The 144,179-nt window shown below is 47.7% G+C and overlaps 1 protein-coding gene and 1 long non-coding RNA gene across 8 annotated transcripts; one reads left to right on the top strand and one right to left on the bottom strand.

The window, feature by feature from the left end:
* Positions 74,319-142,351, bottom strand: LOC102167986. Of its 4 annotated transcripts, none has more exons than XR_002343081.1 (6): positions 141,915-142,020; positions 141,346-141,498; positions 124,430-124,528; positions 116,199-116,450; positions 76,203-76,259; positions 74,319-74,715 (listed from the first exon to the last, which is right to left on the bottom strand). It is a non-coding gene; the product is annotated as an uncharacterized LOC102167986 (long non-coding RNA). The 4 variants fall into 4 exon arrangements; XR_002343080.1 differs by having other exon boundaries at positions 141,855-142,016; XR_001303368.2 differs by lacking the exon at positions 141,915-142,020 and adding an exon at positions 142,033-142,351 and having other exon boundaries at positions 74,321-74,715.
* On the top strand, positions 118,844-138,316 carry LOC100151870 (gasdermin-C). Of its 4 annotated transcripts, none has more exons than XM_013988039.2 (14): positions 118,869-119,105; positions 119,330-119,428; positions 123,867-124,120; positions 124,817-125,000; positions 127,122-127,281; positions 130,550-130,655; positions 132,887-132,931; positions 133,549-133,578; positions 133,784-133,813; positions 134,105-134,131; positions 134,930-135,075; positions 135,385-135,514; positions 135,963-136,036; positions 136,724-137,677. In XM_013988039.2, the coding sequence occupies exons 3-14, from the start codon at positions 123,904-123,906 to the stop codon at positions 136,961-136,963; spliced, it is 1,389 nt and encodes a 462-aa protein (XP_013843493.1). In that variant the 5' UTR covers positions 118,869-119,105; positions 119,330-119,428; positions 123,867-123,903; the 3' UTR covers positions 136,964-137,677. The 4 variants fall into 4 exon arrangements, with proteins under 4 accessions (XP_020944582.1, XP_013843493.1, XP_020944581.1 ...); XM_021088922.1 differs by having other exon boundaries at positions 118,879-119,105; positions 123,900-124,120; positions 136,724-137,732; XM_021088923.1 differs by lacking the exon at positions 134,105-134,131 and having other exon boundaries at positions 118,844-119,105; positions 123,900-124,120; positions 136,724-137,680.

Genomic DNA, 144,179 nt, shown 5'->3' with positions numbered 1-144,179 from the left:
GAAAAAATGAACAGCGATGCATAAATGAATGATGAAATGAATGACTAAATAAACTGGCTATTTCTCTTAGTAACTGACCTCTTTTACACGCACACTGATCATCACAAGTAAAAATGTTTGCCATTTTGTTACTGGTCGGATGGCTTGTTAGACCTCAGAAGTAAACAAATATGGGACAGCTTCTTTTGGTTTTCTCTTTCAAGTTCCCTAAAGCCCTTCTTTCCTCTGCCATAATTTCCCCATTTTCTTCACCTGCTTGGGTGGATGACAGAATCTCAGTGAAATAAAAAGCTCAGTGAGGTGGAAATACATCTCATAAACACTCCCATTATGGAGTTTATTGAAGGGGCTTGTACCCTTGTCACTTAGATGGCCATCTTTTATTCCTCCCAAGGAAACTGGACACCTTTAATCCAAAAAGAATGCAATGAGAATCAAAGAGCAAGAGATAGGATCAGGTTGCAGCCCTTTTATTTTCCAAAGAGGGTTCAGGGGGGAAGGGATAGGAAGAAATTTATAACCAGCTATTCTAGAGCCTTATGTGCACAAAAGTTAAATCATTCTAACTTCTGCCTGACTTACTCGACCTCAACTTGATGAACAAAGCAAGATTCTGTGTGAAAGGGGAAATCTAGGCAAAATGGATAATAAAAGAACTGAAGCATAAATGATGAATTTAGTATACACCTTTACACGGAATATGTAGGTATATCGCACTCAGGGGTGTTGTCTTAATAGTCGGGAGCAACACAAAGAAGGAAAAGCACATGGAACCTGGAATCGGACAGAGCTGGGTTCAAATCCTGATTAGGCCATTTAGTGTCCCCGTGACCCTACGGCAGGTTATTTAGCCTCTTTGAGGGTTGGCTTCCTCATCTGTGAAATGAAGATAATAGTACCTATTCAAAAAATTTCTTAGGATTATGGAAAATACTAAATATAAAATTATCTAGGACAGTGCCAGTCTCAAAATAAGTCCTATTCATCTATTCAGAGTAAGGGGTTTGGAGTTCCCACTGTGGCTCAGCAGTAAAAAACCTGACTAGTATCCATGAGGATGTAGGTTCGATCCCTGGCCTCGCTCAGTGGGCATTGCCGTGAGCTGTGGTGCAGGTCACAGATGCAGCTCAGATCCTGCATTGCTGTGGCTGTGGTGTAGTTAGGCAGCTACAGCTCTGATCTGACCCCTAGCCTGGGAACGTCCATGTGCTAAGGGTGCGGCCCTAAAAAGCAAAAAAAATAAAAACCAAAAAACAAAGAAAGGGGTTTTATTTCAGCCTGGATCCAAAACCTCACCATCCATATCCGGGGAGTATTGGTAATTTTAGGTAAGTAAGTCTTTACCCCGGCAAGATGCATTTATTCTCTTTTTTAGATGAGCATATATGAATTGTATGAGGCACTTTATATTCATTTACTGGTTTAATCTTCACAACAACACATGAGGAATCTGGGATCTAGAGTGGCTCATTCCCTTGCTAAGGCCACACAGAGAAGAAGAGAAGGGCCAGGGGTTGACTGCAGGTCTGTTTGACTCCCTTCCTTTCCTGGATTCTCCACTATGGTATCAAATTGCCCAAGAAATGGCAAAAAGACCAAAAAAAATTAATTAAAAAAAAATAATAAATTGAAGTATAGTTGACTTACAGTGTTGTGTTAGTTTCAGGTGCACAGCAAAGTGATTCACTTTTGTGTGTGTGTGTGTAGATATAGATATTCTTTTTCAGGTTCTTTCCCATTACACATTATTAAAAAGTACTGAGTACACTTCCCAGTGCTATACAGTAGGGCCTTGGTTGTTTATTTTATATATAGTAGTGTGTATCTGTTTGTAATCGCAAAACTCCTAATTTGTCCTTCTCCTTCTTTCCCCTTTGGTAACCATAAATTTGTTCTCTATGTCTGTAAGTCCCTTTCTATTTTGGAAATAAGTTCATTTGTATCTCTTTTCTTTTTTTGGCTCAGCTTTTCTTGACAGGGCTCACTTCTACGTCTGAGACCTTGGCTGGGATGGCTAAAGTAGCCAGACTATCTCTTCAATTGGCCTTTTTTTAAAATTAAAGTGTAGATGATTTACAATGTTGTGTTTTATATATATATATATATATATTCATTTCACATTCTTTTCCCTTATAGGTTATCACAAAATATTGGGTATAGTTCTCTGTGTATACCAGTAGGTCCCTGGACCAAGTAATTCTCCTTCTAGAAACATAAAACAGAAATGAGAAGATTTCTATAATACAGACAATTCATTACACCATTATTAAAAATTCAAAGCAATCGAAGCCCTTCAAATGTCCAGCCAGAGAGGAGAGTCAAATTAACTCTGGCAGATCTATTGGAAGTAATATTATCTAGTGAGTCAAATGACAGTTTCAAAGAATTTTAATGATATCAAAAAAATTAAAAATGCTTCCAAAATACTCTAAATGTTAAGAGGCAACATATCCTAAGAGTTAGGCACTTTAGCCTTTGTATTAGTTTTCCAAGGCTGCCAAACAAATACCACAGACTAGGTGCTTAAGCAACAGAAATGTATGTTCTCACAACTCTAGAGGCCATTTCTTCACGTTGTCAGTCTGAGGTCAAGGTGCTGGCAGAGTTGTCTTTTGTCTTATAAGTGGCCTTCCTCTTACTGCCCTCACAGTCTTCCCTCTCTGTCCAAATTTCCTTTTCCTATAAGGACTCCAGTCATACTGGATTAGGATCCACCCCAGTGACTCCCTTTAACCGTAATTACCTCTTTAGAAGCCTAGCTCCAAATAGAGTCACATTCTGAAGACTTCAGCAGGTGAATTTGGGAGCGGGGCGGTGGGGGAGGGGGAGGGGGAGGGCTGAACGCAATTCCGCCCATAACAGCCCTGGCATCAAACAGATCTGCATGTATATTCTGACTCACCTACCAAACCTAAATCTCCAACAAACTATATTCTCTGAGTGTCAGTTCCCTGATCTCTAAAATAATAAGAACAGTGTCTGTCCTACAGAGTTTTTGTAAGGACTAAAAGAAATGTACATGTTAAAAGATAACACAGTGTCTAACCTATGATGAAAACATAAGTAGCAGCAAGTAGAATTACTGACTGCAAAAAGGATGATGCAAAACTGTATGTAAAATTGATCTCCCCTACGATGAAATACATCGGAAAATAAAAAAACTATGATCAATCTTTACAGTTTTCCATTAGAAAACTGTAACAAGCAATTTTTCTCAATAGTTTTCTCGAACATGCACAAATTCATGTTCTAATTAAAAGTACAGAGAATAAACTAGTGGTTACCCTTTGGGAGAGGGGTGGGGACAGAGGAAGATGAGAAGGGATTAAGAGATACAAACTACTAAGTGTAAAATAAATAAAATACAAGGGTGTAACCACAGGGAATATAACCAATATTTTATAGTAACTTGAAGGATAAACTATCAAAATATTGAATCACTTGCAGTGATTCAATATTCAATATAACTATGCAGTGCACCCAAAACTAATATAACATTGCAAATCAACTATACTTCAATAAAAAATGTTAATCAAGAAACCTTTATCAAATTAGAAGATTATCAGCTTAATTTCATTGAACACACTAGAAGTTACAGGTGAATAGGTCAATCAATTTGAAGTCATAAAAATTTCAAATTCCGGCACCACAAAAATCACTGTGAATCAAAACAAAACAAACAAAAAAACCATAGATTTTCTGGGAAAATATTTGAAATACATATGTATTATTAATGTATTGGTGTTGAACAAATTGCCCCTAAATCTCAGTGGCTCAAAACAAGCATTTATTATCTCACAGTTTCTGCAGGTCAGAAATTTGGGAGCTACTTAGCTGGATGGGTCTAGTTCAAGGTCTTTCATGAGGTTGCAGTCAACGTGCCAGCTGGGCTGCTGTCATCCAAAGGCTTGACTGCGGCGGTAGCATCCTCTCCCAGGATAGGAGGCAGTTGGTCCTGGTTGTAGCTGGGTTGCCTGCATTTTCCCCATATTGTCTCTCATCCTCCATGGTCTCATGCCCATGACCTCTACTTCAGGACTCCCTGGACTACTTTCCATTGCTACTGGGCTCCGATACGGAAAGAGGTAGAAAGCATGCCAGCAATTAGAAAAGAGCACTCAAAATCGAAGTCTTTTTCTTTCCACAATCTAATATCAGAAGTGAGAGCCTATTCTTTTTATTTTCTTTTTAGGGCCGCATCTGTGGCCTATGGACGTTCCCAGACCCACGGTCGAATCAGAGCTGCAGCTATCGGCCTTATGCCACAGCCACAGCAACACCAAATCCAAGCGGAGTCTGTGACCTGTGCCACAGCTTGCAGCAATGCCGCATCCTGAACCCACTGAGTGAGGCCAGTGATCAAACCCACGCCCTCATTGATATTAGTCGGGTCCTTAACCCACTAAGCCACAGCAGGAACTCGGAGATCCTATCACTTTTGCTGTGCTGTGTTCTTTGCAAGTGAGTCAATAAGTCCAGCTTAGACTCAGGAGGAGTGGATTACACAAGGTCATGGAGAACAGGAAGTGAAAATCATCGAGCACCCCCTTAACGGCTGCCCACCACCATGTAGGCTTAAAAATCAATAAAAACTAGATACAAAGTCCAACAGAAAACTAGAGTTGAAGTCACTTGAGAGAAGAATACATTGGAAAGGTTAATACTCATGAACAAGACTCAATCTCACTCATGCAGGAAAAAATGTACATTAAAACAATGAGGTACAAGTTTTCAATCATTATATCAGAAAATATCTTAGAAATCTGATAATACCCAGCATTGATGAGTATGTGGCAAACAGGTATTCACTGTTAAAGACACTATTCTTGTAGGGCAACTTAGCAATAACTCTCCAAAAATAATAATAATAATAATGCTTAATACTATTTCACTCAATACTTCTACTTTATGAAATTCTTTGTGCAGATATATTTGTAAAGATGCATGTATCCTGATTTTCACTGATGTAATGTGATTAATTGAAAATTACTGAAACTAATAGACTAAATTACAGAGGGCCGGGCAGCTGTTAAAAAAGATTGAGGTAGATTTCTATATGCTGATGGGAGAGAGCTCTTCATTATTTTATTTAATGAAGCACAGAAGACAGAGGAACATTTATAATATGATGGCTTTTGAAAAGAAGGAAAACAGACGCACACTGATATATACATAAAAGTTCCTGAAAAACCGCTAAGGAAAATTTAACAGTAGTTATTTTGGGGATAAAGGATACTACGTTTTGCCCTGGTTAAATTTTTTAACCAAAGGGACTTGGTTATAATTTAAAAGATTTATTAAGCATGAAAACAACAAAAGCCTCAACTAAAAGTTCACGTCCTAAAACACCACCAGGCTGACAGCGAGGGTGATTCGCCAGAAGAGTTTCAGGTGAGGCTTAGGCATAAGGAAAGAAAGGAAAGGCACTCCGATTTACTCATCAGCCGCCAAGCTCTGGACACCCTGGCTTCAGTCCTCCCTCGCCACCTCTGCTGTGTTCTACCCACGCAGAATGACCCACTGCCTTCTGACCACAGTGCAGAATGCCCTGCGCTGCCATGAGTTAGGTCCTGGACCCGCCCTGCCCCTTCCTCACCTCCTCTACCTGCTCCCGTCCAAGAGGATGATGTCAATGTCCACCCTGAGATTACAACTTAGAGCTGATCCTCCTTTAGGAAAAAAAGAAAGAAAGAAAAGAAATTAAGGAAGAAAGAAAATGCTCATGCTGAGTTCTACACCAGCCTGGGTGGGCCCCTGCTTCGCCACCCTGCTTCCGACTCACCCTCGAGGGCCTTGGCCCTCTGTGGACCAGACATGGACAGGGTACCAAAACTCCCTGCGCCCTGGGAAAAAGGCGTTCTCACTGTCCCTCAATGGACAGTCACCGAGGTTCCACCTGCCTGTCTCTCAGGGCTGAGATGCTGCTTTGGGGTCTAGGAGGCTGAAATTACCTCCAGCTCTCGCCGACGAGCATCCGCAGCTTGCTGTTGCTCAGCGCTTGATGGCGATGCACACAGTGTGCCTTCAAAAGATGCTGGTTGGAAATCACCGGCACTGAGCTGGTTTGGGTACCACCACCTCTACACCGATTCCACCCAAACCGACACGGACAGCCAGCCTAGGAGGAGAAATGACAGGGGCAGGACCATCACTTCCAAGGAGTTACTTGGGAAGAAGTCGTTAGTTCCTCCGTCTGCAACTTTCAACAGCCCCCTCCCCAGTTTTCCGACACGGAAGATTGTAGGGTAGTCGCACATTCAGACTTAAGATACCCCCTCCACCGCCACCCCGGGTTCCTTCACTACCCTGGGCTGCCTCCTTTAATGCCCCCAAGGTCAGAACTCAGGGGATGCTTCTGATGCAGGGCCTAGGGGTTTACGACGCTAAGATCCACCGTGCCTGTGTTGAACTGACATGCCCGCTGGACATGCCAGGGGAGGGGAGAAGGGCATTCTGCCTTCCAGACAGCAGCAAAGGGGGCTCTGCCGACCAAAGCACGGAGGGCAAAGGACGCTCACAGAGATGGGGGGGGCCGCGGCCTCAGGGGACGGAGGAGAGCCTGGATCGAAGCAGGCACGGCCACCGAAGCACCAGCAGAAGGGCAGCAAGAGCGACAGCAGAGCAGCAAAGCCAAGAAGGGGGCCAGACCCGAAAGGGAGCGGGCCTCCCACCCCGCCCGCCCACCCTCTCCACTGCCAGGGACAAAGGGCCAGTTTGAATGCGGGCCTCGCTATTTTAAGCACCAAAGATTTTTCCCTTGGCAGGCGCTTTGCACACAACACAAACTCTCTTTCCTCTGACGTGAAATCTTTCTTTAAGAAGGAAAATCAGAAAGCCTCCGTCATCACAGCCCGCAGGGCCAAACAATGGCGAGAGCGTGGCTGCCAGGGCTCAGAGAAGGGGGCCTGTGTGCCCGGGCGGCTGCCCTCCTTATCTTTTATCTCCTGCCTGCGCCAGGGCTCCTGTCTGTCCTGGGCATTTTGACGACTTCTCTCCTTCGGCGGCTTTGACAGAATTTGCCGGCTGCCGGCCGATGCAAAACAACCCTCTTCTTGTGCCTCGGCGGCTCTGTCCTCTCTCCAGGCCACAGGGGAGAAAAACGTGTCTTTGTGGCTTCCCTTCAATAGCTTTCTGAATCCAAGCCCCTCGTGGGCTCTGGCACGAGGAGCCTGCGAGACTGTGAATAGATGGTGTTGTTTGCTCCTCTTTGCAGAGCCGGCCTCTGGGCATCCAGAAAGGCGTGCGCCACCCAGGCCTGGTAGTTTGGGGACAGATTCATGGGCGAGCTGGCAGATGCCCCAGCCCGTGGAGAATGGTTATTGCTTGTATGTGTACAGCTCATTCAACTCCGTCAACAAAATGCTTTCAGCACCGCTGGCTCATTGGATTGACATTTCCTGCGGACCTACTCTGTGCCTAGCACGGCCCTCACCATCTACTCTCTCCCTGATCTCGTGATTAGGCTCCACTCTGGGTACCATTCTAGTTTCTCCATTTGATACCTGAGGAAACAGAGGCTCAAGGGGCAAAGTAACTACACAATCACAAAGACCCAGACAGAGATACCCATAGCTTCACAGATGCTCGCCGCTCCCCCCATCATCTTAGCATCTGCTAAGCCACAAAGAGGGAATATAACCCCACCAGCCTAGATGCTAAATACCATACCCTTCTGTCCAGGTGTAGGATAAAACGGGCGAAGAATGGATTCCTCTTGGCCTCACCTCAAATGCATTCTTCCCACACTCAACAAAGCCCCCGTCAAATAAAGAATGGAGCCTGGGAGTTCCCGTCATGGCACAGTGGTTAACGAATCCGACTAGGAACCATGAGGTTGCGGGTTCGGTCCCTGCCCTTGCTCAGTGGGTTAACGATCCGGCGTTGCCGTGAGCTGTGGTATAGGTTGCAGACGCGGCTCGGATCCCGCGTTGCTGTGGCTCTGGCGTAGGCCGGTGGCTACAGCTCCGATTGGACCCCTAGCCTGGGATCCTCCATATGCCACGGGAGTGGCCCAAGAAATAGCAAAAAAAAAAAAAAAAAAAAAAAAAAAAAGAATGGAGCCTGGCACCAGGCTGATGGGTCAAGGTGGCCTTCTTCATTATAACATGCTGAACCTAAGCATCTCTGATGTGTTCAGTGTGGCCTTGGCTGGACAATGTACAGTGGCCCAGAATGCTCCTTAGGCTCAAGGAGGAAAGCTCGAATGACTCGACTCTGGAACTATGAGCAAAGTGACCTTCAGCAAACCACTTCTCTGGGCCTCTTTTTTCCTCTGGTCAGGTGACAGCGTTGATCATACCTCACAGGGTGCTGGAAGGGTTAAGTGAAAGGGATACAATGACCCAATGGGAACAAAGCAGTAACACCAGCTATACTGCAGCAGCCACTGCTGGGCCAACACTGGTACAAGGGACAGTAGCAGGGGTAGTAACAATAAACTTCCTGCAGCCCTGGTGGCCGGAACACCAGCCTCACTCCACTTGGATCCATCACACAAGCAAAACCACGGTGCTTTATTCCAGAAGCTCTCATAGCTTTCTCATCCGCCAAATGATAGAGGTGGCCTCGTTGATAGCTACCAGTTAGTCTAGAGTATGCAATCTGACTACCAGCGTGACAGATTGAGCCCATAGATATGTTTTATTTGGCACCAATATTTTTAAAGTGAGCCCAAATGTAAAAATTGGAAGTTCTGGAGCTCTCACTGTGCCACAGTGGGTTAAGGATCCAGCATTGCCATGGCTGTGGCATAGGTCACAGAGTGGTTTGGATTCTATCCCTGGCCTGGGACCTTCCATGTGCCACGGGTACAGCCAAAAAATGGGAAAAAAAAGAATTGGAAGTTCCGACTACACTGAGCCTCTGTGTATACAAGGGAGCGATCAGATAGAGCTGATAACGCCTTTCTCCTTATATAGGGCAAGTGGCTCCTGTCCACCACAGCCCCCACCCCCTCCCCATTGCCTCATCAACACTCAATGTCATTTCCATTTGTTATTGCGTTGTTTTCATAGTAAATATCCTGTCCCATGTGCATTAGGGTAACACTAGCTGCTGTAATTAACACCCTCAAATGTCCGCAGCCTAATGCAATAAATATTTATTTCATGGTCTTACAGCAGTTGCTGATGATGATGGCTTTCCTTTAGATGGTCATTTAAGGACCCACGCTCCTTCCATCTTCGATTCTGCCATTCCCTCAGGCTTTCAGATTTGGCGTTCAGCCAGAAAATGGGGAATGAGAGAGTTAAAAAAAAAAAAATCCAATCTGCTTCTTAAAAGCCCAGGCCCAGAGGGGCATATATCCCTTATTTACATACCTCATGGGGCAGAACTAGTCACATGGTCCCACTAGATGCTAGGTGGGCAGAGAAATACAAACTCCAGCTGCAAAACCATCTCTGACAGTAACTCGAGTATGGAAGAGGGAGCATTTACTTTTTGTCGCCATCAGTCTCTGCCATCCCACAGCTCTAGGGAAAGTCAGGGGACATAAAATATAGACTAAGAACTATATGATTTTTCTTACACTCACTTACTGTATTCATTTCTATCCTACCCCTTGTCGGCACGTTAGTTTTCAATGTCTGAACTGCGCATCCAGAAACAGAGCAGATGCGGCTTCCAGAGTCTGGTCTTGAGCCTGAGCGTCTGCATTGATAACAAGTTCCCAGGTGATGTCATGATGCTGATCCGTGGACCAGAATTTCGCTAGCAAGACTCCAGCGTACCAGCCTTCCTAGACCATCTGCCCCTCCTCCCAAACTCCAACCCTCCTACAGCTCTCTCTACCTCTGCCACACTTCAATGAATTATGTTTATTAACCTGAAATGATTTTGATTAGTCTGTATTCACCAGGAGACTCTGAAACCCTCAAGAGCAATGACTCTATTATTCATGCTCAGTACATGTTTGTTGGAGGTCCTGCTGTGGCACTGTGGGTGAAGGATCCTACTGCAGCGGCTTGGGTTGCTATGGAGGCATGGGTTCAATCGCTGCCCTGACATAGTGGGTTAAGGAACCGGGGTTGCCACAGCTGTGACGCAGTTCGCAGCCACAGCTCAGATTTGATCCCTGGCCTGGGAACTTCCATATGCCACAGGTGCTACCAAAAAATTTTTAAATGTTTGCTGACTATTCACAATAGCCAAGACATGGAAACAACCCAAATGTCCATCAACAGATGATTGGATTCGGAAGATGTGGTATATATACACAATGGAATACTACTCATCCATAAAAAAGAATGACATAATGCCATTTGCAGCAACATGGATGGAGCTAGAGAATCTCATACTGAGTGAAATGAGCCAGAAAGACAAAGACAAATACCATATGATATCACTTATAACTGGAATCTAATATCCAGCACAAATGAACATCTCCTCAGAAAAGAAAATCATGGACTTGGAGAAGAGACTTGTGGCTGCCTGATGGGAGGGGGAGGGATCGGGAGCTTGGGCTTATCAGACACAACTTCGAATAGATTTACAAGGAGATCCTGCTGAATAGCATTGAGAACTTTGTCTAGATACTCATGTTGCAACAGAACAAAGGGTGGGGGAAAATGTAATTGTAATGTATACATGTAAGGACAACCTGACCCCCTTGCTGTACAGTGGGAAAATAAAAAAATAAAAAAAAAGGAAGCTACGAAAAAAAAAAAAAAGTTTGCTGAAAGAATGCATGAACTTTTCCTGAGAACCCTGATATATTATAGGCATACATGCTACATATTCCAGATACATGGTGAACAAGATGAACAAACCCTTAAGTATTTCTCATGTATCCACCGTGGGAAAACATGAGTCACAACGTGGCAGACACAGTCTGGCCTCGAGGGGCTTTGTACCGAGTCGGGGTGATGAGGCCCGGGATGGGAGTTAGGCCAAAGGAAACCTGGGGGAGAACAGTCAAGGGCCAGCTTGCATTGCTGCTCCCTCGGAGAATCTGGAGAAGGGAGAGCGAGCGGGAATTCACTGCTCTTTCATTTGCGGCATCAGCCGAGTGTTTGCACTGGGGCCAACCAGAATGTTCTTGTGTTACGGGCTGATTTTGTCCCCCCAAATGCATATGCTGAAGTCCTAACCCCTACTGCTTCAGATTGCAGCTGTATTTGGAGATGGGGAGGGTGGTCTTTAAGGGGGTAATTAAGTTTAAAAGAGGTAATTGGGGTTCTTCCCCATCCATGCTGCCTCGTGTCCCTATAAGAATTTAGGACCCAGACATATAAGGGAAAGCCATGTAAGAAGAGAGGGAAGAGAGAACCCCCCACAAGCCACGGAGAGAGGCCTCAGGAGAAACCAAGCCTGCCAACACCTTGATCTTGGACTTCTACCTGCAGAACTGTGAAGAAAAACTTCTACTCCCTTAGCCACCCCGTCTGCAGCTTGCTATGGCAGCATTAGCAAAATAATATACCTTGTCTACTAATTTTTCCGCCACTCAGGGTCCTTGCCTTTCAAAGCAGGAGAAGGAGGTGCGAGGTAGTTCCTTGTGAAACACCTCCGATGTGATCGTGTTAGGCAACGACCCTCATCCTACATAACCCTCATCACAAGCATGTAGGATAAATAGCTACAGGTTCCCCTTTTAGAGAGAGAGGAAAGTGAAGCGTCAGAGCGATGAAGAACTCTGCCTCCATCACAGCGAGAAGTCGAGGAAGCCGGTTTACAACCACCCCCATCGACCACACAGACCCTCAACGCGCTAGGCTATACCAGGTTGCCTCTCCGAATGTCAAAATCACGGGCCTGTTGCAAAAATCAAAAGGTAGGCAGTTTAACGGCGCCATGGAAAGTACTCTGAAACGCTGTGGATCTGAGTAGCACTGCAGTTACTAAAACAGATCCGATGCCATTCCCAAACAAAGGGGACGTCGGAAAATATCGGGGCTCCAGCCTCCATGCTCACATTGCTAACCCTTCAACACTAAAGCGCCTACAACAGTAGCGAATTCAGGTTCCTCCTCTTTCCACTCCCGTTGGCTGTGTGAGTTGTTGGTTTTATCAAAATTGAGTCAGAGTGTGTTCAATACAATGTTGGATTCATTGGGGAGAAAAAAAGCAAAAGCAAAAAAAAAAAAAAAAAACCTTGGTTCCTCAATGCCGGGAGCTTACAAAGACCTATAAACCATGTAGGAATTCCAAGGACTGACTCAGAAGCTGTTCGGCAAATGCATTTCTTGAACAAAGGGCCAATGTTTCTTTCAGGGAAGAGCGCAGGACTGGTTTCCGGCATTTTTCTTTAAGTCATTAGGACCATGCCAACAAACAAACATATACTTCTCCTGGGAGAAAGAATCTCATTCAGTGCAGCTTACAAGAGTCTGATTATCGGGGAGGGGGTGCTTCATGGCACGTGCCTCGCCAGCCGGCCCCCGAATGTACAGATCTGCTTAAAGGGCTTTATTGACGGTGGCCACAGGCAGATTGGAGCTTGCGGGGCGGGAGGGGGGAGGGCCGACATCCCTTGGTTGCAGATGGAGCAGCAGCATCCTTAGGAACACACAGTTCCACCAGAAAGAGCTGAAAAGTCTGCCTCGTTCCACAGGAAATGTATTTTCTAAACATGTGAAAACATAGACATAATAAACTCAAGTCTCACAGGCCTGCACTCTCCTTCACAAGGACAGTTCAAGGACCTGTTATGACACAAAAATGGAATGACAATCAGTAAAATGATGATTGAATTCTCAGCCAGATGCAAATTTCAGCTTTTAAAATCTCGTTCTTTTTTGCTTTTTTTTTTTTTTTTTTTTCTTTTTCTGCTGCCCAAGCATAGGCAGTTCCCAAGCCAGGGATCAGCTCTGAGCCACAGTTGCAATCTACACCACAGCACTGTGGCGACACCAGATCCTTAACCCACTATGCCGGGCAGGGGATCAAACCTGCACCCAGAGCTGCAGAGATGCTGCCAATCCCACTGCGCCACAGAGGGAACTCCAAAATTTCAGCTTTTAATGAACTAGAAATATTGTGAGGTGGCTTTGAAAACACTCAAGCACTGAATTAAGACAGGCTCATAGATGAAGCCCAGCTTTGCTGCCTGCTATAGGTTATACCTTAATGCTAAGCTTTAGCATCTTTACCTCCAAAGGATGATAATACTACCTCCTAGGATCCATGGCAAGATGAAATTAGATTTCACAGCATGTAGAGACAGTGCCTCGCCTAAGGATAAACCCTTAAAATACATGACCAATGCTTCCTTTCCTCCAAGGAACTGGTTTCATGGCTTGTTTAAGATACAAATGTTTAAGACACACCTAAGATTAAAGCAATACCACTAGTAATATTAGTTAGTTAGAGGTAGGTTGTTTCACTTCGGCCGTGAGTAAGGGATGGGGTTTCTACTCATTCACACCTTCGCCTCTGTATTCATTCACTGAGTCAAGCAACATTTATTGAGCGCCAACTCTGTGCTGGACCAGCTGGCTAGAACAGGCAGGGCCACAGGGACAAATAAGACAGCCTCTGGGAGTTCAGACGCTGAAGGGGATGACAAATGTGCAGAAATACGACTGGCAGGAGAAGGTAGTTATAGTGGAGGAATAAGCACTTGGGAAAGAGAAAGCTAATGCTGCCTGTTGGCTGGCCACACACACACACACACCCTCTATACTACTGTGGGCTGGAAGCTTTACGAATATTGGGGCTTTGTTTTCTGTTTTGTGTGCCAGTATTCAGCATATTGTCTAATACTCAAGGAGGCACTCTAAAAAGGGGAGGGGGAGCCTGTGGAATAAGTGAATTGATAACTACCCTCATCCGCTTTGTCCTTTTTTTTTTTTTAGGGCCATACCTGTGGCATATGGAGGTTGCCAGGCTAGGGGTCCAATTGGAGCTGTAGCCACCGGCCTATGCCACAGCCACAGCAACGCGGGATCCGAGCCACGTCTGCAAACTATACCACAGCTCACGGCAACACCAGATCCTTAACCCACTGAGCGAGGCCAGGGATTGAACCCACGTCCTCATGGATGCTAGTCGGGTTTGTTAACCGCTGAGCCACGATGGGAACTCCACCTCCAACCATTTTGACCAGAGGACCATAGATGTAGAGAATAGGATGCAAGAGTGGGAACCTCCAGAGGCAGAGGACCATGGGGCACCTCCATCAGGGAGGAGCGGCACTCAAGACGCAGGCAGGGGCAGGAAGCACAGATCTGCAATCACCTAGAGATGGGAACTCAACCGAGGCAGGTGTGCGGAAAAGAAAGGAAATCCTGAGCGCCAGTACAGGCGTGAAAAGAGAACCGACTCTAGCAAGTGTTTGAGAAGATGTCTCGGAGCAGAAAGCTCCATCACTGGTGAGTCAGGGTCTAAAGGAGGAGAGAGAGACTGAGCCAGCACTGGTCAGGAAATGTCCGCAGGACAGGCAGCCCGGGGGAGCGAGGGTTCCCTGGGCCCCCAGCCCTGCGGAAAAATGTTATCTTCACCTGACCACACGCTCCCACGGACCCTTCTCCCACCCGAGCCCTTCCCGGCCATTGGTGTTGATGCTGTGGTTTTCCTTCCTGACCCTTCCTCTTGAAACTGGAAGAAAAGGGGAAGAAAGCCAGGATGTCACAGAGGGACTGGGGTTGGCAGAGGGTGGGGGCCTTAACCTTGACGGGGTCGGGGGTGGGGGTGTCTCTGAGGAGGCAGCTTGAGGCCATAGGAAGACCATACATCTTGTTCAGCATCTTGCTTCCTAGCGACATGAGCAATTCTGTATCTTTCTGTGCCTCTGCTTCTGCATCTATCAAATGGAGACACACACACACACACTTCTCACTGTTTTCTAGGAAATGCAATAAAATTATGAGTATGAATACCTTTCACATCGTGTCTGACACATAATAGGTACCCAATAGATGGGGCTTCCTTTCCTTTGGTCAAGTCACATAACTGCTTCAGGTCTCCATTCTTTTAGAAGCTATTTTAAACTACGTGCTACCTGTCTCTCATGGTTATGGAGGATCCAGATCAAAGCTGGTGGTGTTAATACAGGTATCTCTCACCCCTGATATGCTATTTCCCTGCCTGGATCTCCTATTGGAGGAGCTGGAGGTAAGCAAAAGAGCTGGGATGCTGGGATGCTGGTACCCTTACAAACCTGAGAGAGAGACTTCTAAATAAACGCATGAATGGATGCATGATGGAAGGATGAGAGGATGAATGGATGGATGGAGGGGTCTGAGTTACTTCTTATAGAGACAGAATCTTCCAGATCCAAGCTGTTTCAACTTCTGAAGGATCTCTTGAGAAACAGGGGTCAGAGAAATCATCTCTGGGGTCCAAGGACTCTGAAAAGGCTTTCTCCTCGCTTTGTGTACCCGAAACTAGCCATTCTTCATCAAGTCTTGTTTAGAAATGGTTGTGCAGTCGGAGAAAATTGGGTTCAACCTGCCATGTAGAATTTTGTTAATGGAGTTGTATAAACATAGCTCTTTATTAATCTAAATGACTGGCCTGCGGGGTGAGTTTATTTTATTTGCACACATGATCTCCAGTCCCTGGGAACCCTGAAGGACAAGTGTGTTCCAGGGAGAACGAGCCTTTTGTGAACCAGTTAGAAATGCACCCTCGGGAGGTGCTACATAAACAAAATGAGATGAATTGTTCCCCCGTCAAAAAGGAACAATTCAGAACGTGCCCCTGAATGGAACCAACTGGTCCTCTTGGCAAACACTGCACTTTAATGTCCGTTTCATGGGTTAGGAGAAAAAAAGAAGAAAATAACAGTCCTTTTTAATAATTTTTTTTTTCAGAATGAAGAGAGAGAGAATAAACTATCAGCTACCAAGACACAAGTACCCTTCCTCACTAAAGGAGAACACTGGGTATCTGAAATGGACTTCCTTTTACAAGAAAAACTTGAGGATCCCGCATTGCCGTGCGCTGTGGTGTAGGTCGCAGACGTGGCTCGGATCCTGCATTGCTGTGGCTGCAGCTCCCATTCAATCCCAGCCCGGGAACTTGCATATGCCGCAGGTGCAGCCCTAAAAAGACAAAAAAAGAGAGAGAGAGAGAGAGACTTAGATGATACAATTAAAATATTCTTTACCAGGGTTGGAAAAACAAGCTAAATGAAACGCCAACACTACTCTGAAGCGGCCAGTGGCTGTGGTAGAAATAAAACAGCAGTCATAACATTTCTCTCTCTCTCCATGCGCCAGGTACTGTATGTTCTTACAGGTGCCGTGTTAAGCAATATAATCTAAAGAACAAACCTACAGGGTACATGCTATTATTATCCCCACTTCACGGATGAGAAAACAGGCAGAAAGAGATTAAGTGACTTACCCAAAAATCTCATCGATAAATATGTAGTGGAACCAAATATTCAAACTAAGGAGCTCTGGGCCAAAGAATAATTCTTGAAACACTATATTATAAAGAATACTAAACTAGGAGTTCCCATTGTGGCTCAGAGGTAACAAACCCAACTAGTATCCATGAGGACATAGGTTTGACCCTGGCCTCACTAAATGGGTTAAGGATCCAGCGTTGCCGTGAGCTGTGGTGTAGGTCACAGATGCGGCTCGGACCCCGAGTTGCTGTGGCTGTGGCAGACGTCAGCAGCTGTAGCTCCAATTAGACCGCTAGCCTGGGAACCTCCATATGCCATGGGTGCAGCCCTAAAAAACAGCCAAAAAAAAAAAAAAAGAATACTAGGGTATAAATTATGATATAGCCTTTTTGTCCAGATTCAGTCATTAAGTTACAGATAGACCCCAATATTCCAACCTCTAAAACAAAAGGTGTTGGGGTTCTCTGATTATAGGCAACTGAAACCCACTTTAGCTAATTTAGGTCAAAGAAAGAGGAGGAAGGGGAGGAGGAGGAAGAAAATGAGGAAGCATTCATTGGCAGGATATGTAGGCAGCTCATAGGATGGACAAAAAGCTAGAGGCTGGAAAGTCAAGCTTGGAAACACAACTTGCTGCAGGACAGGAATCAGAATGGGGCTGAGGGCCTGGCTGAAAAGACAACTAAACTGTCTCGCTCAAGGGCCACCAAGAGGACAAAGGAGCCCTCAAAATCTGCTCCATTCTTGTGTCCTTCTTTAAGATTTAAGTCCCAAAGAAAGTACACTGATCGGCTCTGCTTGAGTCAAGTAACCACCCCTTGCCAGGGGAGGGCAGGACACCTGACTGACAATCACACCACCGGGGTGGGTCTCAACGAGAACCTGGGTTCTGACAAAAGGGTATGGACTTTTTTTCCTATTTTGGCTGCCCCAGGGCATATGGAGTTCCTAAGCCAGGGATCAGACCCCAGCCGCAGCTGTAGCAACACCAGATCCTTAACCCAATGTGCTGGGAGGGGATCAAACCCACGTCCCAGCACTCCAGAGATGCCACTCATCCCACTGCCCCACAGGGTAACTCCAGAAGAGCGGTATGGATTTTTCTTAATCCGCTGCTACACGGACGGTCCCTTTCAGATGACTGTATAGATTAATAAAATGTATGCAAAGTTTGAGCCGGGCCCAGTTTACACTCAGGGTGCCGTAAATGTTGGAGATTGTTTTAAGAAGGTGGTGGTGGCCGCTATTGTCCCTGATGCGTTTTCCACGATTGTTGTCATACTCGACAGAAACTGTAAGATTCTGGAGTTTCCTTGTGGTGCAGCAGGTTAAGGATCCAGCATTGTCTCTGCAGCAGCCTGGGTGGTTGCCATGGTGCGGCGTCAATTCCTGGCCTGGGAATTTCCACATGCCACAGACACAGCCAAAAAAAAAAAAAAAAAAGAAAAGAAGGAGGAGGAGAAGGAGAGAAGAAAAGAAATTGTAGGACCAGAACTAGTAGCCAGGACTAGGTTAGGGAATTTATATCCCCAAGTTACTGACAGTCTATCAAAACCACTTCTAGTCTAGTTAGTTTCCTGCATCTCTCAGAGATACTGACCACACTGAAGCGGGCCCCGTGATGTGACCCACACTAGGGAAAGTATAGGGAAGGAACCAGAAGGCAAACCATTTGGACGGCTTTTGCAATATTTCAGGTGAGAGATTATACTTGTCTAAAGCAGGTCAAAGAAAATAGGAGTGGAGAAGACAAAGCGCTTTCAATAGACACGTTAAAGATTGATTTGAGAGGACGCAAAGTCCTGGCAAAAGAAAGAGAAATGGTAAAGCGAGCCTCCAGGTTTCAGGTATAGGGACTGGGTGGATGGGAAAAAAATTTACTGTGGGACTGTAGGAGCCATTGGCAGTTTACAAGAGACGGTAACAGACACAGTTTCTGACATGTCGAAATTGAAGTCCATGGGCACGTTTCTAGAAGATACCTCTGGAAGTCCATCAAACCTAAGGGTCTGAAGCCCAGCCTGAGTCCGAGAATGATTTTTGGCAATAATCCCCAGCAGCACTCATGTAGGGCATAGGTCTGCTTAATCAAGGAGGATGTGTAAGTTGAGAAGGAACGAACGAGGACCGGTGCAAAAGGAAGCGGGAAAGAAGCCTGCGAGGAGATGAAAAGGAGAACCAGGAAGGGGGAAAAACAAAGAGGGAAGGCGACCCTGATGCCCCAGTCCAGCAGCAAGATCCAAAACTCAGAACAGAAGAATACAAGGAGAGGCGCTCCCGATGCAGTGCCGTGGGTTAAGAATCCGACTGCAGCAGCTCAGGTCACTGCCGAGGTGCAGGTTTGATCCCAAGCCCCAGTGCAGGGGGTTAAATGATCCAGCGTTGCCACACGGCTGTGGCGTATGTGGCAGCTGAGGCTCAGATTCAGTCCCTGGCCCAGGAACTTCCACATGCCGCGGATGCGGCCATAAAAATAAAAATAAAGAATACAAGGTGGGGAAAAAGGTAGAAGGCTGCTTTTGCAAGGGTCTTTGTGAGAGGGCAGAGAACTCCATAGTCCACTACATGATCAGATACCTAACGGGGCTCAGAAGAGTAAGACCGACCGTAGCAAGATGAGGCTGGAGGGTGGGCAAGGCCAGACCGTACAGAATCCTGTGAGCCGTGATAAAGAGTTTGGACTTCAGGAGTTCCCATTGTGGCACAGCAGAAACAAATCCGACTAGGCTCCAATGGGGTTGTGGGATTGATCCCTGGCCTCCCTCAGTGGATTAAGGATCTGGCATTGCCATAGGCTGTTGTGTAGGTCGCAGATGTGGCTCGGATCTGGCATTGCTGTGGCTGTGGTGTAGGCTGGTAGCTATAGCTCCAATCAGACCCCTGATCTGGGAACCTCCATATGCCGCAGATGCAGCCCTAAAAAGACAAAAGGAGAAGAAAAAAAAAAAGAGTTTGGACTTTATACTTAAGACAAAGGAAAGCCATTGGGAGTTTCAAGCAAGAGGATGATATGATCCAAATGAGTTTTGAACAAGCTGCAGGATGAAGATTCCTAGAAGGTCAAGACTGGATGCAGCCAAACCGCTTAGGAAACTCTTGCACAAATGTCAGAGTGAGAACAATGGGCAGTGGTCCCAAGCATACGCTCTTGAGTGGATGAGCTCTGCCTGGATTTGATTCCGAGCTCCGCCACTTAAGAGGTATGGGCAAAACGCTGAACGTTTTGTTGCCTTAGTTTCTAAATCGAAAGATAAATTCACGAAAACTTCCTACTTCCAGAGCGGTTATTAAGATCAAAGGCAATCATACACATCAAGCACTGAAAACAGTGTCTAGTAACTTAGTACACCAAACATCACTGGCTCTTGTAGCAGGGCAGCTGGAAATCAGTGATCAGGAGTTCCCGTCCTGGTTCAGCAGGTTAAGAACCTGACTAGTATCCACAAGGATGCGGGTTGGATCCCTGGCCTCACTCCGTGGGTTAAGGACCCAAGATGCTGCAAGATGTGGAGCAGTGTAGGTCGCAGATGTGGCTCGGATCTGGCGTTGCTGCGACTGTGGCGTAGGCCGGCAGCTGCAGCTCCCATTCGACCCCTAGCCCGGGAACTTCAATATGCTGCAGGTACAGCCCTAAGGGAAAAAGGGGGGGGGGCGCAAAAAAAGAAATGATATGATCAGAAAAAAAAAAAAAAAAAAAAAACAAAAAATGTGTTTAGGAGAATGCTCCTGTGGCAAAAGCCACAGAACTTTAGCAAAAGCCAAAGGCATGGAAACTGTCTCCCTTGTAGTAACTTAGAAAATGATGTTGAAATGAGAGCTTGTAAAAGTAAGGTATTTTGTGAATCTTTTTTTAGAAATTGTTACAAATTCAGATTGTTGTATACTGAATGTTACATGGAAGTCTAGATAAGGAAAACAGGCAAAAGGAAAGGTTTGCAGCGCTCAGAATCGCTGTCAGAAGCAAACTGTAACCTCATCTGCAAATTGGCCCATTATGTGTGAAGCATTACCAACTGTTCTGCCTGGCTTTTTGGAGAGATTTCCCACAACAACTGCTAAAAGATGCCAGTGATGAAAGAGAAAAGCTCGCAAAGCCAACAGCAAATCCTCATTCTTCTCTTGACACTGAGGTCCAAGCATCGGGGGTACTTTATTAGGAAGGATTAAAAACTTTATGTGAGGGCAGAAAGCACATAGCACAGTCTCTAGCTCATAGAGGCCACTGAATAAATACTGTTCTTTTTTCATTACCTTTGATGACAATAGCTACTTCTTTGTTGTACAAACCACTAAGGTCAAACTAAAATGCTGAGAGCTTCATTAGCTCTATGTGTTCAGAACATGTCACTTTGCTTAAGATAAGAGCACACCATTTGCTGTATTCATTTTCATGGCAACATACCTAATGAATGATAAAAATTATATGGCTGTGTATTTGTTTCCAAACTTTTTAAAAAAAGACTATAGAGTCGTCTACATTAGAAGCTAAATAGCAGCACTGGGGTTAGTAGATGCAAACTATTGCTTTTGGAGTGGATAAGCAATGAGGTTCGCCTGCACAGCACAGGGAATTACATCCAGTCGCTTGTGATGGAACATGATGGAGGACAGTATGAGAAAAACAATGTATATATATATATATGTATGTATAACTGGATCACTTCCCTGTACAGCAGAAATTGAGTGTAAATCAAACCATAATTTTTTAAAAAAGAAAAAAAGGATTAACATCACAGTTAAAAAAAAAAAAATATGCTAAACATCCCTGCCCAAATCTTTCTCACCCCCAAGACCCTTTCTTATACAGACAGTTAATGATTGTGGTCAAAAGAAAGAAAGAAAGAAGAAAGGAGACATGGAGGGAGGAAATGAAGCCCTCCCACGCCAGCCCCACCCCCAGCGCTGTGCTGAGTGCTCTCCACGGGTCAGATGTGAAACTCCCCTACCTGCAGTAGGAACTGTGGTCCCATTTGACTGAAGAAGAATCTATGGCGGAAGGACATTAGGAATCAGGGCAGCAGAGCAAATCAAGGGTCCCAATTAAGACTCCAAAGCTCATTCCCTTTTCCCTGTGCGGGTATATCCCTGTGTGACTCTTAGAGCATTTCTTCATTGAACATTTCTTCTTGAAGAGAAAGGAAGCAAAGAGTTGCTTTCATTTTTTTAAAGGTCTTGCAACTATTTCATTAAATTTATTTCTACATACTTCAGAGTTCCCGTTGTGGCACAGGGGAAAATGAATCCAACTAGTAAAGATGAGGTTGCGGGTTTGATACCTGGCCTTGCTCAGTGGGTTAAGGATCCAGTGTTGCCGTGAGCTGTGGTGTAGGTCATAGATGCGGCACAGATCCCACATTGCTGTGGCTGTGGTGTAAGCTAGCAGCAACAGCTCTCATTCACCCATAGACTGGGAACCTCCATATGCCACGGGTGGGCCCCAAAAAAAAATAGAAGAAGACACAAAAAAATAAAAATCTAAATTCAATCAAAGAAAAATATAGGTGTGACTTTCCTAGCAATAGCAGAATCCAAAACTCCTTGCTTAAGAGGTCTTTGCCACAGTGAAATTGAGAAACTATATAGAAAGTATCCATGTTATGGAAACAACCTAAATGTCCATTGACAGAGGAGTAGATCAAGAAGATGTGGTACATATACACAATGGAATATTACTCAGCCATTAAAAGGAACGAAATACTGGCATTTTTAGCAACATGGATGGACCTAGATATTATCATGCTGAGTGAAGTCAGCCATACAATGAGACACCAACATCAAATGCTTTCACTGACATGTAGAATCTGAAAAAAGGACACAATGAACTTCTTTGCAGAACAGATACTGACTCACAGACTTTGAAAAACTTATGGTCTCCAAAGGAGACAGTTAGGGGGGTGGGTGGATGCACTTGGGTTGTGGGATGGAAATCCTATAAAATTGGATTGTGATTATCATTGCACAACTACAAATGTAATAAATTCATTGAGTAATAAAAAGAAAAAAAGAAAAGAAAAAAGAAAGTATCCATGCTATTCTGGTCATCTACCATATGTTTATGAAGGCAACCCCAAGTACACATGCAACTAACTGCAGTTTTGGGGGTTTTTTTAACTAATCTTGTGGAGTCATAGGAGTAGAGGGAAAATTGACCTTCAGGAGTGAAAAGAAATACAGTAGTCATAAGTATGGTGAGGAATAGTGACAAGTTGAGGACATTTATACTAGGAAAGTAGGGGGAAAGTAGAAATGGACTCACAATACACAAAAAACACAATGAGGAGTTCCCTTCATGGCTCAGTGCTTAAGGATACTGACTAGGACCCATGAAGATGCTGGTTTGATCCCTGGCCTCACTCAGAGGGTTAAGGATCCAGCGCTGCTGTGATTTGTGGTGTAGGTCACAGACATGGCTGGGATCCCACGTTGCTGTGGCTTCGGGGTAGGCTGCCAGCTGCAGCTCCAACTCGACCCCTAGCCTGGGAACCTCCATATGCCACAGGTACAGCCCTAAAAAACAAAAACAAAAACACAATGATTTGGAGCTTAGATAAGGAGCTGTTTTGAAAAACTTCTTTCTTAGTTGATAAAAATATATCTATGACTGTTAATTATTCACGTACTACTCTTACTTCATTTGGAACTCCTCGAGATTAGCATGTTGTTTATCCTTACATCTTAGTACTTTGCACAGTAACTGGCATGTGGAGGATAGTTAATGTATGTTTTATGCTGATATGATAGATAAAAAAGAGAGATTTGGGGCCGACAAGCACTTGAAACAATGCTCAACATCACTGATTATTAGAGAAATGCAAATCAAAACTACCATGAGATACCACCTCACACCAGTCAGAATGGCCATCATTCATAAGTCCACAAAGAACAAATGCTGGAGGGGGTGTGGAGAAAAGGGAACCCTCCTGCACTGTTGCTGGGAATGTAAGCTGGTACAACCACTATGGAGAACAGTATGGAGGTATCTTAGAAAACTATACATAAAACTACCATGTGACACAGCAATCCCACTCTTGGGCATATATCCAGACAAAACTTTCCTTAAAAAAGACACATGCACCCACATGTTCATTGCAGCACTATTCACAATAGCCAAGACATGGAATCAACCCAAATGTCCACTGATAGATGACTGGATTAGGAAGATGTGGTACAGATACACAATGGAATACTACTCGGTCATAAAAAAGAACGAAATAATGCCATTTGCAGCAACATGGATGGAACTAGAGAATCTCATCCTGAGTGAAGGAAGTCGGAAAGAGAAGACAAATACCATATGATATCACTTATAACTAGAATCTAATATATGGCACAAAGGAACCTTTCCACAGACAAGAAAATCATGGACTTGGAGAATAGACTTGTGGTTGCCAAGGGGGAGGGGGAGGGAGGGGGAGGGACTGGGAGCTTGGGGTAAATAGATGCAGAATGGAGCCTTCGGGATGGATTAGCAATGCGATCCTGCTGTGTAGCACTGGGAACTCTGTCTAGTCACTTATGATAGAACACGTAATGTGAGAAAAAAGAATGGGTACATGTATGTGTAACTGGGTCACCATGCTGTACAGTAGAAAAATATACATATATAAATAAATGAAAAAAATTTTTAAATAAAGAGATTTTAGAATAAATGAATGGAGTGAGTACATTTATAGACGCATTTTCAGTAATATTTCACTGAACAATAATAGCTTTACAGTTAAGATTGTCATCAAAATCCTATCGCACTTTCTGCCTTGTTAAAAAGAATTAGGTCTAGATTTTTTGGCCAATGGCCATGCAGACAGCCACAGTGAATGGATTTCATTGAGTCAGGAATTTGGGAAGGGAGCTCCTCAAATACAAAGGAAGGCAGTAGATCAATCCATTATTTGAATAGACTGGTGACATTCAAATGCCAAGAGGACCAAGCATCAATCTCCTAACGGACATGGGTTGACGATGTCTTTACTGTCCACCAGCCTCCTTGCTAATGGTCTGACTTCCATCTGCTTTCTCAGAGCAGAGTTCATAACTTAAGACCAAGCCAATCAGCCCATTCCAGGCTCTAGCCGGAAAGTTGATTCACGGAAATTCTGCAACCTTAGCCCATTCAGAATGAATCTCAAGACTTAGGCTGAGAAATCTCAGGGAAAAGTAGTTTTCACATCTGAGGGATGAGACAAGAAGTTATCTCACTCCAAAAACTGTTGGTATGCAGCTTGGGAACAAGAAAGAAGCAGACTCAGGTGAAACCACATAGAAAGACAGAGGGAAAAACTCTCACTGGTGGTGACACTGCCTGAGACTGAAGCTTTGTCTCTGAACTTTTCAGCTAGTTGTTTGTGTGTTTCCCTACTGTTTATAGTTCGATGCAGCCTAACTGATAGCAGCATCGCTTATCAAGCAAAATCACATCTGGAGCAATGGGTGGGAGAGGGTTCAAAAGGATTTCCTTAACTCTTCAGCTGGTGGTCACACTTGCCCTTCTGAACCAGTAGATGGATGATACACAATAGCGTTCAACCACTGAAAGACTCACGAAGGTCAAATGGAAGCGACAACGTAGGTATGAGCAGATGGTAAGGACCCTCCATGCTCACTGGTTTGTTCTTGTGCATCTTTGGTGAGTCCGGCTGGATCAGACTTTGGGGTTTACTGGAGAAGCTAAGTGACCTCTCATCAAGATGCAGACCTAAATGACCCCTCCTCCTCAGCTCCTTCCTTAAGATGATCCTAGCGCTCAAACGGGCCGTGCGATGAGGTACCCCCCTTTCTAACTGCAGCTGCGCCAAAAGCAGTGATGACAGAAGGGACTGAAAATGTGGAATTTAGGAATTGGGGAAATGAGCAAAGCTCTTAAATGGCTATCTTTTTTTTCTTTTTTAAATCCCAGAGCCTATCAGGGGTTGGGGGGAGGAGAACACAGAGCAACAGCTGTCGGCTGGAAATCTAATACAGGGTAACGTCATCAGGTTGGATTTGCAAAGCCCATTTGGTTTACAACACGGCATAGAACTTTCTGAGCCCACATCACCCAGGTTCGGAAACTGTTGTCTTCTGGATGGGGACCGAGGTTTCCAGCCGCAACCACTTCATTCAGTAGGCTCTGACATGGATCTGATTATTCAGGGAGTTTCTCTGGTGGGCCAGGGCAGGCAGCCCCTCCTCCAAAGTGAATGCTAAGCCCCTCGGCTAGCCCATACCATGTAATCAAGCGAGAAAAGTACAGGGTGATGCAATGAATTCCAACAGGATGGGGTAGGAACAAGAAAGAAAAACACTCCCCAAACCCCCAAATCTTTCCTAAGTCAGTACAGCAACTGGAGGATTTAAAATGAAATTCCTATCCGTGGGACAAGGGCCAAGCCAGGAGACAGCATAATTACAGGAGATAAGACTTGGAATAGGATAAATTAGAAACATAGCCCCAAAGTTACAGATTTGACAGGATATAAAGATAACACACACAGTGAAATTTCTGTGATCAGGAGCCTACATCAAGATTAAAGAATGCATGTTTTTAAAGAGCTATATTCACATAAATTTAAATATATACAAAAAAGAATATATTCAGTAGTTTGATTTCAGTCAACGAGCAGCAGAGTGAGCTTCCTAGGTACCAGGCACTGAGCTAGGCCCTGGGAAGAGAACAGGATTTCTCAACCTCAGCACTACTGACATTTGGGACCAGATAATTCTTTCTTGGGGGGTGATGGGCTGCAAACTTCTTATGCATTGCAGGATTTTTAGCAGCATCCCTGGCCCCTACCCACTAAATATTAGTAGCAACCCCCAGTCCAGTGGGACAACAAAATCACCTCAAGAAATGGCTAGAAATTGGGGGAGAGGGTACAAAATGTCCCTTTCTGAGAACCACTGGAATAGAGCAACAGGTAAGACAGAATTATCACGGGTCACTGCTTGTGCTCTGGGGCAAAACACTCTGTACTTGGATCCTGAACCTGCCACTTACTGGTGTGTAACCTTGGGAACGTTCTTCAATGTATTTCTAACTTCAGGATCCTCTTCCATAAAGTGGAAAAAAACAAGACAATCCTCATCCATAAAACGGAAATGACTCTGTGGAAATATTATGAAGATTAATGAGAAGACAGATGTAAAATATTTGACACAGTACCTGCCCCAGATTAGGAATGCAAATCTTTCTCCAAGGAGCTCACAGTAGAATACAAAACAACTACAGCAAGTATACAATTAATTCTCATAGATTTCCTTTGAGTAGTATTCAATATTTCTCCCATATGGCCAAAATCCCATTCCACCTCTGATTCACTGTCATGAATATATTTGACGGAGCCCGTGTCCACCGTTATAAATCAGGCTAGACTCTGCACCAACCCTCTAGTTCCCATCATCCTTCTCCAATGCATCCTCTGCCTTCCGGCCAGTTTACTTGCTAAAGATCAATCAACTCTGAAAACTGTTATTTCCCTCACTTCCATGTGGCTTTGCCTGGTATTCAAAGTCATCCACAGTGTGGATTTGCCACCACTTTCCAGCCCACCTGTCTTCCAAGTTTAATCCCAAACTCCTTCAAAAAGTTTTCCCAGATCCTTTCAGGTAGAACTTCTTTCCTCCTCTGACTCACTTTCCCTAGTGCTCTCATGCATCAATAAATTAACACATAACCAGCTCTTCATTTAAGAGTTCTTTGGGAGTTCCCGTCGTGGCGCAGTGGTTAACGAATCCAACTAGGAACCATGAGGTTTCGGGTTCGATCCCTGCCCTTGCTCAGTGGGTTAAGGATCTGGCGTTGCCATGAGCTGTGGTATAGGCTGCAGACGTGGCTTGGATCCCGAGTTGCTGTGGCTGTGGCGTAGGCCGGTGGCTACAGCTCCAATTGGACCCCTAGCCTGGCGACCTCCATATGCCACAGATGTGGCCCTAAAAAAAAAAAAAAAAAAAAAAAAAAGAGTTCTTCGTGCTTGCCTGTCCCTTCATTCAGGTGAGAGCTATGGGAAAACTGAGACCAATCTTTCCATGATTTTTGTATCCTCAACACCCAATCTGCCCTTGTAGAGATGCTATACACTGCAGGTAAAAGAATGTAAACAGAACTTGTACAACACAAGAAAACACAGAATCCTGACAAAAACCAATCAGAATAGACACCGTCTGGTCTGCCAGTGGTTCTTAGCCTGTCAACGTCACCACCAATTCATCAGAATTTCTAGAAAAGGACCCCAAGTGTCAGTGTTGTTTAATTCTTCAGGTGATTTCAGTTGCAGGAAACTATGGTTATACAACTATTCCTAATATCTGAGAATGGGTTCCCCACTTCGGATGGCCACTTGTTGGATCAAGTCCAGTGCCTTGAGGAGGATCCTTGTGTCTCCGCAGAAGAGAGGGTGGTGATTGATGGGCGATGTCTGATAAGAACAAATAATCGGAGCTTCGATAATCATGCTGCTAATTGACATCTCTATGACTGATACACTAATGAGAAGGAACTGGATGGACCTGATGGCTGTAATTATATATGTATATGCATGCATATGCACATATATAACACTATCATTTATATGTACCAACATATACGGATATATAGATATATATTAGTGTATACATCAATAGCTACCATTTTTCAGCTATGGGTCAAACACTGGGTGAAACACTAAAAACATTGCTGAGTACCACTGATGTGGACTCTGGCCTCAGAGTGTGGACAATTAAGGGCAGGTGGGTATTTATAAAATAATCACACAAATTGATCATTAAAAAGTGGAAAAGAGGGAGTTCCTGTTGTGGCTCAGTGGTCAACAAATCCAACTAGTATCCATGAGGATGCGGGTTCAATCCCTGGCCTCGCTCAGTGGGTCAAGGATTCAGTGTTGCCATGAGCTCTGGTGTATGTCATAGATGCAGCTTGGATCTGGTGGTGGTGTGGCCAGCAGCTACAAGTTCCGATTCAGCCCCTAGCCTGGGAACTTCGTATGCCTTGGATGCAGCCTTAAAAAGCAAAAATTAAAAAAAGTAGAAAATAAATTAAAGATTGCCCTAAAAATCTCCAGAGTGAGGCTACTGAACCAGTTTGGAGGACCAGAGAAGCCATCCTAAGAAAGCGGCACTTGAGCTGAGATCTGAGTGATAAGAAAGATTTAGCAAAGGGAAGGGTAGAAGGAAGAGTTTTTCAAACTAGAGGCCAACACAGTAGGGGCCCCTTGCACATACAGCTCTGTGTTCTTAGCAAGTTACTTCAACTCATCTGCAGAAGGGAAACTAACAAAACATAGTACATGCGGTTGTTTCGCTGCAACCAGCTACTCTGGATTACACGTGTAGCATTACATGAAACGGGTGAGGCTGGGGAGTTGGTCCACAGTAAAAAGTATGAACACTTCGTTATTTCTCTGCCTTTTTTTTTTTTTTTTTTTTTTTTTTTTTTTGCTTTTTTAAGGGCTGTACGTGCAGCATATGGAAGTTCCCAGGCTAGGGGTCGAATCCGAGCTACAGATGCCAGCCTATGCTACAGCCACAGCAATGCGGGATCTGAGCCACATCTGCAACCTACACCACAGCTCATGGCAATGCTGGACCCTTAGCCCACTGAGTGAAGCCAGGGATGGAACCCACATCCTCATGGAACCTTGAATTTGCTACCGCTGGGCCACAACAGGAACTCTAAAAAATATGAACACTTTGGAGCCAGAGGTACCCGGGATCAGGTTTTGGCTCTGCCATTTACTAGCTGTGGGATTTGGTCAAATAATTTCACTTCCCTGGGCCTCACTATTGACACCTGTAAACTTGAGGTCATCGTTAGTTAAACTGAGAAAACTACAGCAGTTAGGAGCTGTGCTCTGGAGGTGGACTGCCCACCTTAAAATTCTGGATCCACTACTTTCTAATGTGGCTGGAGCAAATTAGCTTCCCTATGCCTCAGTTTCCTCACCTATAAAATGGGGATAATAACTGGGTCATTCGAGAAGATTCAATAAGGCGGTGTAAGTGGAGAGTTTAACACAGAGCCTCTCACCAAGAATTTACTCGGCAAGCCTGGCTCTGCTGGTAATTTCTGACTAGGTAGAATTCACACTGCATTACGATTCATTCAGAGCTTTATCTACTCACAGATGCCCAAATGAAAGCTACAGAAGGCCTTGGGCTTTCGAGAATTTCAAGCTGAAAGACCCACAGCAGAGCTGCCTCGCCGTATATTTCCAACCGTGATCAAACAGACCTGGCCTGGATGATGGGTGTGGGTTCACCTGGCAGCTTGCTGCACCACCAGAGATTTTGAGTTTCACTCTCCACAAAGCCAGGGGCCCACACAGAACCTACACACTTAATAAGATGCAGCGAGCCTGCCTTCCCAGTGGCCAGCATGAAATCAGGGGAGGCCTGGAATCACATGTCATCGTTTATTAAAAAACACAGAAGGAGGACAAGAGTTGCAAGAGGTGTAGTTTGAGCTCTTCCAGGTCTTTAAGGCCAAAGCACAGCTCAGAGAAGCAAGAGCATCAAGAAACTCACTATTTCCATCCAGCAAGAATCGTACACGTCGGCACTCAATAAACATACTTACTGAGTGTCTGAATAAACAAATGAATGAAAGAGAGAAGAGGATAAGGAACAAGAACAGAACGTTTCTGTGTTGGCCCTTGACATAGATGCTCTTTTGGATCCTCAAAATGATATGTTAGATAGTGACTACTGGCCTCATTTTGCAAATGAGAAAACTTCAGTTCACCAAGGAAGGGGCAGAAGGGTCCAACGTCAAGGCTTTGCTTTGAAACCCAAGATCAGCGTTTTCTCACCACAGGCCCCGTGGATATTAGCAGAGGTTAGTCAATAAAGGGCTACAGAGTGGAATGTCGGTGTTGAAAAATGCCTGCTGCAATAACCTGAGACAGGTTTCTCTCCTGCAGGACTTCTCAGAGTCTTTAATATCACAGTGCGTATGACCACTTTGCAAGGAGCTGTCTTACCTCTCTATGACCTCAGAGCCCATTCGTCACAGAGTATCTTGCAGGCTAGTATTCAGTGGAGCACACGCTGGGGGATTCCACTTGATGTTATCCTACCTTTCTGATGGATGAGCGAATAGAATGAAAGGGCAAAGGAAGGAAGGAATTCAGTACTCTAGCAGCAACCGCTGCGTATCAGCTCTGGGCTACGAGGCATAACATAGGTATTCGTTTGCTAGGGCTGCCCTAACAAAATACCACAGGCTAGGAGGCTTAAACAACAGAAATCTATTTTCTCACAGTCCTAGAGACTGGAAGGTCACGGTGAAGGTGTTGGCAGGGCTGGTTTCTCCCGGGATGTCTCTCCCTGGCCGGCAGATGGCCATCTTCTTGCTATGTCCTCACATGGCCTTTTATCTCTGTGTGTGCATTCCTGGGGTTTCCACCTCTTCTTATAAGCACATCATCATATTGGATTAAATCCCCACCCTTATGCCCTCATTTAACCTAATCACCTCTTTAAAGGCCTTCTCTCCGAATACAGCCGCACTGGGGGTTCGTGCTTCCATACACAAATGTGGGGGTTGGAGGGTATGGTTCAGTCCATAACAGCCTATTGCTTCAGTTGGATGGGCTTGGCAGGGTCATGCTCGGCCCTTGTATGCAAATGAAGGTTGGGTGGCAAGAGCCAGAAGCATCTGGTAGAAAAGGCACGCACGGAGAGGGTAGGCAGCTCTGACCATACAGACAGCTGGTAATAGGACAGGGCAGCCAGATACGTGGGGGAAGGGAGATGGGGCTACAGTCTATAGGATTTGCGGCAATTCCAGGGAAGCGTTTCCTCAGAGGAACAGCAGGCAGGAAATAGCAGGGGTCGTGATGTTCTCTGCCCTAGGTCCACTTTCTAAAAAGAGCAATTTTAAAAATTAAAAGACACTAAATCAAGAGGTGAGGGGAGTCAGAACTGAGAGACCTAAGACAAGGTGTACAGTCAGAATGGCCATCATCAAAAAGCCTATAAACAATAAACACTGGAGAGGGTGTGGAGAAAAGGGTACCCCCATGTCCCGTTGGTGGGAGTGTAAACTGCTGCAGCCACCATGGACAACAGTACAGAGGTTTAATACAAAACTCAAAATTGAACTCCCATATGATACAGTAATCTCATTTGTGGGCATATATCTGGAGAAAAAAATTATAATTTAAAAAGGCTACATGCATCCCAGTGTTCATTGCAGCACTATTTACAATAGCCAAGACATGGAAGCAACCAAAATGTCCATGAACAGAGGAGTGGCTAAAGAAGATATAACTGAAACATTAGCCATAAAAAAGAATGCCATTTGCAGCAACATGGACAGACCTAGAGATTATCATCGTATGCGAAGTCAGTCAGGCAAAGAAAGACAAATATCACATGATATCACTTATATGGAGAAGCTTTCAAAATGATACAAATGAACTTATTTATAAAATAGACTCACAGACTTGGAAAACAAGCTTATGGTTACCAAAGGGGAAAAATGGGAGGGATAAACCAAGAGTTTGGGATTAACACACACGCCTCTACATATAAAACAGATAACCAACAAGGACCTACTGCACAGCACAGGGAAACCTATTCAATATTCCATAATAACCTATATGGGAAAAGAATCTGAAACAGAATGGATATCTGTACATGTGTATCTGAATCACCTTGCTCACCTGAAACTAACACAACATTGTAAGTCAACTACAATCTAATATAAAAAATTTTTTGAAAGACAAGATGTAGAAGGACAGCACTTTTTCAGGACACCCCTCCCCATGCCCCCGCCCTATTCCCAGCTCCTCTCCTGAGACCTTGAACCTCTCAGGGCTACGCTCCTGAGAAGAGGGATGTCAGGAACCACAGAGTGGGGATGTCAGAAGCACAGTTCTAGGAAGGAGCTGGGAAAAGACAGATTTGGGGGATGTTGTAACTTTTCAGGGGCAATGCTTTGAGCTACGTGTTAATACTTGAAAAAAAAAAATCCACTGGAAAGAAAAAAATCCAAGCAGTCAAATATTAAGGGATCGCCTGGAGGAGGGGGTGTTAACAGGGTTAATTAACCCAGTGACTCAGTAACTTCATAAAGGACACAGATTACCTCCACCCTTCCATGCTGCCATGCTCAGCATCTTCTCCTCGGGCTCACACCCCTTATGGCCCCCACCATGATGGCTGCAGTTCCAGTCGTCTTAGGGAGGGCAAATCGGTGTTGCAAGGAGCAGCAGCAGAGCCCCCGGAAGGTCCTTTCTGAAAAGGAGGAAAACCTTTCCAGAGGGCCCCGAGCCACCATCCACTCATGTCTCATTAGCCAAAACGACGACATGCCTACACCAGTCTCGGGATGGGTCCTGTGATAACTGGCGTAGACCAATCAGGAGTCATTCTCTAAGCCTGGGGCTGGTGCTGAGGCCAGCCTCCCTCGATGGCCATAGAGGGTGTAGAGCTGAGCAAAAGCAGAGTTCTGTTAGCAACAAAGAGAGCGTCATGGCCATTGGGTAGTGGCAGCCAACAGTGTCGCTAAAGACTGAGTAAGCTGGAATTTAGGCCGTGGCTCAGTGGAAACAAATCTGACTAGCATCCATGAGGATGTGAGTTTGATCCCTGGCCTTGCTCAGTGGGTTAAGGATCCGGCATTGCCATGAGCTGTGGCGTAGTTTGCAGATTTGGCTCAGATCTGGCGTTGCTGTGGCTGTGGCGTAGGCACAGCCCAATTCAACCCCTAGCCTGGGAACCTCCATATGCCACAGATGTGGCCCTAAAAAGAAAAAAAAAGACTAAGTAAACTAAAGCCCAGTGATAGGAAGAAGGAAAAAAAGCAGGAAGCACAATCTCAGGAATTGGGAGCAAAAAAGAATCTCCATTATTATGGCGAAATTAAGGGGACATACATGCCAAAAGGGCTGCCTGAAGAATAGGTACCAGCCATCGTATGTAGGCAAAGCCTGCCCTGACTTGAATGAGAGAGAGGACTGGCTAGGATGGTTGCATGGAAAGGAAAATCAGTCAGTCCCAACCTGTGTTGTTATCTACAAGCACAGGATAAACCCTACTTTCCACTCAAACCCCAAAGCAAGAAGCAGCGTGACTGACTTCACTCTAGAGCATTCTTGAGGTGAGCACAAAGAATGCTCCATACAAGGTCAGAAGACTTCTGTTCAGTGCCCACCATGGCCTCTTCCGGAGCTAAGGCACTTGGCAAGGTTCCTCTGAGCCTTGATTTCTTCATCTGAAAAATGCCAGTATAAAAAACGCCTCTCTTGGAGTTCCCACTATAGCTCAGCAGTAACAACCCCAACGAGTATCCATGAGGACATGGCTTCGATCCCTGGCCTCGCTCAGTAGGTTAAGGATCCAGCATTGCTATGAGCTGTGGTGCAGGTTGCAGATGCAGCTTGGATCCTGTGATGCTGTGGCTGTGGCTGGCAGCTGTAGCTCTAATTCGACCTCTAGCCTGGGAACTTCCATATGCCGCAGGTGCAGCCCTAAAAAGGAAAAAAAAAGTCTCTGGCAACCCTGGACTGAGCAAAGTATCTGACTCACTATACAAAATGTTAAGAACCCCCCCACCCTCATCAAACCAGCCCCTAATTCAATTAAAGAAACCATATCAAATTATTTCTAATCAAACTGGAGATCTTTGACTTTGGTGGCCTCAGACTCCAAGAACAGACAGCTCCCTTCTCGCTGTCACTGAAGCTTTCTTCCTGTTTCTTTTTTCCTTCTTTCCCAGAAACAGAACTCATCCTTGCCATGCCCCATGCTCAAGCAGTAATAACTACCCAGCATGTCAGCTCTTGGGTTTAAAACTTAAGGCTTTTCATTTCTGCTCCAAGGAAAACACCATCCAGAAATACGATCGCAATCTTCCAAAGGGAACATGTAGTCATTTGTTTACATCTCTCCCACGCCTGTGATCCTACCTCCCGATTTGCACGCACCGCAAATCCAGTTTTTAAAATAAAGATGGGCTTTGATCATAGGGCTCCTTTTGAATTTAGTGCCCAAAGTGTTTCCATCTCTGCTCTGCTATTCATTTGCTGTGCAACCTTCCCCACGTCACTTCCCCTCTCTGGGACTCACTGTCTTCATCCAAGACGTGTGGGAGTAGACGAGCTGATTGCTTGCATTCATCCCAGTGGCCACCACTTAATAAGAGCCTCCTCGTCTGATGCTTTTTATCTCTGACTCTCACTACAGACCCAGAGGCCTCAGCCTTGACAAGATTCTGTGCGGCTGTGAACCCCAGGGTGACAGGGTTCTCCATCGCATACATTATTACATGATCTTGAGAGATCTGCTCTTTTCTATATTCAACATTTTTTTAATTTTGCTCAACAAGTCCCTGATTCCTGATCCCTTCTTGATCTGGGCTGAGACCCTTGAGACCCCATTACAGGCTTGGGGATGGAAGTGTCAAGTCCAGCAGCTTCCTGCAAAGGAAAGGATGGGGGAGGGGGGTCCCAAAGGCATGGACAGTGGGGGCTAAACTTGAAACTAGGGGAATCCTGAAGCCTCTCTAGGCATCCCATTTATGTGACGGCCCCGCAGTCCTCCAGCTAAAAGCATCCTCGCCCCACCTCCTCATTAGAAGCCACCCAAGCCCCTCTGAGAACTGTGGGCGAGAAGGGCAGACCCCTCCCCAGGCCCACTTCCTTTCATCAGCTTCACAAAGACTCCCTCCGACACAGGTCATTACAGGGGATTAGGCCTCAGAGTTCAGGGGACCCCAAGGCTGGGTCACCTCCCGCAAAGCCCTCCTTTTTGGCCTTTCCCAAGCTTGGTGGGCCAGCACCCTCTCCCCTCCGGGCCTGATCTTCGCCAACAAAGAATGTGATGGGGGGTGGGGGAGATGATGCCCATTCTCACCTCAGACAAAAGATGAGATTAAATGGTTCAGAGGACGTCCCTCTATTGCCGAGGGGCCCTCTGTGAAATTAATACACTTCCCTAGGCCCTGCTGGGAAAGCGACTACCCTCTAAATCCATATGCATGAGAATGGCAGCCCAGGAACCTGGCTTGAAACCGGCTTAATGTCAGGAAGAGAAAGGGCTACAGGCGAGAACTGATCCAAGGCCTTTGTCTTTCTCAAGTCATCTGGGACTTCCCTTGGGGCCCAGGTACTCAGTAAAGACGCTGATTTCACAGTCCTTCACAACCTTTGCAATGAGCACAATCATTTGGGAGTCTGGATTCTAGCTTTACGAGTCGCCTCAAGAACAAAAACTCCGCTGCTTGCCAGCTGTGTGGCCTTCAGAAAGTTACTGGACCTCTCTGGTCACAGGTGCTTCAACAGTTTCTCTCTTACCCAGTTGTCAGAAGGAATAGATATAAGGTATGGAAAGTAAGTAATTGGTAACTAAAGTGCTGTTTCCTTCCTTTGTCCCGAACTTTCTTCCTCCTTCTTTCCTTCCTTCTCTTCCTCTTTCTTTCCATTGAACTCAAATTGCAGGACCTGCTCTGGGCAAGTGATTTTGCAAAAGGCTAAATTTACCAAGGCAAGTATTACACCACCTCGGCCTTCTTGTCCAATGAGGAGACAATTTTGATTGTGTGATAAGAGCAACAGGAATTACGCACCAAATTACACCTTCCCCCTAAGTGTATTAGATGATGCATCTGTAATTCACCAAGTTATTGTTCAGATAATCCCTACATGCTACCAGGGCCACAGTGAGACCAGGAGGTCACATCTAGTGATTCCTTGTCCAAGTTCTTTCAATGTGACATGAGGACAGTTAATTAAACAGTCATGAGCCATGATTTTCAAATGCGCCATTTAATTCACACTCAAACAGGCATGGCACTCATTTTGTTTTCTGTCTCAAAAGAAAAAGAGAGATTATGATGATTTTAAAATTAAGATCACTTTCGGCATAAACGAGCCCATACAAAATTTCGCATTCCAAAACACGGAAGAAATAGAAAAAGCTTATAGAAACATAGAACCAGAGGGAAAAAAGGCCACTGGGGAAGGAAGCATCCCACTCACCCCGCTCTTTTGGAAACCAGACCACACAGAACCTTGAATGGGGCAGCTCAAATTCTGGCTGAGACACATGTTTTAAAAAAAAAATCACATGCACAGCTGGCCTTTGTAGTGGTGTTCTGTCTAGAACGGCGGTGTGGAGAGGGTGTTAGGCATGACGTCAAGAAAGGGCCTCCGTAACCGCCAGCTGGAAGACCCGGGGTTAATGCTTCATCTCACTAAGATGCACATGTCTCACGTGTAAGATGCTGAGAGGATCCCGTATGTCAGCAGGTGAGAGTGTGGTCCAATATGGTACCCACTAGACACATGCCCCTCCCAAACTTAAATTACTTAAGATGAAATAAAATGTAGGGAGTTCCTATTATGGCTCAGCAGTAATGAACCCGACTCGTATCCATGAGGATGCAGGTTTGATCCCTGGCCTCGCTCAGTGGTTAAGGATCCGGCATTGTAGTGAGCTGTGGTGCAGGTCACAGACGCGGCTCAGATGCCACGTGGCTGTGGCAAAGGCTGGCAGATGCAACTCTGATTCGACCCCTAGCCTGGGAACTTCCACATGCCACAGGTGTGGCCCTAAAAAAAGGGGGGAAAAAGTAAAATTCAGTTCTTCAGTCACACGAGGCACATTTCAGATGCTCGTTATTAACATGTGCCTTGTTCCTACTGCATTAAACAGTGCATTGAACGGTGCTGAAATAGAACATGTCATCATTGCTGGAAGTCCCAGTGGCTAGCACTGACCTAGAAGGATATTCTAAACCACTCTGGAATAGCCGCTATCCCTGGGAAGAGGAAGGCTGCTGAAAGACAGCCTAAACGCTCACTTTGCAAACTGTCATGGTGTTTATTTGCCATGAGCGTGCATCTTATTTATAACTTTAAAAATAAAGATCCCGCAAGGAAGTGATTACCATTAAAGACAGAATAATAGTTACTACCCCCAGGGATTATCTGGAAGGGATTCAGGGTAGACTTTCAAGACACTGGCAACAGAATATTTGGGCACAGATGCTCAGCAGAAGAAATTGATTTTCCCATTCCTAATAACTATAGACAGACGGATAGTGTGTATATACATATATATATATATCTCCATCTTATATTTTTATAATAGTGAAATTTGTTTTATGCAACTTATAATTTTTTATTTTAAATTTTAATTGCTTGTATTTTTTTACTTAATTTTATTGGAGTATAGATGACTTACAATGTTGTATTAGTGTCAGGTGTACAACAAAGCGAATCGGTCATTCATATAAACATATCCATTCTTTTTTCCCATATAGGTTATTGCAAACCATCGAGTAGATTTTCCTGTGCTAAACAGTAGCGCCTTGTTAATCATCTGTTTTAGATAGTAGTGTGTTTGTTATTCCACCCTCTTAATTCTTCCCTCTGCAATGCATACTTAAATAAGACTTATTTATTTATTTGACCGCACCCACAGCATACGGAAGTTCCCAGACCAGTGACTGAATCCAAGCTACAGCTGTGACCCATGCTGCAGCTACGGCAATGCGGGATCCTTTAACCCGCTGCACTGGTCCGGGGATAGAACCTTTGCCTCTGCAGCATAGCCCAAGCTGCCCATGTCAGATTCTTAAGGCACCGCACCACAATGGGAACTCCTAAATAAGACTTTTTGGAGTTCCCGTTGTGGCTCAGTGGTTAACAAATCCGACTAGGAACCATGCGGTTGCGGGTTCGATCCCTGGCCTCGCTCAGTGGGTTAAGATCTGGTGTTGCCGTGAGCTGTGGTGTAGCTTGCAGACATGGCTCGGATCTGGTGTTGCTGTGCTCTGGCACAGGTGGGTGGCTACAGCTGATTGGGCCCCTGGCCTGGGAACCTCCATATGCTGCGGGTGTGGCCCTAGAAAAAGGCAAAAAGACAAAAAATAAATAAATAAGACTTTTTTAAATGTGTAAATCAGTTGTGGTACTGCCCTCAGCATTAATAAATGATCTCAGGCTTGGAAAACGAGCAACAAGGTTTAACCTTCACCTTCAACTCCTCTGTTTTAAGCTGCCTTTAACAATGGCAGCCCAGCCCACATCTGCCCAGCACATCCTCCCTGCCTGACTCCCTCCAGAGAAGCTCATGAGGAAGCAGCCAAACGGAGCAGGTAACGATGACATTACTTTCCGAAGGGGGCAACTGGACAACACACACTCCCAAATTTTTAAACACGCAGATGCTTTGATACATTTATTTTAATTAGATTTTTACCTTGAAAACTATAACTGTACAAAGACATCACCTGAAGGATGTTAACACAGCGATTTTCATAATACCCAGGAAAAACAACTGGAGACAATTTAAATGCCCAGACCAACAAATGAGTTAAATTCTGATATATCCAGACAGCTAAATACCGAACTGTGAAAAGCCATGCCCTAGAGGCATATTTGAAGCCATGCCCTAGAGGAATATTTGATGTTGAAGTCCATTCAGACTCTATTATTAAGAGGAGAGCAGCAGATTATAGAAAAAGCACATCCAGTGTGATTCCTTTTTGGTCCAGAAAAATCTGTATTAAAAACTGCCTTTGCTGATTTGTGGAGCTCATCCCCACAATAGGAGGTGGAGCTTAATTCCTCCTTGAGAGCCAGCTGGGCTTAGTGACTCATTTCCAAAGAACAGAGTATGGGAACAGAGAGATGGTTAACTTAAAGTGGGGAAAATTGATAAAAAAATAAGTCATGCTGGAAGTTCCTGTTGTAGCTCAGCAGTAACAAGCCCAACTAGTATCCATGAGGATGCAGGTTCCATTCCTGGGCTCACTCAGCGGGTTAAGGATCCGGCATTGCATGAGCTGAGATGTACGTCACAGACTCGGCTCGAATCTGGCGTTGCTGTGGCATAGGCCAGCAGCTGCAGCTCCAATTCGACCCCTAGCCTAGGAACTTCCATATGCTGCACCTGCAGCCCTAAAAAGCAAAAGGAAGGAAGGGAGGAAGACTGTTGAAATACAAATAAAGTCTTGAGTGAGTTAACAGAACTGTATTTTTTCTTTTTTGTCTTTTTAGGGCCTCACCCATGGCACATGGAGGTGCCCAGGCTGGGGGTCCAATTGGAGCTGTAGCTGCCAACCTACACCACAGCCACAGCAATGCCAGATCCAAGCTGCGTCTGTGACCTACACCACGGCTCATGTCAACGCCAGATCCTTAACCCATTGAGCGAGGCCAGGGATCAAACCCGCATCCTCATCGATACTAGTCAGGTTTGTTAACCACTGAGCCACGATGGGAACTCCTATTTTCATTTCTTAGTGGGACAAATGCACCATGATTATGCATTAGAGGAAGTGAAGTAAGTGAAGTAAAGGGTCTAAAGAAAGACTCCATATTATTTTTGCAATTTTCTGTAAATCTGAAATTATTCCAAAATAAAAAGGGTTTTAAAACTACCTTTGCAGTTGTTTCTGGAGAGTGCACTTCTTTGTGCTTTTAAAATTTCATTCTCTGATTTTTCTAGCGTGAATATGCCTTGTTTTTTTTAATCAGACAAGTAATTCATTATAGTCAGAAGTTACCTGGGAACCTCGCCTCTTTCCCATTTGAAAGTGACATGTGAGTGCCAGCGCAGTCTACAGCATAATTGTAAAAGACAGTCAATTCAGTCCTTTTAGGAGTTGGACTGGCTGGCTGTAGCTGACATAAAATGAGCCAATCAGAGCCTTACCTAGTACTTTACAAGTAGAGACCCATGGGACAAAGCCTCTACCGTGATGAAAAAATTGGACCTTTACAGCAGGTGTAGGAGGTGATGAGGATGCAGGAAAGAGCAGTAACACTGGGGGAGAGTGAGTCCTGGGACTGCTCCGCTTATCTGTGGCCGACTTTAATACATACTGCCCTCCCCCCCAACTAATTTTTCCTCCTAAAATTTCTGGAGTTGGGTTTCTACTTCCTGTAACCCAAAGTGTTTGGCCAGGGAAAAGAAAACTCCTCTACCTGATTCAAGCCCCTGGAAAGCCCTCAAAGGCACCTTTGCCCGGCCTCAAACTGGACCAGTCTCAAAGCGGATCAGGTTAGGTCATCGATAAAAAATGAGTTAAACTGAACTGAACTGAAATGAATTGGATTGGAATGAACTCAAGTGCAAAGTTATGAATTCAAGACAGGAGGGGATTTGGGGGGGGGTTTGTTAGTTTAGTTTTTTAGGGTCGCCTCCGTGGCATATGGAGGTTCCCAGGCTAGGGGTCGAATCGGAGCTGCAGCCACTGGCCTACACCACAGCCACAGCAATGCCAGATCCGAGCCGCTTCAGTGACCTACACCATAGCTCTCACGGCAACTCTGGATCCGTAACCCACTGATCGAGGCCAGGGATCGAACCTGCATCCTCATGGGTGCTAGTCAGATTCATTTCCACTGAGCCACAATGGGAACTCCTGAGACAGGGGTTATTAAATTGTTTGAACCCCCGCCCCCAAACAATAAGGACTAGACAGACTTCTCTTTGCATTACGGCAAAGGCAGGAGACATAAAATGTCCCATTCACCACATTATCCTCAATGACTTCTGTAAGACTTGGTACCTAGCTGCAAGCCAGTGAAAGAAGACACTTTCTCTTCTCTAACCATGGCTTGCTAGAAATATATTGTAGCCAGTTGCGCCGGGCATAAAAAGCATCACTTCTTCCCATGGCTTCTTTCAGGATGACTGAGGCTAACACCCTATGATGTTACTCCATGAGTTGAATATGCCAAGCGAGTATAGAATGTTACCTGTGACCTTCTCCCTCTCTGAGGGAAACGTTAGGTTCCAGGACTCAGTTAATGAAAACGGAATGACAGTTTAAAAGTTCAACTTGTTAAATAGCTGCTAGAGATGCCCCCCTTAGGCAACGTCGGAAATACGCCAGACTCACTGGACTGAGAAATCCAATGAGGAAAAGGGAAAACGAGGAAGCACAGGTGAATAGACACCCCAGAGGCTCAATCCAGTACAGGTGAGGCCACATCACTCTTAGATCACAAGGGGAAAGTCTAGGAAAGGTCCTTTCTGAAAAGTGGAGAAGCCACGGTTGCACATCCTACCCTCTGCGTGACATTCCTTCAGTTCCGCGTGGTTTTCTGTCATCACAGCAGCAGTGATGATCACCCACTATGTGCTAAGCCCTGCTGTACTCATGCACACCTTTCCACAATACTATGGGTCCGTCGCTATTATTAGCTCCATCTTACAGATGAAGAAACTGAGGAGGTGAAAGATTAAATAACCTGCCTGTGGTCAAACAGATCATCAGGGGTAGACCTGGGATTTCAACATAGGAACTACAAGATACTGACTCGCAATCATGACACAAATTCACGGCGCGTATTCGCCAATCAATGTCCCTACAAAACTGTAAGCTCCTCGAGGACAGGGATTGTGTTTGATTGTGTTTCCGACACCTGAGGTCTCAGGCAGGGCTTGTGCTCTGTGTATGGCTGAGAGATGAGAGGGGCTTGGTTTGTGTAGTTTTCTTAGTTTTTCGCTTCTAAGAAATGTTCATCGTATTCAATGAGCACAGAACTCAGAGTTATAAAATACCAGCTGTTCATCTCTGGACCTTCAGGTCCTAGCACTGGGTCTACAGGTAATTTAATATGTTCGCAAAGGAAAGAGACGGAAAGAAGAGGTTTCTTCAGTCGCCTCTATGGCCACGCTCATACTGGTCCCTCAGTTAAGACACAAAACCTGGGGTGAAAGACACAGATGGAGATGGGTCTGCCTAGCTGAGCCACAAGGTGACTAATGAACTAACACCCAAAACCAATCTCTCAGATTTCTTTCTACAGAAATTCCCTAAGACTTCTTCCTAAAAAATGAGTGTGCTACCAGGAATCACATTTGCCTATCTTGCCCTCAAGCTACAAGAAAACTAGACTTGTGTATGATTATTTTCATTAAAGATATATTGCTCACCTAATTGAGGAGAAAAGTGTAGGATTTAAAATATCAGTACAGGAGTTTCTGTCATGGCTCAGAGGTTAACGAACCCAACTACATCCATGAGGACACGGGTTTGATCCCTGGCCTCGCTCAGTGGGTTAAGGATCCAGTGTTGCTGTGAGCTGTGGTGCAGGTTGCAGATGCAGCTCGGATCCAATATTGCTGTGGCTCTGGCGCAGGCTGGCAGCTACAGCTCCAATTGGACCCCTGGCCTGGGAGCCTCCATAAGCCATGGTGCGGCCCTAAAAAGACCAAAAAAAAAAAAATCAGAATAAATGATATACAAAAAAGTCCATTAAAAATAAAATCTTGAGGTACTGGAGATCATCTAAAGAACAAAAGCTGACACTGCTTACAGTAGCCAGGACATGGAAGCAACCTAAATCGCCGTCAATGGAAGACTGGATAAAGAAGATGTGGAGATGTAGTACAGATGGAATATACTCAGCCATAAAAAAAGAATGAGCCATAGGCAGCAACATGGATTGACCTAATGATTATCATACTAAGTGAAGTCAAATATCACATATCACTTATATGTGGAATTTAATTTTTTAAATGACACAAAAGAATTATAAAGCAGAAACAAACTCACAGATTTGAAATCAACCTTACGATTACCAAAGGAGAAACCACTGGGGGAAGGGATAAATTCGGAGGATGGGATTAACACATACAGAGTCATAAAATACTGTTTTTATTATATATAATTATATATAATCATATATATTACTACTATATATGAAATAGAAAACTAACAAGAACCTACCATACAGCACAGGGAGGTCTACTCAGTAAAATCCTATAGGGGAAAAAAAGAATGAATATGTGTACCACTGATTCACTTTGCTGTACACCTGAAACTAATATTGTAAGTCAACTATACCCATTAAAATTTTTAAAAAAGAAAGAAAAAAAGGTTGCCCATTCTGTAAGCCTCTCTGTTCAAACCTCAAAATAAATTCGATGTGCTCCTATCCCTTTCTCTAGATCTTCTTTGGCATCTACGTATCTCTTGTGGTTCTTAACAACCTTCCACGGCTAAGCTGTGGCAGGTCAACTCCGCTGACCTCTTCTAAGATTGGAAGTTCTGCAGGGGACGGCGTCTTGTCTGTCTCTGCACTTCCCGGCATGTAGCACTGGACCTTGTCAGGTTGGGTGCCTATGAACTTGAGCGCTATGAAGCTCTTCTTGGATAGCTTCCTGGAACACAGCATAGGCCTGGGAGGCGGGAGGCACTTGATGCACGTCCACCGGGTCAGCTGACTGAACTGCTGAAATGCTGCTGCTGTACTCAGACCCCTCCCACGACATCCTTTCAAACTCCTCAAGGAAGCTAAGTGCAGTCTGCTATGCACTCCATGACCTTGGCTGTGCATCTAAAGTCAGCCGGTGTTATCCCAAAAGGTAGGCATCACTTTATCCTTTTGTATTTTTTATTTTTTTATTTTATTTATTATTTACTTATTATTTTTGGCCAAACCCAAGGCATGCTGACGTTCCTGGTCCAGGGATCAAACCTGTGCCACAGCAGTGACATGAGCCTCAGCAGCAACAACGCTGGGTCAGTAACCCACTGAGCCACCAGGGAACTCCACTTTCTCCTTTTTTATGATGAAGAAACTGAAGCGTAAGAGGTTGAATATTTTTTCCAAAGTCATACTAAGCGACAGAGCCAGGTTCGGAATGATGGTCTGTATGGATGCAAAACCTGCCTCATTTGGCCTCCCTGCCTTCTTGTTCCCAGACACTCAAACACGCATATGCATACATACACACAAATGGCCCTATGAGTTCATTTGCCTGCAAGATGTATGGGCTCAAAAGACATACCCGCCTAGAGGCAAACCTAGTCACAACGTCCTGTGTTCCCTCACTCCTTAAACCCATTTGATGAATATTTATTGAACACCACCACGTGCCTGGAACAGGCAGGGAATCAGCAGTGAACGAGACGGGCAGGGAGACAGAGCAGCGTCCGCAGACGCTTCCTGGGGAGGGCCCGAAAGTATTTTAGGCTTTGAAGGCTGAAGTGTCTGTCACAACTCCAAATCTGTACTTACGGAGCCAAAGCAGCACTAGAAATACGTAAACAGGAGTTCCCATCATGGCGCAGCGGAAACAGAATCTGACTAGGAACCATGAGGTTGCGGGTTTGATCCCTGGCCTTGCTTGGTGGGTTAAGGATCCAGCATTGCTGTGAGCTGTGGTGTAGGTCGCAGATGCGGCTGGGATCCCGCATTGCTGTGGCTGCGGTGTTGGCTGGTGGCTACAGCTCTGACTGGACCCCTAGCCTGGCAACCTCTATATGCCACGAGTGTGGCCCTAAAAAGACAAAAAGACAACAAAAAAATCAGAGTAAATGATATACCAAAAATGTCCTAAAAAAAGTAAAAAATGAAATATGTAAACAAATGGGCATGGCTGGGTTCCAATAAAACTTTATGCACAAAAACAAGCAGGATCGATTTGCCCAACAGCAGTTTGCCCGCCCCTGGGATGGTCAGTTCCTGAGATCCACAATAAGCATGGAAATAAATGGAGATGAACAAAAAGTCTGGAGACCAAGGCAGGTTCTATGAATAAATAAGGCAGTACAATTAATAATCCAGAGAGAAAATGAGAGGCGACTTTAGACTGGGAAGCACAGGAGAAGAAGAAATTTGAGGTGAGACCAGGACTGATGAACCACTCATGCCAGGATCCTGAGACAGAATCTTCCAAGCAGCAGGAAGAGCCAGAACAGAGAGCCTAAGACAAAAGGTGTTTGGGAAACAGAAAGAAGGCCGGCAGGTCTGGAACAAGAGCTGTAGAAGATACTGTCAAGGGGGTGAGCAGAACCAGAGCCTTCGGGCTTTAAGGGCAGCAAGGGCGTGGGATCTCTAATCTGCGACGAAAGTGTTGGGAGGATTTTTAGCAGCCATACGACACGCTTTACTTTCCAAGCTGGAAAATATTCACTCCAGTCACTGCTTGGTAAGCCAGTGCCGGAGCTGCAAAAGCAAAGAGGAAAAGCACGGAGGTGGCTGGCAGGTGGAGGTCGCAGGGCGAAGAGTAAGAAGTGGTTGGATTCCAGAGAGATTTTAGAGATGGTAGAGCCGCCGGAAATTGCTAGAGAACTAACTGCATCAAGGGCAAGGACAATGGAGGATTCCAGCCGCGATCATCTGCTTCGATATACTGACACAGGACAACTGCTGGGCAACGACCACACGCTCTGTAGGTCAACAGGCAGTGGCGCAGGTGCAGAGACCAATGGGTTCGGGTGCTCCGAAGGGTGACCCTAACTGACTTCACGATGGCTCAACTCAGAGCCATCTGCTAAGAGGCCATGGCAGAGCCACCAGGTAATGCTTATTGTATCATACAGCGTTTTGAAACATGAAACCAGACAAGTAGGAACTATTCGAAGACTGTTCCAATGTCTCATTTACCAAAACACTAAACTGTGAAGAAGAAGAAGAACGTTCACAGCCAATGAACTCGGCTGGGGCCAATCTGACCTAGTAACATAAACCCAAGCATGTAAGGGCGTTCTCCCCCAGAAGTCCCTCTTTGGGTTTGGCAGGACCACATATTTAGAAGATCTTAGAGGTGATTATAAGGAATGTGGATATAACCCATTTCCTGGGGAAGGAGGTACAGAGACAAGGGACCAGGGAGACAGCCTGAGGCTGTCTGAGGAAACCAGTGGCTGCTCTAACGCTCCAAACGGCTGGAGACCAGGCTGATTCCACCGTAAGGAGCTCGAAAGCCTTTCACCCGGACAGGGGCAGACGCTCTCTTCTCTCATTATCAGAAATGCTGTCGGGCACACAGTGAGAGTTATGTAATAGGAAGCAATACTTTCCGGGCATTTCTCCATCCTCCTGTTATATAATAATCATGCCAAGATGAAGTGCCCAACGTCTAAGCCGCAGAGATGCAACCCTGTCAAGTAAATTTATAGTTTCTACTTCCTTTTCTCTTTTTTAGCAAGAACTCCCTGCCCTTTCCTGTCCCCCTCCCTCACACGCTGCCAACAGGCCAGGCTCCAAGCTTTTTTTTTTTTTTTTTTTTTTTTTTTCTCTCATTAGGTGGACCTATTCCATTCATGAAAAAAAAGGGGGGGGTTACTTTCATTCATTCATTCATTTACTCATTCAGCCAATCAGCCAACAATTAATCATTTAATAGCCTACCATGTAAGAGATTCTGGAACAAGAAGGAAAGAGAATAAGCTTCAAGTCATGGATTTGCGCCTACCGTCTCAGGGGTCTGGGATCTCTTAAGTGGGCTAAGAAAGGTAACCTAGCAGGGTTTAGAGAGGATCCGAGATAAGAGCAGCAAAGCACCTCTTCATTGTTCACGTTGTCATGTATTTGGCACCAGGGTTACAGAAATGAAACCAAGTCTCAGCTCTTAGAACATTCGAATCTGGCGAGGGAAGAGACGAAGGAAAAAGAGGACAGTGATTATGGGAATTTCACTTACCATCCTCCTGTAATACAATAATCATGCCAGGATAATTTCATCCTCTTTTCAGCAATGTAAAGTAATAGGGTGCTACGGGGATGATGAGAAGCTGTACCTAACTCAGCCTGGTCTATTCCATGTCATGTGTGCAACTGTAAGATCCCAACAATAACCATTCTTACAGCTACATTAAAGAGGGGTCAGGACCCTGTAGGAATTTAAAACAGGATGTACCAACAGCCAATCCTAGGAATTCAAAATTAATCAATTCCAGTCCCCACATCAATAGACTAAAGAGGGAAAAGAAGTATGGCCAACTCATCAGCACAGAAAAAGTATTTAACAAAAGTCAACACCCATGGGTGATAAAAACTCTCGACAAACAAAGATTGGAAGGAAATTCCTCAAGCAGATAAAGAACATCTGTGAAAAACTTACCCTAACATCATACGTGATAATGAATGGATGAATGTTTGTCTCTATCTGGAAACATGGCAAAAATATCTACTCTCACCACTTTTAATCAAAACTTTACTAGAGGAGTTCCTGTCATGGCGGAGTGGTTAATGAATCAACTAGGAACCATGAGGTTGTGGGTTCCATCCCTGGCCTTGCTCAGTGGGTTAAGGACCCGGCATTGCCGTGAGCTGTGGTGTGGGTTGCAGAAGCGGCTCGGATCCTGCGTTGCTGTGGCTCTGGTGTAGGCCCGTGGCTACGGCTCTGATTTGACCCCTAGCCTGGGAACCTCCACATGCCGCAGAAGTGGCCCTAGAAAAGGCAAAAAAAAAAAAAAAAAAAAAAACTTTACTAGGGGTCACAGGTAAAGAAAGAAACAAAAGGCAAAACTATTAGGAAGGGAGAAGTAAAACTATCTTTATTTACTGATGGCCTGATTATTCACAAAATAAAAATCTTAAAAGGATCTAAAAAAACCAAAATGTATTGGAATTAATAAGGGAGTTTAGAAAGGTCACGGGGTAGGAGGTCACATTAAGAAAATAATTACTGGAGCTCCCTTGTGGCACAGTGGGTTAAGGATCCTGCATTGTCACTGCGGAGGCTCGGGTTGCCGCTATGGTTGGTACGGGTTCAAACTCCAGCCTTTGGAACTTCCATATGCCATGGGCGTGGCAAAAAAAAAAAAAAAAAAGCTCTAAAAAAAAATGGTAATAATTTACTTCTATATACCAGCAGTAGGTAAAGTTTTTAAAAATACCATTTACAAGAGTATCATAAACATGAAACATGTAGGAATAAAGTTAAACTACTCACAAGACCTGTACATTGACGATTATAATTTTAAAAGATCTAAATAAAGGGAAATATGTGCTGATTTTCATGGATTGAAAGCTTCAATATTGTTAAAAATGGCCATTCTTCCAAAATTGATCAATAGATTCACACAATTCCAATCTTAAGCCTAGCAGGCATTTTTTGTGTGTGCAGAAACTGACAACCTGATTCTTTATAAAAAACTTCAAAGCACCTGGAATAGTCAAAACCATCTTGAAAAATAACACAGAGACCAGCAATATCAAAGCTCAAGAATTATTATAAATTTACAGTAATTGAGACAGTTGCTGGCATTAGAATAGACCTAGAACTCATCAGAGGAGGAGGAGAAGGGAATAAATAAATAGATCCTTGAGCTGGGTAATTAGTGTTTGACCAAGAAGCCATGATAATTCAATGGTAAAAGAATCGTCTTTTTCAACAAATGGTGCTAGAATAACCGGATATTCATCTGGGGAAAAATCACCCTCAACACTCACCATATACTACTCACAAAAAATTAATTTGAAATAGATTATAGACTTAAAGCAACTCTAAAATTATAAAACTTTTAGAAGAACACATAAGAGAAAAACTCTGCAGCATTGGGTTAGGCAAAGATTTCTTAGGGAAAAAAAACAAGGCATAAGGGGAAATTTTGATAAATTAGACTCCATCAAAATTTTAAATTCCTGCTTTTTAAAGACACCATTGGAAAAAAATGAAAAGACAAGCCTAGAAAAAAATACTCACAACATATATATGATGGATTTGTGTTCAGAAATATATAAAGAAATGTGCAATTTAATAATAAACAAATCAGCCACATTGGTGGGGGTGAGAGCAAAACACTTGAACAGATAGGCTTCACAAAAGCAAATATACAAATGACTAATAAGCACATTTTTTAAAATGCTCAAAAGTATCCATTATCATGGAAATGCAAATTAAGTGACAATGGACACTATTACACTATTACATGACAATGCCTAAAATAAGGAGACTGACAATGCTAAGTGCTGGTAAGGAACTGAGATTCTCACACCTTGCTGGTGAGAGAGTGTGCAAAATGACACAATCATTTTGAAGAACTAGCTGGCACGTTCCTAAAAAGTTAAACATACACTGACCATACAACCCAACAGTTCCATGCTTAGATATTTAGCCAACAGAAATGAAACCATGTTCACTCAAAAACTTGCACAGAATATGAGCTTTCTTTACACGAGGAAAAAGCCAGAAAGAACCCAAATGCCCATCCATAGGTAAATCAATCAACACAAAGCAGTAACAAAGAATGAACTACTGATACCTTCAACAGAATGGAATCGACTCCAAGACATTATCCTAAGCGAGAGAAGACAAACCATGAAAGAATACTTTATGATTTTATTAATATGAATCACTAGCAAAGACAGAGGTAACCGACGTGAGAAAAAGCACACGGGCAGTTGCCTGGCACTGGGACTGAGGAGGAAGGGGCTCCGGGAAATCTTTTGCAGCGATGGAGATGTAATGTCTTGACTACCACGATGGATGGAACATGTACGTTTTTCAGAACTCCCCAAACGGAACATTTGAATAGACACATTTCCTGGCATTGACATTATACCTCAATAATGCATATTTAAAATAAAAAATAAAAGGGGAAGGATGCTCGATTTGCTGGGGCATTTAGCACAGGTTGTACAACGCTCAATATAATAGATTCAGAGACAACTGAAACCTCAGCACAGAAGCTCTCAAACTGGTTGAAAGTTCAGCTGCAAAAGTAGCCTTCTGGACAGTTTCCGTGAACTTGAACTGAGATATTAGACCAAGTCCTGTGACATCTGCATAAGCTAGAGTAGTGCCGTAAGACGGATATCATGCTCATAGGAGAAACAGAAGAAAGTTCCATGAGGACTGTTTTCAAAAGTGTGGGCAGAGTTAGGAGAACCAGAAAAGGATGGTGGATTTTCCAAATTATTCTTTTCCAAAAGGCCTTTTAAATACGAATTAAATACCTTAACTATCTTGGGAGGAAGCGTCTTGCCTCTCCTGCTTGTATGAATTGAGGGCACCAAGGGTAATTTTTGCCCTGTTCAGTGACCAAGGTCATCACTCCAACAGCCAAGGGCGTTAGTGACCACGAGTGCCATGAAATGCCCTAAGATGGGCACTTACGAGTTTTCGCTGCTTTTTCCTGGTTGATCAGCAGGGTCTCTGGATTTTACGAAGCTTGCTTGAGCTGAACCTTGCAGCCCCCTCCTCTTCATGCTTTTAATTTTCTATATCTAATCAGCTATGTCTTGGGAAACTAGATTGCCATGTTAGAACAGTTTCTTAAGTAAGAAAAAATAGGTTTTGTGCCTCAGCCAGAAAGAAAGCACTTTGCTTTACTCCACGGCCTTTTCTGATTTTTGGCTTTGAGACTGGAGTCCCCTCCCTCCCCCCCCGCCATTTCCTGGTTCTCAAAGGTTTGTCACACAGTCAACACAGCCAAGTAAGTGACCTCTGAATGAGGAAGGTCTCACCAACGTCCTACTAAACTACCGGGTGCGATCCCCTAGTGCCTGCTCAGCCTACCGTTCACACCTGCTCCCACACCTCAGGGGCACCTTCCAGAAAGTTTCTCTTCCCTTTCTGCCTTCTTAGCAAAACTGAATAATTACAGGAAGCAAATATGTTGGGGAAGGAGCTCTCTTGCCATCCTACAAGAAGGGAGCCATTCTTTTTTTTTCCTTTCTTTCTTGGTTGACCGCCCCACGGCACATGGCGTTCCTGGGCCAGGGATCAGATCCGAGCCACCGCTGTGACCTACACCACAACTGCAGCACCGGATCCTTAACTCACCGTGCCAGACCAGGGATTGAGCCTGTATCCTGCAAAAGGCCCCTGCAGAGATGCCACTGATCCCGTTGCACCACAGCGGGAACTCTGTCAGTGTCATCCCAGCCTCTGCGATCTGCCTGAGATCACTCTTGTTGACCAAGCCCCAAAAGGCCTCCACTGCCCGCCTTTCCCCTCAGGCCAGGGTTTGATGTGATGAAGAATACAAAGGTATCCTCCCTCGACATAATTGGACCTTGAGTAAAAAAATTAAAATGGGAGTGTTTGGTACTAGCAATGAAAGGAGAAAAAAAAAAATCACAATTTTTTCAGCATCTTTCCAGACTCCGCTCAAGTTTCACTCTGAATCTTTCCCGACCATCCCCTTCTCCCACGTGCAATTAACTTTTCCTCCCCTTTGCTCTTGCTGTTATCTGTAAACCCGACAAAACGACTGTTGAGACTTTACTGAACTCATGTATTTACCAGTCTGACGCCCCTACTAGTCTCTGAGCCTCTTGAAGGTAAGGACTGGATCTTGGTCATCACGATGTTTCCAGAACCAACAAGGTGCCAACATAGAGAAGGTGTTTAATTCATGCTTCATTTTTTTGTCTTTGTTTTTTAGGGCCACACCTGCAGCATATGGAAGTCCCCAGGCTGGGGGTCAAATCAGAGCTGCAGCTGCCGGCCTGCACCACAGCCACAGCAACACCAGACCCAGGCTACATCCGAAACCTAAACCATAGCTTGCAGCAATGCCAGTTCCTTAACCCACTGAGCAAGGCTGGGATTGAACCTGCAACCTCATAGATACTAGTTGGGTTCTTAACCCACTGAGCCACAACAAGAACTCCTAATGCACGTTTAAAAGCTGAACTAGAACATGCTTTCACAAAAGCTGCTCTCTCATCTGATGATTTTTTTCCTTGGTCCAAGCCAGTCTGGATGGATTAGTCTCAAACCCGCCCGACCTTAGAGTTCTGGGTAGTTTTGAACATGTGGCACTGAGAGTCAAGGACTCAGGATGCAAACCCAAGTCTGAGCCTGTAGCATATTGCAAACTCAAATAACTTGGGTTCAAAGATACAGTCACTGTGCAAGGGTTTTGCTTAAAGCTTACTTATTTTGTCTTTTATAAAAGACCTGATGTGTTTCTTAAAATTGCTGACATACCTTTTGCAAAACAAGGTTTGCGTGCCCTGAGGCAGCCACCGAGGGGCCTAGAACTACCATCTCTCTCTCTCTCTGTGCTCCTCAAAGGTAGAACTGCGGTAGAACAAGGCCGGTGGGGACTGGATAGGAGTTGCTCAGACAATCTGTTCTGTGGCTAATAAAAAGATGTTTGCTTTGGACTAGTAATGCTACTTCTGGGGTTTATCTGAAGGATATAACCAGATATACGTGCGTGGATGTTCAAACAGAATTACACACGTATACTAGCGAAAAACCAGAGGCAGCTTAAAGGGCCAATGATAATCAAACAATATGGGCACAGAGAACTCTATTCAATGTCCTGACAAACCATAATGGAAAAGAATATAAAGCATATGTATACATATGTGTGGTGTGTGTGTGGTGTGTGTAACAATCATTTTGGCATATAGCAAAAATCAACACAACATTATAAATCAACTATGCTTCCATTAAAAAATTAAAATCAAAAAAATGTCTAAAGTGTGTGACTCATCCATACACGTTTTTAAATGATTACTTTTTCCATTACACTGGTTAGTTTACAGTGTTCTGTCAATTTTCTAGTATCCAGCAAAGTGATCCATTCCCACACACACGTATACATTCTTTTTCTCACATTATCATGCTCCATCATAAGTGACTAGATACAGCTCTGTGCCATCCAGCAGGATCTCATTGCTTATCCTCTCCAAAGGCAATAGTCTGCATCTATTAACCCCAGATTCCCAGTCCATCCCACTGCCTCCCCTTCCCCCTTGGCAACCACCAAGTCTGTTCTCCAAGTCCATGAGTTTCCTTTCTGTGGAAAGGTTTATCTGTGCTGTACATTAGATTCCAGATACCCATCCATACATTTAACTACAGGCAGCCATTAAAAGTTATATTTCCAAGGACTATTCACCATCATGGGAAAGTGCTCACCACATCATACTATATGGTCAACACGCGTCACAGAATATCACATACACCTGTACATGTGTACTTGAGAAAACTCTACATATACACGTGTATTTGAGAAAGTACAGTATACACACACACACTCACACATGCACACATCATATGCTCTCCATTCCAGATGGTAACAATTTTTTTTTTGCTGTATTTATTTTTTAAGTTTATTTTTCCATTATAGTTTGTTTACAGTGTTCTATCCATTTCCACTGTACAGCAAAGGGACCCAGTCGTCCATACATACATACACTCTTTTTCCCACATTATCTCCATCGCATTCCATCACAAGGGACTGGACATAGTTCCCCGTGCTGTACAGCAGGGATGGTAAAAATTTTAAATGCACCGTCCATTTAGTATCAAATCTGGGTGTTGATAAACACTATGATGTTAATAACCATGGAATGCGGGTTGTGAAATATGTCCCAGTTTCAAAAGCATTAAGTATAGGGGGGGATTCATCTTTGCTAGAAGAGAGAAAATAAAGCCATCTGATCTCGGATTTTGAAAAATAATATACTTAAGTATACATCAGACAATAATATAACGAAACACTCGGAAATGTTACTGATGGTTTCTCCAGATTGCTTGTATTTTTTTTTTGGACAGTCTACAAAATTTTCTGAATGGATGCTCTCTTCCTTCAAGAGGCTCAGAGGCTGGTAGAGACAGACAGACGGACACGTCAACCAACGTGAGGAAGAAATGCAAGTGCGTGACGGGATCTGCAGAGTTCAAAGAACTGACGACCATCAACTCTCCGGGAAGAGGTGAGGTGTCCAGGCGGTTTTCATCCAGGGACAATGTTTGAGTCAAGGCTTCAACAAGGAGCAGAGGTAGACGAGTATCCGTTGAGGCAGGAGCACAGCATGCAGCGGGAACAGCAGGAACAAAGACGTGGCTTTTTCCTGGGAATCACAGATGCTCTAGGGTTTGTGCACTGACCACAGTGAATACCCATGTGGGGTGGTCCGATTTTCCAGGACTTGAAAGGTCCTTTTCCTCACGTCGCAAAGATGTTTCTGTAGTCAGGTGCCATGGGACCTAGGATTCAAATACCTAGAACAGCGCCCAGCACAAAGCTGGTGCTCAAAACACCCTTGGAATGAATGAATGAATGAATGAATGAAGACGTGTTAACTCAGGATTCAGCTGCTCCAGGCACCCCCTGTCTTGAGGCCCTTCCTCTGTGTTCTTTCCTTGGGAGGTTATCATTGCTTACTGGATTTTAATGTCAACGAATTCGATACGAGTGCCTAAGAGATTCTTGGCATTTTAAAGGGCCAGGAAATAAGAAGCTGATTTTTTATTTCATCTTTGATGTTTACTAGCCTTGTGACCTCTGACGAATGGCTCGAATGCTCAGAATTTTAGGGGGCTTTTTTCAACTGGAAAAGAGAGATAATTATACCCTCTCCAACCTTACAGCATTGAGAGGATCATATTAGCTAATACGAGTTAAAGCCCTTGGTGATATCTAAACTTCTGCCCGGCTACAAGAGAGGCTCACTTTACAAATCACTGAGAAAACGAAGAAGAATTTGCCGGAGAGTGTGGGAAACGGCAAAATGAAACTCGTGATGCACGTCCTCATCTCTGTCCATGTAACACGCTCCCGCCTGGAGCCTTCTGTCGAGGTGGCAAAGAGGGGACACGAGGAGGAAGACGCTGCCTGGAGGCAGCGTTCTGAATCTCACTGCCTGTCTTACACCTGTGTCCTCATCGGTTCTCTTCTCAAGCTGATGTCTCAGACAGCCTTGCAACCGATGACTTCTCACAGAGCCATGCCTACGTGCCATCTCCTCTGCCAGGATAACGGTCACCAGGACCCTGCATGGGGACAACAGCCCGACCAGACTTGGGAGGTCAAGGCCAATGCCGGTTTGCACATCCCTCCAGCCTTGATCATGATTAACTCCTCCTTCACAGGCCCAGGACGTGAGCATTTATCTTTCCGGGTTTTCCAACTATTAGTGCCCAAGACTCTTCCCGGGCCATACATCATGGCCCTGGAAGCAGGAGATGCAGACAAAAGCCGTCACTTACACTGAGGTGGTGCGAAGAGGATGATTAATGACAGTCACCCGTGGCCACCCAGCTTCCGACCCACCTAAGGGTACCGAAGATGCCGACGCTGCTCTTTTCCACAAGCCATCTCTCCCACCCTTTCCCCACCACGCTCTCGGGAACGGCCTCGGCTCTGGGGGTCTTATTTTGAAGGAAGGGAGGGGAAACCGTTTGTTGTCATCCCTGAAACGACACCAGGGTCTCAGACAAGGCTGCAGGCTCGACTTTGGGTTCTCTGCTGGCTGCTGCTTTTGTTGAATTTGATTCAACAAATACAGAGAAGCCCCTCATCTACATGCTTGGTACCAGTAAGTAAAGCAGACAGAATAATTCTTGCCCTGGTGCAGCTTCCCTCCCGGGAATGGAAGGTAGGTATGAATAAGTGCCCTGGGAAGCATGCTAGAAAGTGCTCTGAGAATAAGAGAGCAGAGACTGCAGATACGCTCTGGGGTGGGTGTGAGATGGGCTGCAATTTTAATTACAGAGTCAAAGTCAACCTCATTGATAAACCAGTGTTTGAGCGAAACTTGAAAGAGATAAAGGAGTTGAAAGAGACAGATAACTGAGGGAAGCGAGCTCTAAGAAGCAGGAACGTTCACTGCAAAGGCCCAAAGGTGGAAGCATGTCTGAACTTCTGGAGGAACAGCAGTGAAGCTAGTGTGGCTGAGAAGCTGGGGCGGGGGGGGGGGGGTGAATAGAGAAGGATGAAAGAGCGGCCAGGTGCCAGGCGGACACCAGCTTTTTTCCTTCACGAGACAGAAAGTCATTGGAAGGTTTCTAATTTATGTTTTAAAGGCGTCACCCAGCTATCATTTGAGAACAGACAATATCTTACCAAAGGCAAGGCAGGGGAACCAATCCAGGAGCTGTGAGAGTCATGCAAGTGAGAAATGATGGTGACGCCGGTATTAACAGCAGAGGGCTGTGAAATGGCCACATTCTTGACCTACCATGTCTCCTTGAATTGAAGATGCCAGGTGTGGGACACATTCCTGATCTGGAGACATTAAAAGGTAGCAGACGGAGTTCCACTCTGGGTGTGAAGAATCCGACTGCAGCCGCTTGAGTCCCCCGCAGGGGGATCAACAGCAGCAGCTTCCATCTCTGGTCCAGCACAGCTGGGAAGGGATCTGGCATTGCTGCAGCTGTGGCGTAGGTCGCAGCTGCAGCTCGGATTCAATCCCTGGCCTGGGAACTTCCATATGCTGCAGTACAGCCAGGAAAAAAAAAAAATTTTTTTAATGACATAATCTGAATCTTGGTATCCAGGAAATAAGGCAGTTCAAAGTTGAACTAAAGAGTTTCTGGAAGACTGAAGTGGGAATGAGAGATAAAGAGGAGTAAAAAATGTCCCCAAGGTTTGTGGCCTGAAGGGAAGGATGGGGCTGCCCTCAACGGAGATGAGAATGACCGACCGCAGGACACGCAGGTTTGGGGGGCAGGGTAGGCAGGCGAGGTGCAGCCCCAGAGTGCAGTTTGGGACATGTTGTGTTTAAATGTCTATTTAAAACGCAAGTGAGTACAGATGTGATAAATTCATTTGAGTAATAAAAAAAAAAAAATGCAAGTGAGGAGTTCCTGTTCTGACCTAGCGGGTTAAGAACCTGACATGGTGTCCATGAGGATGAGAATTCGATCCCTGGCCTCGCTTAGCGTCTTAAGGATCCTGCATTGCTGCAAGCTGCAGCACAGGTCACAGATACAGTTCAGATCCCATGTTGCTGTGGCCATGGTGTAGCTCCAATTCAACCCCTAGCCTGGGAACTTGCATATGTCTCAGGTGCAGCCCTAAAAAAAAAATAAAAATATAAGTGAGAATGCCCTGTAGGCAGTCGAATACAAATTTGAGAGTCATGGGATATAAATAACAACTGAAGCCAAAAGACTGAAGGAGCCCAACCACCAAGGGAAGGAGGGTGGGTAGAGAGAGGGGGCCTAAGCATGGAGCCCTGGGCTTTCTCATCTAAGACATGTGAGCAGAAAAAAGAAACCAGCCAGGGACACTGAGAAGTAACCAGTGATATATGATGAAATAACACAAATAACTGAAAATGCCGTGCTCTGGACTGGTCTAGAGAGGAGGGGAAAATAACCTACTTCAATACTTCTAAAGGAGACATGGTACACACAGCTCCTACCTGTGCTTAGTTGGTGACAAGAGGAATGAGGTCACGGCGGGGATGTGACCATGGCATAGAGTGAAAAGAACTAAAGCAGAGAAGAAAAGGACAATTATGACACTCCTTATTTAATGTGTTTCTTCACAAGCCCTCTGGTTCTAGAAAGATTTAAAGGGTTTATGAGAGGAGTTCCTGTCATGGCTCTGCGGAAACGAATCTGACTAGCATCCATGAGGACATAGGTTCAATCCCTGGCCTCGCTCAGTGGGTTAAGGATCTGGCGTTGCCGTGAGCTGTGGCGTAGGTCGCAGATGTGGCTCAGATCTGGCATGGCTGTGGCTGTGGTGTAGGTGGGCAGCTACAGTTCCAATTCGACCCCTAGCCAGGGCACCTCCATATGCTATGGATGCAGCCCTAAAAAGACACACACACACACACAAAAAAAAAACGTTTATAAGAAATCAACCTGTTTGTTGCACTGACTACTCCTGGCCTCACAAAGCAAAGCCACCGCCCATTCTGATGTCTCCCCATCACTTATTCAGCAGGTTCTCTGTCACATTCGTGCACTGATTCGCTTGTGCCCCCGGATACTTATTGACAACACCGTGAGCCAGTGTTCCCAGGCCTGGGTCTAGAGGGCTGACTTGAAGGCCTCAATGTTCCAATCTCCTTTTCAGCTCACCGCCGGGCCAGATACAAGACTACGCCTTTCACAAACCAATTTCTCGGGCACTCACAAAACCCTGATTTGAAATCCACAAAATGTGGAGAAGAAACCCAAGACACACAAGTCCGGCCAGCAGGTACCCAAACCTTCCCAGCCTGGAGAGGCCACGCTGCCACTGAGCTCCAGGGTTATGCAGGGAAAGTAGGACCACAGTGACAGTAACAACAGCCAGTGTGTGCAATGCCTTTCGGGGTCAAGAGCAACTTCCTACCCTGCGTTTATGTTAAACTATACGGCAGTGTCTTGGGGTGAGTACAGCTGACATCCCGTCTTGGATGAGACAGCAAAGGCTCCAGGGATCCCTGGGGCAGAGCCAGGAGGTGGCTCAGCTGTAACTCAAGTCCAAGTCTTCAGATGGTTTTAGCCAGCCATGGACTGGGGACTGGGGGGAAGCTCCAGGCAGATGGTGGTGGAGGACGGACTGAAAGCAAGAGCAAGCAGGCAATGCAGGGGCCAGGAAACAGCTGGGAGGGGACAAGCCCTGAGCTGGCACTCGGGGACAGACAAGGAGGAGCACAGCACATCATGAAGGGGGCTTCTAGGGGGAGCTCAACCACGTACCGCTGGGTGCCGAAAGGGGAGCCCAGGACGCTTCTCAGCATCTACATGGCTCTATACAGCAAGAACCCAATGCACCTGCATAGTAGGCTACCCAACCCTCCCGGCTGCCCAGGACCATGGTCGTTCCTGGGACACAGGGCTTTTCATCTTAAAACGCTGGGAAAGCGCCCGGCAAACTGGGCTAAGTGGGCGCCCTCGTTCGAATTCCAGCCCCATTGCCTTCCAGCAACGGGAGCCAAGGGCAACCTAGTGCCCCTCTCGTGCTCCACGTCTCCACTCGGGCAGGTGGAAGAGTAGGACCTGGCGGGTTTAGCTTGAGATTTCTGCGCACTAAGTGAAAACTCCCTCACCCACCATCTGGCACTTGGAAGGCACTGAATTAATGGCAGCTATGGTGATTCCTGCGAAGATAACGAAAATGAGATCTTTCAACTTACTGTCTCGCCGTTCCTGAAGCTGAAATGCGGGCTTCAGAGTCCTGGAAACGGTTCTCGGAGGGGCTGGGTTTGAAGCCAGCTGTTGGGGATCTTCATAAACATCATAAACTCCGAGAAGCGGAGGCAGCACTGTGTATACCAGGCGCAACGGAGAGCCCAGCTCGGGGCTCCTCGGTCCCCTGGCTGCTCTTTGGAAGTTTCTGTAACTTCCAAGATAAAGCGTATCCTAGATCAATGCGCGCGCTGGTCAAGTTTATCACAGCAGACTGACCCTGGAAGTCACAGGGAAGCCAACCGAGTTACCACGTGGCAGCTTTAAGTCACCAGGCACTTGGGGCTCTTCACCCGCCTCCGTTTCTCCCAGACCGCCTGTGCCCCATCTCCTTGCCCTCCCAGCCTCTTCCCCCAGAGGCGGAACGGGGTCTCCAGCTGGTGGGATAACATCCCAGTAACTACACCTAGCATATCAGTTCCAAGCATCCCCTCTATGAAAATCATTTTAGGTTCTAGAAGCATTTGGTGCATTAATCCACCACTCTCGTTATGAGCAGAAAACTCAGAAAAACAATTCTCTCTCTCCGTCTCCAGATACAAGTCCCTGCTGTTGAAGATCTGTGTTACACTCTAGGCCACGTGTCCTTTGGGCCCCCACTGCTGCCGTGTTTATTGCACTGCAATGTAATCACCTACCTACGTGCCAGCAAAACTCTTGGACTGTAGAAGACAGCTCCATGCTTCACTCATGGAGACGGAGTATGGCACATCCAAATTGAGGTCCGTCCCAGAAATTGGTTTTAAAAATGGCCCAGGTTCCTCCCTTCCCCCCAAAGTCTTAAGCACGCCCAGGCTTCCTTATGCATTCATCACGGAAGTAACATCTACCAAATATCAGACACAGGTGAAGTCTCACCCCAGGGAGACAGGAAAGAGGTGATGGGCTCCAAGCACCAGCTTGGTCTTATTGTGCTGGGCCCTAGTGGGGCAAAGAAATGCTTTTCCTTTCAATTTTGCCCCTTTGTGGCTCACAAATGATTGCACTCGGACAGCAGCTGTTGAGCTCAGCCAGAAAAACCATCCCAGCCTTGCCAGGGTGAGAGGATGAAATCAGGTGGGTCAAGCAACCCTAAACGCCGAATGCAAAGGTCTCTAGCGCCATCTACCGACCCACTGGGGACTCTGCTGGCAAAAAGCCAAGAAAGGCTAGGTGGGGTGGGGGATGGGAAGTTTTAGTCGGTCACGGTCACTCGGGGCTCAATGGAGAGAAACTTACAGACCCATCAGTCCACCTCCTCACCTTCCAGAGGGAGAAACTGAGGACCAAAGTGGTGAAGTGACTTGTCTGAGGTCTTCCCTCTAGCCCACGGCCACCCCAGCTCCTAGATCCAGATCTCACTAGATCTTCCCCACCCCCACTCCGCTCCCATCGGAAAATACGAACTCTCAGCCAAGCTGGCTTGGAGAAATGAGGTCCTGTGAGGCACCCCTTTCCCCTCCATCTTCTGTTCCACCTTCTTCCTTTTGCACCAACAGCCCCAACTAGACCTGATATTTTCTTCTCCTAGAACCTCATGTCTTTTTAAAAATTAAAGTGTAATTGATTTACAATATTCTGTCAATTTCTGTAAAGAGGTAATGCAAATACTGAAGGAATTAACAGCGGATCGCAACAGTAATACAGATGACTTTAGACAGGAACTAAAAACTATCAGGAGGAGCCAAGAAAAATTAGAAAATTCATTTGCAGAGACGAAAGCTGAGTTAAAGGCACTGAGGACCAGTCAATGTCATCCCACTATCCAGTGACCCTTTTCAGCAAGCAAGTGTTGAACCCCTCACTGGAAGCTCTTGGCCTGCATGTTTAAGAATGTGGGGGGCAGGGCAGATCCTGGCTATGAGATAAACAACCCAGTATCACAGGCAAGGAAACTAAGTCCCGGGGAAATCAAAGCCTTTGCTTGGAGCGGTGGGTCCACCGCCTGACATTAGGATCACCTGGGGATCTTTCACAGCCTCCAAAACCCAGGCCGTTCCCCAGATCTGCTCAAGCAGAATCTCTGGGGAGGAGATACAAGCTCAGCGGTAGTTTTTGAAGCCGGCCCCACCCCCTCCCCAGGTGATTCCAATGGACAGACAAGTTGGACAGCTACGGACTTACATCCAACCGACTAGCAGGTGAGCCAGCAAAGCCCCAGACCTCTCAACCCCCCAGGCCAGCGAGGAATAAGGATGCCCACATTTCAGTGGTTTGCATCGTGCTTTGAAGCTTTTGGCCACTTCCCTGTTCTAACTGTATTATTAATCACGTACCAAATGCCTCCATTTTACCTGCATCCATGTACTTTTAAAAGAACGCTCTTACTTTCCGACGTGGAAAGCCTGTAGCGCTTGCCACAGAACAGAATGCAACCAGAAAAGGAAATGCACTTAAATACAAAGATTAAAATAAAAACATGCAGTCACGTATGAAACAAAGTTATTTCATTTTCTACGCTGAGAGCTACTGGTTCTAAGAGCAAAGAAAGTTCCCCTTCTCAGTTCCTGACAAGACTGAAGCAACTGAGACTGAGATACACCCAAGAGCAGGACTATGTGGGCTTAGCTGATGCCTCTACGTGTGTAACTGATGGCTCTGCATGTACGTGTGCCATTTTTTCCGCTCTTTCTCTCTCCAGCTCTACCAGAAAGCTGGGGGGAAAACGCCCCTCAGGATTCTCTGTGTTGAAAGCCTGGAGCCCAGGGACTGTGGGTTCTCGGCCAAATTGCAACAGCATCCTGCCCAGGGTCTTATCCAACAGCTGGGCCACCCTCGCTCATTACTAAGAGCAACAGACATTCTTTCTGCATGGCTCGAGCCCCTTCTCCCCGGGCCGGCCCACCTGCTGGAGTAGAACCGTCCGCCCTTTGTCCCCCAGCCTGCAGACCAGCTTCACGACCCACATTTCCTGCAGGTTGAGTGTCATCACGCGGCTTGCTCAGAGCACAGCTGTTTGGCAAAGGCCAGCAGCAGATGCGGCGCCCGGGCTCCAACTGCGCTTGGCTGCCGCATCCTCTCTCCCACTGACCCATGGGCAGCTGAGAGCGGCTGTCTTCACTGAACAGAAAGAGGGTTAATTAGCCATGACTGGGGATGACACAATTTGGGTCTGTTTGGAAAACTGGGGGGAAATGGGTCTTATTCAACAACTCCCTGGAAGCAAATTGTTTATCCGAGTTTCTCCCCAAAGAGAATCCTCACCTGGTCACCTTTCAAAGAAAAGAAAAAAAAAAAAAAAAAAAACAACAATGAATGAATTACCATGTGAACACAGAGTCAATGTATATACGTCTAAGGAAAGGCAGAAAAGTCAAGAGAGGTGGAAAGCACTGGTAGCCCCAGGAATCCCAAAACCATAACCAGCCCTGGTGTGTGATAATCTGCCTCTTGTCACTGCGTGCCTTGCTTTACATCTTCATGCCAAAAGAGTTCACACAAAATACGCTACTTTAGGAGTTCCCGCTGTGACCCAGCGGGTTAGGAATCCGACTGCAGTGGCTCGGGTCGCTGCAGAGGTGCAGGTTTGAACCCACTGCCGCAGCTGCTGCTCGGATTCAATTCCTGGCCCGGGAACATCCATGTGCTGCGGGTGGAGCCATAAAAATTTAACAATTAAAAAAATATATGTATACTACTTCGTGTCATTTGTTTCCTATAGCAACATACCGCAACCGTCTTTCACGCGTCCAGTGTTCCTACATGACATCCCTTTAATGACTGCCGAGTGTTCCATTTACAAATGATTAAGAAGCGATAAAGAAGGCGGGAGAATTCAGGCAGGAGCGTCCTACACAGGGGACATTGTACTGCCCATTTTAAAGATGTGAAAGGGGAGATACAGGAGCCGCCAGTTAATGGTAGAGAAGAGACGCCCGCCTGCCCTGCGTCCATCCTGGAGCTCTCTCCCACCAGCACACCTGGTCATAAGACCCATGTTGGAAACCCGCGTTTTTATCACGTGGCGTGTCTGATTATAAACTGGACCCCAAAAGAGAACCTAAGGAGACCCCCTGGGGTGGCTGGCGACCACTATTCAAAAGAGCCAAGGGAGCAGGATTTTGCCTCTGGCAGAGACCAGCCATGGTTAGATATGGTTTCTGGCTCTGCCAGCAATTTCCATGCCACGACTGGGAAGAACTCTCATATCTGGAAGAGATGGATCTCAGGAGATCTGAGACTTTGTCTCACCTCCCGCGTTGACCAGCCAAAAGTGTCATCTGGCCTTGACACTCAACTGACCCGAGCCTGTTTCCTAATCTATACGCTGGGGTAACACCACCTCTCTGCCACGCTCCTCTGAAGCTTCCAAACAACCAATGAGGCGAGGAAGCACCCTGCAAACAGCAGAGACTCTCACAATGCATCCAGCAACGGTGAATTCTACCTAACGCTGGAAAATACATCAAAGAATTGTAAATAGGGAAGGAAACTCTGAAGCCAACTCCTTTTAGAAATAGGGAAAGTGACTTCCTGAGAATTTAGGAGGCCTGCTCCAAGTTCCATAACGAGTCAGGATCCCCAGCTCATGCGAGAAGCCAGTGTTGGGATCCAGAGGGCACTGCTCCTCTTTTCAGGCCACCTTTACAGCCATCGATGTCCAAACACATGCACAGAAACGTGTAGCAGGCAATTCTGTTCATTTCCATCGATGTGGGTCCCCGAAAAATGAAGGTGTGCTGCTAAGTTGCATCTCTGATTTTTTCTAGTCTAAACTTAATTTCTTTTGACTTGGAGGGTGGTACATTGTCCTTCCCTAAAAAGAGCTGCCAGAAAAGAATACGGAAAATCATAAAGAAACTTGAGGACTTGAGGTTTCCACATGCTGGGAGCTCACACACCAGATTCCAGACACGGCCTTCTCCTGAATCTGACCCGAGTCCTTTCATCCATTGATCAGGTCCCAGGCTCCGGGAGAGCCGCCAGGACTGGGGGAATTCGTTACAGAGTCACAGAGCCGGGGCGGCCCCATCCCATGAAAGTCACTTCCAGCTTGGAACGGATTTGCAAATTCCTGCTTTCTGAGGGGTGTTTCAGATGCCTGGGAGCTGGCCTGTCTGCAGGCAGTCAGTAGAAGGAAGTCCGGGGCGGGGGGGGGGGTGAGTGGGGGCATTCCAACACCTGGCCCAAGACCCACGGTCACAGAAAACAAGGACTTTCTGGTACGGCACCAAGCCTCGCCGGGACTTAAGGATTTAAAAAAAAAAAAAAAATTTCAGATTGCCTTCATTTTGAAACACAAGAGCACATCTGTCCTTACATCACACTGGGATGCTCCTGCCCCAACCTGGAGCTTTTCCCAACTGTCACACAGGAGGATGGCAAGACGTCCCACGTACAAGTCAAAACCTCTGGACGCTTGCCGTGGGCCAAGCAAGCACTGTGCCGGAAGTTTGCCATGCTTTGATCCAGCCCATCTCACACGCCACCTCGGGAGTGGCTACTAGCATGGCTGTGACAGCCGGGGGACCTGGCATGGTGAGGCAACTCCTACGAAGTCGACAACTGGTCAGTGACAGGGGAGGAACTCCGGCCGGGTCTTTAAAGTGAGAGCTCAGACAGGTCGGATGGGTGGAGGCAGAAAGACCTCCACGCCTGCAGACGAGCATGAACCTGGCCCCCGTTCGGTTGACACCGAGGCCGGCTCGTACTCCCGGGTCAACCACTGTAAAGTCAGAGAGCCGTCAACTTTGGGAAAGTCTCTTTGCGTCAAGATGTTTCCTCCCCCTTAATTCCTGCCCTCTGTACCCCACGGTCCTCCCTCCTGGTTCCCAAAGCCTCCTCTGAGAAGTCGCTGGCGGGCCCCATTCCCATGAAATAGATCCCCTGACATCACAAAGAGATCTTTGTCTCCCTCCCATCGAAGTGTAAGCAGAGTTCCTTGCTCTGATCTAAGTAAAAGAGCGTGATTGTCCTTTGCTTCACGTCGCCCTCACAGTTACAATATGCGCTTGCATCTGGAGGTAGAAAGCAGACTAAAATGTGTCCTAAAACCCACGGGCTCGGAAGGGCTTGGACAGTTTATCTTTTGCTTCCTGCTGCCTTCAGGCAGGACCCCCCACCCCCACCCCATCCAAATCAACAAAACACAGACACGCCCCGTAGGATCTGTGGGAAGAGTATTATGAAAGCCCATCTTACATCTTTGGGAAGCGAGGCAGAGTGACTGAGCCGAAGTCACTTAGGTAGACTGTGAGCAAGGAGGGCAGGGCGGCAGGCACCGGGTCTGCGGCAGTTCTGCCTTCCCGTGCGGCCCTTGTCCACGCACCTGTGCACTACCACGAACCCCAGGCTGGAGACACTATAAAGGTACATGGACATATGAGCACAGTGCCTTAGAGGCATTAAATTTCATTGTTCTGCCTTTTTCTGCACTTTGCTAGGAATACAGAGGCAGATGGATGAGTTGCCAGCCCCCTCGCCGTTCAAGTCAAGGCCTCAAGATCAATAACCACCTCCCTAACAGAGTGATGTTGATCGCCCTCTATGGGCCAGATGGAGTCTTGCAAGCCGGATGGCTCAGGATGGTCCTGCATTCTCTGATGTTCCATGATGTTGCACAAAGCAAACCTGAGGGCAAGTCCCAGCCCAGCGCTGCTACCCACCGGCTGGGGCACCATGGGCAAAATACCTCCGTGCACTGGACGTGGGTGTCCTCATCTCTACACAGGGTTACTAACACCTTACAGTGGGTTGAATGGTGGCTCCCCCACCAAAAGACAGATCCATAGCCTAATTTCCAAAACCTATCAATGTGGTGTGCCCACTGTGGCTCGGAGGGTTAAGAACCCGACACAGTGTCCGCAACGATGCAGGTTCAATCCCTGGCCTCACTCAGTGGGCTCAAATTCAACATTGTCGTGGCTGTGGCATAGGCCTCAGCTGCAGCTCTGATTCAACTGTTAGTCTGGGAACTTCCATATACCGCAAGCGCGGCCATAAAAAGAAAAAAACAAAACAAAAAAACCAAGAAACTATCAACGTGACCTTATTTGAAAACAAAATCTTCACACATGTAATTAAGTTAAAGCTCTTGAGATCGCCCTGAATTATCCAGATAGGCTGTGAATCCACTAATAGGTGTCTTTGTAAGAGCCATCAGGAAGAAACAGGGAAAAGAGACAATGGTATGAAGACAAAGGTAGAGACTGCACCTATCTGGCCATAAGCCAAGGAACGCCTGGAGTCTTCATCAACTACAGAGCCTTGCCCAGAGCCTTCTGAGAGCATATGGCCCTGCCGACACCTTGATTTCGGATTCTGGCCTCCAGAACTAGGAGAGAAGAAACTTCTAGGATTTTTTCTCAAGCCAGTACACTTGGGGTAATTTATTAAAGCAGCCCTAGGAAAGCAACACGTACCTATTCCAGGGACTGCTAGCATGAAACCCATCCCAGGAGGAGTGTTTATGGCGCAGCCCCGGTGGGATTCTTGCCTGATGTTGGGGGTCAGCTTGAGTCCCTTCTCATTCTGCCCACTCCTCCCTGACACCACCCACCCGACCAAAGGTCCAGAAGGAAGGCTTTAGTGTCTGACTTAGGGTTGTTAGGGGGCGTGCATTCACCTCTTTCCTCTGGACAGTGTTCAAAAAAATAAGCCCCAATTTTTATTCAAATGAATCTGAAGGTTCTTAGAAATCACTGTCCATATGATTCCAACACAAAAACATGACTGACATCCAACCAGGTCACTCACCAGCATCCTCTCTGATCAGTTTATCACGGTCAAGATGGTTAAACACTGTGACCCTTGTCCCTGTACACAGGCACTGCGCTGCCATCTCCACTGACAGGGATTCTGAATCACTGAAGCATCCTGGCAGACCTGGAACAGACCGTGGAGAGGAACTAGCCCAGGGGGGTTTCAACTGTACTGGGGGGAAATCCAGGTGTGCACAGATGTGTCTCGGGTGCACGGCACGTGGTAGCAGTCAACGGCAGGAAAAGAGCTGCTCTTTTTACTGCTTTATAAACTTGGAAGATGCATATGATTCTTTTGGAGAAGCATATAAAACACGCTGTTTTTTTTTTTTTTTAATGTCTAAAACACTGATACAGGAGTTCCCATTGTGGTTCAGCATGTTAAGGACCCAACACAGAGCCTGGGAGGGCGAGGGTTCAATCCCTGGCCTCACTCAGTGGCTTAAGGATCTGTTGTTGCCACAAGCTGTAGACGTGGCTCAGATCTGGGCTGCCGTGGCTGTGGCGTAGGCCGGCAGCTGCAGCTCCAATTCAACCCCTAACCCAGGAACGTCTATATGCCACAGATGAGGCCATAAAAGGATAGATAGATAGATAGATAGATAGATAGATAGATAGATAGATAGATAGATGATGATAGATAGATAGATAGATAGATAGACAGACAGACAAACACTGATCCAACACATTTAATTTCTAGGCAGGAAACTGAGGTCCACTTGAGTGACATGTCCAGTATCAGACTTTATCCAAGGCCCAGCTGCTCCAGTAGCCACAGCCTCAGCCACGTGGCTCCACGGCTGAGGCCTTAGGGAACTGTCATCATTGGCCCAGTGCTTCCCCGCAGGTGTAATAGCCCAGCACCTCTCCAGGTACAGTGCATGCCTCGGACAGGAGAGGAGGCCTGGGCAGTGCCAGCAGTCCCTCCTCGCAGGCCAGCCAGTCTCAAGGGCCATCACTGCCGGAGGTGGGGGCCCTGCCTGGGAAACCTTCCTGCTGATCTTGGCTCTACCTTCTTCCTTCCTTAGAGCCTGCACCCAGGCCTTATCTCAGGTGAGGCCACACCCAGGGCCTGGGACCGTTGAAACGTTTCTTGGAACACAAATGCAAGGCTCGAGTTTTCACAAAGAAAGGGAGGAGGAGGAGGAGGCACACAACGATCACACGGCAGCTTCTAAGAAGGAGCCCTTATCTGCTCTGGCCCAGGCTCTGGACCCATGGACGGCCTCAGCCTCACACAGGTCAACGGGGCAGCTGGGAAAAGTCCAAAGCCAGGGAGGGAGAGAATCCCACACAAGATAAAGATGAAAAGAGACAGCAACTTATGAGAGAGCTGGGACCTTGAAGCCCTGGCTGCGCCAAGCCGAGGTACCACCACAGAGAGCCAATGGGCTGCTGGAAAATTTGAGCCCTGCATCCAGCTCCTGGATAAACTGCAGGACCCTTGGATAAACTATGGTCAAGTTAGGAATGTCTTTGCAGGTCTTCCCTCAAGGAGCTGCCACTGCAGTGAGGAGGATACTAGGTGTGTTTGAAAAGCCAAGTGGCCATAAGAGTCCCTAATAATTCCAAGGGGAGGAGGGGGAGATGATACAAGTCGTACATGGTCCGTGACTAACGAGATAAATGTTAGAATCGGTAATTACTAGAAATGCCAAGAGGGAGGGGAACGGGAGGGGGAGGAACTGGGAGTTTGGGATTAGGATGGATAAGCAATGAGGTCCTACTGTGCAGCACAAGGAACTATAGCCAATCTCTGGGGACAGACCATGATGGGAGGTAATATGAGAATAAGAATGTATATAAATGTATGACTGGGTCACTTTGCTGTACAGCAGAAATTGGCACAACATTGAAAATCAACTATACATTTTTTTTTCTTTTTAGGGCTGCACTTGCGGCATATGGAGGAGGTTCCCAGGCTAGGGGTCCAATCCGAGCTATAGCTGCCAGCCTACACCACAGCCCCAGCGTGGGATCCAAGCCAGGTCTGCGACCTACACCACAGCTCACGGCAAAGCAGGATCCTTAACCCACTGAGTGAGGCCAGGGATCGAAACTGCATCCTCATGGACCCTTGTCGGGTACATTAACCACTGAACCACGAAGGGAACTCCAATTTAAAAATTTTTTTAATTAAAAAAAATACTAATTACTAGAAGAGTTTGGGGGAAGTTCAGGCAGGAAGGACTGGCAAGACCTCGCTTCATAATATCTATCATGTATTAAGCACTGGCCACCTGCCAAAGTTTGAGGATTTCCCGTTCAACAACTCCAGCAGGTCTGAATAAATGTCTCCACTTCTGTGACTTGGGCTATTTTGAATAACGTTGCTATGAACATAGGAGTGTCCATCAACAGACGATTAGGTTAAGATATATACACAATGGAATATTACTCAGCCATAAAAAATGAAATATCCTATTTGCAGCAACACAGATGGACTTAGAGATTATACTAAGTGAACTAAGTCAGAGGAAGGACAACTATTCTGTGGTATCACTTATACGTGGAATCTAAAAAATAATACACATGAATCTATACACAAAACAGAACAGACTCACAGACACTGAAAACAAATTTACAGTTACCAAAGAGGAAAGAGGTGGGGGAACTTGGGAGTATGAGATTAATAGATACAAACTATCATACATAAACTAGATATTCAACAAAGATTTACTGTAGAGCACAGGGAACTAGAGTCAATGTTTTATATAACCTATGATGGAAAATAATCTGGAAAATGTATATATGTATCTACACCTGAGTCACGTGGCTGTATACCTAAAACTAACACAATATTGTCACTCTACTATACCTCAATTAAGTATACATATATCTGCACGTCACAGAGGGGGGAGCTGGAACCCAGAGGCCAAGTGATCTCCCCCCTTTACAGAACCAGAGCAGCAGTGGGGGTCTGCCTGGGTCCAGGCCTTTCACTGAGTTCCTTGACTTTTAACCATAAAGAGGATTTGGATACAGGCAAAAGGAAAGAGAAGCCATTCCATGCCGGTGCAAGAAGCATCTGAAATCAGCAGTAAGAAAGTCAAAACACACTCAAGGCCACTAACAGAGATGGATTTGGTTAGGATGGAGATTTCTGCAATGGGAATACTGATCAAGGACTTGCTATGCTAGATAATACATATAATAAGCTTATTACATGTATTATCTCATTTAATCCTAAGTGCTTTACATGTATCATCGCATTTAACCCTCAAAATAACCCTGTGAGGTATGGAGTATAATCATCCCAACGTATGGAGGGGAGACTACTGAGGCACAGAGAGGTTAAGTAACTTGTCCAAGATCACACAGCTGGTAAGTGGCAGAGGTAAGATCGATGGAAAGCCCACACTTTTTTTTTTTTTTTTTTTTTTTTTTTTTTTTGCTTTTTAGGGCTGCACCCACAGCATATGGAAGTTCCCAGGCTAGGGGTCTAATCAGAGCTGCAGCTGCTGGCCTGTGCCTAAGCCACAGCAATGCCAGATCCAAGCCGTGTCTGTGATGACACCACAGCTCATGGCAATGCCAGGCCCTTAACCCACTGAGTGAGGCCAGGAATCGAACCCACAACCTCACAGTTCCTAGTTGGATTATGTTTCCACCATGCCAGGATAGGAACTCCGAAAGCCCACACTCTAAATCACTATGCTATACTTGAGTTCGTTGTGAGCAAGCTGTAAAAGACTTGATTCACTTAAATGGCAGGTGTTTGCACTTGATCCTTCTGCAGGAAAAAAAAAAAAAAAAAGGAAAAGAAATTATAGGGAGTTCCCATCGTGGCTCAATGGAAACAAATCTGACTAGCATCCATGAGCACGCAGGTTTGATCCCTGGCCTTGTTCAGTGGGTTAAGGATCCGGCGTTGCCGTGAGCTATGGTGTAGGTTGCAGACACAGCTCAGATCCCGCCCTGCTGCAGCTGTGGTATAGGCCGGCAGTTGCAGCTCCGATTCGACCCCTAGCCTGGGAACTTCCATATGCCACACCCGTGGCCCTAAAAGACAACAAAAAGAAAAAAGAAAAAAAGAAAGACTGGACACTGCCCTCTCCTTTTCACTAGGACAGGAAGGCAGGTCCAGTTTCACCATTTCATAGGTGAGGAAATCAAAGCCCTGAAATACTACGCAGGTAAAAGGCTGAGCAAGGCGAACCAACCAGGCTCACAAGCTCAAGGTCACTGTTAGTTCTTCCTTTTATTATTTCATTTTATTTTGGCCAAGCCCACAGCATGCAGGACCGGGGATGGGAACCTCACCAAAGCAGTGGCCTGAGCCACAGCAGTGACAAAGCTGAGTCCTTAACCCACTGAGCCGCCAGGGAACCTCCAGTTCTTCTCTTTATTGTGTTATTTTTTTTCCCCTCATTAGACGGCAAGCTGCTCAAGGAAAAGGAGGTGTCTTTCCATCCTGACATCCCCAGAGGGCCCAGCACCAGGGACAGCCCCCAGAGACACGAAGTGTATATTGCTTCATGTGTATATACACAAAGTGTCTATTGACAGGTGAATTGATTGCTTTAACTCATCAATCACTTTGGGGCCAAGATATAACTTCTCTCCATCCCTCATGCTGCCTCTGGGGGGTTAGTACTAAAGCATTTGTTTTCTTCAACACATGCAATCCTTTTCCTCCCATAAGGCACAGCTGAGAGCCATCTTCCCCTGTGCCTTCCGCATCCCCCCTCCCTCCCCGACGCTGCGTGGCTGGTACCGCCGCTCTGCTCTCACGGGTGTCTGCTCCATTCCACCATCCACCCTTCGAAGCGCTGTCATGGCCCTCTTTGTATTCTTAATAAATGCTGATGCGTGAACACATAAAGGCAGGCATGAATCGATGGAAGGCTTAGTCGATGAATGAATAAATGCACACAGAGACCACAGGAGGGCAAGATGAAGTCGTGGGAGGCAGGGGTTCAGGGGCATCCGGTACACAGTGGGAAAAGCAGTGGGTTCCATGGCAGAGGCTGCGCCTTCTACACAGGGCTTTACCTCTGACTTGCTCCGTGATCTAGGAAAATCGCTTCCCCTCTCTTGGACTCGTTTCCTTGTGCTTAAAAAGAAGGGTTTCCAAGACCAGAATTGCAGCATCTCCCCAATTTTGTGAATGAGAAGTTCACCCCTAGATACACTCATTAACGGATGCTTTGCACCTCCACCCTTGAAAACAGCCATTCTCTTCAACCAGCATCTTATCTGAAGCCACCCCTCTCCGCCTCGTCCCCGCCAGGAGGTCTGCTATCTGCTGCAGGACCTCCTCCGGGTGTTCGTGAACAAAAGCCAGTGTCTTATCTGGTGGCTCTCTCCTGCACCATCCTGCCCCTGGAAAACATGAATGGATTTGCAGACCCCGGGGCCTCTGAGAGTCTGCCCATCCCAGGAATGGCGGGAAAGGCAGCCTCGGCCCTTCTCAGAAAGATTGTGTAATTTCATGCTGCTATCAGAGCCGACATGGAGGCAGCTCCTAGCCCTGGACCCTCCAGCAAAGTTCAACTTCAGGTCAAGTCAGGGGCCCCCAGCAGCTCAGGGGCACAGGATCCACAAGGAAGAAATTCCAGGACGTTGCCAGAAGCTAACAACAGCTCCCAGCTGTTCCCAGCCGCCTCCTGCCATTGAAGTAATTTGGAGTGGGGGTCTTTGCACAGATGCGGCAGAAGGAGGGGTCAAATGAGCAGCTGTGCCCTGGAGCCAGGGTGGAGGGTGGGCTGGCGAGAACAGAAGTCTCTTTGTTAGTGGCAGCTCCTGCACATGGCCCCAAGACCCTCGGCAGACAACCCCCTCTCCGGGGACCCCTGGGGGACCTTGACATCAGTTGTACTGATGTGCAGTCCTTATGCAATGACTTGAAAATCTCCGCTTCCAGCTTGCCTGTGGCCGGGAGCCTGACGCGGCAATTCCTTTTGGAGCCCTTGCTTCAAAACTCTCTTAATAAAATGTAGTGGCAGAACTGATCCCTCCAATGGAATCCAAACATTTACCTGAAGATGGATTTTGGGGAGTTCCCACTGTGGCACAGTGGGTTAAAATCCATGGCAGTAGCTCGGCTCTCAACAGAGGTGCTGGTTTGATCCTTGGTCCAGCGCAGTAGGTTAAAGGATCTGGCATCGCTGCAGCTGTGGTGTAGGTCACAGCTGCAGCTCAGATTCAATCCCTGACCCAGGAAATTCCATATGCTACAGGTGCAATTCTAAAAAAAAAAATAGGATTTTACTTGGAACCCCACCCCCCCACCCCATCCCCACTCTTTGGCCAGCTCCTTACTCAGCCTTCAGGCTTCGTCGGCCATGCCCCACCTCGGAGACACCTTCTAGCCCATTCTCCACAAACCAACTTGGGCCCCTCCTCCCAACACATTCATCCATTTTTCCTTTTTTTTTTTGTTTTTCTTCTTGGAACTCAATTTGTACGTGTGCGTGTGTGTATCTACGTAATGGGTACGTCCCACTAATACCTGGATCTCCGGATGATGAAGGCTGTCTTGGCTTTTCTCATCATTGTCAACCAAACCCTTGCACATGGCCAGGTACACAGTAAGTGATCAGCAAACATCAGGGGCCAAACGAACAGAATCATGAAGTCACTACTCAACCCAGAAGAGTGCGGCGGTCGGGGTCCCGCAAGAAAACTGTGTAAGCGCCGTGAAGCCCTTCACCGTAACTGTTTCTTTGGTTTTACGGAGGAGGATTATGGAGAAGAAGGCAGTTTTCGGTCCTCAAGGAGTTCGCAGGTGTTGAGACTGGAGATTACAAAGAGTGCGTTCTCACTCAGTCCTCATGAGCGGGGGTGGGCACCGTGACCCCCGTTTGAACAGAGGGCCTCTGAGGCCCAGAGAGGTTAAGGTCTTGGCTCAAACCCCAGGGCTCGCGAGGGCTGGAGCCGGAATCCACGTCTCCCGAACCCCAGCACAGAAGGTTTTCTACGCTCCGTCTTCCTGCCTTCTTGGCTTGGATGGGTTTACTGATCCCAGCGCTTGAGAGCAGGTGGGCCCGGAGTTCTGGCAACCCACGCCACCTGCCAGGAGTGACTCCGGTAAGACCAGGAGGGGGAGTTCCCAGCGCAGCTCAGCAGTAAATGACCCAACTAGTATCCATGACGATGAGGGTTTGATCCCCGGCCTCGCTCAGTGGGTTAAGGATCTGGCGTTGCCGCGAGCTGCCGTGTAGGTCACAGACACACCTCGGATCCCGCGTTGCTGTGGCTGTGGTGTAGGCTGGCAGCTGTAACTCCGATTCAACCCCTAGCCTGGGAACATCCATATGCCGAGAGTGCAGCCCTAAAAAGACAAAAAAAAAAAAAAAAAAAAAAAGACCAGGCGATGGTCCTGCTTCTGGACCCTGTTCCTCTGCTCTCTTTTCCCAGCTGGTACTGGGTCAGCCTAGGAAGGAAACTCTGGCCCCAGCAGCAGGCAACCACTCTCGCCCCAATGAGCTGGTTTTCTCATCTTTCCTGACTGTCCGGAGTTTTACAGGGTTTGTGCTGAAGAGGCTTCCTTCCTCTGGATGCCGGCAACCACGGAGGATGCAAACCATGAGCAAAGGACCACTGCCGGGTCTGCTCTGCTCGGCCCCGTGGACACCCCCAAGGAAAGACACATTCTGACCTAGAAAGTTCTCCCTCCATCCTAAAGATGATCATACTGAGTGACGTAAGTCAGACAGAGAAAGACGAATATCACAGACATCACTTCTAGGCGGAATCTGAAATGTGGCACAAGTGAGCCTATCAACGAAACAGACCCACAGACAGAGAAGAGACCTGGGGTTACCAAAGGGGAAGGGGGGGTGGGGGACTGGGACTGGCAAATGCACGCCATTATCATGTACGGAGTGGATGGTCAAGGGGGGCCTGCTGTAGAGCACAGGGAGCTCTGCGTAATATTCTGTGATAACCTACACGGGAAAAGGATCTGACAAAGAATGGGTGTGTGTCTATGTATCACCAAATCACGCTGCTGTACAACAGAAATGATCACACTTTAAATCAACTATAATTCAACTTTCTCAATTTTAATAAAAATTAAAATTTAAAAAAAAAAAAGAAAGTACTCCCTCCAGAGTTCAGTCAGAACTTCCAGAAAGTTCCTTCACTGGGAAGCATGAGGTTTCAGACTCACACAAAAGTGGCTCTAACACCAATTGTGTCCCGTGGGCTGGGTTACTCAGATTCTTTGAACGTCACCTTCTTAATCTGAAAATTAGATTTTTATGATTATTGTGAAGCTAAATAATACAACTTCTGGGGCACTGAAGAAGTGTTCAAAATGGGACCTAATTAAACTTAAAAGATTTTGCACAGCAAAGGAAACCATAAATGAAATGAAAAGACAATCCACAGAATGGGAGAAAATCTTTGCAAACAAAGAGACTAAGGGATTAATCTCCAAAATATACAAACAACGCATGCAGCTCAATATCCAAAAATACCTAAGAACCCAATCCCAAAAAAGGTCAGAAGATCCTGCTGTATTGCACAGGGAACTATATCCAATCACTTGTGATGGAGCATGATGGAAGATAATATGAGAAAAAGAATGTATATACATGTATAACTGTCACTTTCTGTATAGCAGAAATTGATAGAACACTGTAAATCAACTATAATAAAAAAATTTTTAAAAGGTCAGAAGATCTAAACAGACATTTCTCAAAAGACAGACAGATGGCCAAAAAGCACATGAAAAGATGCTCAACATCACTAATTATTGAGTTTGCAAATCAAAACCACAATGAGGGGAGTTCCCGTCATGGCTCAGTGGTTAATGAATCCAACTAGGAACCATGAGGTTGTGGGTTCGATCCCTGGCCTTGCTCAGTGGGTTGAGGATCCGGCGTTGCCATGAGCTGTGGTGTAGGTTGCAGACACAGCTGGGATCCCACGTTGCTGTGGCTCTGGCGTAGGCCAACAGCAACAGCTCCAATTTGACCCCTAGCCTGGGAACCTCCATATGCCACGGATGCAGCCCTAGAAATGGCAAAAAAAAGACCAAAAAAAAGACAAAAAAAAAAAAAAAAAACCACAATGAGGTATCATCTCTCACCAGTCAGAGTGACTGTCATCAAAAAGTCTACAAACAACAAATGCTGGAGAGGGTGGGAGAAAAGGGAACCCTTTTGGGTTGGTGAGAATGTAAACTGGTGCAACCACTATGGAAAACAGTACAGCAATTCCTTTAAAAACTAAATAGAGGACTACTATATGATTGAGCAATCCCACTCCTGGGCATCTATCCAAAGAAAACCATAATTCAAAAAGAGACACGCACCCCAATGTTCACTGCAGCACTGTTTACAACAGCCAAGACATGGAAGCAACCCAAATGTCCATCAGCAGAAGCGTGGATACAGAAGATGTGTACATAAACACGGAGGAGTATCATTACAGCCATAAAAAAGAAGGAAATAATGCCATTTGCAGCAGCGTGGACAGACTTAGAGATTCCCATACTAAGTTGAAGTAAGTTAGAGAAAGACAAATATCATTTGAAATCACTAATATGTGGAATCCAATGAAGAATGTTTCAGGGTAACTTGTTCACAAAACAGAACCAGAATCAAAGATTTCAAAACCAAAATGACGGCCACCAAAGGGAAAATGTTGGCAGGAGGGATAAAATGGGAGGTTGGGATGACATACACACACTACCACGTATAGAACGGTGAGTAACAAGGACCTACTGTGTGGCACAGGGACGTCTGGTCAATACTCCGCAGCAGCCTACACGGGAAAAGGGCCTGCAAAGGAATGGATACATGTTTATGCGTAACCAGTTCACACTGCTGTACACCTGAAACTAACACAACACTGTAAATCAATAAAATTTAACCTCCTTTAAAAAAGTGTTCATTCCATGATAGCTCACCGCCATCGCCCCTGGTTTTTAAACCTTTGCCTCCCTCCCGGTTTCTCATTCCATGTCGCGTTCAGTCTTAATCTCATTCTGTTATTTTCTGACTGTTCCTGCTATGATCAAGGTCCTCTAGATTCTGACCCTCTCTCCTGAGGAGTAACCCCCACCACGCAACAGTCGGCAGTGAGGAGACCCCCAAAGAAAGAGCAATTCAGTGTCCCCAAGGGAGTGGAGAACAGGTGCAGAGAGAAGGTGATTCTCCTGATGGTTATTATTCAACCTAGTTAACTGTCAACACACCAGATGGAAGAATGGGCGAGGGTTCCTCAGAGCACAGTGGAGCTGGAGTGTCCCAACCAGTGTCACGGAGGTGAAGCTCGATGCTGGACTCAGGCAGCAGAGGAAGCTGAGGCTGACCAGGTTTCATGCGGCCATTTCGAAGGCTTGGCCCCATGAAACCTTTGACCACCACCCTGCGGCTCTGGCAGAGGTTGAAACATGATCACATCTGGTTTAACTCCAGCCTGTGCTAGCAATGGGAAGCAGGGACAGAAAAGAAGAGAAACTAGGGACAAGAGACCAGTTTGGAGGTTTTCCAAGTGAACCCACGCAAGATGTGGTAAGAGCCCCGTCTGGAGCAAAGGAGAATGAAGATGGGAGTTCCCGCTATGGCACAGGGGGCTCAGAATCCAACCAGAGCAGCTCGGGTTAATGCAGAGGTGCGGGTTAGATCCCCGGCCCCATGCAATGGGTTAAAGATCCAGCATTGCTGCGGCTATGGCACAGGTCACAGCTGTGACTCAGATTCAATCAATCCCTGGTCTAGGAACTTCCATATGCCACAGTGCAACCACAAACATTTTTAAATAATAAACAAATAAACAAATAAGAGAGCAAGAATGAGGATGGAGACCAGGGAATGGATCAAGGCACCTGACCCACCAGGTATGGTCACTGGCGGACGCAAAATGCAAGGACAGCCTACACATGCCTCTGAGGTTCTAGCTCGAAAGCCAGGTTTCCAGTGTCACCATCAACAGAGGTCTGGGGTGCAACAGAGGCATACCCAAACCAAGAAGAGAAACGGGTTTGGTTTGTGACACGCAGTGCTGGCATCACCTAGGGGGCATCCAAGTGAGTCCAAGAGGTACACAAGCAAATCGATCCAGAGTGGAACCTAGACATCGGGATTGGGTTACAGTCTGGGAGCCATTTGTCATGAAGGTGATTGACAGCAATTATGGGAGTGGATGAGATCACTAGGGGACAGAGTTCTTTTAAAAAAAAAAAAAATCTGAAATAGAGGCATTTAGAGAAGGAGAAGCCAGGTGAGGAGAGTAGGAAGGAATGGGCAGAAAGGTGGACTGGGGAAAGGCTCAGAGGGGCTGGTGAGGGTGAAAGGAGGCGAGAAAGGAGCGCTATGGTGGTTGGGCAAGTTCATACATATGCTGCAAGTCACAGAATTGTACACCAAAATAAATCCATTTTGCTCTACCATCATTTTAGAAATAAAATCAATAAAGTACAAATACTGAAAAAAATAAAATCGATAAAATTAAAATTAAAAAAAAAACAGGAAAATTCCTCCTAGCCACAGAAGAAACCACTGTTCACATTTTTTGCCTATTTCCTTCTAGTTTTATATTTTCCCTTACTCATTTTTGGACATGGAATTGTATGTGCAGTTAACAATATAAATGTAATCTTTCCTAATTTGCATCACATTGTTTTAAAATTCCATGTGTTAAGTGAATAAAGCCAATGGAAGGAAAGAAGGAAGGAAGGAAGGACGGATGGAAGGAAGGAAATTGGGGGGGAGAGAGAGGAAGGGGAGGAAGCAGGGAGGGGGGGGGGGAGGGCGGAGCCATGGCGATCCAGGAATCCAGCAGGGGGAAGAGGCAGTGTAAGCCTAAGAAGATGATATAATTTCTTTCAAATTCATTTTATATCCTATCGAAAGCTTAGAAGTATACATCCTTTTAGAAAGCTCTCTCCCCATTTTCCAAGGAGAGGGGGGAACAGCTTGCTTATTTTTTTTCTAGAAAGGAAGGAGGTGGCAGTTTGAAGCCAATGTCCAAAACCCCGCTTGCATGTAGTAACATCGCCATCTGCTGGACGTGGGTGATATCACCAGAGCGCATAAACTTTGGAACCCAGACCCGCCTAACGCCCCCCACCCCCCCACCCGCCCCAAGTGCCTTCATCTTGCCCCATCCCCATTAAATACTCTAACACCCCCATAGCCACAAGGAATTCAGCATCAAACATCACCAGGGAATACAGGAGTCTGAACCCATTTGAGTGCAAGGGGTACTGGATGTGATATAAGCCATCTTATAGCAAAAAGGCAAGTTGGTATGTTGGTGTGTAAATTGGGACTCACAAGTCCCAAGCTCGCAGGCGGCTAGTGAGGGGAGACCCAGGCCCACCAAAGGTCACAGCTTTGCCACCAAGCAGAGGAACACTGGCAGCTCATTTCACAGCAATGTTTTCAGTAGCAATTAAGTGGGCAGTTATGCCTCCAAGTGCCAGTGTCGTCTCTCGATGTCCTAGGAAGTTCTAGACTCAGGGTAATAAAAGGGAGTGATTAACTACCCTCCTCAAACGGGAGGAAGGGAGGAAGGCTGGCCAGGCGACGCCGGTCCTGGAGGACAAGGAGTCCCAAGGAGTCCTCAAGACCCGCCCCCCGGAGAAGTGGTTTGAAGTGAGGGTTCCCCCCACTGCTCCCCAACCCCGCCAGGACCCCCGTATGAGACCACCCATCCACTTTCACAAGATCCAGCCCAAAATGTTGCCACATCTGAGGCTTTGGCTGTGGCCTGCCAATGGGACGTGTTTTGGTCTCTCTTCACGTAGATGACCCGTTGAGAGCCCCGGATCTGGGAGGCTGGGAGGTTCTCAGACAGAAAGTGAGCTTAGAGCCCCAATCTCTTGGGCTTGGTTTCATACAAGCACTGACACTAATATGATTCTTGGGCTCCGACTGCAGCCAAGCAGACAGATGTGGGCCTGACAGCTGCCTCCAGTCAGGAAGGAGGGCGGGGGAGAGGCAGCATCGCCGAGCAAGCAGTTGGCAAAGGCAAGGATGAGGAAGAGGAGAGATCAAGGTACCCTTGATACCCCCCAAGCGCCTTGACCCTGACCTCCCCCTCAGGGGAGCATCCTACTAGATTCTGCATTAACCGCCATGTGCAGATAATGGAAACTCCCAGTAAAAGAGAAAAGGGTTAATTTCCTGCTTACTGGCAAGGTGAGCAAAAGCACCGCTGATTTAATTCTTGAGATGGACATTCAGTCTGTCTACGAGGCCTGATCTCTCTTTGCTTGCCTAATGACCCCAGTGCAGAGACACTACAGAGTCATTTGGTTTGGGGTGTGTTAACGCTTTCATTCATATAGCATGTTTCTTGAGTGCCTACTGTGGTCAGGCACTGTGTGGACACACACAGAGGATACAACAGTCTGTAAAACAGACTCAGGGAGTTCCCGCTGGGGTGCGGTGCATTAAGAATTCAACTGCAGCGGCTCAGGTTGATGCAGAGGCACAGGTTTGATCCTGGCCCAGGGCAGTGGGTTAAGGATCTGGCACTGCCGCAGCTGCAGTTCAGATTCAATCCCTGGCCCCGGGAACTTCCATTTGCCATGGGTGGAGTCTTTAAAAAAAAAAAAAAAAAAAAAAAAAGAGAGAGACTCAGGATCTGTCCTCCTGGAGCTCACAGCCATGGGAGGCTCTGAGACCAGTCAGCAGGGTTCCAGTCTGCCACTTCCTGTGTGATCTGGGGCCAGTTGCTGAACCTCTCTGTGCTGTTATTGTCCTCACCTGGAGAACGCAGATCGTAACAGTACTGAGCCCATAAGGCTGACGAGGATTAAGCGAGGTTGTAGCTAAGAGTCATGGTAAGCGCTAATAAATGTAGGCATATTAGCCTATGACAAGTCCTGAGGTCTCTAGTCTAACCTAGTAACTACTGAATGGCACAGATTATAGGTTTTGAAGGGGGCTGGGGGAGTGACTACCTGGAGATTTTTGCACTGATTTAAAACATTACTGGGATGTCGTGATAGGCAGAAGAGTCGTCCCCAAGATGTCCATGACCTCAACCCTGGAATTTGTAACTTTCTGTGGCAAAAGAGACTCTGAAGATGTGACGAAGTTTAGGATCTGAAGGCGACGAGAACAGCCTGGATTATCTGAGAGGGTCCAGTGTAATCACGAGGGTCCTTAAAGGAAGGCAGGAAGGGCGGAATCAGAGAAGTTGATGAGATGATGGAAGCAGAGGGAGAACATGGGATGTGATTCCTTGGCCAGGAGTCAAGGAATGTGGGAAGCCTCTAGGAGCTGGGAAACGCAAGGAAGCCTCTGGAAGGAAGAGAAGCCCGCTGAGACCTTAACTTTAACCACTTAAGATTCACTTCAGCCTTCTGGCCTCCAGAACTATAAGAGAATATGGAGCTCCCATTGTGGCACAACAGGATCGGCAGCGTCTCTGCAGCGCCAGGATGCAGGTTCGATCCCCAGCCCAGCACAGTGGGTTAAAGGATCCTGCATTGCCATAGCTGCAGTGTAGATCACAACTGCTGTTCAGATGTGATCCCTGGCCTGGGAACCCCATATGCCACTGGCGGGCCAAAAAAGTAAAGAACAAATTTATGATCTCATCAGACACTTGTGGCAATTTTTCACAGCAACAATAGAAAAACAATCCAGATTTGAGTAAGAACATAAGCCTAATTTCCTTATACTGTGTCCCTTTTGAAACCCAGGGTCATAGAGCAGATAAAGCACCGGGCCTGGGGTTTGAATCCTGTCTCTAAACATTACTGTGTGTCTTTGGGTACGTTTCTTAACCACTCTGAGCCTCACTCGTCCATCATTAAAATAATGATTTCAAGTTTGGGTTGCAAAGGCACACAGGAGGTGCTCAGCAGTTGCATGACTCTTTCCATTAAAAAGACAGAGCCCTCTCTCCTTCTCCCCAGAAGCTGATGATTTAAAGGCTCCAGCATGTCCGCACTTTAATTAAAGGTATTCAGGTGGACACAGGCCACTGTCCATTTCTAAGTACTTGACTTCTCATTGCGGTTAGAGGTTGGGACTGACAACCCAGATACTGTATGTTTTCCAGAGATAATATTTTGGTTTCTGTTACCCTGGTCTGCTGATAACCTGAGCTCCACCCAGCAGTGCTCCCACCCCTACCCGTGAGAGTCAGGGACCCCCTGGCTAAGAGTCTGTCCTCCGCTCCAGGGCACCTTGTCACCCGCACATCGACGCACCACCCTTCTGGAGGGCTGGAAAAATGAGATCAGAACCTTCACATGCCCACTGGAAATACCGCTGCAACTACTACTGCTACCAACAATAACGACGGCTGGCCAGTCCGTGTTGACTGCAGGTGCTGGTGGGAAACTGTATGAGACCAGGGCATGGGGTTCGTCCCTCCTATCTTTTCCTGGGAGGGTGTCTTGGTAAGAAGAAAACTGTAGCCTTTGTTAATGCTGAAACTATGCAATAACGGTGGTCAAAATGAGTACAGAAACTCTCCACCCCAATTCCCCTCCCCCCGCCCCCCGGCGCACCTGCAGCTGCAGCTGCAAAAGAGACGTACAGGAGCTACAGCGTTCATTCCACCCCAAACACGGTCAAAGGATAACAAGACAGGCCTGGTAGAACCACAGCATGAAGGCTTGGTGGGAGTGAAGGCAGAGAGCTGACCCGGAGGGACTGGGGGAAAGAAGGAAGGAGGGAGAGATTTTCAGGGAGGAGGGACTCGCGGACGCACAAGTCCTCGTGAGAAGGAAAGCGCCCTCTTGCCCTTCCTGGGGACTCTCTCCCACTCGGGGTCATCACCTAATTGTGCAGTTTTCAGCGTGGTGATGAGCTGTACCCTGCCATCCTTCCCAAGGGGGCAGACAGAGCTAAGATGCTGCATGCACATGACTGCTTTCATTGCATTTTCTCATGCCCATAGTCTAGATGCAGGGTTGATACCCAAGGATCAATGCGGCACAGCCAGGATCCAAACCCCAGCCACCCTGGGCCAGCGCTCTCCCCAGGCATTGTCCCACTACCAACGTGACCCTCCCGTCCCCCCTACACGAGGACCTCCAGAGCCAAGAACCTTTCCAGGGCCTCTTCCTAGGAGGCCCAAAGTCCTGGGTGGTCCAGAAACCTTGAAGCAAGCTCTGGGCTTTATCCCGGAACAAATGAGAAACGGGAAGAGAAGGGTCCTTCGGGCACTGGAAACAGCTGGGCCCAGCTGAGGAGCAGAAGAAAATCATCTCTCGGCGCAGCTCGGTCCTTCAAGGGGAGGCCTATCTACCGGGGGCCTTGGAGGGGGCCAGGGATGCTTGCAGAGCACAGGCAAGGCAGGCCGCACAGCGTGGGGAAGGATGCAGGCCAGCTGCTGAGGAGGCGCCGCCCTGCAGCACTGGGCACAGCTGGAAATCAGGCCAAGGGTTCCCCTGGAACCCGCGGGGCTCGCACTTGCCCAGAGCACCTACTGTGTGCGGCAGGTGCTGGGCTGGTTGTTTTCAGAGATGCTATCAGAAAGAGAGAGCTTTTCAAGGTCAAAAGCCCCTCCATTCCCAGCCAGTAGTGAGCCAGAAGCCTCCTCCACTTAGGAGCCAACTTGCATTCAAGATAACCCTCTCCTGGGCTTTTTTTCTTTCCACTGAACCGGATCAGCTTCACGGCTGGTTCTAAGTCTTCCATGTACTTCAGAATCACTGACTTCCCGGGTCCAGCGAAGACGCTGCAAACCCAAATGTTTAGCAAGCACCCTTGGGGGACTCTTTATTTCTCCTTTTTTGGGCCACACCTGCAGCACAGGGCTAGGGATTCAATCAGAGCTGCAGCTGCGGGCCTACACCACAGCCACAGCCAACACCAGGTCCGGGCCATGTCTGCGACCTACACCACAGCTCATGGCAACGCCGGATCCTTAACCCACTGAGCGAGGCCAGGGATCGAACCCTCGTCCTCATGGATACTAGTTGGGTTCTCTTACCCGCTGAGCCACAGCAGAAACTCCCCAGGTGACATTTTTTAGGTAGATCAACCCTAGACCACATTTGGTGCTTATTAACTACCCAGACATGTGAATGTTGAACAAATTTATCTTTTCATTTTAAAAGCCCGTAACTTTGGGGAAAATTTTGGGGGGGGGTTTGTTTTTAATCTGGAAGAACAATTTTCTCTCAAAAGCCTCTATTGCCCTTTTGCATGATTCCTTTCGGAAGAAGTGCTGCTCCTTTTCTAGGGCACTGCCTCAAAGCCCCCCTTTTCCAGACCCCACACTAGCATGAGGTGCCAACGCCCCCACTCTCGGAACTCCCAGCTCCTGCCCCAGCATCCAGCCAGTTTCGCGCATCTCCGCTTCCCCTGCGCCCTGGGCGCAGCCAGCGTGCACTGAGTGTTGAAACTCATCAGGGACCCGACAGAAAACCTGCCGAGCTGTGCCCACAGGAGACCTGCCTGCAGGAGGACCCTGCTTTGAAATGTCTCGCCTGGCGAGTTTCTCCCTTTGGCTTGTTGGACCCCCAGCATCCTTTCCTCCCACTCTTTTTTTACTTTTTTATTTTTTTGCTTTTTAGGGCCACCCCCACAGCATATGGCGGTTCCCAGGCTAAGGGAATCAGCAACGCAGGATCCAAGCCACGTCTGCAACCTATACCACAGCTCATGGCAACGCCAGATCCTTAACCCACTGAGCAAGGCCAGAGATCGAACCTGCATCCTCGTGGATGCTAGTCAAAGCCGTTAACCACTAAAGCACAATGAGAACTCCAGCCTTCCTCCCACTCTTGAGTCAAGAATCTCTTCTCCAGGATGTGGAGAAAAGGGAACCCTCCTACACTGTTGGTGAGAATGTAAACTGGAGCAACCAGTATGGAGGTTCCTCAGAAAACTAAATATAGAACTACCATATGACCCAGCATATATATGACAAAACTTTCCTTCAAAAAGATACATGCACCCCTATGTTCACTGCAGCACTATTCACAATAGCCAAGACATGGAAACAACCTAAATGTCCATCAACAGATGAATGGATTAAGAAGATGTGGTATATACATACGATGGAATACTACTCAGCCAGAAAAAAGAACAAAATAATGCCATTTGCAGCAACATGGATGCAACTAGAGATTCTCATACTAAGTGAAGTAAGTCAGAAAGAGAAAGACAAATACTATATGATATCACATATCTGGAATCCAAAATATTGCGCAAATGAACCTATCTATAGAACAGAAACAGACTCATAGACATAGAGAACAGACTTGTGGTTGCCAAGGGGGAGGAGGAGGGGGAGGGAGTGGGATGGACCAGGAGTTTGGGGTTAGTAGGCACAAAGTACTACATTTAGAATGGAGAAGCAGTGAGGTCGTACTGTATAGCACAGGGAACTATATCCAATCGCTTCTGATAGAACATGATAGAATAAGAGGAAACGAATGTGTATATGTGTATATGTATTTACACACATACATATGTATAACTAGGTCACTTTGCTGTACAGCAGAAATTGACAGAACATTGTAAATCAACTATAATTTTTTTAAAAAAAAATTTTTAAAGAATCTCTTCTCCAGGTTTGGTGCCTTCTCCCAACTCCACCCCAGCCCCTCCTGATCCAGCCCAGCCTCAAAAATCGTCACCCCCCCCCAAGCTTGCCCCTTGCCCACCAAGGCTCCACAGCAGGGAAAGTCCTGAGGCTTCCAGAAGAGCTCGGCATCCCGGAAATCTGTGGTCTGGCAGGAAGAAGAAATCGAGTGAAGAGGTTTTCAGAGTTTGCAAAGGAAGTAGGCCAAGTGGCAGGAGAGGATGAGTAGGTGATCACAGACGCCTGACACCGGAGCCCCAGTTAGCCCCCTGGGAGAAGAACGTTTTTTTGAAGTTTCTGGCCTTGGCTTAAAGTTTAAATGCATTGCACATTCTGCTCAGAAGCTGAGCCATGTTGGCTTGAACATACACTTAATATTTGAAATCAGTTGTGACTAAGAAGGGAAAGGCAGATCCTCTCATGATGACTCTGGGTCTTTGCGTATTGTTTGATTTTTTTTTAATTAAAAAAAAATTTTGGAATTCCCATCGTGGCTCAGCAGAAACAAATCTGACTAGTATCCATGAGGACACAGGTTCGATTCCTGGCCTCGCTCAGTGGGTTAAGGATCCAGCATTGCCGTGAGCTGTAGTGTAAGTCTCGGCTCGGATCTGGCATTGCTATGGCTATGGTGGAGGCCAGCAGCTACAGCTCCAATTCGACCCCTAACCTGGGAACTTCCACATGCTGCGGGTGTGGCCCTAAAACGACAAAATAATGATAATAATTTATGGCCACACTATGGAAGTTCCCAGGCCAGAGACCGAATCCGAGCTGCAGCAACACTGGATCCTTTACCCCACCACACTGGGCCTTCAGCAACCCAAGACTCTGGATTCTTAACCCACCGCACCACAGCAGAAACTCCTGTATAACCTGATTGTAGAAGTAGATTTTAACATTCCAGGTTGGTGGAGGTTCTCTGCCTCATTTCTCAGAGATGCCCTGAAAGGGTGAGAGGAGATGCACCTGGTGTCGGCAGAGAGGGAGGTGAGGCTGGAGCCTGCACCCAGCCAGGGTCCCAGGGCTCCGTGCCGCACTTCAGATGTAAAGCGGAGGGACATTGAAGGAAGCAAGGAAGGTGGCGTCGACGTGACCTGCCATCGCTGATCCCGCCAAGGGCCACGGATGCAGTAGAATACGAGGGTGTTGCTGCTGGCGGTGAGCAGAGTAAGGGGAGCACGGAAAAGAACTGACCTCTGCCCCAAAACCCAAGAAAGTCCTCTGGCCGGCCCCCTCCTTTTACAGATAGGAAACCGAGGCCCGGGAGAAGCAACCTGCCCAGGGACATGGGCCATGAGTCTAGATCCTGGATGTGCTCGGCCTCGCGCTGCGCCCCCAGCCCGGGCTCTGCCCCCTGCGCCACGCCGCTCCCAGCCCAAGCATCTCCCTTTGCGGTACCTGGTGCCTTGTTCATCACGAAGCTTCAAGGGCTTCTGCGATAGGTCCCCAACGTGCCGGGCTCTGACCTGCGATCAATCCCTGAGGCTAACGGTCTTGCTCCCCGTGACCAACGTCAAGACAGCCCTGATCTCACGGGCTCACGGGTGCAGTCAGACAGCGGAGGAGGCTGCCGCTCACCTCGAGGGGAGTGTGGGGACCAGGAGACGGGAGGGAGCCGCAGCTAGGCTGGTATCCCTTTCCCCTCCCCCAGCCTCCTCGCCTCCTTCCCTTCCCCCACCCCCTGCCTTCATTCTTCCTTCCTTCCTTCCTTCCTTCCGCCGTCACACACACCATTACGCATGTAGGGCTCTCTAAGCAAACAGTTTCCATGTTAAACCACGTTCCTCCCCCTCGGTCCCTGGAAACATCCCCCTAATATACGAGGGCCACTTCAAGGTTCTAAGGGTCTTCTGCGGTGTGGAAGCACTAGGAAGGCAGCCTCGGGGACCACCACCTGTCCACAGGGGACCTGTTCCCACGTGATCCAGGCGGAGGTGGGCGCAGCTCTCTACCGCTTCTGGGCTGAGCATCAGCAGCTCCTCAAGAGCCCAGAGGCCCACAGACACATTCAGCCAGTGAGGCCTGGATAAAGAGGGGGTGCTGCTTACTTCAGGGACCCTCCTTAGCCAGGAGAAAAACACTCTGGGTCTTCCAAGAGGACAAGCGGGCCTCTGCGGCCCCCGGGGAATTAAAGATGAGTCTGGGGAGAGAAGCAGAAGAAAGCAGATGCCACCCTCCTAAGCCCGGCCTCTGGGAAACCTCTCTGAACCCTAAAAGGGGAAAAGGGCCAGGACGACATTCCAAGGTTCACCAGGACTCAGAGCTCCAGGCAATTCGGGTCCCAGCCAAAAAGGGTGGCCTGCATACACGCAGATGACAGGTGCCACAGGATCCGAAACAGGAGGGCACTGGAGTTAAGAGGGGACCAGGCACTTGTCACTGGCCGTGCAGCCAGTGGCTTTCCTGCTAAGACATGGCCCACTCCTGGCCCCAACTCAGCACTGCCAGGTGGAAATCTGGACCACACCTCACCTACTGCGTAAGGTACGACACGGATGAAATTCCTCTTCACACACAAAGTCGGAGAACGGTTTCATATGCCGATTCCTCTGGAATGCCCCGTTCCTGCTTTGGCATAACCTTCTCCTTCTCTTATCTGAGATCTGAGATTAATTGCAGTGTCCCCATCTAAGAAGGTCTCCCAAGGGTCCATGGTGAATTTGCTGAATTTGTAGAAATGATGTATTTGCTGCTCATTTCTGGTATCAGCATCCAACACCTGACACACAGTCGCTAATGAATACGTCTTTGTTAAGTGAATAATAAGGACGTGTTAAGTGAATGGGTGCCTGGATGCGAAATGAAGTATTTTTTTTTTTCTCCCCTCTGCATGGTACTCTTTTCTGGGTGTTTTGCAAATGCAAATCGTATCTCCCATGAGGATGCAGGCAGGATAAGCGCTATAGATTTCTTTTGTGTGCAGTACAGGATGGTGCTTGTATACAACGCTGCAAAAAATGTTTAATGAATGAATGAATGGATCATTGAGTGAGCAAGCATTTGGGCACTTTCCCAAATCTTGCCGGACTGAACTGAATTAAGCAGACCTGCGTATGTCAAGGAAGTGCCCCATCCGACACCAGCGAACATGTGTTCTGCATTTGTCAGCGGGGTTTCTTGCGCTTGGCTCCCTCACACGGACGTCACCCATCAGCCCGCTAATGGGATCCTAAAGGAAAGGGATTCTGGGTCCTGGGCTTTTTCTCAGAGTCATCGACTCAAAGCCCTTTTAAAGTGAGTGCCTGACTCGACTGGGTGTGGAAAGAAGAGAAAAGGTGGTGAATGACCCCAGTACCGGGAAACCCAGCTACCTGACTTCGTTCTTATCTGGGGAAGAAGGCGGCAGCCTGAAGGAGTTGGCAGCAGGCACCGAGTCACAGTGAACTAAGAAACTCAAGACTCTCCCTTGATAAACGGCGGCTGGATAAATGAATGGATGCTTCTGTTGCTTTGTTACCTTTTAAGCGAATAAGGTCAAAGGGTGGTATTAACCCAAGGCTCATGGGGTAAAGATATGCTATGTGACCTGGCAAGAATTATTACCAAGGGCAGACTGGGCCAGCCAGTTCACATGGCTAATGAAGGCAAGGTCACGGGTTTGAGGCCCCCTAGAGACTCGTTATCTGCTGGCAGAGGGCAAATCCACTTCGCGGCCATACGCTGTGCACGGAGGCTGGGCAGCCGTCTCCCACAGTCACGCAAATGTCCGGGAGGGGAGGGGAGGGCGTGGATGGCTTAGCAGAAAGCCTCCATCTAGAGGAACACAAGCAAATGCTTGTTTCCGTTTGCACAAGACATCTTAAGGATGATGATGCTAGCTAGTAGCATCCACAGAGAAGGAGAAGCTGCTCTGTACCAGCCGGCGTGTGTGTGTGTGTGTGTGTGTGGCGGGGGGAGGTTCTCGCTCGAGTCCTTACAAGCAGATCTAATCGTCCCACTTTCTAAATGAGAGTAAAGTGTAAAGAGGTCCACAAGAGGCGGACGCCGCCCTGTAGGGGTACATTTCAGTCTCCTTCTTTTACGGATGAGAAAACAGATGGAGAAAGAGGTCTGCTGACGTGCCCGAGGTCACCCAGCTGGGACGACGCAGAGGCGGATCCCAGATGTGAGTGTGCCCCAAACCAATGCCACTCTCTTAAACGCGAGACCAAGAGGCGCTGCTTTTGCCTGACCAGCAGGTTGATAACATGGTCTTTACTGATGAAAGGGGACAAGTTCAAAATGGATGAAAGCAAGGCATTTACGACGGCAAAAAAGTGCAACAAGCTAAGGCATCACCCAGGTTAATCTCTTGGTTTCAAGGCTGAGAAAGGCGGCAGTGACAGGCAGAGGCAGGGGCGGCCTCACACTGGAGGGCCTTTTTACCACCAGTCCCAACTTTACCATTTCCTGTGTGTTGCTGGGCATGTGACTCAAGATCTCTGGGCCCCGTGAGGCACCGTCTTAATGCTTTACACACATCACAACCCTTGGAAGTGGACATCAGTAGTCCCATTCTCTGGGTGCGAAAATCAAGCCAAAAAAAGAGGCTATGCGTGTTTTTCAAGGCCCCACACTAGAAAGCGGCAGAGCTGGGGTCTCAAGCCGGGTGGTCCAGCTATAGTGCCTGTGTTCTGAACACAGGAATAAAATCGTAGCAGTAGCAGTAATAATGTCACCCACCTCCTAGGCTTTGGGGACCTCACGCATGTCATGTATGTAAGAAAGGGTCTGGCTTGTAGTACAGGACACATTTTATTGTTAAATAAGTTTCCCACTTTGGGAGATTGATTCTCACTTTTCGGGGAGGTGCTTAGGGATACGCGGAGTAGGTTCAGCTGGATGAAACAGATGGAGGTAGTATTTGAAATTGAACATTTTGTGCCTGGGCTGAGTGACAAGCCCTACGAAGGCAGCTAGCCCAGCAGCCTGACTCTGGAGCAGCTCGGCTTCCACCGGCCGGGGAGAGACAGCAGCACCGCACATGACACTGGGAGCAGGTCGGCCCTCATAGGAATCCCAGGTGTGAGGCTCAGGGACAAGGCCGCCAGCCCTGGGGCGGGGGGAGGTGGGGGGGGGAGACTCGGTCTTGCCTGGATAAGGCATAAGGCGGGGCAGGCAAGTGTCTAAGAGAGGGTGAGGGAGGGGTGGGTGCCTGGGGTCAGGGGCCTCACCCCACTTACCTGACAGCCGGGCAAAGATGGGGAAGAGGGAGTTCCCACTGTGGCATGGGAGCCCTGAGACGCAGGTTCGATCCCAGCCCAGCACGGTAGGTTAAGGATCTGCCGTTGCCGCAGCTGTGGCTTAGGTCGCCACTGAGGTCAGATCCGATCCATCCCTGGGCCAGGAGCTCCATGTGCCACACGGGCGGCCAAAAAAGAAAGGGAAAAAAAAAAAAAAGATAGGGAGAAGAACAACCCAACGGGGACCTGAACTTTCATTTCGTTGAACTCAGCCAGGGTTCCAGACACTCTCCAGCTTAGAAGAGAGCAGGGGTCCTGAGCGCTGGGCATGGGGGAGGTGAAGATGAGGCCCAGAGGCTCCAGCTGACCCCAGAAGATGCCTGGCGAGGCTGGGAACCTGGCAGGGCCGACCTACTCAGACTGCAGCTGGATGGGCGCTTGTCAAAATAGACAGGGTGGGTATTCTTGGCCCACACGGCCTCTAAGTCACCTTCCAACTCTGCCGTCCCATGACTGCAACAGCCTCCCTCCCTGCTGCTCCCCGCCCCTCCCGGATCCTCATGAGTTAATTCTGGGGCTAAACCGAGGCGTCTCAGGACGGCTTCCACCATAATGCTTCCCCTTCCAAATACGGAGACAGTGGGCTACTCTGAAATCTGAGATGTCTTTGAGAGCCACCTCGCTGCACGGTCAAGGCTCATCCTGAGATGTGCGATTCCACAGCCCCCCGTCTGTCCTCCCAGGCGATGTGACGGCCGCCCGTGGGGAGGCCAGGGCCCCTAGAGTGGCGCCAAGTCTCTCGAGGAGCAGGGATGGGACGGTCCCGGCCGTCAATGGAGCTCTGTGGCCTCGGTGGAGAGGGAGGAACACGCTGTCTGAGGAATGCAACCTCCAGCGCGCGGCAGACAGCCGCTCTTTGCCATTACGAAACCCCAAACGCTCCGGGTGTGGTGCACTTTGAAAAAGCGGATTCTGCTGCCTCCGAGGAGCCCTGGAAATGTGGACAGCATACCACCCAAGCCTTGAAATGCCCAGACAGCTCGGGACAGAGACAAGAACAGGGAGCCAAGGAGCCTGGGGCAGAGTGTCTCAAAGAAATAAACATGCGGTGAAGGTATTTCCAGAGCCAGTAAATACTGTCTTTCAGGGGGATCAGAAGGAGACCAAACAGCCTGCCCCCACGATCCCCCGATAAAAGGGTGACACTGTGTATCTTATGGAGCAGGCAGCCAGGCACAGAAGCCAGCTCTGCCAGCCACCCTCTAATTTATAGGCCATAAATGATGGAGCTCATGATCTATTGCTCCTGACTGGGGCGGGAGGGTATTCTGGCTAAGAGCACACACAGAGCCACTGATAGAAGTAACGGCCTTGGGTGGGAAAAGGTCGGGCTCTCACTAAATGCTAAGTAAAGATGTTTGCAACAGACCGTTATATTACTAAGCGATGGTTCCAAATACATCACAGGAAGCAGCTCGCACACCCCATCCCAGCTGAGGTCAGGCTGTTGGCGGCGGGGTGGGGGGGGCAGGTGCTGGGACTGACACCACACCCCAGAGGGGCAGGGAGAGTCTGCAGCTGCTGGGGATGGGCCTCAATCACCAACAACCTTTCCACTGTGCATCTTTTCAAGTCGTCCGCTTACCCCAGCTCTTGCTCCATCAAAACCTGCTCTCTCAGGATCAAGGCTGGCTCCTCTGCTTCACATGAGATGCTGGATCAAAGTGCCATGTGATCCCAGACCTCGTCTGGTCCATGATCACTGTGATGCCAGAGACAATCCAGTGCCTGTCATGGAGCAGAGCCTCCATAAATCTCTATTTAATGAAGAAACAGAAAGTCTGTTTCCATTCATCCATCTATCCAGGCAGCCAGCCAATCAGTGTTTCCCAAAGGGCATGACTCGTTCTAAAGACAGAACCTATTACATGCTCAGAGACCGGCCAGCAAGAGAGAATCTAATAATGTTTCATTTTCACTATGTGGATGTCATCTCTATATGGCAAGTGATACTGATTTTTCATCTAAGGTAGTGACATAAAAATTTTTTGTTCATATCTCATGTAAAAGAAGGGTGTCATTATAAATTAAAGAATAGCCCCCTTTTTTAAGAATATGGCAAAAGCTGGAGTTCCCAGTGGTGCAGTAGGTTAAGGATCTGGTGTTGTCTCTGCAGCAGCTCAGGTCACAACTAAGGTGTGGGTTCAATCCCCAGCCTTGTGCAGTAGGTTAAGGATGTGGCATTGCTGCAGCTGTGGAACAGGTGACAGCTGCATCTCAAATTCCATCCCTGACCTGGGAACTTCTATATACTGCAGGTGCAGAGAAGCCAAAAAAAAAAAAATATATATTGCAAGAGCCTTAAAGGTGGCTCATGAATGACTAAGCCTTGGGGCTTCCTAATCAATACAGTGGAGCAGTAAGACAGGGCACTTACCTTCTCCCAGAAACACATCAAAAAAACCATCTAGAACAAGTCATACAGAATATCTACCGAATGCTGGCAGAAGACCTTAAACTTCCAAAAAGGACAAGAAACCCTCCACATCACTGGGGAAGAAAAACAGAGAGAGACAGAGAGAAGAGGGAAAAAAAACAGGAATCAAGATGGGACCAGCACTCCTGAGAGGGAGCTGAGACAGAGGAAAGGAATCTGCACCCTGGGAAGCCACCTAACTGACCAGGAGATCAGCAGAGACAAAGAGACCTCAAAGCCTCGGAGAAAAGCACAGCTGCCAGACTGAGGAGGGCAAAGCAGAGAGAGAAGACAGTATTTAATGACAAAAGGATCCATTCAAGAAGAGGCTACTACACTTGTCAATATGTATGTCCCTAATATAGGAGCATCCAAATACATACAACAAATACTAACAGGTATAAAAGGAAAAAATAGATGGGAATACAATAATAGTAGGAGACTTTAATACCCCACTCACATCAATGGACAGATCCTCTAGACAGAAAATCAATAAGGCAACAGAGATCCTAAATGACATAACTGAAAAGGTAGGCTTCATTGATATTTTCAGGATATTATATCCAAAAAAAATGCAGAATATACATTCGATTGTGCATGGAACATTCTCAAGAACTGACCACATCCTAGGACACAAAACTAACCTGAACAAATTTAAGAGTATAGAAATTATTTCAAGTGTCTTCTCTGACCACAATGGCATGAAACTAGAAATCAACTATAGGAAGAAATGAGAAAAGATTGATTACATGGAGACTAAACAACAGGCTACTAAAAAAACAATGGGTCAACGAGGAAATCAAAAGGAAAATTAAAAAATACCTCAAGACATATGATAACGAAAATACAACCATTAGGAGTTCCCATCGTGGTGCAGTGGTTAGCAAATCCAACTAGGAACCATGAGGTTGTGGGTTCAATCCCTGCCTTTGCTCAGTGGGTTAACAATCCGGCATTGCCATGAGCTGTGGTGTAGGTCACAGACGTGGCTCAGATCCCATGTTGCTGTGGCTCTGGCTGTGGCTATGGCCAGTGGCTATAGCTCCGATTGGACCCCTAGCCTGGGAACCTCCATATGCCAAGGGAGCGGCCAAGAAATGGCAAAAAGACAAAAAAAAAAAAAAAAAAAAAAAAAAACAACCATTAAAAATCTATGGGATGCCACAAAAGCAGTTCTTAGAGGAAAGTTCATAGTCATACAGGCCTTCCTCAAAAAAGAATATTAAATCAACAACTTGACCTACTTCCTAAAGAATTAGAAAAAGAAGAACAAACAAATCCTAAAGTCAGCAGAAAGAGGGAAATCATAAAGATCAGAGAGGAAATCAATAAAATAGAGATTCAAAAAACAATAGGAAAAAAAAACAATAAAGCCAATAGCTGGTTCTTTGAAAGGGTAAACAAAATTGAAAAATCTCTGGCACACAATGGAATACTACTCAGCCATAAAAAAGAATGACATAATGCCATTTGTAGCAACATGGATGGAACTAGAGAATCTCATACTGAGTGAAATGAGCCAGAAAGACAAAGACAAATACCATATGATATCATTTATAACTGGAATCTAATATCCAGCACAAATGAACATCTCCACAGAAAAGAAAATCATGGACTTGGAGAAGAGACTTGTGGCTGCCTGATGGGAGGGGGAGGGAGTGGGAGGGATCGGGAGCTTGGGCTTATCAGACACAACTTAGAATAGATTTACAAGGAGATCCTGCTGAATAGCATTGAGAACTTTGTCTAGATACTCATGTTGCAACAGAAGAAAGGGGGGGGGGGAATGTAATTGTAATGTATACATGTAAGGATAACCTGACCCCCTTGCTGTACAGTGGGAAAATAAAAAAAAAAATTATAAAAAAAAAGAAAGAAAAATCTCTGGCCAGACTCACCAAGAAGAAGAAAGAAAGAATGCAAATAAGCAAAATAAAAAATGAAAATAGAGAAATCTCAATGGATACTGCAGAAATACCAAAAATCATAAGAGAATACTATGAACAATCATACCAACAATTTGAAAAACCTAGAAGAAATAGACAAGTTTCTAGAGACTTACAGCCCACCAAAACTGAATCAAGCAGAAACAGATCAACTGAAAAGACCTATCACTAGAAATGAAATTGAGTATTTAATAAAAACTCTCCCTACAAACAAAAGTCCAGGACTAGATGGCTTCAAGGTGAATTCTACCAAACATACAAAGAAGAACTTATACCCATCCTTCTTAAATTTTTCCAAAAGTTTGAAGAAGAAGAAATAATCCTAAAGACTTTCTATGAAGACACCATCACCCTAATACCAAAACCAGAAAAAGATACTACCAAAAAAGAAAATTATAGGCCAATATCTTAGATGAATATAGATGCAAAAATTCTCAACAAAATTTCAGTCAACCAAATCCAACAATGTATAAAAAAGATCATACATCATGACCAAGTGGGATTCATCCAAAGTTCACAAGGATGGTTCAACATGCATAAATCAATTAATGTCATATACCACATTAACAAAAGAAAAGTAAAAAACCACGTGATCATCTCAATAGATGCAGAAAAAGCATCTGACAAAATCCAACATCCATTCATGATAAAAAAAAAAAAACTTTTACCAAAGTGGGTAGAGAGGGAACATATCTCAACATAATAAAAGCTTTTTATGACAAACCCACAGCCAATAGAATTCTCAATGGAGAAAAGCTAAAAGCATTCCCACTAAAATCTGGAGTCAGACAAGTATGCCCACTCTCACCACGTTTATTCAACATAGTATTAGAAGTTCTAACCATAGCAATCAGACAAATGGAAGAAATAGAAGGTATCCAAACTAGAAGGGTAAAATTGTCACTCTATGCATACGACATGACACTATATATAGAAAACCCTAAGGATGCCACATAAAAACTACTCGAACTGATCAATGAATTCAGCAAAGTATCAAGATACAAGATTAGCATTCAGAAATCAGCCGCATTTCTGTATACTAACAATGAAATATTTAGAAAAGGAATATAAAAATCCAATATCTTTTAAAATTGCACCCAAAAAGATTAAATACTTAGGAATAAACCTGACCAAGGAGGTGGAAGACTTATATGGTAAGAACTATAAAACATTAATCAAGGAAATAGAAGATTCAGAGAAATGGAAAAATATTCCATGCTCCTGGATTGGAAGAATTGATATTGTTAAAATGGTCATATTACCCAAAGCAATCTACAGATTTAATGCAATCCTTATCAAATCACCCATGACATTTCACAGAACTAGACCAAAAAATCCAAAAATGTATATGGAACTATAAAAGATCAAGAATTGCCAAAGCAATGCTGAGGAACAAAAACCAAGCAAGAGGTATAACTCTCCCAGGCTTCAGACAATACTACAAAGCTATAGTAATCAAGACAGTGTGGTATTGGTACAAAAACAGACATACAGACCAATGGAACAGAATAGAGAATCTAGAAATAAACCCAGACACCTATGGTCAATTAATCTTCAACAAAAGAAGCAAGAATACAAAATGGGGAAAAGACCGTCTCTTCAGCAAGTGGTGATGGGGAAAATGGACAGCTACATGTAAATTAATGAAACTGCAACACACACTCAAACCATGCACAAAAATAAACTCAAAATGTCTTAAAGACTTAAACATAAACAAGACACCATCAAACTCCTAGAAGAGAACATAGGCAAAACATTCTCTGACATCAACCAGACAAATGTTTTCTTAGGTCAGTCTCCTAAGGCAACAGAAAGAAAAACAAAAATAAACCAGTGGAACCTAATCAAACTTACAAGATTTTGCACAGCAAAGAGAACCACGAAAAGAACAGAAAGACAACCTACGGAGTTCCCGTCAAGGCGCACTGGTTAACGAATCCAACTAGGAACCATGAGGTTGTGGGTTCGATCCCTTGCCTTGCTCAGTGGGTTAAGGATCTGGCGTTGCTGTGAGCTTGGTGTAGGTTGCGGCTCGGATCCTGCGTTGCTGTGGCTCTGGTATTGGCCGGTGGCTACAGCTCCAATTGGACCCCTAGCCTGAGAACCTCCATATGCTGCGAGAGCGGCCCAAGAAATGGCAAAAAGACAAAAAAAAAAAAAAAAAAAAAAAAACCTATGGAATGGGAGAAATAGTTTCAAATGATGCTCCTGACACGGGCTTAATCTCTAAAATATACAAACAACTTCTACAACTCAAGAGCAAAACAACAACCCAATTGAAAAATGGGCAGGAGATCTGAACAAACATTCCTCCAAAGAAGATATACAGATGGCCAACAGGCACATGAAAAAATGCTCAACATCATTAATTATTAGAGAAATGCAAATCAAAACTACAATGAGGTACCACCTCGCACCAGTCAGAAAGGCCATCATTAAGTCCACAAATAACAAATGCTGGAGAGGGTGTGGAGAAAAGGGAACCCTCCTACACTGTTGGTGGGAATGTAAATTGGTACAACCACTACGGAAAATAGTATGGAGGTTCCTCAGAAAACTAAATATAGAACTACCAAATGACCAAACAATCCCACTCTTGGGCATTTATCTGGACAAAACTTCTCTTGAAATAACACGTGCACCCCTATGTTCATTGCAGCACTATTCACAACAGCCAAGACATGGAAACAGCCCAAATGTCTATCAGCAGATGAATGGATTAAGAAGATGTGGTACAAATACACAATGGAATACTACTCAGCCAGAAAAAAGAACAAAATAATGCTATTTGCAGCAACGTGGATGGAACCAGAGACTCTCATGCTAAGTGAAGTCAGTCAGAGAGAGAAAGACAAATACCATATGATGTCACTTGTAAATGGAATCTAAAATATGGCACAAATGAACCCATCTACAGAACAGAAACAGACTCACAGACATGGAGAACAGATTTGTGGTTGCTGAGCAGGGGAGAGGGGGGAGGGAGTGGGATGGACGAAGAGTTTGGGGTTAGTAGGTACAAACTACTACATTTAGAATGGAGAAGCAATGAGGTCGTACCGTATAGGACAGAGAACTATCCAATCTCTTGTGCTAGAACTTGAAAGGGGATGATATGAGAAAAAGAATGTACAAATATGTATGAGTGGGTCCCTATGTTGTACAGCAGGAATTGACAGAACATTGTAAATCAAATGTACTTTAATTAAAAAAAATGTTTAAACACTTCAACATAAAAGGCACTCAACAATCTAACTATTCTAAGGCACTATTATAATGCAATGTAACTATTACAAAGATAGCGAAGCCAGTAAATTGGCAGAAGCCAGAACAGAAGCCCAAGTTCCCCAAACATCAAAATATATGCTTTTCCCAACATATACATCAGGTGCCTTCATGGATGTGGTGAGGACAAATAGGAGGGTGCTCATGACCCACTTTATAGGCTAAAAACCCCAGATTCACATGTAAAGATTAATAACAATGGAGTTCCCGCCGTGGCTCAGCAGAAACGAATCTGACTAGTATCCATGAGGACGCGGGTTCGACCCCTGGCTTTGCTCGGTGGGTTAAGGATCCAGTGTTGCCATGAGCTGTGTGTGGTATAGGCTGCAGACGATGCTTGGATCTGGTGTTGCTGTGGCTGTGTTCTAGGCAGGCCGAAATAGCTCTGATTCGACCCCTAGCCTGGGAACCTCCATATGCCACAGCTGCGGCCCTAAAAAGAAAAAAAGAAAAGAAAAAAAAAGACTGCTGATCATTTCCACCCCAGATTCACAAGCCTTCAACGCCTCCCCTTTGCAGGCTCAGTGAGGAATTTCGGAGCCCTCCTAGAGTAAGAGGGAGGTCTTAGAAAGAGGTGATGCTGTAAAGACAGAATCACTGGGAGGGAAGGAGTTAAGAGTTTTGTTTTATTTCCTAAAGCCCACCTGGACTCCTCGGGCTGGGGCAGCTTGTAAACAACGCTTTTACATGAGAGTCCACACCTCAAGGGCTGGGCTCACAGCAACAATCTAGAGATACAGATTTGGGCAGGTCAGGGTCTCCTGGTTAGCTGTCGAGAGACCCTGTTTCCCTGATTGAAGCTCTTTTTCCTTCTTCCCCAGGAAAGCCACAGGAGTTTTTGTCTTTCCCACTAGGTCATGAGCCCCACCGGCATGTAATACCCTGAGGACAGGAGCCATATCACCTTATGTCTCTACTCCCAGCGCCAAGCAGAGGACCTGGCAAACTGCACCCGTTGAAAATGTGTATCCATTGAACGAATGCAGGAGAAGAGCCAAACGTTACTACTTTTTGCACCTCAACAGCACTTAATCCAGAGCCTTGCATACAGCATGTGCTCAGGAGACACTGACTGCATTTCATTTATTTCAAGACATATATAAAAAAAAAAAAAGGAAAATAAGGTTTTCTGGTTTGGGGCCAGCGCAAATTTGGGGAAGTCACTGGATTTGCATCACCTGTGTGCCAGCACCTCTGAAATCGATAGCTTCAAATTATGGAACTGTGGAATGGGGAGTTCCCATTGCAGTGCAGCGGAAGCGAATCCGACTAGTATGCATGAAGATGTGGGTTTGATCCCTGGCCTCGCTCAGCAGGTTAAGGATCTGGCACTGCCATAAGCTGTGGTATAGGTCGCAGACGTGGCTGGGATCTGGCGTTGCTGTGGCTGTTGTGTAGGCCGCAGCTGCAGCTCTGACTCGACCCCTAGCCTGGGAACCTTCATATGCCTCAGGAAGGCATAAAAAGCCTAAAACGAAACAAAATAACAAAAAAAACCACTGTGGAATGTTCACAGATGTGAGGAGCTTGCTGGCCAGTAAGTGGCGCTGTTGTTCCCGTGTCATTCCTGTCTCAGTACAAGTGCTGCTGAAGCGCCTGCCAAGGACATTTGAAGATAAGTGTTATCCTTTCCTAGATGTGAACAGTGTCATTCTGAGCTGTCCATAAGGAGAAATACCAGCCGCGTTCGCACACCCTGCCCCCACCCCAGGCAAACGCCACTCCCCCGGGGGCTCCCCATCTCCATGTAACCAGCAGGGCTGAGCACCCAGACTTTCTCTGGTGCCTGGGAAGAACTTCAATGCTCCCGAGCAACTCTGCTCCACGGCTCCCCAGTGATCTGAGAACAAAGCTCTGGTTGCTAGGCAACCGTTGCACAAGCAGAAGGATTTCCAAAATAAAAAGCCACCCAAAATACACTTGAACGGAGCACATTGGCACTCTTAATTTGCAGTTGGTTGGAGTGCACCCTCATCTCGCTTGGATGGTCGGTTTCGTTTTTTTCCTTTTTGTCTTTTTAGGGCCTCTCCCTCACATGTGGAAGTTCCCAGGATAAGGGTCAAATCCGCGTCCTCATGGATACCACCTGGTTTCCTTACCACTGAGCCACAACGGGAACTCCAGGTGGTCTATTTCTTGGTTCCTCTAGAAGGTAGGTCTTCAAGTGTTTTTTACCTGCAGCATATGGACGTTTCTGGGTGAGCGGATCAGAGCTGCAGCTGCAGGCCTACACCACAACCACAGCAATGCCAGATCTGAGCCGCCTCTGCGGGACCTGCACTGCAGCTTGCAGCAATGCCAGGATCCTTAACCCACTGGATGAGGCCAGGGATCGAACCCACATCCTCACAGAGACAATGTTGGGTCCTTAACCTGCTGAGCCACAATGGAAACTCCAGGTCTTCAAATTTTTAACCAAGCAGAGCATACTTTTATTCTTTCCAGAATCCCAGTGAAGACACAAAGAGTTATTTTCAATGCTGGGACTGCCAGCAAGTAGAGGCTGCTCAATGAACACTTGCAGAATGAACAGTGGAATATTACTCAGCCATTAAAATGAACAGAATACCAGCATTTTTAGGAACATGGACGGACCTAGAAATTATCATGCTAAGGGAAGTCAGCCATACAGTGAGACACCAACGTCAAATGCTTTCACTGACACGTGGAATCTGAGAAAAGGACACAATGAACTTCTTTGCAGAACAGGTACTGACTCACAGACTTTGAAAAACGTATGGTCTCCGGAGGAGACAGTTTGGGGGGTGGGGGATGTGCTTGGGTTGTGGGATGGAAATCCTGTGAAACTGGATTGTGATGATCATTAAACAACTACAGATGTGATAAATTCATTGAGTAACAACAACAACAAAAAAGAATGATTGAATGAAGGAATGAATGAAAATGTAGGCATGGGGAGTTCCCATCGTGGCGCAGCAGAAATGCATCCAACTCGGAACCATGAGTTTGTGGGTTTGATCCCTGGCCTTGTTCAGTGGGTTAAGGATCCAGCATTGCCATGAGCTGTGGTCTAGGTCACAGATGCAGCTCGGATCTGGCATTGCTGTGGCTGTGGTGCAGGCTGGCAGCTGCAGCTCCAATTAGACCCCTAGCCTGGGAACCTCTATATGCAGTGGGTGCAGCCCTAAAAAGACAAAACACAAAAACAAACAAAAAGAAAGAAAATGTAGGCACAAGGGCCTGCTTCCACATCTTGAGGGATTCATGACGTTGGTAGACAGATAAAAACATAGTTATATATCTACATGATGGTTTTAAAATAAGTCCACAAGAGATGGGACACAAGTGGGAACCGAGCTTAGGGACTAACTTCTAACCCATACACTCTGGCAGAATTTGCAGGGTGTGATTAGGCCACATAAGGCATGGAAGCTCTCCCCCCACTTCTTTCTCTCTCACCATTCACTCTGGGGGAAGCCACCTGCCACGCTGCAAGGACCCTCAAGCCATCTGAGGAGGGGCCCGCTCGGAAAGGAACGCCTCCTGCCAACAGCCGTCCATGCAAGAGGACCTTCGAAACAGATTCTCCAGCCCAGGTAAGCCTTCTGAGGACCGGGGCCTCAGCCAACATTGGACGGCAATCACAGGCAAGACCGCAAGCCCAAACCTTCCAGCTAAGGCCACTCCCAATCTCCTGACTCAAAAGAACAGGGAAACAAATACACATTAGATGTTTGCTACTTTAAGCCACTCTGTTCTGGAGTAACTTGTTACAAAGCAATACAGTCTTCCTCCTCCTTTTATGAAATGACGGCTTATAAAATATAAATGCCTTGAAGGGGGTCTTGTTCACTGTGTGTCCCCCACACCTGTCATCCTGTGTACACTCAGGACAGCATACGTAACAGCCCATCTGATGACACGCTTGTTCCTAATGTCATATGGAAGCCTGTACACACAGACAGAGTCACACACGGAAACGGAGCATAACTCACCAACCCAAAAGACTTTTTAACAAAGAACCATCAGACAGCATAATTATCAACAAGGAGCTACTAGAAATTATCAAAAGAGTAGAAAGGGAGTTCCTGTTGCGGCTCAGCAGTAACAAACCCGACTAGTATCCATAAGGACTCGGGTTCGACCCCCCGCCTCACTCGGTGGGTTAAGGATCTGGCACTGCTGTTCCTGTGGTGTAGGTTGGCAGCTGTAGCTCCGATTCGACCCCTAGCCTGGGAACCTCCATATGCCACAGGTGCAGTCCTAAAAACAAACAAAAATCTACAAAGCTGTGATAAATTCTGCTGTACAGCAAAGTGACCCAGTCATACGTATCCACATATCCACTCTCTGATTCCACATAGACAATCACAGAGTCTGCTTTCCAACAACTGTGGTTTTCTCTACCGCCTCTGGGACACAGTGCAAGAAAAGCAGTGTCTAGCCTCAGGCTCCCAGTTACCTCTGGCCCAGCCCTCCCAAAGGAGGGGAGAGCTTTAAGTATGCTCCATTATCCAAAAGTATATAAAAATTTTAGAAAGTAATTTTTTTTTCTTCTTTGGCCACCCCACACCCTACGGAGTTCCCAGTCCAGGGATCAGATCCAAGTTGAAGCTGTGAGGCAACACCAGATCCTTAACCCACTGAGTTGGGCCAGGATCGAACGTGCGTCCAGCACGTCAGGGAAACTGCAGATCCCACCACACCAGAGCGGAAACTCCTTAAGCAGTCATTTAAAGGTCCCAAAGCAGAGAAGCACGTGTTTCTCTTCTCCACACTGGCGGCCTTTGAGTCTCCCTCGGGCCACAATACCAAGCACAGAGCGGGCCTCTAAAACCTCATGTTACCCCTGGTATTATTTCAATTCATCCGAGGAAATCCATGGAGTATCGGCTGTGCACTGGATGCTGTGGCAGGTTCCTGTGCACCTTATTTAATTTGCTCTAACAGCAGCTCAGTAAAATGAGAAAAAATGAAGCTTGGAGAATCTGAATTAGCTACCAGAGGTCACCAAGCTAGTGATCTGTCCAACTCGCAAACCCAGATTCTTTTTCTTTTCTTTTCTTTTTTAGGACGGCACCCGCAGCATGTGGAGGTTCCCAGGCTAGGGGTCTAATCAGAGCTGTAGCCGCCAGCCTACACCACAGCCACAGCAACACAGGATCCGAGCCACATCGGTGACCTACACCTCAGCTCATGGCAACACCAGATCCTTAACCCACTGAGTGAGGCCAGGGAATCGAACCCAAAACCTCATGGTTGCTAGTTGGATTGGTTTCCACAGCACCATGATGGGAATTTTTTTTTTTTTTTTAACAGCCCCATCTGTGGCATATGGAAGTTCCCCAGCTAAGGGCTGAATCAGAGCTGCAGCCCCTGGCCTACGCCACAGCCTCAGCAACGAGGGATCCGAGCCACACCTGTGACCTACACACAGCTCACGGCAATGTTAGATCCTCAACCCTTAACCTGAGCAAGGCCAGGGATCGAACCCACATCCTCACGGACAGGAGGATGTCAGGTTCTTAACCTGCTGAGCCCCGGTGGGAACTCTGCAAACCCAGATCCTTGCAGCTGCCCCTGCTGACCAATCACCGCAGCCCTCTAGATATTTGAAGACTATCTCCAGGTTCAACGAGACGGCGAATCCCACGATTTTCACCACTCCTGCTTTCCTAGGTGCTGACCAAGGCTCCAGGACTTTGAAAGAGTGTTATTGCCTGGCTGCATTTATCTAGAAACAATATTTCCCTGTTTCTCAAAAGACATTTAAAACTCTCAACCTGGGCTTCTGCTCAGCATGAAACCATCAGATTCATCACAGAATTTGCAGCAATCCTGCACAAGCAGTTGACATTTTACCAAGTCACAGCTTCTCTGAAACACTGAAAATAGTGCAAAGTTCCCCATAATTCAGGTCTTAACTTCTCAGAGATTTTTTAAGGGGGGCATTAATACCACCATTGGGTTTAAGAGGGAGATTCCATTCTGAGGGTATAAAACGAAATGAGTGTTGACGCCCTCGGCCTTCAATCCATTTCTCCCAGCCCATTCCCCGTAAACCCAGCAGGGAGCAAGCTGGGAGGAAGGGAGAAATGGGGGAGGGCAGGCAGGAGAACGGAGATCCTTTAACTCAAGAGCAGCCTTTAATTTAACAGCAGGTTCCAGAGCAAATAAAGGACCAGCAAGCTTCCAGCTGCTTGACAATGCTGCCACCTCCTGGCATAAATTGGAAATGCATGAGAATATTGCCAGTTAGTGCCACTCAGGAGCTGAACCACGAAGATGTGATCCCATATATCAGTAAAACTTTAAAAAAATGTGTTGCGAGGTATTCCTGGGATCCATTTAAACCATAATTAAGTAAATTCCCTTTTTAAGTTCCTACCTCCTAGTGCCTGGAATCGTCTTCGGTGTTCTACCTGCTGCCTTCAAGCACACCTCCTTCTAGCTGGTACCGCCACCAGCAGCCAGAGTTCCCACTGACTTTTAATTGGGAGATAAATTTTGCCTGGGGCAAATTTGTTACTCTGGGCCATGAAGGGCTCCTCAAGTGGCAGCCTACAAGCGCCATCTGCAGCAGCTCAGATTTTGCGTGTGCACGTCCAGGGCAGTGTTTGAAATGGCCTTACTGGGGGGGGATGCACCCCATCTCCTGAGTCAGCTGCCAATCTCCCCCACTTAGTACAGACACACACCCCTTCACAGAATAAGCTCCCATGTGCCCCCTAAAGTCAGGAAAGCTCATTTAGAAATTCACTGCACCTGGACCCCCAGAATGTGCCCTTATTTGAGAAGCAGAATCTTTGCAGATGTAATTAGTTAAGCTTATTAAAGACATCATCCTGGATGAGGGAGGACCCTAAATCCAATATGCCCATGTCCTTATAAGAAAAGACACGGAGACAAAGACACACAAGGAAGAAGCCGTGTGAAAACAGGCAGAGGCTAGAGTGATACAGCCACAGGCCAAGAAACATCAAAGACTATAAGCATCCACCAGGAGCCAGGAGAGACAGGAACACTCCCCTAGAGCACTGGGAGGGAACAGAGCCCTGCTCAATCCTTGGAATGCTTTGGAGAGAAAGCAATGATCAAGAGGGTATGAAAAGCTTGACTTGAACAAAACGAAGTTCCCAAAGATTTGTAAGGGCCAAAGCAAGAATCAGAGTTTAGTGGGAGTTCCCGTTATGATCCAACTAGTATTCATGAGGAGGCAGATTCTGTCCCAGCCTTGCTCAGTGGGTTAGGGATCCAGCATTGCTGTGAGCTGTGGTGTAGATCAAAGACGCAGCTCCTATCCTGTGTTGCTGAGGCTGTGGGCACAGGCCGGCAGCTACAGCTCTGATTCAACCCCTAGCCTGGGAATTTCCATATGCCACGCATGCAGCCCTAAAAAGCAAAAAAAAAAACGGGGGGGAGCAGCAAAAGGTAAAGACGGAGATCCCTGGTGGCAGGCAGGTTAAGGAGCTGCACTGTCAATGCAGCCACTAGGGGTCGCTGCTGTGGCACAGGTTCCATTCCTGGCCGGGGAATTTCCTAAAGCCTCAGGCGCAGCCAAAAAATGTTTTTTAATAATTTTTTTTTTTTTTTTGGTCTTTTGTCTTTCTAGGGCCACACCTTTGGCATATGGCGGTTCCCAAACTAGGGGTCCAATCAGAGCTGCAGCCACTGGCCTACGCCACAGCTCACGGCAACGCCCGGATCCCCCTCCCATGGCCAAGCCCAGGGATGGAACCCATGTCCTCACGGATGCTAGTCAGGTTCACTAACCGCTGAGCCACGACCAGAACTCCTTTTTTAATAGGTTTTTTTTTTTAAGTAAAGACAATAATCACAGGAGGGCCTTAGAAATACCTAGAAATCATCTCGTTTAAAAACTCAATTTACAAAAGAGGAAGGGAAAAAATCATAAAATGAGTCATCACAGGGATCCCTTCTCTCACCTGCACTTTTTTTTTTTTTTTTTTTGTCTTTTTGCCATTTCTTGGGCCGCTCCTGCGGCATATGGAGGCTCCCAGGCTGACCTCGCAGCCGCTGGCCCACGCCTGAGCCACAGCAACACGGGATCCGAGCCGCGCCCGCAACCCACACCACAGCTCACAGCAATGCCAGATCGTCAACCCACTGAGCAAGGTCAGGGCTCCAACCCGAAACCTCATGGTTCCCAGTCGGACTCTCCAACCACTGTGCCACGACGGGAACTCCTCTCAGCTGTACCTTCAACCTCTCCCCCGTTACAGATGTTTCCCATCAGTTTGGGTTTGGTTTTGGTTTTTTTTTTTAGGGCCGTACTTGCGGCATATGGAGGTTCCCAGGCTAGGGGTCTAATCGGAGCTGTTTCTGCCTGCCTAGACCACAGCCACAGCAACGCCAGATCCCAGCCGCCTCGGCGACCTACACCACACACAGCTCCTGGCAGTGCCCACTGAGCGAGGCCAGGGATCGAACCCGCAATCTCATGGTTCCTATTCGGATTCGTTTCTGCTGAGCCACGACGGGAACTTCCTTCCCATCAGTTTGTAATCACACGCACACGAAGACAAAGCTCTCATCCAACCTCATCACCCCCTCGAGTTACTTAACTGCCTTGTAACCACCTCCGTCCCCCGCCCGCAGGGAGGGAGTTTGAGCCATGTCCACACTTGCCACCTCCAAGAATTCACCTCCCATCCTCCTCGGCCCACAGCGATGGACTTCCCGCCACACAAACAGATGTTGTGAACTCTCCGAATGACGTCTACGTCTTCAGCTCCAACGGGCATGTTTACCTCCTTTCATTGCTGCTGTTGTTGCTGTTGTTTCTCGGCGGCATTTAAATCTTTCAGCCATTTTCTCCCTGAAAACCCCTCGTTCCACGTACACGTGAAGCTAACACCACACTGCACATCAGTGATACCCCCCCAAAAAAAAAAAAAATTGAAGAAAGAAAACCACTCCTTCCATAACGGTGGCAATTTCCCTTGTTGTTCAACAAATCAGCACAGGCTTCGCCACTTACAACAAGATTTATCTCTTAACTTCATGGTCCCTAGATCAGAATTCCAGACATGCCTGGCCCGGTCTCTGCTGAGAGTCCCACACGGCTTAAGTCAAGGTTCTGGAGGCTCTGGGATGAATCTGTTTCCCAGCTCATGCAGGTTGCTGCAGAATCCAGCTCCTTGAGGCTGCAGGACTGAGGTCCCGCTGCCACATGGAGTCCATCTCATGCTGGGAACTGCTCTGAATTCCTCTGACATCGGCTGAAGGAAATTCCCTGCTTTTCGGGATGTATTTGATTAGGTGAGACCCATCAGGATAGCTCCGTGCTTGAAGACCAGCTGCGCCATGCAAAACACACCATCACAGGAGTGAGGTCAGAGGACCTGGGGACAAGGGCGTGGGATCTTGGGGACCATGGCTAAAGATTCTGCCTACCAGACCACCTTATCTTAGTCTCCTTTCCTGGCTCAACTTCTCCAACTGCCCCCAAAGGCTGAGGAGCCTCAGGCTCAGTCTCAGAAACCATTCTTCCGGGAGCTTCCGTTGTGGCTCAGCGGTAACAAACTCGACCAGTATCCACGAGGATGCAAGTTTGACCCCAGGCCTCGATCAGTGGGTTAAGGATCTGGCGTTGCCGTGAGCTGTGGTGTAGGTTTCAGGTGCAGCTCAGATCTGGTGTGGATGTGGCTGTGGTTTAGGCTGACAGCTGCAGCTCCCACTTGACCCCTAGCCTGGGAATTTCCATATGCCGCACATGAGGCCCTTAAGAGCGGGAAAAAAAAAAAAAAAGGGACGAAAAAGAAAGAAAGAAACAATACTTCCACAAACCGCCTCTGGAGCCCATCTTACTCATCTAAGCCCATGCCTCCAGTTACCATTTATAGCGCAGTAACTCTCACCATCAAACCAACTTCGCAGCTGCGAAACCATTATTTCAAGCTACCTCTTTGACACTCTCACTGGAAATCTCACAGACTTTTCCAATGCAGTATGCCCCAAGGTTACCAGCAGATCCCCCCCACAGGCCTGACTGCCAGTCACTGCTCCTCAAAGCACAGCACTGCCAGGACCCAGGGGCACGAGCCGGAAACGTCAACCCGGTTGAGTCAGATCCCTGACCCACTGTTGCTCTACATGACTCTACATAGTCAAACCATCATCACATCCTTAAAAGGGCAGAAGACACAAGTAGACATTATTCCAAAGTATATGAAGGAGCAATGGGATTTGGAGAAGATACTCAATGTCATAAGCCATCCCCAAACTGCAAATGAAAACCACAAAAAAACCAACTCATACCCAGCAGGACGGCTATACTCAAAAAAACAGCTGTAACAAGTTTTCCCAAGAATGCAGAGAGGAGTTCCCATTGTGGCTCAGTGGCAATGAACCTGACTAGTATTCATGAGGATGTGGGTTCCATCCCTGGCCTTGCTCAGTGGGTTAAGGATCTGGTGGTGGTGTGAGCTGTAGCGTAGGTCGCAGACTCGGCTCAGATCCTGCGTTGCTGGGGCTGTGCTGTAGGCTGGCAGCTGTAGCTCCGATTCAACCCTTAGCCTGGGAACCTCCATATGCCGCAGTTACGGCCCTAAAAAAGAAAAAAGGCAAAAAAAAGAAAAGAAAAGAAAGCAAATTATTAACTAGAGATCAATATTCCTTGACATTTCTTTGAAGTAAAATTTATGTACAGTAAAAGCCTCACTCTTCAGCATACTACTTGTTGAGTTCGTCAAAATGCATAAAGCTCTAGCACCATGTAGGGTGTTTCCCAGCAATCCCACTCCTGGGCATCCATCCAGAGAAAACCATGACTCGAAAAGACACATGTACTCAAAGGTTCATTGCAGCACCATCTGCAAGAGCCAAGACATGGAAACAGCCTAAATGTCCATCGACAGAGGAGTGGATCAAGAAGATGTGGTACATATACACAATGGAATACGACTCAGCCATTAAAAGGAATGAAATACCAGCATTTTTAGCAACATGGATGGACCTAGACATTATCATGCTAAGAGAAGTCAGCCATACAGTGAGACACCAACATCCACTGCTCTCACTGACATGTGGAATCTGAAAAAAGGACACAGTGAACTTCTTTGCAGAACAGATGCTGACTCACAGACTTTGAAAAACTTATGGTTTCCAAAGGAGACAGTTCGGGGGGAGGGAGGACGTGCTGGGGAGTTAGGACGGAAATGCTATAAATTTGGGTTGTGACGACCATTGTACAGCTATAAAGGTAAGAAATTCGTTGAGTAACATTAAAAAATACGTAAAGAAGATGCAGAGTGTTCCCATCACCCCTGCACGTCCCCTGGAGTCTTCGTTGGTCCCTGCCCACCTGAACTGGAAGGACAGAGAGGCTTGGCCTCGGGTGCCTGAGCACCCAGGATGCTCATAGCACAGACTAGGGGGCCAGGCCTCTGGACTGAACACCCTGCGGGGACTCAGGCCCCAATGGGCTGCTGCAGCCCCAAGAGGACCGCGTACAGGGGCTTCTTGGCCTCCAGGTCCCAGGTCACCTTGGGGCTGCCGGGCTCCACCCGCAGGCCACACTCCTCCAGCAGGGCAAAGGTGATGGCCACCCCTTCCTCCTGCAGCTGGGCGAGGAGCTTGGGCTCCAGGCTGAAGGGAAGGCTGCAGCGGCTCCTGAAGTTGGGCTCCAGGATGCTCCTCACCTGGATGAAACAGGGTCAGAGGCTCAGTGGACTCTGTTCCTGGGGCAAGACCAGCCCAGCCCAAAGCCGCTCTCTACCGCCCCGTGGGGCCGAGGATGGGAGTCACACTGGAGACAGAGGTCAGAGTCTGTGCTGAGGCTGTGACAGAGGTCAGACTCTAAGGAGAAGGTAGGGCTATTCAGAGCCATGGGGAATGATACGGCACTTTTGATTTAGGGAAGAAAAAAATGGATGCTCATTTTTAACGATACCATGTTTTGTAACGTGTTGGAAAGTGTGAACTGATTTAAATGAGATGAAAGGTTAACCTCCCCAAAATGCCTGCACGTCAGGACATGACCACTAGGGGGCGAACGGGGCACGCTTGCTGTTTCATGTTGAGGCCTTCAGGGTGATGGGACCAAACAGCACCAGGCCCAGGGCAGGAAACCTTGAACCTGAGTGAATAACTGAATCCGAACTGCAAAGGAAAAAGGAAAATCAGGTGCAGAAGAGATCAATCAGTTGCCATAACATGCGCTGTGAAACCAGAAAAACACGGACTCCCTCAGTGAATTTCAGCTGTTGGGGAAACGTAGTTAAAACCCCCCAAACCAGAAAAATCTGCCCATGGAGGCAGCTGAGAAACAATGCTATCATTCGATAAGCATTAAACCGGAATGTGGCGCATGTGTCACAAGAAATCAATCCACTGAGACAGCGCAGACAGAAAGAAATCGCCCCCTTTCATACATAACCCCGCAGTTACAACCCATCACACACAACATCTTTTCCTTTCTTTTTCTTTTCTTCTTTTGCTTTTTACGGCCACCCCTGTGGCGGATGGAGATTCCCAGGCGAGGGGTCGAATTGCAGCCACAGCGGCCAGCCTACACCAGAGCCACAGCCACGCCGGGTCTGAGCTGCATCCGCGACCTACACCATGGTTCATGGCAACACTGCTCCTTAAACCCACCAAGCAAGACCAGGGATCGAACCCCCTACCTCAGGCTTACTAGTCGGATTCATTTCCGCAGCCCCACAACGGAACTCCCCACATTCTCAAGATAAATGATACCTAGTCCTCCCATGAGAACACTCCCTGGCACCATGGATCCCACATACTTTATCCTGATCTTATCTACCAACTACGGTGACCACCTGTCAGCTAACTGCCTTTACCCAGAAGAAAAAAAAAACTTCGCTCGTTCACAGAGGAGGCAGATTTGTACCTTGGAACAAGGTGTGCGCTGACTTTAGGCACCTGCCCTTCCACAGAAACTGGGAGGGGTGCCAATTCTCCCGATGCTGACATTTTCAAAGAATGGGTCTCAGGTCCTTGAGACACACGCCCCTGGGCCCTGAGCCCAAGGGTTTCTGTCTGTTCCTTGTCCTTTGAGGGATGCGCCTGTGGCACATGGACGATCCCGGGCCAGGGATTGAATCCCAGCTGCCGCTGCGCTAACAGTGGATCATTTAACCCACGGTGTTGGGTTGGAGATCAAACCTGTGCCTCCACAGCGACCTGAGCCACTCGAATTCCCTTTTTGTTTTTTTCCCTTTGTCTTTTTAGGGCCACACCTGCAGCACATGGAGGTTCCCAGGCTAGGGGTCCAATCGGAGCTAGAGCTCCCGGTGTAGACCGCAGCCACAGCAGTGCCAGATCTGAGCCGCAACTGTGACCTACACCACAGCTCACGGAAACACTGGATCCTTAACCCACTGAGCAAGGCCAGGGATCAGACCCGCCACCTCATGGTTGCTCGTCGGATTCGCCTCCGCTGCGCCACAACGAGAACTCCTGCAGCTGGATCCTTCACCCACTGCACCACAGCGGGAACGCCAAAGCTGAGTTTTCAAAAGGACGTATATACATTTCAAGGAGAGGAGAGTGTTCACGCTTTACCCAAGTTTTCGAAAATAAAGGTTCTAAGGAAAAGGAAGGCAGGGACATCTCTTCCCTTAGTTTCAACGGGGAGGAATAAGTCTCTTATTTTTCACTTGCATTTGTCCTTACACAGCCTTCCCATCCGTCATAAGGGCAGTAAGACCTTCTCCCCAGAGCTGAAGATAAATATCCTCATCCTCTCCAGGCCTCCTGAACCCTTCCCCGCGACCTGACAGCAACATCAGGTCTCTGCCATAGACCCCTCACCCAGGTGCCCCCCGCCCCCCCACCCCGTCCCCCTCCTCCACCCATTCCCCCCCACAGACGCTTCCTTAACTCTTCTGCACCCTGTGTCCACACTCCATCCCTGGCACCCACCCCTCAGCCCCCACCTCAAGCAGTCTGTCCTCCTAGGAATTCAGCCCCCATATGTCACCCCAAACATCACCAACGAACACCTGCTGGACTGTTCCCTCCCACAAATTCTCTTCTCCCTGGAGGTTACGACATCACGACCCCGTGTGTCTCCATTTACGGGACCGTCTCCACTCCACCTCCTTCCCGGGCTCCTGCCCCCCCCCCCCCGAGCATTTGACCTTGGATGCTAAGACGCAGACCTCCGCACATTTCTTACTGGAATTTGGAAATCGCCCAGGAAGGGGGCAGGGTTGGGAACGGACGGGCGAGGGAGGCGCTTCCCAGAGAGTAAGACACCAAGGGCATCACGAAGGCAAACCTACAGGCAGGGGCGGGGAAGGGGGGGCCCCGACGTCCGCTCCTTATGAAGGCACAGTGCATAATGTTAACATTAGCTTGCACGGGAGCGTCTGCCGAGCCCCAGCCCAAGGGGCTCATGGATCACGCACGTTCCAGGTCGCTTTTGCACAGCGCCAGACGGAGCTCAAGGGCGCTATGCTACGTGAGACCGGTCAGATGCAGACAGAGCATCTCCACTCGCTTGTACGTGCAAGATCAAAACAGCAAACTCACAAACAGAGTAGACGGTGGTGGCCCAGGGCTGGGGGTATGGAGGAAACGGGGAGATGCCAGCCAGAGGGCACAGGTTTCTAGTTATAGGATGAAGACGTTCCGGGAATCTAATGTCAGCTGGCATCGGCACTACTGCATCACACACTCCAAGTTGTTCAGAGTGTAGATCTTTTTTTTTTTTTTTTTTTTTTTTTTTTTTGCTATTTCTTGGGCCGCTCCTGCGGCATATGGAGGTTCCCAGGCTAGGGGTCTAATTGGAGCTGTAGCTGCCAGCCTACGCCAGAGCCACACCAACATGGGATCCGAGCCGCGTCTGCAACCTACACCACAGCTCATGGCAACGCCGGATATTTAACCCACTGAGCAAGGCCAGGGACCGAACCCGCAACCTCATGGTTCCTAGTCGGATTCATTAACCACTGCGCCACGACGGGAACTCCCAGAGTGTAGATCTTAAGTGTTATCACCAAGATGGTAATTGCGTGAGGGGATGGGCGTGTGAACTGACCCAACTGTGGTCAACTTTTTGCAATATATACATGCATCAAGTCATCACTCTGGACACCTTAAACTTCCACACTATAGGTCATTAATAGCTCGATAAAGCTGAGGGGAAAGATAAAATGCAGGTCCCAGGGTCCTCATCAGAAAGTCTAATTCACCATTCCTGAGCATCCATTCATAGAAAACCACGACTCGCAAAGACACATGTGCTCCAAGGTTCACTGCAGCACCATCTGCAAGAGCCAAGACATGGAAAGAGCCTAAAGGTCCATCGACAGAGGAGTGGGTCAAGAAGATGTGGTACCTCTATACACAGTGGAATATTACTCAGCTATTAAGAGGAACACAATACCGGCATTTTCAGCAACATGGATGGACCTAGACATCATCATGCTAAGCAAAGTCAGGCAGACAACGACACACCAACATCCAATGCTTTCACTGGCATGTGGAATCTAAGAAAATGGACAGACTGAACTTCTTTGCAGAACAGGTACTGACTCACAGACATTGAAAAACTTATGGTCTCCAGAGGAGACAGTTCGGGGGTGGGGGGATGCGCTGGGGTGTGGGATGGAAATCCTGTGAAATTAGATTGTTATGATCATTATACAACTACAGATGTGATAAATTTATTTGAGTAATTAAAAATATATATGAAAGAAAAAAAGAAAGAGAGTCTAATTCAGGAGACAGAGTGAGGTCAGGGATTCTGAAGTTGAACAGGTGGTTCTGAATCAAGGGGTCTCAGGGCCTCACTGAGGAAGGCTGCCCCCCTGACCTGGAAGGGGAAACCTGGAGCCGGGGGCGGGGGGGGGGGGTGGCCCTAGGGACAGTAATGACCTGGGCTCTCCTGACCTGGCTTCCTCCCCCTCCATTCTCCTCATCCCACATGACGATACTCAGACAGCCTTTCCAAAAGGTGAGTGCCAGAGCCGGGCAGGTGCTCTGCCTAGACCTCGGGCCCTGCTCAACTCTGCCCACCACTTGGGGTCAAACGGACGGCCAGGGTGTCTCCCAAACCCCATCCCAAGAGTGCTCTAAAGGCCTGGGAGGGACTCAATACTATCATCAACTGGAGGGCCTGACAGAAGGAGAAGGATGGTAAAAAGTCAGTTGCAGGGGTAGAGGTGATGGTGGCCCCTGCAGTCCGACAGGGAAGGAAGGCCTCACTGAGCAGGGACTTTTCAAAAAGATTTACACTTGGAGTTGCCGTTGTGGTGCAGTGGAAACGAATCGGACTAGGAACCCCAAGGTTGCGGGTTCGATCCCTGGCCTCGCTCGGTGGGTTAAGGACCCAGCGTTGCTATGAGCTGTGGTGTAGGTCACAGACGAGGCTTGGATCCTTGCCTTACTGTGGCTCTGGCCTAGGCCTGGGGCAACAGCTCCAATTAGACGCTTATCCTGGGAACCTCCATATGCCGCAGGTGCGGCCTTAAAAGGACAAAAGAACAACAACAACAACAAAAAGATTTACACTTGAGAGAAAACAATTCAGAAAGATAACATGCACAGCAAAGGTCACAGCAGCACTATTTACAGCAGCCAAGACATGGAAGCAACCTAAAGAGCCATCAACAGAGGAACTGATAAAGAAGAGATGGTACAAAACCAAACAACCCCTTCAAAACATGGGCAGAAGATCTCAACAGACAGTTCTCCAAGGAAGACATACAGGCGGCCAAAAAGCACATGGAAAGATGTTCAACATCACTCACCATGAGAGAAATGCCAGTCAAAACCACCATGAGGTACCACCTCACACCAGCCAGAAGGGCCATCATCCAAAAGTCTACAAACACTAAGTGCTGGAGAGGGTCTGGAAAAAAGGAACCCTGTGACACTGTTGGGGGGATTGTAAATTGGGGCAACCACTGTGGACAACAGTATGGAGAGGCCTCAGACAACTAAACATAGAACCACCCTTTGATCCAGCAATCCCACTCCTGGGCATCCACCCAGAGAAAACCACGACGCGCAAAGACACATGTACTCTGATGCTCCTCGCATCTGCAAGAGCCAAGACACGGAAACAGCCCAAATGTCCATCGACAGAGGAGTGGATCAAGAAGATGTGGTACATATGCACAGTGGAATAGGACTCGGCCATCAAAAGGAACGCAATGCCGGCATTTTTAGCAACATGGATGGACCTAGACATCATCACGCTAAGGGAAGTCAGGCAGACAATGAGACGCCAACGTCCAATGCTTTCACTGGCATGTGGCATGTGTCCCTGGAAAAGGGACACAACGAACTTCTTTGCAGAACAGGTACTGACTCACAGACTTTGAAAAACCTCTGGTTTCCACAGGAGACGGTTTGGGGGATGCGCTGGGGTGTGGGATGAAAACCCTGCAAAACCGGATTGTGAGGATCATGGCAAACTATAAGTGTAATAAATTCATTGAGGAATAGAGAGAAAATAACTTTTAATAGAATATAATCGATGTCGTTCCAAGTGAGGTTATAGGCTCGGGTGAGTCTGAGAAACTCCTTTCTATATTTTGTCGGAGTTTCTGAAAATGCCCCCAATTTTCCTTCTCTTTGACCCATCTCAGAAACGGGAAACGGCCCACGAACTCTCGGCGGCCCCTCGGGTCCGGCCACCTCCCGGAAAGGAAACCTATCGAGTACAAGGAGGGGAGGGAGGGTGGACGCCCAGAGGAGAACGCGCGGGGTCGGGACTGGGATTGGGAGACCAGGGGGAGGCAGCACCCGATCTGGAGAAATAAGGGGGTGGCTCGTCTGCCGGGTCAAGATCGGGGTGGAGTGGGGGGCGAGGATTGGGTTAAGGGGCTTTTATTTCTAGAAGGTCTTGAGGTCATTTTCTTTGGTGGAGGGGAGAGGGAACCAAGGAGGACTTGACGGGTGGACCGTCTTTGCCAAGAGAGGGTCGACGCCCACGTGCCCGGCAGGCCTGGGCACAGGGTACCTCTGACCATGTGCCATTCCGTTTGAGAAAGTTTCTAGGGTCTAATGAGATGCTGTATTCGAAAGTGCCAAACTCAGGCCCATGGCTTTGGTTATCCAACTGATGTTGTGGCCTCGTGGGAGTGCAGAGCTGTTCTGACTGTTGTGTTTTAAGATCAGTCAGCAGTAAAGGTTTTAGGGTTTTTAGAACACAAGCCAGAGGCGAATCCCTTGGGATGGACTGGTTTGACCCCATGGTAAATAAAGTGCGGTCCTGCTGGGAGCGGGGATCGGCACCCACAGTCTCAGCAGGGCACATGTCTGACCGCTGTGGGCAAGCAGGGCGTCCCCTGTCTCTACCCACAGGGTGGCCCGAGGGTCCCCCGGGGACCCGGGAAAGGGCAGGGGTGTAAGGCGCCGTCAGAGCACCGTCCCGGAACTTACCTGGGCTGGGGTCAGAGGATCGTGGTGCCTGCAGAGCCGTCGAGTGGCCAGGACCTCTGGTCCGGGGATCAAAAACGGAGGACAACTAGGAAATGAGTGAAAGGCCTCACGCAGTCTGAGGGGTACACAGATCACCGATAAAGCCCAGGATTGGGGGCTTGCACCACTCACGAAGCACAGGGCGTCCTCTCGAGGAGGCCCGGAAAGCCCGGGCAAGAAAGTGAGCTCCGAGGGCGTCTGTGCTCCCCGAACCTGGGAGAGAAATGGAGAGGAAGAGAAAGGGACAAACAAGGGGGGGGGGGTTCCTGATTTAAGAACAAAAATGTAAGGAAAACGAAGGGGCAGTGGGGGCGGGGGGACTGACTAGTGGAGAGGGTCTCAACAGAGCCGAGTCACCTTCATGAGACAAAGACGGGCAGCAGTCGGTCTTAGCACAAGGCCAGGCTACTACTGTGTCAAGGGTCGTCGTTGGGGGCGGGGGCTTGTATATATACGGAGGCTAAGTATGGAAATATTTTTTTTTTGGCCGAGGAGGCTGTTTCTTGGCCGGATTGTTTTATCAGTTAAAGTTTAACGAGTTAGGTCTGGGGGAACAAAGGTTTCTGGGCCTGGACAATTGGTGTGTCTCTCGCATTTCCCTTGGTATATTCGGGAGTCAGTCTTCCTATAGAGAAAGGCCCTTACAGCTAAAAACCCTTCCTTCACTGTGCACACTGCCCACTGAAAGGAGCGCTGCTGTCTGGAGCATCAGTTCCAGTATTTTACAAAAAACACCTGCAGGAGTTCCCATCGTCGCTCAATGGTCAAGAAATCCATCTAGGAACCATGAGGCTGCAGGTTCGATCCCTCGCCTCGCTAAGTGGGTTAAGGATCCGGCGTTGCCGTGAGCTGTGGGGTGGGTCACAGACGAGGCTCGGATCCCTGCGTTGCTGTGGCTCTGGCATAGGACGGTGGCTACAGCTCCAGTTGGACCCCTAGCCTGGGAACCTCCATGTGCCACGGCAGCGGCCCTAGAAAAGAAAAAAAAAAAAAAAAAAAACCACCTGCAGACATGGATGGACCTAGAAATTATTATGCTAAGTAAAATCCTTCAGTCAATGAGACACCAACATCAAATGCCATCACTACATGTGGAATCTAAAAAAAGGACACAGATGTGGCTTGGATCCCGAGGTGCTGAGGCTGTGGTGTAGGCCTGCAGCTGCAGCTCTGATTCAGCCCCGAGCCTGGGAACGTCCATAGGCCGCCACAGGTGTGCCCATGAAGGAAAACAACTGTTTAATGAACAATGAAGATTATTGCAAGGCTGCATCACACGATCCAGGCAGAGTACCTGACAGGCAGGCTAGCTTAGAAGGTTCACTCCTGGAGTGCCCATCACGGCTCAGCAGAAAGGAACCTGACTAGGATCCCTGAGGATGCAGGCTCCATCCCTGGCCTTGCTCAGTGGGTTAAGGATTCGGTGTTGCAGTGAGCGGTGGTGTAGGTCGCGGAGGCGCCTTGGATCCTGCGTTGCTGAGGCTGTGGGGAAGGCTGGCGGCTACAGCTCTGATTCAACCCCTAGCCTGGGAGCTTCCATATGCCACCGGTATGGCCCCCAAAGACAAAAATAAACAATAAAAAAAATGGAATGTGCACTCCTGTCACACACCTCTCTGCGTCAGGGTCAGAGGCCCTCCCCAGGGCACTGCTTGCTACGGTATCTGTCTTTCCTGAGGTTTATGTCTACAGTTCTTGCTGATGCAGGGTTTCATTTGACATTCAGCACATTTAAGACAAAACTAGGCCCTTAATAAACAAACAAACAAACAAACAAACATTTTAGGCGTTCCCGTCGTGGCTCAGCGGAAACGAATCCGACTAGGAACCGTGAGGACGCGACTTCGAACCCTGGCCTCGCTCTGTGGGTTAAGGATCTGGCATTGAACCTGTGTGAATTAACTGAATCCTAATCGCAAAGCAAAAAGGAAAATCAGGTGCAGAAGAGAGCAATCAGTTGCCATAGCACGCGCCGTGAAACCGGAAAAAAACGGACTCCCTCAGTGAATTTCAGCTGTTGGGGAAACGTAGTTAAAATCCCCAAACCAGAAAAATCTGCCCATGGAGGCAGCGGAGAAATAATGCTATCCTTCGATAAGCCTTAAACCAGAATGTGGCGCATGTGTCAAGAGCAAGCAATCCACTGAGACGGCGAAGACAGAAAGAAATCGCCCCCTTTCATACATAACCCCGCAGTTACAACCCATCACACACAACATCTTTTCTTTCTTTGCTTTCTACAGCCACATCTGTGGCGGATGCAGATTCCCAGGCGAGGGGTCAAATCAGAGCCACAGCAACGCCAGATCCAAGCTGCATCCCCGACCTACACCATGGTTCATGGCAACACCACGCTTAAACCCACCAAGCAAGACCAGGGATCGAACCCCCTACCTCAGGCTTACTAGTCGGATTCATTTCCACAGCGCCACAACGGAACTCCCCACATTTTCAAGATAAATGATACCTAGTCCTCCCATGAGAACACTCCCTGGCACCATGGATCCCACATACTTTATCCTGACCTTATCTACTAACTGCGGTGACCACCTGTCAGCTAACTGCCTTTACCCAGAAGAAAAACAAACTTCGCTCGTCCACAAGAGGAGGTAGATTTGTACCTTGGAACAAGGTGTGCACTGACTTTAGGCACCTGCCCTTCCACAGAAACTGGGAGGGGTGCTAATTCTCCCAGTGTTGACATTTTCAAAGAATGGGTCTCAGGTCCTTGAGACACACACCCCTGGCCCTTAAAAAAAAAAAAAGGCAGAAAAATAAAATTTTAGGAGTTCTCATCGTGGCTCAGAAGAAACGAATCCAACTAGGAACCGTGAAGATGCGAGTTCGATCCCTGGCCTCGCTCAGCAGGTTAAGAATCCGTCGTTGCCGTGAGCTATGGTGCAGGTCACAGACTCAGCTTGGCTCCCAAGTTGCTGTGGCTGTGGTGTAGGCCGGTAGCTACAGCTCTGATTTGACCCCTCGCCTGGCAACTTCCGTGCGCCAAGGGTGTGGCCCTTTAAAAAAAAAAAAAAAAAAAGACCCAGCAGCGGAGAGAAACAGTGATCAGAGTCCCATTTATCTGTTCTCTGCAGTCTGTCTGAGAAACTCTGCTGGACAACAAGAATCTGAAGATTGGACGGGAACTGACTCTCGTGGAATCTTTTCGCTGCAAGACCAAATAACAGGGTCTGGTAAGTTCTACCTGGGAAACTGGGACGAATAAAAAGATCCTATGGGAGTTCCCGTCATGGCGCAGCGGTTAATGAATCCGACTAGGAACCATGAGGTTGGGGATTCAATCCCTGGCCTCACTCAGTGGGTTAAAGATCCAGCATTGCTATCAGACACAACTTAGAATAGATTTACAAGTAGATCCTGCTGGATAGCATTAAGAACTTTGTCTAGATACTCATGTTGCAACAGAACAAAGGGTGGGGAAAAAAATGTATACGTGTAAGGATAACTTGATCCCCTTGCTGTACAGTGGGAAAATTTAAATAAATAAATAAAGACCTACCTTCATCTAGGTAGGTCTTCAAAATCTAAAAAAAAAAAAAAAAAAATCCAGCATTGCCATGAGCTGTGGTGTAGGTTGCAGACGCGGCTCAGATCCTGCGTTGCTGTGCCTCGGCGTAGGTCGGCGTCTACAGTTCCAATTAGACCCCTAGCCTGCGAACCTCCATATGCCATGAGTGCGGCTTTAGAAAAGGCAAAAAAAAAAAAAGGTCCTATGGCCAGAGACGGAAATGTTCAGGATTGATTTGTGAAATGAGTACAAGTGTTTTTGTTTGGGAATGTAGTTGTGTTTTTTTCCTAATGTGACCCCAAAAGAAAGTATTAGTTCTTCCTGGAGTTTTCATTAATAAAGGAGAATGCCTGATAACAACATTTAAGCATGTAAGGCTAAGGGATATATATTTTTGTTTGTTTGTTTGTTTTCTTTTCTTTTTTTTTCTTTTTCTTTTTTTTTTTTTTTTTTGGTCTGTTTGCCTTTTCTAGGGCTGCACCCACAGCATGTGGAGGTTCCCAAGCTAGGGGCTGTTTTGGAGCTGTAGCTGCCAGCCTATGCCAGAGCCACAGCAACAAGGGATCCAAGCCGCGTCTGTAACCTACACCACAGCTCACGGCAACGCTGGATCCTTAACCCACTGAGCAAGGCCAGGGATCGAACCTGAAACCTCATGGTTCCCAGTCGGATTCGTTAACCACTGCGCCACAATGGGAACTCCAGGGATATATTTTTTAAACTTTTAATTGATTTACAATGTTGCGCCAATGTCTGCTGTACAGGAAAGTGAGCCACTTAGATACACATTCCCTTGCTTATATTATCATGGTCTATTCCCAAGAGATTGGATATAGTTCCCTCTGCTATACAGTAGGATTTTATTGCTCATCCATTCTAAATGGAATAGTTGGCATCTCCTAACCCCAAACTCCCACTCCATCCCACTCCCTCCCTTGGCAACCACAAGTCTGTTCTCTATGTCTGTGAGTCTGCTTCTGTTTGTTAGATGGGTTCATTTGTGCCATCTCTTAGATTCCACATTTAAGTGATATCATATGGTATTTGTCTTTCCCTTTCTGACTCACTTCACTTAGTAGGAGAATCTCTAGTGGCAACCGTGTTGCTGCAAAGTGGCATCCGTTTCATTCTTTTTTATGGCTGAGTAGTATTCCATTGTATACATGTACCATATCTTCTTAATCCATTCATCTGTCAATGGACATTTAGGTTATTTCCATGTCTTGGCTATTGAGAAGAGTTATGCTATGAACATAGAGGTGCATGTACCTTTATGAATTATAGTTTTATAGGGATATATGCCCAGGAGTGGGATTGCTGGATCATATGGTAGTTCTATATTTAGTTTTCTGAGGTACCTCTATACTGTTTTCCATAGTGGTTGTACCAATTTACATTCCCACCAACAGCGTAGGGGGGTTCCCTTTTCTCCACACCCCTGCTAGCATTTGTTATTTGCAGACTTATTTTTTCGCTTTTTTGGGCCACACCCATGGCATATGGAGATTCCCAGGCTAGGGAAGCCACAGCTGCTGGCCACAGTCACAGCCACCCCAGATCTGAGCTGCGTCTTTTACCTACATCACAGCCCACAGCAACGCCGGACCCTTAACCCACTGAGCAGGGCCAGGGATGGAACCCGAAACCTCATGGCTCCTAGTCAGATTCGTTTCTGCTGCGCCACGATGGGAACTCCTCCATTTGTAGGCTTATTAATGATGACCATTCTGACCAGTGTGAGGTGGTACCTCATTGTAGGTCTGATTTGCATGTCTTTAATAATTAGTGATGTTGAGCATTTTTTCATATGCCTACTGACCATCAATACGTCTTCTTTGGAGAAATGTATATTTAGGTCTTCTGCCATTTTTTTTTTTTTTTGGCTTTTTGTCTTTTCTAGGGCCACACCCGCAGCATATGGAGGTTCCCAGGCTAGGGTCCAATCGGAGGTGCTATAGCCACCGGCCTACACCATAGCCACAGCAACTCGGGACCCAAACTGCGTTTGCAACCTATACCACAGCTCAAGGCAATGCGGATCCTTAACCCACTGAGCGAGGCCAGGGATTGAACCTGCAGCCTCGTGGTTCCTAGTCGGATTCATTAACCACTGAGCCATGACGGGAATTCCATCTCTTCATTTTTGTATAGTTTCCTTTGCTGTGCAGAAGCGTAAGTTTGACTAGGTCCCATTTGTTTTGTTTTGTTTTTTTCTATTGCCTCAGGAGATTGACCTAAGGAAACAACTGTATGGTTGCTGTCAGAGAATATTTTGCCTATGTTCTCTTCTAGTTTTATGGTGCCTTGTGTTATGTTTAAGTCTTTAAGCCATTTTGAGTTTATTTTTGTAAGGTGTGTTCTAGTCTCACTGACTGACATGCAGATGTCCAGTTTTCCTAGTACCACCTGCAGAAGAGACTGCTTTTTCCCCATTTTATAGTCTTGCCTCCTTTGTTAAAAGATTAATTGACCATAGGTATCCGTCTCTCTTTTTTTAAGCCTGGCTCATGGCATGCGGAAGTTCCTAGGCCAGAGGTCAAAGCCACGCCATGGCAGTGGCCTGAGTGGCTACAGTGATAATGCCAGATCCTTAACCCACCGTACCACAAGGGAACTCCTAAGGGATTTATTTGCTAGATCTTTATCCAGGTCCAGTCGTAGAGAACAGCTTTGCTTCTGGTTACCCTCTGACGTCTACTGATCCCTTTGGCCACACCAGATAGAACTCAAAGTCATTTCAGGGATTTTACACAAACTGCTGAAAATTGTCTCTATTCAACACTCGATGAATGTTCAAAAACTGAATTCTAGATAACTGGGAAACCTTATTCCTGTTTGCCCAGAGAGAGCAGTTCCAATGAGTCGCTCTCATTCCGTGTGGTCTGCAAAATGCTCTTCACATTTCTGTTTACCCGGCTATTAAATATTTCTTCAGGAGTTCCCATGGTGGCTCAGCAGTAGCAAACCCAACTAGTATTCATGGGGACGCAGGTTGCATCCCAGGCCTCGCTCAGTGGGTTGGGGATCTGGCACTGCTGTGAGCTGTGGTGTAGGTCACAGACGTGGCTCAGATCTGGTGTTACTGTGGCTGTGGCTTAAGCAGGCGTCTGCAGCTGCGATTCGCCCCCTGGACTGGGAACTTCCATATGCTGCAAGTGCAACTCTAAAAAGGACAAAAAAAAAATTTATTCATATTTTCATCTATACTACATTGGCTTCAATCACCACGTATGCACAGATAACTCAAACGCTTTGATCACCAGGGCAGTTATCAGCTCTAAGTGTCAATCTATACAAATACCTGCAGGTTATTTCTTTTTTGTTGTTATTTTTATACAGCCTTGTAATGTTTTTTTCAGGCGTTCCCATCCTGGCTCAGTGGTTAGCAAATCCGACTTGGAACCATGAGGTAGCAGGTTCACTCCCTGGCCTCGCTCAGTGGGTCAAGGATCCGGCATTGCCATGAGCTGTGGTGTAGGTGGCAGATGCAGCTCGGATCTGGCATTGCTGTGGCTTGGCATAGGCTGGCGGCGACAGTGCTGATTGGACCCTAGCCTGGGAACCTCCATATGCTGCGGGTGTGGCCCTAGAAAAGACAAAAAGGCAAATAATATTTTTTTCCCAGATTTATTGAGGTATACATGGCAAATAAACACTGCATATATTTCAGGTTTACAATTGGACATTTTGATACGCATATATACACTGTCAAATGGTCACCACGCTCAAACTGATAAACATATCCATCACGTCACACACTACCTTGTGTGTGTGTGTGTGTGTGTGTGTGTGGTAACACTTAGGCTATGTCCTCTTAGCATATTTCACGTACATGGTACAGTACCGTTAATTATGGCCACCATTCTGTACATTGGATCTCCAGAATTTTTTCATCTAGTATAAGTGAAACTTTGATCTCTTTGACCAATATCACCCCACTTCCCCCATCCCTCCAGCCCCTGATTCCACATACAAATGAGATCCTGCACTGTCTTTCTGTGTCTGGTTAAAAACCTAAATTCGTTTCCTATGTGTGTGTCCTTTTCTTGGGGAAAAACATCAAGGACCTGTGAGAAGTTGCCCACTTTCTTTTCCCTCCCAAGTGAACTGTGCGCTCCCCTTCTATGCACTCCTAGCAAGATGGCCTCCCTGTTTGAGCGTGTTAGCAAGAATCTGGTCAAAGAGCTTGGAGACAAAGACCTGAAGCCTGTCAAATCCCCGCTGGACACCAACAAATTCCGGCAGTTTGCACTATTACGGAAGAAGAGGAAGACTCGCACAGAGTTCTGGGAAAAACCTGATGTTTCAGCGGAATGCTCTCTCATGGACATCCTGGAACCAAGTTCTCTAGTCCCAGGTATTGTCAACCAGTGGTGAAGGAGCCAAGAAATGAAAAACAGGGGTGCTCAGAGAGAGGCAGTGCAGCACCCGAGAATCCCTTAGACACCCGCACAGGAAGCTCTCAAACTAGCCTTGCCTTTTAGCTCTCAAACCAGCCTGAAGGCACAGGGCAAGGAGTTCCGACTGTTTGCGAATCAACTAATAATCTGAACCCAGCCATTTATTAGAACAATTTAACACTCACAACAGCCTTTTGAGTTAGGAATATTATCCCCATATGCAGAAGGATAGATGCAAACAAAATAATTTATTCAAAGTTACATACCTGGGAAGTGGTCAAACTAGAATCCAAGCCAAGCCTGTCTGGCTCCAGCTCCCAAAGATTTTCTGCTCCTGGCGCTGTCTCCTGGGGCTGATGCTGTGCCTGGAAAGACGATGGCATGGGTGTCTTGGACCAGTGTTCAAATGATGTCATCATTTCTTAGGGTAAGAGTGATGTTATCCCTTGTTGTCCAAACCCTGGACAGATTCTAATGTCTGTCTCAGGAGTACTTTTCACTTAAAACCTTGATTCGCTGGCTTCCCCACTGAGAGATTTACACAAGGAGGAGGAAGGCGGGGATAAAACAGGGCTTAGAGTATCCCATTTCCCACACCAGCTGCTCCAGAGTGAATTCCTGGCTAAACCCAAGGTCCCTGTTTCTGTCCCCAGAAACTGTGGTGACAGGACCGTTCCACTTCAAAGACAAAGTAATTGCGATGGAGAGCGTGCACATGGATGTGACTGCTGGGCTAGAAGTGAGTGTGCTGGGGGAAGCTGCTCAGTCCCATGGATCCTCCCTTGAGTTTCGGTCTGTTGCCATCCCCCCCACCACGTGGGAAGGCCTCCAGAAGAGGTGAGAAAATGGGGGGGAAATTGGGTCAGAGTGCCCCAGGGCCCCCCTCATGGGCAAAGAGGCATCCAGGGGACTTTGTGACGGAGTCTCAGAAATGACCTCCGGATTATGCTGCTTTCTTGAATATTCACTCACTCATTCAACTAACTGTTCATAGCCAATGTGTATTTATTAAAACAGTAATTCCCCATTACTGTGCTATTATATGTTGACCATCAAAAAAAATTTTTTTCCTCTTGATATTTCTTTCAGTAATTAAAGAGACAATTTCCAGGATACATTTTATTGGCTCGTTTCAAGTCAAAGACATAAGTTCTGAGGTCAATGCTTTAAATACAGAAAAGAAAAAGTCGTTAGATAGTTTTAATAAATGGGATGCAGAGCCTGTGGTGTTTAGCTACAAAGGTACGTAGAGAGTGTGATGGAAGCTCTGAAGACAAGACAGGAGGAGCTGAGAGACGCTGGAGGGAGGGGGTCTGTTTAGGTGTCTCTGTGGGGCAATGACTGAAGCATAAAAGCAGCTGGCAGGAGGAAAGGGACCCAGAGCAGGGGTTCAAAGGCCATGAGGCAAGTCAGAGGTGGGTGTTTTCATGATGGGGAAGGGGCGGTGAGGCTGCAGCTTGGCCAGCCAGGGTGGAGGGTTTAGAAAACAAGGCTGGGGGGAGCTCTCACTGTGGCTCAGTGTGTTAAGCACCCTACATAGTGCCCGCGAGGATGTGGGTTCGATTCCTGGCCTTGCTCAGCGGGTTCAGGATCTGGTGTTGCTGCAAGCTGTGGTGTGGGCCTCCAACTATGGCTGCAATGTGACCCCCGGCCCAGGAACTTCCATATGCCATGGGTGCATCCGAACAAAGAAAAACGAAAAATGGAAAAGATCATGAGGCTTGGGAGGGAAGCAGATGCCAGATGACACAGCCTTAGACACATCTTAAGTGGCTTGACCTTCACACCAAGGCAATGGGAAAGCCCAGCCCTGGATCCTCAGAGACCCCCTCCACTAAAAAACAAACCGAGGCTCTCTCAGTACCCCAGGGGCTGTCACCCAGGGCACCAACCCCAGCGGGGGCCTTGAGGGAATAAGAGATGAGACTCAGAACCGAAATGGAGATGAAATTCACCTTCAGGAGTTCCCGTCGTGGCGCAGCAGAAATGAACCCAAATAGGAACCATGGGGTTGCGGGTTCAATCCCTGGCCTCGCTCAGTGGGTCAAGGATCCAGCCTTGCCGTGAGCTGCAGTGTAGGTTGCAGATGCAGCTCAGACTCCGCATTGCTGTGGCTGTGGCGGAGGCCAGCAGTTCCAGCTCTGATTAGACCGCTAGCCTGGGAACCTCCATATGCCACAGGTACAGCCCTAAAAAGAACAAAAAAAAAAAGAAAGAAATTTTCCTTCAGTACTTGAGAGCTCTCACATCTCCCACCCACCCTACATCTTCAGTCAGCCTGACCCACACTCCCACTGAGGACAGTCGATCTGTAAACACCCCCCTGTGCTCGGCAAGAAAAATCATCCAGAATCCTCCCCAGCTCCTGTGCTTTCTCCGTCTGCTCCACTTCTCACCCCGACGGTGCCTCTGGACGATGACGGACATGAGGTTCTGGCTGTGACAGAAGGATCCCCTAAGGGCTGTTCTGGAGTTGTCTACTTCTCGACTCTTCCGGCGAGAGGCCCTAGGGCTGGAAATCCATCAACTGCCCCCTAACATAACTAACGTCTTAGGAACGCAGATGCCTTCAACAATATGGCATGGATCCTCTCACCCAGGCCTCCCTCAGAGAACGCGGCCTCCACCAGGCATTTCAGGGTTTGTTTTTAGGGCCACAACTCGAGACATATGGAAGCTCCCAGGCTAGGGCTGAATCTGCGTCTTCGACCTACACCACAGCTCCCGGCAACACCGGATCCTTGACCCACTGAGCAGGGCCAGGGATCGAACCTGCATCCTCACGGGTGAGCCACAAGAGCCACTCCCTCAAGGACATCTTCTTAACCTTGAAGCCAGCACCTTCCCACCCCTGAGGCCACCAAAGGCTCTGCACCCCCGCTAGGTCCTGAGGAGGGGAGTCATCTGAGAAGCCATCTCTTTCCCTCTCTGACCCTTCTCCTCCCTTTACACCCCCAGGAAAGTGCTGGAGAAAAAGCTGGTGAAGTATCGGGATGCAGGGCAAAACCTCTATGTGGTGACAGAGGCTGTGGAGCTTATCAACGGAACTGTGCTGCAGGACAAGAGCAGCATAACCGCGCTGGGGAAATTCCTTCTCCCTTGGACCACCTATGTCCAGGTACGAGCTGTCCCAAAGGTGGGGGGGGGCACCAGGGGCACAGCCCCGCCTCCCTGCCCAGGGGCTCTGGACCCTATTAGGGCCTGTCTTCAGGGGTCGGGATGAATGGGGTCAGTATTTCCCATTTCTCATCATCAGTATTTGGGACGAGTCAATATTGAGAAAATAGGAACGAGATGTAACTAGTTGAGATTATATATGCTGCTTGGGACAAATGATCGATTCTGGAAACTCCTAAAGTGTGACTGCTGTACTGTATTCATGTACGGTTGGGTTCAAGGCTGGAGGAAACACGGGATCATGAATACAAAACCAAACCTTGGCGGTTAAAATACCCTAAATACTGTGATATTCAGAGCAGAAAGTTTATGGATTCAGATTTAAACATGTTCACGCACATACGATGCACACAACTCCCTCTCCACGGCCAACTATAATTTTTTAACTTGATTTAAATTAATCAACTAATCAATATAACCTAATTAATTTATTCACAGTCAACAATAACTCAGGGATATAGAGGTGTGCGTGTGTTTATAATTAATATGCTTTTGTCCACAATGTATTTCAAGCAATTTGTCCTCATTTGAGAGATTTAGCAACTAAAAAGAAAAAACAAAAACAAAACCTGAGATAGGAACTGACTTTCCCAAAATTGGTTAATTTGTTAATTTGTCCTGGGGGAGGAACCTGGTCATTCGATTCCAAATCCAGTGGGTAAAGAAGCTTGAAACAAAGAAAACAGTACTCCAGCTTGCAGGATATTTCCATGTCCAGCTTTGGGTTTCCATCTGCTTGGGCTGGAGGACTGGGCTTGGTGACGAGAGGAGGAGAAAGCCTTACGTCCTCTCACCTAGGGCGGCTGCTCACACCCAGCGAGTTTCTAAAGGTCACCTCCTGGGCTATGACTTTGTTAGACAGCGTGCCTGTCACCCCGGTTCATGGCGGCACCGATTCTCTTTGGCTCGGCTTGTGTTGCACGACATGGGCGCCCCCGTGCCATTGGTCTACACTGGACTGTCCTGGGCACTTGAGGATGGTAGGCATCCTAGTGGATCGAAGTGCAGAATTGAATTCTGGGGAGCCAGTTACTCCCGAGGCTGCCCGAGGACATTCTTCATGTTTCTGGGAAATGGTTCCCTTATCCATAAAATTAAAATAATAACATCTACATGAACGTTTATGATAATCCATGTTAATTGTCATTCGGGTTCTCCTAGGATATAGTAATTACGCAACACGGTAGTCAATTTCCTATGTCAGCCTTGACTGGTCCCGGGGGGGGGTCCATTTACGGAGTCAAACGTTACTCCAGGTGTATCTCTGAGGGTGTTTCTGGATGGGGTTGGAAGGGGCAGAGCAGGCTGTCCTCCGTAGCGGGGGCAGGTCTCACGCAGTCCACAGAAGGTCTGAATACAACCAAAGCAGGGGGAGACCGAGTTCACGCTCCGCCCGACTGTCCCTGAGCTGGGACAGTCTCCGCCTGACATCGCACTCTGACTCGAACTATAAATCACACCACTGGCTCTCCTGGGTCGTAGGCCTTTGGATTCCGATCAGAACTACACCATCAGCTCTCTTGGGTCTCCTGGGACTTTTCAGCCTCTACAGGTGGGTGAGGCCGTTCTTTCTAATACATCCAGATGGAGAACGGGAAGGGTAGGTGGATCCACAGCTGGACGGCTGAGGAGTCAGACAGACAGATGGATACATGATAGAGAGATAGCAGGCTGAGTCTGTTTTTCTGGAGAACCCAGACTAGTATCCTCCATAAAGTTTGTGCAACTTTTCACTTCCTATCAGAACAGAATAACCACACCCAAGCTCCTTACATACTGGACTGGAAAGGAGGAGCTTAATTTTTTTTTTTATTTTTTTTTTTTTGTCTTTTTAGGGCCGTACCCATGGCATATGGAGGCTCCAAGGCTAGGGGTCTAATTGGAGCTGTAGCTGCCGGCCTACACCACAGCCACAGCAACACCAGATCTGAGCTGTGTCTGCAACCTACACCACAGCTCATGGCAACGCCGGATCCTTAACCCACTGAGCAAGGCCAGGGGGTCGAACCCACAACCTCATGGTTCCTAGGTGGATTCATTTCTGCTGCGCCACAATGGGAACTCCTTAATTTTTTTTTTTTAAATTGGAGAAATAAGAAGATAAAGCGCAAGAAACTTCCCCAAAATGTAAGCAAAGTGAGAAGAGCTTATTAATTTTTAAATGTAGCAGGTTAGTCCAGGTGACCCAATGTCTGGATAATAAGCATTCCAGAAAGAGGGAACAGAGATGCAATAACATAAAATCCAAGAAATAATCCAAGAAAAGTTATGAGACATGCGAGATGCATTTTCAGACAAAAGGACCAACAGGAGGCCTAGATTAATGGGTCATCCCAGATAACACACCATGGAATAAAATGTGAATTTTTATTCGTAACTCACGAGGAAAATCATAGTTATTTCTAAAAAAGAAAAAAAAGGTCGAATCCCAGCTTAGAATTGTGTCCAGCCAACACAACGATCAAGTGTGAGAGTAAAATAAAGACGTCATCAGATATTCTCAAAAACATGTATTCCCACATCCCCAGGGAAGATAAATACAAGGCACAGAGGACACAAGCATCATGTTAATTAACTGCTAAAGAAAAGGTCTGGGAGTTCCCGGCAAGGCTCAGTGGTTAACCCAACTAGGAATCATGAGGTTGCGGGTTCCATCCCTGCCCTTGCTCAGTGGATTATGGATCCGGCACTGCCGTGAGCTGTGGGGTGGGTCACAGACGTGGCTTGGATCTGGCGTTGCTGTGGCTCTGGCGTAGGCCGGCAGCAACAGCTCCAATTAGACCCCTAGCCTGGGAGCCTCCATATGCCACGTGTGCGGCCCTAAAAAGAAAAAGGAAAGCGAAGATCTGAAGTGGGGAGAAGCGGTCTCCCCGGCAGTTCCGGGAGAATGAGACAGACGCTGAGATGCGAGTATTTTAGGAGGATGAGGGAAGGAGAGGTGGGGGGGGGGAGACAGGAAAACAACACCCTCGTCACCCGAAGGAGAAAGGAACGTCGACACACTTAAATCCGGAGGGAAATCAAACCCTCGCGGTATAAACATGACATTGGGAGGTGCGAAGGAAAATAAGAGAGAACAGGAAAAAGGAGGGCGACCGGACATCAGAGTCGGGGGGCGGCGAGGGCGGCGAGGGCTGGGGGAGCTCTGCTTCCATCTGCGCTTTCAATCACGTGCGTGATCTACCCAGTCGCATGGTTTCTCTCCCCAGAGCAAAGTGGAGGGAGGCAGAGTGAGAGACACGACACTGATGCTGCCCTCCGGCACGGTGATGGCCTATAAGAAGAAGCAGCTGGTTTTCCAGGAGCCCGGCTGGGGTGAGCAGAGCCTGCAGGAGGCAGAGGGGAGAGACCAGCCACAGGCAGCCTTGGCTGCTCTCCCGGTGGAGGGAGAGGAGCAGCGAGATTTCTCAGGCGCCCCCAGCCCCCTCCAAGCCCGCAAGACTGAAAGGCTGCCGTAGGGAGACAGAGTCTCGCACACGGAGACGGACCAGAGGGGTGCACGGTGCAGAGGATCCTTGGCCCTGAGCAAAGTGCGCCCTGACCTGGCCATCTCCACGCATTCAAGGTCCTGCCACTCTCAGCAGCTCACCCCTGGAAGCCTCAGAGCCCTCCCCAGGCTTCCTAGAACCCCAGTTAAGCCCATAAGCCAGGGGGACATCACAAACAAAACTGCAGGCATAAAAACCTAATGCAGGATTTTCTATCTCTCCTTCCCTCACGAGCCTCCAAATGCACGGCCCCAGCACACACACTCGCTTTGGGTCCTGACGCCACCACGTCAGCAGACCACTGGCACCAAGCATCAACCACACACCAGGTGGAGCAGTGAGCACAGGACACACCCTTGGCCTCTCCCCTCCCAAACGCTGAGGCCCAGCCAGAGGTCATCCTGCTACAGCCAAGGTCCAGCTCCTTGAAGACGAGAGGCTGCCCTCACCACCCAGCCACCCCCCCCCACTCTCTCTCTTTCTCTCTCTCTCTCTCTCTCTCACACACACACACACACACACACACACACACTCGCTGCTCCCTACAGCATCCTCACTGCCACCTCTTGCCGAGGGAGGGCCCTGGCATCAGTTACCTCCTGTCTGCGGCAATACAATGGGACTAATTCCCCAGTCTTGTGGGGTCAGAGGACTTCGGCTGCTGGGAAAAGGCCAGCCCTACTGGGAACAGAGAGGAGGATGGAATTCACAGCCAGTTCAGAGAGAGACCAGAGGCTGTGCTGAGGACACCAGGAGATGGGAGCGCTAACTAAGATCGGGGTGAATGACAAAGTGCAATTTACTTAGGAGGGGATGAAAAGGAGCCCCGTTTTCAAAAATATGCTTTCTAAATGTTAGCAAGTGTGAACAGAAGGCAGTTGGACTCAGGAAGAAAGACGAGCCTTGAGAGCCCTGCCTGCAAGTCATGTCCTGGCCACTAGGGGGCATGAGGGGCTTCTCTGCCCAATTAAGGTCTAAGGCTGAAGGGAATTAATAGGTAGGTCTTGCCTGTGCAGGAAACACTAGGCTTACCGGAATCAATTCAACCAACATAAGAATTCAGAAAGGAATATAGTAAGTAAAGAATTTTCTTGGAGTTCCTGTCGTGGCGCAGCAGTTAACGAATACAAGTAGGAACCATGAGGTTGCAGGTTCCATCCCCGGCCTCGCTCAGGGGGTCACAGACCCGGCTCGGATCCCACGTTGCTGTGGCTGTGGTGTAGGCCGGCATCTACAGCTCCCATTAGACCCCTAGCCTGGGAACCTCCATATGTCTAGGGCGGCCCTAGGGCGGCCCTAGGAAAGACAAAGAAAAAAAGAAAATTTTCCATCGCCCCTGCTGTGTACCTTTGGAGACAATTAGGATGTGAGTGGCAGCCTTCTCATCCTTCTCTGCAGAGCTGACGGGAGGGGGGTCGGGGTCCAGCAAAGGGACGGACACAAGCTTAGCCTCATTCCCCCCACCCCGCCCTGCTCATCTGGATCCTCCCATGACCTGACTGCAAGATCCGGTCTTGCCATCCCACAGACCCCTCAGTGTCCCCTCCTCCCACCCACTCGCCCCTCACAGAAGCCTCCTTAAGACTCTTCTACACCTCGTGTCTGCACTCCCTCCCTGGCACCTGCACCCCAACCCCCCGCAGTCAGTCCTGCAAGGAATCCAGTCCACGTATGGCACCACGTCCGCCACCGACCCTCCGTTATTCCCTCCTGGGAAGGCTCTTCTCCCTGGATGTCATGACGCCATCGTCTACGGCGTCTCCACTCACGAGACCCTGTCCATAGAAACTCTGACGTCAGAGAACACGTCCATCAAGCAAGGTGCTTCCTTAACATGCAGGTCCCGGGTCTCTCTCTCGAGTCTGACTCAGGAGACAGAGGGAGGTCAGGGATGCTGCAGTGCAGGTGGTTCCCACAACGCCAGGGGTCCCGGGGCCACACTGAGGAAAGCTGCGCCGCCCCAGGAAAGGTGTTGGGGGCGGGGCTGTCGGTGAAGGGACGTGGAAGGACCCACGGGAGTGACCTGCGCTCTCCCCACCCGGCTTCTTCCCCATCCAGACATTCTCCTCATCCCCGATGAGAGGCAGGAGACCTTCCCGGACGGTGAGTCCAGAGCTGGGCAGGGGCTCTGCCTCAAAGACCTCAGGTCCTGCTCAACTCTGACCCCTGTTGCTGATAAATCCCTGCAAGGGGGAGTCCCCATTGTGGCGCAGTGGTTAACGAATCCAACTAGGAACCATGAGGTTGCGGGTTCGGTCGCTGCCCTTGCTCAGTGGGTTAAGCATCCGGCATTGCCGTGAGCTGTGGTGTAGGTTACAGACACAGCTCGGATCCCGCGATGCTGTGGCTCTGGCGTAGGCCGGTGGCTACAGCTCTGATTGGACCCCTAGCCTGGGAATTTCCATATGTCGCGGGAGCGGCCCAAGAAATAGCAAAAAGACCAAAAAAAAAAAAAAAAAAAAGTCCGTGCAAGGGGCTCAGACCCACAGGAACGATTCCCCAGCGGGGCGCCTGCACCACCTCCTTGTCTCCCCTGCCCTTGACCCTGACACAGGCCCCTGGCCACAGGGACAGCCGCCTCTCCCCTCTGAACACTGAAATAGAGTCACGGGGGGGGGGAGGGTCTCCAAGCAGCATGGCACCTGAAGGGGGCTGAGGGGTTAGAAGGGAGGGTTGGTGGGGAGAATAATAATAAATACGTCCATTTCTCCCTCTAATAGAATTCCAAGAGAGAACATTGGTGCTATCAGGTGAGTGCGTGATTTTAGAGCCAGGAAAGTGGAATCTGTTGGTCAGAACCAAACTCCCATGTGACTGCCTTAGCTGCCCTCGCCCAAGGCACTAGGCCTGACCCCGGGGGGGGGCAAAGGGCAGGGGTGGAGGATAGTGGGGAGGGTCAGGGACTCAGTGCCTTCAGAGGCTAACTCTTGGTGGGGGATTTAATTTCTCTTCTAGACACCCGAAGAGGCCCCATCCTTCCAGTGGGTGAGTGTGTGCTTGCTGGGGCTGGGGGTGGGGTGCTCAGGGAGGGCACCTGTCTGGAGGGTGGGGCAGATAGCCCCTGCCTTTGCCGCCACTGCCCCAGGGCCTGGCCCTCGTTTCTGTGGCGTGGGAAGGGTCCGGGAAGGCCGGGGAGGTGGAGGGATGGCCAGGGATGGGGGCAGGAAGGCGTTAAGCAAGAGGGAGGAAGCGGTGGGAAGGCAGGAAGCTCCAGGATGGCTCAAAAGTCAACCGGAGGATGAGGGCCAAGACAACCACCAGGGACTCTCTTTCCAGGAAGAATCGACCTGCCCAAATCCCAAGGTGAGTCTTTGATAGGTGGGCACCTGGGGCTTCGGGGTGGGAAACTGCCCAGCCAAGGACCCAAAAGGTGGTTTGCGCACAACGTCCAAAACTGAGCTCTCCTTCCAAACTGAGGCTTTCTTCAGCCCTATTCGTTCATTCCTTCATTCGTGCACGCAGCCAACACGCTGCGGATTTATTGGGCCCCAGGCATTGTTCTGAGCTGTGGGGATACAGCTGTGAGCCCATCAGAAACGCCCTTCTCTCTGGACCTTCCGTTCACCTGATGGCTCCTAGGAGAAGCGGAGACCCCACCCCCACCCCCAGCTCCATTCCTTGGCTAGTTCTGTGTGGCCATGGATGATACAGGCAGTTACATGATAAGAAGGCGTATTCCCATGTGCCAGATGCTCCCCAAGCATGTTACATATGTGAACTCACTTAATCCTCCTGACATTCCCACTCAACAGATGAGGAAACTGAGTCCAGAGCTCCTTCGAGTCTCAGCTCTAGAGCCCAGCGCCAGGATCCACGTTACTCTAGTTGTGTCCCAGGAATGAGAACCTGGTCAATTTCTTGCACGTCCCAGGACCTCCTTCCAGAATCTCCTCTCCTCCCTCCCTACCCCTGCCCCCTTCCCAGCTCTGGATCGCCCATCTTTAGCCTATCAGGATGGCTGCCGCCCCAGGGTTCACGCATGGCATCTGCGGAGATGCTTCTAGTTGGCAGGTTAACGAGATGGAGGTCCCTGGCTTCTCACCCTCCGAATGTTCTAAAAACTGTCCCCATTTTCTGGTTGATGTTGATGCCTGAGGACAGATTTCCAGTACCTACAAGAGGAGATTTCCTGGGAAACGGAGGCACTGGCCCAGCTCTCGAAGGACAGTCAGAATGATGTTTTCCATACTATCCTCAAGAACCTGAAGCTCAAGGACCGAGGGACCCTGCAGGACCTCATGGACATGGTGAGGGGCTCCCACGCTGCCAAAGCTGATCAAAGTCGTCAAGAGGGCAGGCTTGGGAGATCCGGCTGCCAAGATGCACGGGGGAGGAGAGGGTCAGGGATCCTGAACACTGGACCAGGCACCATGACCAGGTCCCAAGTGCACGGCACACACACACTGAGGCTGCTGGGAGTCTCCTGGGGGGCGTGAAGAGCCCTCCCCCTCCCGCCCTGGTTAATCACTTCTAGACTCAAAAGACACTGGCACAATTGTGTGACAACATCGCTGCTGCTGCTGTTGTTGTATCACTAATAATACCACCTCCTACAGCTGGATCGGGACCCCTTGGGCCCTGTGGACAGCTCTGGTGGCACCTTCCTAAGTAAGATGCAAGAGGACCCAAGGAATCCATGGCTCCAGTCAAGGTCCCACATCATGTACCTCCTTGAGGCCATAGTGGGTAAGAGCCATTTGAGGGAACTGTGGGAACGGCACAAGTTTGGCCTCTGGACTCAAGAGGAGAGGGTTAGATGCCACCTCTCTAAACCCCTTCCAATAGCATGACCTTCATCCTCATGTCCCACCTGTCTCCAAGGTCGGGGCGGGGGCTCAGTGAGATACATTCGCCATGTGACACAGAACCAGCCTGGGGCCTAGAAAGACTGGCCCAAGTTCATCTAACACATCACTGGCTGTGGAAGATTCCAGGCTCCAGCCTGGAACCCCACCCTCTGCCCCACGTTTCGTAGCATCCTGGAGACCTTCCCGAGAGGAGAGACCTCGACCTTCAATCTAATAGGTTCTACTCCTCTGCCTCAGAGTTCCCCTCACGTAGGGTCTCCGCATTCACAGTGGGCAAGGGAACTCGGACTCATCACTCTGTCTCCCCAAATGTCCCCTGTCCCCAGCGCTGAGTGACACTCAACATGAGCTGCTGGCCTGGTCCATGGAGAAGAGGATCTTGCTCCAGCAGCGGGAGCTGGTGAGAAATCAATGCCCAGGGGCCCGTGTTGAGGGGCGGGGTACCGGCTGGGGGGCGCAGGGACCAGGAGTAGAAGTCATCCTAAGGAAAGAGGGGGCATGAGGTTCTGCTGGTGGGGCGGGGGGCACGGGAGCCCGTGTGGCCGCTGGGAACTCCCTGGCTGCCTCGCCCTCTGGGGGGAAGGTCCTGTGGGTGCGAGTTGGCCTCAGGAGGGCCTGCGTCTCCACGGACGTCTCCGCAGAGGGCGCCCAGTTCTCAAAGGCCACACAGGAATAAAAGCTGGGGGAACTCAGGGGATCCGAGCAACAGCCCTACTGTTCTCACACAGTTGCCATCTACAAATTGTTCTTCCCATCTCTGTACAGAAGCATATGTGTCCATAGGTGTATACAGACGTAGCACACACACGCACCAATTGTACACATGAAAACATAAGGCTCCAGAGACCACTGTTCTGCAAGGTCAATGTTGGCATCGCCATTGAGCAGCTGAGGCGCCCGTGCTCAGTGATCGCCAGTCACCCGTCCAGGGTCCCACTGATCCCAGGACAGGCTGGGACTCCTGGTCCCCCTGACTCCATCACTTTGCCTCTTCCATGACCCTGAGAGGCCCCTGGCTCTTGGGACACAAAGTCTTGTCTCCTGATCTCAAAGGCTGACCTGCACCCTCTGACCCCGTTCCTTCCAGGTGAGGAGCATCCTGGAGCCCAACTTCAGATACCCCTGGAGCATCCCCGTCCGCCTGCAGCCCGAGCTCCTCGCCCAGCTGCAGGAGGAAGGGGTGGCCATCACCTTTGCCCTGCTGGAGGAGTGTGGCCTGCGGGTGGAGCCCGGCAACCTCAAGGCGACCTGGGACCTGGAGGTCAAGAAGCCCCTGTGTGCCCTGTACGCGGCCCTCTCGGGGCTGCAGCAGCTCGTTGTGGCCTGAGCCCCCCCTGGGGCGTTCCATCCAGAGGCCTGGCCCCCTAGTCTGTGCTATGAGCATCCTGGGTGCTCGGGCACCCGAGGCCACGCCTCTCTGTCCTTCCAGTTCAGGTGGGCAGGGACCAACGAAGACTCCAGGGGACGTGCTGGGGTGATGGGAACACTCTGCATCTTGCGAGAACTTTAAGCATTTGTCAAAACCCAACAAAGAGCATCAAAATAGCACCTAGTGCACTCTCGGGAGACATGTTTCTACAATCTCGTCTTAGCCTCTCTGCTTCTGTTTTCTCTGCTGAAAACTCCATCTTGTCCTGCTTTACTTTACCCCATAGTCCTGCTTGAAAAACAGTCGCTGTGCTGGTAAATGCCTTAAGCTTAAGAACAAAGTTATTCATAGGGTCAGCTGAATGAGGGCAAAATGTGTTGGCCTAGGCACGCTGGACCTGTGCAGATAGGAAACGGCAGAATGCGTCCTCTTAAGAATAAGAGGAAGACGAGCCTCGTGACCCCAAGGGGTTTATGAGGGGTCGTTAGCTGGATATGCATCAGCAAGGAGAATTGAGGTGCCAACCTAGGCATGCCGGGCTGCTGCAGATAGGCACAACCTCTGCAGAAGCACAACGGTGATTCTCTAGATGCTATGCAGAGAGAGCTGCCGCCAAGCTTCCTGAATGCTACTGACGGTTAAATGCCTAAAAGTCAGAATAAAAGTTTAACCAACTACTGGCTATGTGACTTTTAAAATAATAATTAAAAAAAACCCCTATATCCTGCACCTATAGCCCCCTCCTCGCTTGATGGAATCCTGAAGAGCAGAATAAAAGCAGTCTGGTTTCTTGAGGTGGCGCTCTTGGTCCCTGAGACCTTGAGTCCCCTGGTTCCCACCTTTAGTTAAGATAAATGTCTCTGAAAAGAATAAAATTAGAACACTCCCTAACACCATACACAAAAATAAACTCAAAATGGATTAAAGACCTAGATATAAGGCCAGATACTATAAACCTCTTAGAGGAAAACATAGGCCAAACATTCTCTGACATAAACCACAGCAACATCTTCTCAGATCCACCTCTTGAGAGTCATGACAGTAAAAACAAAAATAAGCAAATGGGACCTGGAGTTCCCGTCGTGGCACAGTGGTTAACAAATCCGACTAGGAACCATGAGGTTGCGGGTTCAATCCCCGCCCTTGCTCAGCGGGTTAAGGAGCCGGCGTTGCCGTGAGCTGTGGTGTAGGTCACAGACTCGGCTCAGATCCCGTGTTGCTGTGGCTCTGGTGTAGGCCGGTGGCTACAGCTCCGATTAGACCCCTAGCCTGGGGACCTCCATATGCCGCGGGAGCGGCCCAAGAAACGGCAAAAAGACGAAAAATAGAAAAAAAAAAAAAAAGAAAGAAAAGAGAGAGACCTAATTAAACTTAAAAGTTTCTGCACAGCAAAGGAAACCCTAAACAAAACGAAAAGACAACCCACAGAATGGGAGAAAATATTTGCCAATGAAGCAACTGACAAGGGATTCATCTCCAAAATTTATAAATACCTCTTTCCGCTCAATACCAAAAAAACAAACAACCCCATCAAAAAATGGGCAGAAGATCTAAACAGACGATTCTCCAAAGAAGGCATACGGATGGCCAAAAAACACATGAAAAGATGTTCAAGGAGTTCCCGTCGTGGCATAGCAGAAACAAATCCGACGAGGAACCATGAGGTTGTGGGTTCGATCCCTGGCCTTGCTCAGTGGGTGAAGGATCCAACGTTGCCATGAGCTGTGGTGTAGGTCACAGACTTGGCTCAGATCCCGTGTTGCTGTGGCATAGGCCAGCGGCTACAGCTCTGATTTGCCCCCTAGCCTGGGAACCTCCATGTGCCACGAGCGTGGCTCTAAGAAGACCAAAAAAAAAAAAAAAAAAAAAAAAAAGTTCAACATCACTCATTATTAGAGAAATGCAAATCAAAAACCACAATGAGGTACCATCTACACCAGCCAGAACGGCCATCATCCAAAAGTCCACAAACACTAAGTGCTGGAGAGGGTGTGGAGAAAAAGGAACCCTAGTACACTGTTGGGGGGATTGTCAATTGGTGCAACCACTGTGGAAAGCAGTATGGAGATTCCTCAGAAAACTAAACATAGAACTACCATTTGATCCAGCAAGCCCACTCCTGGGCATCTATCCAGAGAAAACCACGACTCGCAAAGACACATGCGCTCCAAGGTTCACTGCAGCACCATCTGCAAGAGCCAAGACACGGAAACAGCCTAAAGGTCCATCGACAGAGGAGTGGATCAAGAAGATGTGGTACATCTATACACAGTGGAATAGGACGCAGGCGTTAAGAGGAACGCAATACCGGCATTTTTAGCAACATGGATGGACCTAGACATCATCACGCTAAGGGAAGTCAGGCAGACAATGACACACCAACATCCAATGCTTTCACTGACATGGGGAATCTGAAAAAAGGACACAATGAACTTCTTTGCAGAACAGGTACTGACTCACAGACTTCAAAGGAGACAGTTCAGGGAGGTGGGGGATGCGCTGGGATTGCAGGATGGAAATCCTATAAAATTGGATTGTGAGGATCATTGTACAACTATAAATGTAATAAATTCATTGAGTAAATATTAATGTCTCTGTGTCTTATTTTCTGTTAACTTTTTTCTTCAGTTTCACAGCACCCGTTCTTCAGCCCCTCCGCTGAGCTGGTCTCGACAGGGCATTAACCCGCCCTTGTCTGCATGTTCATTTTACTTCAAAGCAATGTAAACACACACTGCACTCTCCTGAACACACACTCTGCACTGTTCGAGGTGAAGGGTGCTGAGGTCTGTGACGGACTTTGAAATGCATCTGAAAATAAGGCAAACCGATGGATGGATAAGGAAATAAGGGACCAAGGAAATGTGGTAAAATACTTAAAACAAGAGTCCTTTCTTACTCTTGAAATGCTTTCGAATGTCCGGAATTTGTTTCCAAAGAAAAGTTAGCCCCACACACAGAATTACACCTGTGTGTCCGTCAGTCGCCCCGAGAGTTCTTCTGACTGTGCCTCTTGCGCTGGGGAGTCAATTCTTTCTTCATTTAAGGAAGGTTTGCTCCTAGCAGTGAACATGTTATGCATTCTCTGCTTCAGTCCCCCGCTGTCCTGTGGGTCCTCCAAGCCCATTCTGTCTGATCCCTATAATCTGTCCCTTCCCCCTCCGCCTTCTCTGATCATGGCAGCCTTCCCTCTGTCTTTAATTCCATTGCTTTTCATTTTTCTTTCTGTCTTTTTTTTTTTTTTTTCCTTTTTAAGGCCGAACATGTGGCAAATGGAGGTTCCCAGGCTAGGGGTGGAATCAGAGCTACAGCTGCCGGCCTACACCACAGCCACAGCACTGAGGGATCTGAGCTGCATCTTCGGCCAACACCACAGTTCACGGCAATGCAGGATCCTTAACCCACTGAGCGGGGCAGGGATCAAACCTGTGTCCTCATGGATGCTAGCTGGGTTGGTTACCACTGAGCCACAATGGGAACCCTATCTATTCCTTTTCTAACTTAGTAGTTCAGAAACTGTCATTCTGAAATTCAATTTGCTGCCTTAGCTTTGCAATCTCCCTGTTCACTTAATTCTATTGTTTCATCTCTTTTTTTCTTTTTTTTAAATTTTACGGCCCCGCTGGCAGCATACAGAAGTTCCCTGGGTCCATGGACTGAATCCAAGCCACAACAATGCCGGATCCTTTAATCTACTGCACTGGCCCAGGGATCGAACCCACGCCTCCCCATCGACCAGAGACGCTGCAGTAAGATTCTTAACCCACTGCATCATGGTGGGAACCCCTCATCTTATCTTTGAGGCTTTGCTTTATGGAGATTATTTTCCTGAAATACAAGATATTTAAATCCTGTGTTCTTGGCTTTAAGCTCACTGTTCTACCTGAACAGATTCTCATCTTTCTTTCCTATGGGGTTTGCACAGATGCTCTTTCTTATTCACCTTGCTCGTCCTCAGCATCAGCGGCTCTGTCAGAATCCTCTATCTGCACAAAGACAGGGGGTCTCCAAGTTTTTCCTTCTTCTCCACCACCTGAACTGAGACCTGTTTTTCTTCCACTGCAAATTATTTGGGGCCCATTTCTTTTCTTTTCTCTCTTTAGGGCTGAACCCACGGCATATGGAGGTTCCCAGGTCGAATCCAAGCTACAGATGCCAGCCTACACCACAGCTCACGGCAACCCCGGATCCTTAACCCACTGAGCAAGGCCAGGGATCGAACTTGGGTCCTCATGGATGCCAGTCAGATTCGTTTCCACTGTGCCAGGACGGGAACTCCTGGGGCCCGTTTCTATGGCCTATGACCACCGCATCGTGGCATGAGGAGGCAGAGGACTCACCTGGGGCCTGAGAAGTCCTGGATGCCGGGCCTGGTCTCCAACACGTTGTCCCGGGGGTGTGGATTTGCTGAACAGGAGTCTTCAGAGAGGTCAGTCTGTGCTGGGGGAGGGGCTCAGGAGTCCCAGCTTCCAGGAGTGAGGTCACCTGGCTGCCTGGGGGACAAGAGGAGAGTCAGGCCAGGGCAAGGCCCTCCCTCGGGAAAACCCAGCCACAGGGGTGGTTATTGGCATTTCCAGCCCTGTGCTCCCCCCCAGACGCTGCCTGGTGTTCAGTGCTGCGCCCCTCTTCCCAGAGGCCACGGTCAGTCTTCCCCTCCCCTCCCCCATCCCATCTCCCCTCCTTTCCAAGGTCTCAACCAAGCAGATGAGGGACAGGATTTTTTTTTTTTTTTAAATGATGCCCTTGGGTTAAGAGCCCACAAAGATCTTGTGTGACTCATATTTTTTGTTTTCTCCCCTGTTGACAGGCCCTTGGGGTTTTTAGATTTGTTTAGCGGGTGATAATTAACTCTGGGCGCTTAACAGTCCTCCCTTGTCTCGTTCCGTCCCACAAAACGACAAAAGGATACGCTCCAGAAGTCTCCTCGGTCCCAGGTGGGGCGCAGAACGGCCCTGAGAGAGCCCTTCTCTCATAGAAAGTTCCGCGTCACCTCGCCCTCCCATGACAGCCCGCACCTGTTTCCCCACCTTCTCTCCGAGCTGGGAGTTGTTAACCGTGGTCTTTCCAAATTGACTCCCTTCTCCCAGCGCTTCCGTAGCAGGCAGGAGACTAGAAGATTCTTCCTGGGGAGAACTAAGCCTAAGAGAAAAACCTCCTGATAAGGGCCTCAGTTTCCCTAAGGAAACGCACGGCACAGGTTCTCGGCTTTGAGGGTACACGGAAATCAAGGGTCTGCTTTTAAAAATGCTGCTGCCAGAGCCCCACCGCGACAACTCTGATTTGATTGTTTTGCAGTGAGGGGGAGGGGGTTCAAACGCTCCCCAGCTGATTCTAATTGGCAACCAAGTTGAGCACTACTGCCCTCTAGTGAAGCTCGTTGTTAATAACCACCACCCTGCTTAGGGCTTCCATCTGATTTTTGATGCCCTGCTCCAAAACGGGTGCAGACAAGCATCATTCGACATCTGAGAAAGAGATAAGACCAAACAAAAAGCAACTGGGAGGGCCATGCAGAAGGAAGGAAGTATATATGCTATATTAAAAAAAAAAATTGGAGTTCCTGTCGTGGCACAGTAGAATCGAGTCTGACTAGGAACCCTGAAGTTGCGGGTTCCATCCCCGGCCTCACTCAGTGGGTTAAGGATCTGCTGTTGCCATGAGCTGTAAGACGTAGGTTGCAGGTGGGGCTCGGATCCTGCGTTGTTGTGGCTGTGGTGTAGGCCGGCAGCTACAGCTCTGATTTGACCCTTAGCCTGGGAACCTCCACATGCCTTGGGAGGGGTCCTTAAAGGGGGGAGGGGGCAAAAAATAAATAAAATAAATTACCGCCTGTGTTCCCCTCTTCAGAAGATGTAAAGGACTTGATACACCAAAGTGAGAGAGGGAAACACAAGGCAGACATTGGCCCCCGGGAAAGGAGGTTTACTGTGGAAGAGAGAAGGGGCTCCCTGGACGACACTGAGAACCAGAGCAGGGCGGCGCCCTCTGAACGGAAAGGAAGGCTCCGGAGAGATTATGCCCTGAATCTGGGCATGAGAGGAGGAGACATAAGCATTTGGCAGCGTTTGGATTGGGACATAAATACATAAAAAACAGAACAGGAAACGAAAAAGGGACAATGAGCAACCATCGTTGCCCAAAGCTGGCCTCTGTCCGCCACTGCCAAAGAGAACAGTGCGGAGGTGGAGTTTTGGGTGAAGGAGAGAAAGATGCCTTATTGTTTGCGGGGCAAAGGGGGCCACAGCAGTCTATGGCCTTAAAGACGGGGCCCACTTTGGGGAGGGATTGGGAGCTGGTTTTGGAGTTTGGGAGTGACAAATCGGGCCTCAGAGAAGGATGGGGTAGATGCAGGCTTTCCATGTTTTGCAAAGCTGGTGATCCTTCCGGAAGGAAGGCTGCTCCATTAACATCCCTTTGTTGGGGGGTTAATGCTGCAGAAGAACCCAGTTGCCATTGGTGTTCCCTGAGGAGGAGCCGGGACCCTGCCCCCAAGGCTGCACTATTGACTCCAGAAGACTCTTCCCCATCTCCACATCCCCCCCCCCAAATTAACAACTTTTTGGAACTCGGGAAGGTCAGGGAGGCCAATCCAAGCCCCTTCTCCAAAAATAAGACATGGGGGCACAGAAATGCTTGTGTGCCCAGGAGGCCCACAGGGCCCTGCTCAGTTTCCCTACCAAAATTCTACAGGAAAGGAAAAAGAATTACAGTTTATGAACAGCTTAGAAGAGTTTACATGGTCACAATCGTAGGCAAGAACAAAGAGAATTGTGATGCTGCGCGACTGAGAGATGAGGAATGGGGCTCGTGTGTGATGGATGTAGAGGAAGAGGGGCTGGAAATTCTCACCTCCCCCGGTGTAAGCTCACCCGTAATGCCTACAGCCGAGTAAGCTTATTATTTAAGAGACCGCATATTGTATCGGTCCACTTAGATGAAATAACTACAACAGGCAAATCCGAAAAGTACACCAGTTGGGGGGAGTGGTTTTAGGGGGTCATCAATAGTCCTCTAAGATTGATGCGAGGGCTCTACAATTCTGTCTCTACCCTGAAAGCAGTTGAATTGGATACTCTCAATGGAGGAATTGAATGGGGTGTGAATTACACCTCATTGCAGCCTTTTAAAAATGAAAGATAACAGCTAGTTACAAAAACAAGCAACAAAGAGAGTT

This window comes from Sus scrofa, chromosome 4 (assembly GCF_000003025.6).
Source record: "Sus scrofa isolate TJ Tabasco breed Duroc chromosome 4, Sscrofa11.1, whole genome shotgun sequence".
Classification (NCBI taxonomy): domain Eukaryota; kingdom Metazoa; phylum Chordata; class Mammalia; order Artiodactyla; family Suidae; genus Sus; species Sus scrofa.
Note: the sequence above shows the minus strand (reverse complement) of the source record. Positions and strands in the feature narration are given on the sequence as shown.

Excerpts from the sequence above, each read along its gene's own strand:
- LOC100151870 (XM_013988038.2), top strand. The coding sequence starts at position 123,904 with ATGGCCTCCCTGTTTGAGCGTGTTAGCAAGAATCTGGTCAAAGAGCTT. Across the intron at positions 127,282-130,549 it reads CTTGGACCACCTATGTCCAG|AGCAAAGTGGAGGGAGGCAG; the intron begins GTACGAGCTGTC and ends TTCTCTCCCCAG. Across the intron at positions 130,656-132,886 it reads TTTCCAGGAGCCCGGCTGGG|ACATTCTCCTCATCCCCGAT; the intron begins GTGAGCAGAGCC and ends TTCCCCATCCAG.